This window comes from Gopherus evgoodei, chromosome 12 (assembly GCF_007399415.2).
Source record: "Gopherus evgoodei ecotype Sinaloan lineage chromosome 12, rGopEvg1_v1.p, whole genome shotgun sequence".
In the NCBI taxonomy this organism is placed as follows: domain Eukaryota; kingdom Metazoa; phylum Chordata; order Testudines; family Testudinidae; genus Gopherus; species Gopherus evgoodei.
The window spans coordinates 8,238,018-8,381,198 of NC_044333.1; the positions used below are offsets into that span (position 1 = coordinate 8,238,018).

At 46.4% G+C, this 143,181-nt stretch overlaps 3 protein-coding genes across 15 annotated transcripts; all 3 read right to left on the reverse strand.

Annotated features, from left to right (window-relative positions):
- Positions 1 to 9,908: 9,908 nt before the first annotated feature.
- Positions 9,909 to 94,394, reverse strand: NLRC5 (NLR family CARD domain containing 5). 11 transcript variants are annotated; one of them, XM_030581319.1, is made up of 49 exons: positions 90,802 to 91,063; positions 86,735 to 86,911; positions 85,848 to 86,142; positions 83,179 to 83,244; positions 78,635 to 78,703; positions 73,579 to 75,334; positions 72,573 to 72,656; positions 66,679 to 66,762; positions 66,501 to 66,584; positions 64,699 to 64,788; positions 63,630 to 63,680; positions 61,532 to 61,600; positions 57,563 to 57,646; positions 55,281 to 55,364; positions 54,714 to 54,803; positions 53,629 to 53,694; positions 52,259 to 52,330; positions 50,806 to 50,889; positions 48,499 to 48,582; positions 47,728 to 47,817; positions 47,546 to 47,593; positions 47,007 to 47,078; positions 45,593 to 45,676; positions 44,517 to 44,600; positions 42,121 to 42,210; positions 41,924 to 41,986; positions 40,840 to 40,923; positions 38,548 to 38,631; positions 36,902 to 36,991; positions 35,678 to 35,743; positions 33,091 to 33,174; positions 32,457 to 32,540; positions 31,287 to 31,373; positions 29,872 to 29,997; positions 29,310 to 29,381; positions 28,494 to 28,577; positions 27,110 to 27,193; positions 24,726 to 24,809; positions 23,331 to 23,414; positions 22,706 to 22,789; positions 21,797 to 21,880; positions 20,624 to 20,707; positions 19,471 to 19,554; positions 18,196 to 18,279; positions 17,545 to 17,628; positions 15,505 to 15,588; positions 13,516 to 13,599; positions 11,995 to 12,121; positions 9,909 to 11,507 (listed from the first exon to the last, which is right to left on the reverse strand). In XM_030581319.1, exons 2-48 carry the CDS (start codon positions 86,738 to 86,740, stop codon positions 12,040 to 12,042), a joined length of 5,616 nt encoding a protein of 1,871 aa, XP_030437179.1. In that variant the 5' UTR covers positions 86,741 to 86,911; positions 90,802 to 91,063; the 3' UTR covers positions 9,909 to 11,507; positions 11,995 to 12,039. The 11 variants fall into 11 exon arrangements, with proteins under 11 accessions (XP_030437179.1, XP_030437178.1, XP_030437177.1 ...); XM_030581318.1 differs by lacking the exon at positions 90,802 to 91,063 and adding an exon at positions 94,309 to 94,394 and having other exon boundaries at positions 9,909 to 12,121; XM_030581317.1 differs by having other exon boundaries at positions 9,909 to 12,121.
- A 5,494-nt stretch (positions 94,395 to 99,888) lies between these two features.
- On the reverse strand, positions 99,889 to 118,146 carry CETP (cholesteryl ester transfer protein). 2 transcript variants are annotated; one of them, XM_030582168.1, is made up of 16 exons: positions 117,937 to 118,146; positions 116,004 to 116,118; positions 114,062 to 114,196; positions 112,469 to 112,539; positions 109,507 to 109,594; positions 109,307 to 109,376; positions 108,693 to 108,753; positions 106,317 to 106,408; positions 104,466 to 104,645; positions 103,166 to 103,216; positions 102,426 to 102,593; positions 101,619 to 101,686; positions 101,449 to 101,491; positions 101,275 to 101,344; positions 100,200 to 100,285; positions 99,889 to 100,093 (listed from the first exon to the last, which is right to left on the reverse strand). In XM_030582168.1, exons 1-16 carry the CDS (start codon positions 118,061 to 118,063, stop codon positions 100,019 to 100,021), a joined length of 1,500 nt encoding a protein of 499 aa, XP_030438028.1. In that variant the 5' UTR covers positions 118,064 to 118,146; the 3' UTR covers positions 99,889 to 100,018. The 2 variants fall into 2 exon arrangements, 1 of the variants encoding a protein (XP_030438028.1); XR_004002851.1 differs by lacking the exon at positions 101,275 to 101,344 and having other exon boundaries at positions 100,002 to 100,093.
- Positions 118,147 to 127,287: 9,141 nt separating this feature from the next.
- On the reverse strand, positions 127,288 to 140,152 carry HERPUD1 (homocysteine inducible ER protein with ubiquitin like domain 1). 2 transcript variants are annotated; one of them, XM_030581676.1, is made up of 8 exons: positions 139,996 to 140,152; positions 136,181 to 136,258; positions 135,997 to 136,068; positions 134,069 to 134,202; positions 133,089 to 133,208; positions 132,196 to 132,534; positions 130,347 to 130,452; positions 127,288 to 129,148 (listed from the first exon to the last, which is right to left on the reverse strand). In XM_030581676.1, the coding sequence occupies exons 1-8, from the start codon at positions 140,122 to 140,124 to the stop codon at positions 128,981 to 128,983; spliced, it is 1,146 nt and encodes a 381-aa protein (XP_030437536.1). In that variant the 5' UTR covers positions 140,125 to 140,152; the 3' UTR covers positions 127,288 to 128,980. The 2 variants fall into 2 exon arrangements, with proteins under 2 accessions (XP_030437536.1, XP_030437534.1); XM_030581674.1 differs by having other exon boundaries at positions 135,997 to 136,071.
- Positions 140,153 to 143,181: the final 3,029 nt, after the last annotated feature.

A 143,181-nucleotide genomic window follows, 5' to 3' on the forward strand; every position in this document is an offset into this window, starting at 1 on the left:
AGGCCCCACTCACAGAAGCTGGCAAGAAGAGGGCTGCTAGAAGCAGGTGCATCCACACATAAGTGCTAATAAGAGGAACTTGTGCCAAGATGGCACCAGGACATCCCGGTACGAGGACACTCCACAGAGATAACAGGGAACAGGCAGGTGCATCTTAAAGACAGGGTCAAAAGGACAGCATGATGGGTAGATCTGTTTGAAACAACATGATCAAAGGGGAGAGAGCACCCTAATGAGTCAAGGGGCTGTACCTCAATATGTCAGTGGGGATGAGTAATCTGTCCTGTAACTGTGTAAAAGTAGGTCCCGGAGTGCACATCTTTATCTGGCCCAGTGGGCAGTGGAAAGTCCTGCCACTGACTGAGCCGATCCATTGCCAGGGACACAAATTCGTAGTACGTCTTGTAGAGCCTACAGGAAACTATTACTGTGCTTCGTTTGACAATAAACCTGGCTCGGGTTCCTTCATACCTTACTAGAGTCTGTGGTCTTTGGGGGTTCTCTCAGGGTTTGCTGTGTCAGCGATCTGCACAGAGCCAGGGCAGCACACAGAGGGAACACGCACGCAGCCGACTGTTACCATCATTGAACAAGAGCAGAGCACCACACCGGTAGCTACTGACAACACCAATCATTACCTGTTATCTGTCCCTCTGTCTTCTGCATTCCTGGCAGCCTGTCTAACGAAACACCGTGGGATGTCATTTGCAATAAATAAAAAAAAAAGTAATCTACAACGTCTTACTGCAGGAAATGGAGAAAGCAACTAGAGGAGAGGCTGCTACTCTCGATTTGATTCTGACAAACAGCGAGGAGCTGGCTGAGAACGGGAATGCCGAAGGCAGCTTGGGTAAAAGTGATCACGAAACGATAGAACTCATGATACTGAAGAACAGGAGGAGGGAAAACATCAGAATAAAGACATCAAGCTTCAAGAAGGCAGAGTTTAGCCAAGTCAGCGAATTGGTAGGTAAAATCCCATGGGAAGCAAGTGTTAGGGGGAAAAAAGAGTTCAAGAGAGTTGGTGGATTTTTCAAGAGCTGTTATTAAAGATACAAGAGCAAACTATTCCAATGCACAGGAAAGTATGGCAAGAGACCGCTCTGGCTTAGTCAGGAGATCTTCAAGGACCTGAAACTCAAAAAAAGAGTCATACAAAAAAAAAATCAGATTATGAAGGATGAATATAAAAAGAAACCCCAAGCATGTAGGGACAAATTTAGAAAGGCCGAGGCAAAACACGAGATTCAATTAGCTAGGGGTATAAATGGGCAATGTCCACCTTGATTAAATTGGCCTCATTAGCACTGACTAGCCACTTGGTAAGGCAACTCCCATCTTTTCATGTGCTATAATATATATGCTGCTTACTGTATTTTCCACACCATGCATCTGATGAAGTGGGTTTTAGCCCACAAAAGCTTATTCCCGAATAAATGTCTTAATCTCTAAGGTGCCACAGGGAATCTTTGTTGTTTTTCCTGATACAGACTAACACAGCTACCACTCTGAAACCTTAGACAAGTTAGATGTCTTCAAGTTGGCAGGGCCTGAAGAAATACATCCTAAATACTTCAGGAATTAGCTGAAGAGATCTCTGAGCCATTAGCGATTATCTTTGAGAACTCGTGGCGAACAGGAGAGTTTCCAGGGGACTGGAAAAGTGAAAATATAGTACCTAGCCATAAAAAGGGGAATAAGGACAACCCAGGGAATTATAGACCAGACATTTTAATTTCAGTACCCAGAAAGACAATGGAGCAAATAAACAATCAATTTGCAAGCACCTAGAAGAAATGAACGTGATAAGTAATGGTCAACATGGGTGTGTCAAGAACAAATCACGTCAAACCAATCTAATATCCTTCTTTGATAGGGTAACAAGCCTTGTGGATGGAGGAAAGCAATAGATGTGATATATCTCGACTTTAGTAAGGTTTTTGGTAATGTCTCACATGATCTTTTAATAAACAAACAAGAGAAATATAGCCTAGATGAACTTACTATATGGTGGGTGTATAGCTGTTTGGAAAAGCATACTCAAAGTAGGTATCAACGGTGCACAGTCAAGCTAGAAGGACGTATCAAGTGGAGTCCTGCAGGGATCAGTTCTGGTTCTGTTCAATATCTTCATAAATGATTTGGATTACGGCATAGATACAAGAGAAATCATCTACTCTATTCAGCACTGATAAGGCCTCACCTGGAGCATTGTGTCCAGTTCTGGGCACCACACTTTGGGAAAGATGTGGACAAATGCGAGAAAGTCCAGAGAAAAGCAACAAAAATGAGTAACATTTTAGAAAATATAACCTACGAGGAATGATTGAAAAAATAGGTTTGTTTAGTCTAGAGAAAAGAAGACTGAGGGGAGACAAGGTAAGTGTTTAAGTATGTGTAAGCAGGGTCTGAATGAACTATCCCCTGACAGCTAGTTCAGGAGGGGGAAAGACTTCAAGAGCAAACTGTATTTACATGAACACAGCTGCTCTGCGTAGGTGTCTAGCAGACAGGAGTTGTGTAGCCCCAAGTGACCAGCTTTGGCTGGTATCGGGCTACAAATCACGTTAGTATTGAATGCAGGGGCAGTGAAATTTTATCATCTTCATTATATGACTAAAGGAGAGCACAACTGTGCTGAGCTTTGAGGGGTCACCCTCAACTGAAAGGAACTTACCAAGCCAGGGGCTCGAATGCCAGACTTCTGTAAAAGTAAAAGGAGTAGGGGACAGGTGTCCCAGCCAGGTTGTGTGGCCTCTCCCCAGAAGTCTCTGGTCTGGTTTAACCTGTTCCTCCCCACTGTTAAAAGAAAAAGCTAAATAGATTTCATTAGGAGCCTTTGGTTATTTTAAATGTTCAGTCAGAGCTGAAATCAGTTGTGGTGGGACTGTGTTTCTGCCCAGCCTGCAGACAGCTGAAAATTACTAAGAGACTGATGTGCAGAGGTCACAGCGGAGAGGCAGGTGGCAGCAGAAGGTGACTGACAGTCGACTAGCGAATGAGTGGCTGGCGAGGCGGTGAGCAGAACGAGCAGCTGGGGAGGCAGTGAGGAGCAGCGGCTGGCAGGGCAGCCAGGCAAAGAAAATGCTCAGATGGTGGCGCAAGCCAGGTGCCTTCTTCCCTGGTGGGAGGTGAACTCACATGGATGCGCCTCTGAACCCTGGGTCCTCTCTGACCAAGGACAACCACTGTGAGTGGGGTGTGCTGAGGGAGCAACGGGGCACAGAAAAGGAACTTTTGGTTGTAGGACTCAAGAACATGAGGCGAAAGGCTCTGCCCCATGCACTCTGGGGTGGGCGTCCTGCTGAAAGTTTTATGATTATGAATCCTGCTTGTGGCATTTTCCCTAATTAATGTTGGGGGCTTCCGTCCATTCATTAAAAGTTTCTTTTCTACACTCAGACTCTGTGCTTGTGAGTGGGGAAGTAGTGCCTCTCAGAGGCGCCCGGGGTGGGGTGTAAATTTCCCAGGTTCCTGGGTGGGGGCTTGAGCCAGTTTTATGTTGTATCAATGGAAAGGCACCCCTAGATATTAAACCCGGCCCTGGTTGCTGCCGGCTTCACCTGGCAGAAGGGTCACATACGTAAAAGGTGGTTGTAAATTGGAGGGTGGCAAACTGTTCTCCTTAACCTTCGAGGATTGGTTAAGATGTAATGAGTTTAAATTGCAGTAAGGGCAGTTTAGGTTGCACATTAGGAAAAGGTTCCTGTCAGGGTGGTTAAGCACTGGAATAAATTGCCTAGGGAGGTTGTGGAAACTCCTTCACTGGGGATTTTTAAGAGCAGGTTGGACAAACACCTGTCAGGGATGGTCTAGATAATACTTAGTCCAGTCTCAGTGCAGGGCAAGGGACTAGATGACCTATAAAAGTCACCTCCAGTCCTACATTTCTGCAGTCTCTGGGAGGCATCTCAACAATGAGTTTCTATCCTCAGTTAATCAGTAAGTTACCAGGCTGAGTTGTACACAGAGAACAGAAGAGACTGCTCACAAGATTACGGGGAAGTCAAGGATATTTTGGATATTTCTGAACCAGCAGTTGAGTCCTACTGGGGGCATTATTTCATCCTCCCCATTATTATTAGGTGCTTTCACTCTCCAGGTACAAGTAGATACACTACAGGGAACAAACAGAAGTTGAAATCCTGGCTCTGTTGCAGTTGGTGACAAAGCTCCCATTGGCACAGGGCTGGGGATGGTAGGAGACAAAAGGGACAGCAAGGAGAGGAGGGTGGAGGAAACACTAGAAGTGAAAGGGGTGTGTTATTATTGTATGTGATACAGCTGAACTTGGAGATCTTAGCAAATGGCCAGGGCCCTGCAGTTCCAGGTGCTGTAAAATGGACAGTTCCCATCCCAAAGCATTTACAGTTTTAATGATGGGATTTAGTGACTTGCCCATGGTCACTCAGCAAGTCTGTGGCGGTGCTGAGAAGTGAGCCCAGGTTTCCTGCATCCCAGTCTAGTGTTTTAACCACAAAACCGTCCTGTCTAAACTCCTGGTGGCACACCCTGTTAAGACACCAGTGAGAGTAACGAGGTTGTGACCAGCGGAGGGCTGCAATCCCCTGAGAAGATTCTTCGCACGTGGCGAGGGATAAGGGGGACAGATGTGACAGAGGCAGAAAGCGATTGCTTCTTAAACCACCGTATCCGCAGATGCTAATCTTGTCTGAGTGAGTAGCCTAGCAGGGATGAGTAAACCCCCAGCATTAACTGAACTACTAATGTCAACATCATGGGCAGCAAAATGTAGGTTAGTTTGTGTCATGTCCTTAAAGTGATTTAAACACAATGTGGGCACATGTGAAAGGTCTGGTATTCTAGTAACATGCAATACGAAATGGGAAAATAGCTACTCTTCCTAAGAGCATGTGTAACAGGTTACCTGGAACCCCCATCATCAGAAGTTATTTAGAACAGATTGGACAAATACCCATCAGCGATCGTCTAGGTGTACTTGGCCCTGCCTCAGCATGGGGAGGGATGGATTAGATGACCTCTGTAGGTCCCTTCCGCCCTTGAGCCTTCCACCCCGTTGGCAGGCGTTGATCCCGCTGATAATGGATCAGTGCATTGGTGAACTGAAATTTTTCAAACGTACCCTGACTGTTGAGGACTCTGATTAATGACATACCCCTCGAAGCGCCAGGAGACACTGCACAGAACCAACACGGCAATCTCCAGGTATGTCTACACTGCAGTTAGATACCCGGGGCTGGCCCGTGCCAGCGGACCCAGGCTTGCGAGGCTTGGACAAAGGGTCTGAAGCTCTCCATCCTTGCAGGGTCCTAGAACCTGGGCCACAGCTCAAACGGCTCCACCCCAATTGAACAGCCCCTTAACCCGAGCCCAAGTTAGCTGGCAAAGGCCAGCCCGGGATTTAATTGCGATGTGGACACACCCTCGTATCTCAAAGCTCCTGCTGCCTCTGCTAAAGCCAGCACTGTATCTTCCATTAGCCTGATATTCTTGCAGCTGCCGAACAGAACAGTGCCATGGGCTGGGATTGTCAAAGGAGCTGGCAAGTTGGTGGGAGCCTGTCACTAAGCAGCCTCTGCCTAGAGCACCCCCCCTGTGGCAAACTGCTGTATGCCCGTCTCCATTTCCCCTACACTCATCCCTGCAGAGACATAGTCATACAGAAAGTCTCTCTGACTCACTCTCTAAAAAAACAACGGTATTTCTGCACTCAGCATCGCAACTCCTGATTTAGAAGCCTAAATCCCATTTTCAAGAGGATTTAGGCACTTAAGAGCAGTATGTGAGTCCTGAAAAAAGTGCTCAAGATGCACATCCACAGATCTCTCTCATCAGGGATAGTACCAGAACCTCCCGTGGGCTGCCTGTAGCGGCAATCCAGGACACTCTGGCACAATTCGAGCTCTGTTTGGGCACCAAAATCTCACCACCAGGATCCTAGATACCTAAATCCCTCTCGCAAGTGAGACTTAGGCTCCTAAATCAGCTAAGCATTGCACTGCTGAGAGCAGCAATACCTAAACACCTTTAAAATGCCAGGCCTCAGTGTCTAGTTCCAAGACCCAGCACTGGGCATGGTTTATTCCAGTCCCCGTACAGTAATCCACAGAACCGCAGGAGCCAACCACTCTCCTCACATCCCACAAGGTTACAGCAGAGCAGCTTTTCAATCCCATTGAAAAGTCATTGTTCCCAGGGCCATCGCCTGAGAGTCTTAGCCCCCTGTTTGTCTCTTAGCCCCTGTCCCAAGGCCCCACTCTCCAGGCCTGTGATTTCCAAGAGCTTCTGTCTCACAAGTTTTCCCCAGTAGTCTCAAGTCAGGTCTCCCAGGGCCACAAAAAGGGTCCCCACAGCATTCCACTCTCCAGTCTTCCTCATCCATGTGTCCTAGCCCCATTTAGGGAACCTCCCTGTAGGACCAACCCCTTATTCCTGGGCTCCCCCCACTGGCCTCAGGCCATCTGTCAGAGGGCTCCCTGCAGCATTCCACTCACCAGGTTTCCTCCCCTGCAAGTCCTACCTCCCTTCCTGGCATCCACCTCTTGCTTCTGGACCTGGCTTGCTCCAGCCAAGCTAGTTCTTGTCCTTTGCCCAGAGGCTTCTGCCCAAGCTCTCCTGTAACTCAACAGGGTTCCCCAACTCTGGCCAGTCCTTGGAGCTCATCACCAGCAGCTCCCACTTACTGCTTTCCTTCAGCTCTCACATACCTCATTCCCCCCCAAGCAACTCTGGCCTGCTCCTGCTGCCGCTCCTCAACTGGCCCTGCCTCCCCTCTTCTATGGCTCAGGTATCTCCTCTTAGCCCAGGTGGGAGGCAGCTTATGGGTCACAGGTGCACTGGCCTCTTCCCACTTAGAGAGCCAATCACCCCGTGACACACCCCATTCGAACATCCCAGCTGTGTTCCCTATGTCCCTCCAGCTCCTGGTGCAGTGCTGCTTCCCAGGGAGCTGAAACCTTCTATTTCCCATAGCAAATGTTTTCCCCTTTCCTGCGTATTCAGGTCACAAAGGTCAGTAGCAAAAGTCCTGACACCCATGTACTAGTCTTGTCCTGATTCTTGTCCCAGAGATCCCTGTGACTGTCCTTATGTTAATCACATGAAAGAGGTTAGCTAGTCATGGCTCTGTGTATTTCAGAACTAAGGAATTTCCCGCAGACGCCGGTCCTTGCCACAGGGCTACGTTCCACAATCTCAGCTTCTGGGTTTTTATTCTTAAATGTTCTAATCTCATGAAAAAAAAACCACCTCCCACTGTGAGCCAAGGTCTGTGCTCTCTTCTTGAGAGGCAGATTTCCCGAAACAATAGCTCTGAGATGAGTGTACTGCCCACCTCCATCTCAGCGGGGTGAAAACACTGAAAACGAACGGTGCCCATCTAAATGGTCAACCCCGTGAACTATTTCACTGCTGAACATTTGAGCAGACGCATACAGCTACTGTGCAATCCCAAACCACTTCCCATGTCTCCCCGAGTGCCACACCCCTAAACTGCCTGCACGCCAGCTTTCCCCTGAAGACTTCTATGAAGTGGCTACATATTGTCAGATGGATGACACAGTCTGGCATATCACAGGCCATTACATCTCACCCACAGTGCTGGAGGCATCCTGTGATGGCAGGGAATTGATTCAGTGAGACGTGCTCAAATGATCCTTGCAGATGAGAGACTCCCTGTGCTACAGAGCAAGGCAACCACCCCCTCACTCACCCCCAGGTCTCCTGCCAAGCAGACCTCTGGGAAAGTTCCTTCCCGACCCCAGATCTGGTGATCAGGATGATGCTGAGCATGTAAGACTTCCCAGCCAGGCATCTAAGGGCTTATCTACATGACCCTGCAATTTGAACTATGAAATCAAAGGTGCATCATTGGCACTAACACAGTCCTGTTTCAAACAGGACATTTAGCTCACACCTGCAGTGTCTACATGGGGCAGTTACAGTCCAGCACTTTAGTGAGCACTGCAATTCACCTCCTCCCGTAGTCCAGGGCCCAAACAGACAAGCCCTAAGAGAGTATTCTCTGTACCCGTCTCCAGCTAGGGCTAAGCTCTGCTGCTTCAAAGCCACGCAAACTAACAAACAAAACAAAAACCCAACCTCCCTCCCACCTCCCAAAAAAGAAGAACATATCTGACCAACTGTGCATTGGGAGGAAAAACCCTTCCTGACCCCTGCACCTAACTGGCTGAAGCCTTGAAGCATGAGATTTGATTACAGCCATTGTTTTAATGCAGAGCTGCAAGAGTTATAAGCATATTGAGGGCAATGCAAGCAATCCTGTCCTCCCATGAGGACATGAAGGGAATGAATAGAGGGAACTCATGGATTCACAGATTCCAAGGCCAAAAAGGACCCTCACAACCGTCCAACCCCTCCCCCCGCCCCAATGCATAAGTTGTAGAACATCTCCCAGAAGCTGGATTAAAGCATATCTTTTAGAAAGATACCCAATCTCATTTTAAATATGCCGAGCAATGGTGAGTCCATCGCTCCCCTGGGAAGCTGTTCTAATGTTTAATCATCCTCAGTGCTAGGAAACTCTCCATTCTTTCAAGGCTGAAATTGTTGAACGGCAGCTTCCAGCAATTGACTCTTGTTATGTAAAACTGGAAGAAAAAAACGAAACGCAAAACCTCAACACCAGAGATCATCTTCACACGTAAATTCCTATTTACATGGGGAGCAGCACAAAATAAATGGAACTTAACAAAAAATAAGCGGGAGCTGATTGGATTTTTTTTTTTCATATTTAATTCAATACAAACCTGAATTTTAAAAATTCAGATGAAGCTGCCATGGAATTTCAAGAGCTCCACAGACGGGAGAAGTCCTGAGCAGTAATTTGGTCCAGTTCACTGCAGAGTCCACATGCCTTGACTTTACACTGGTGAGGTCAGAATGTGTGTGTTCAAACTACAGTGCCTGGCCCTATTTATATTCTAGAATAGTAACAGGTTTCCCCCCATCTCTTAGGTTATACTGACACCTCATGGTTTGGAAGGGATGGGGTTTGGTTTCAGGTCTGTCTTTGCTTTTGTGTATACATGATGTTTTTTCTTTCGCTGCCAGAATGAGCTTTTGTATGAAGGACAGTGCTGCGCATGTGTTTGGTCTTGAATTCTGAAAAGGATGCCGTAACAAGTATGCAGTGTCGTTGTAGCTGTGTCGGTCCCAGGATATTAGCGAGACACGGTGGGTTTATTGGACTCTCTTGGCGAGAGAGACAAGCTTTCGAGCTGACACAGAGCTCTTCTTCAGGCTAGTTAAGTCTCACAATTAGATTTAAGAGAGGGAAGCGGGATAATCCCTAATACGAACAGATTTTTTCCCCACAAACTCTTTGTTTTAATTTTTTAAACATTGGCAGTGTTGCCAACTCTCACAATTTTAACCTGAGTCTCACACTATTTGGTGTGGTTCCCAACTCACAGAATTATGTGAATATTTGACAATCTCAGCTTTTGTGTAAAAAAAAATAGTACTTTTCTATCTTTCACTGTTGGGGAAAAAAGACTGAAACTGTGACCTGGTGCTCCCTAAAAGTTAAAAAGCAGATGGTAAATAAAAACCTCAAAATTATTTAAAAAAATACCTCGGGATTTTTGAGCCAATCTCTTGATGTTTGTGGATCTGACTCATGACTTATACGGAAATATCGTATTTGCTTAACTAGTTTGTAAGTTCTCTGGGGCAGAGACTGTTTTCAGCGTGTTTTCAGGGACTGCTCACCACACACCGTGTTTGTACAGAACTAGCCTAGCACAATGGGACCCCATTCTCGGTTTCTCCCTCGGCACTATCATCATAAACATGATGATAACATTTGCCTTCCCAATGTTTTGACCCCTATGCAGCTGTTGTGCATTAATGCCTAAGCACCAGAAAGTGAAACTGACTAGAAACAGAACATGAAAGTCAAACAGTTTCAGAATCCCAGGCACTCTTATTTATTCAATAATCACACATATGCACTCATTAAAATGCATACAAATATATACGACGGTGAATGTTTCCAACCAATGAAAGAGGAAAATGAACTGGAGTAGGATCTCACCATGTCCAAATGGAGAAGTTACAGTGTTATCAATACAATCATAAAACAGGCAAAGAAATCTGTTTTTCACAAGTGCTACAATTTGTTTTTAGAATTTTTGTTTTACTGAGTGAGTGATAAAAGCACAGAACTTCTGCAATAGCTGTGTTTGACGGTGACAAAACTATGACCACAATTCAGTGCACAACACGGCCAATGCTGGAAGAAACCCACTTGACTTTTAGGTTCCCAGCCTGAGCGTCATAGATTCTCAGGCCAGAAGGGACCATTAGAATCAGCTCATCTGAACGCCTACACTTCTGAGAGGAGACCATGAAGGCAGAGAACAAGAATGTGTCCCACACATGTTCTCAGAAACCTGCTAAGGGAAGAACTCAAACTCACAGATGCTTCTGGGTTTCAGTAGCCACAGCAAGTCCCCGGAGCCAGCCAGCTGCAGTTTGCTAGGCTGGCAGTTAGAAAAATCCTATTTTCACTTGTAAACTAAGTAAATGACAACTGTAAACATGGAAAGGAAATACAACCCAGAGCCACCAAAGCACGGGCTTAACTTTGATCACATGCTCAAGTCACACAGGCTCAAGTGCCTTACTGAATTTGGACCTAAATATGGAAGCTCACTGGTGACTTTGGGCTCCCCTGCTCCATCCCCTTTCAAAGTATAACCATTCTGTAACCAAATGAGTTGTATAAATCAAAACCAAATATGTACCTTGGGAAACTTAACACTGATCTTTCAATAAAAACAATCACACTTCATGGAATAGTGGGAACCAGCAGTACATGTGCTCTTCACTTAGCAGCACTCGTTCTTGTTGAAAAATACTACTTTTAAATACCCCAGACTGCAGCTCCCAATCCAAACCACTGCTGTAAACAAGTCGATAAATAAACCCATTCCAGAGATTAAATATTTACAGTACCAAACGTACAAGTCACCCACATTGCAATGAATGGGTATAAATACGGTGCTCAGCATGGCTCCTATCCTGCAACTGGATATGCCTGGGCAGACCCTTTGACTACATGCTCATGCAGATCAGATTGCAGGATTGGGCCCCTGTAGCAATTGCAGCATTTCATCAAAAACCACGCACACACCCCTTCACCTCAAACAGGTTAGTGCAATTTCAAATATAGGGCCCCATTTAGCATTCCAAGCCCAGTGAAACAGTTAAAGCAATATGAAAATAGGGAATCTCTTTCTCCTGCCCCGACCCTGAAATACCTCTCATGCAGAATTTATAATTTTGTTCTATGTCATTTTGCAGCCTCCAGACTCTGCTCATTATGAAACGGCTATTTTCTCATTGAAACTTGATTTTTACGCGATCCAGATGTGAAGATTGATCTCTGTTTGTTGACAATAAGCTGACGTTCACATAGTAGTGTGCAGAATCAAAACAAAATGCCAAGCAGTCATCGGTTTGTTGTGAACATTTTGCCCAGCCTTAGAAATGATACTGATCTGAGGGAAACATACACCACATTCAAACACCACATTGGAGAGTATTTGCAATAGGGTGTTAGGTCCTAGCTCCCCACACCGAGATGCAGAGTTCTTCTGACTCACCCTGGTCTGAGATGTTATGGTCCTGTGTAACAATACAGAGCTATTCTTCTGACTCACCCTGACTGCCAGATCCAGTGGATCTTACTGGCTTCAACCCAGGAGTCTAAAAGATTAAATCTCTCTTTGAGGTAGAAGGGAACTAAGGCCAGGAACAGAGAGGTCTTGCAGCGAGCAACCTCAGAATAACCAAACTCAGGAGGAAGCTTAGTTTGAGGTTTATATAATAGTCAGAGTTAAAGATAAAGAAAACCTCTGTGTTCTAAGAGCAGGGCTAGAATGCCACATGCTTACAATATTTATTTTTAGAATTCTGCTTTCTCTATTTCTCAAGGCTCCTTTCCAGTGCAATTCACCAGGATAGCAGTAGTGTTACCTGGCTTACCTAGCCTACCAAATCAGCTCTTATTCATTGAATGTTCTTCCTTTATTAAAAGAATGAGAAGTGCAATCTTGCATCTTGCTTCGTAAGACTTTCTTCAATGTTCTTGGGTACTGGATTGTTCCAAAGCCTAAAACGACATTGCATGGGTTATTAGTAGTCAAGAAATATCCCCAGATACCCTTCCTCTTTCCTCCTGGGGTGCAGTTCATAACTGTCTGCTCCTAATCCACAGGGGCAGATTGGCGAGGGAGGCCTGCACCATTGACATGCAGGCCCAGTGGTGAGAGGGGCTTGGGTGTAGCACTGCTTCAGAGGCAGAGCTGCAGGTGGCGTTGGGCAGCACAGTGGCGTGCTACCTGCCAGCTGTGGGGGGATGAGTTGTCTATCTTAGGGGAGAGATTCCGGATTCAAAAGACGAGGGTTTGTTGTGGTATCAGAAATGGGAGGAAGAGCTGACCTAATAAACCCACAGAAAAATATTCCAAAACGTAACGAGAGGGAGAAAGCTGGGATGCGGTCATTCCTAGGTGTAGCAGGGAACAGCAAGTTATGCAGGAGTGCCAAGAATGATACAGCAGCAAAAGAGACCAATGCCGTTTGGACCAGCTTGTGCAAAGACATCACCTCACAAGACAGGGAGGCGGAGTGTCTCTATCTAGCTCTGCTGTGACTGCACTTGGAATACCATGCTCCATCTTGGAGGCCCCGTTACCATGTGGATATTGTCAAATTGGAGGGAGTTCCAAGAACAGCAACAAGAATGACCACAGGGCTGGAGGGACTAGGGAAGTGGTTAAAGGGAGTTCAATACGTATAGCTTGGCTAAGCAATGACTCACACTGGGGAAAACAAAGGAGTCTCCAAGCACGGGAAGGATGTAGTCACCAAGAGGGAAGGTTGTTTGGGGGAGAACACAAGGGAGTACAACCAGGTGTAACAAAATGCAGAAAAATGGAAGGGAAAATGCAACACCAGGATATGCTTCCTGACAGTGAGATGTAGGAAGCTGTATAATAGCCTCCCCAGGGGAGTGGTGGGAGTCCCATGGAAAACCTGAGCAATAGCAAATGCACAGTAAGGAGCAATCTCACACTAGGTAAAAGGATGGGCTAAATGGGACCTAGGCGGTGGTGTTATAGCTATCTCGGTCCGAGGATATTAGAGATAAGGTGGGTGAGGTAATGTCTTTTACTGAATCGACTTCTGTTGGTGAGAGAGACAAGCTTCCGAGCCACACAGAGCTCTTCAGGTCTGGCCCAGCAGAAGTTGTTGCAATAAAAGTTATTACCTCACCCACCATGTCTCTCTAGCTGGGAACTACCAAGTCTTTCCATCACTTATTGCTATGACTGTTTCTGAGAAGGGCGAGCTACTCTGCGGGGAAGAGTCGGTCTGGGAAGCCCACAATGTTTTTAGGTCTGGGCCCAATTTAGTGTCCTAATCCACCCCAGCAGGGTGCCATCACCCTTACAGAAGTGCTACTGCCCTCAGCCCCTGGTGCCACCGGAGCCGTGTGCTCACCGTATGACTTGGATTCCACAACACTTGACGAGTTCCTCCGCTAGCTTTCTGGCACCCCGGGCTGCAATGCGGTTATTGTCCAGACTTTCAGAAAGGAAAAGAGAATGTGCAAATGATTTTCAGTAGGAAAAGACTGGCTAAGCTTCTGCTATGTACTGCAGGCCGCAATGCCCCACAACACAGGTCAGGTTCAGAAGTTCTCCTTCCTCCTTTCCCTGTTTGCAAAAGCAAAGTGCACCGCGGCTGTTCACCATGGCCTGAGATTTGCTAACATGGATCCCTGCATTTATGCAGAACCTCAGGGGATCCCACTTGAGGATCAGTGCCAAGGACTGTCAGGAATGGACCCCCTTGTTGCAAACATGGCATTCTTGCTAGTGCCTATGGGCTTGTCTTCACTGCAGCAGTTGGCTCAAGGAACATACACTCCATTTTGAAGTGTGGCCACTCTCACTGGAGTTACTGGACTTAAACTAGTCTAACTTGAGTGATAGCATCCATGTATCAAAACACTGGGAGTTACATAGAGCGACTGGATTAGCAGCACCCCGTGAGTGGATTAGCTGCCGATAGCTGGCGTGGTGGCATCCCCACTGCATCGCTAGCTTAAAGCGCCACTTGACTTGAGCTAGAGAATTTTGTGTGTGGATGGGAGTTGAGTTAGGGGGTAACACTCAAGCTCTAATTCCAGTTAACTGTGCTGTGAAGACAACCCCTGAGTCATAGCCAGGGAAATTGAGCATGTAACAGCCTGAGGCTATGGTTACACTTGCAGAAGGAGATCGCTGCCCTTGCAGACCGCAGCAGGGAAAGTGCTGCCGTGTGTTCACACTCTCCCTGCAAGCGCAGTGGCATGGCCACATTAGCAGCTCTTCCGACCCCACAGAGAGCAGTGCATTGTGGTAGCCATCCCAGTGTGCAAGTGGCTGCAGCGTGCTTTCCAAATGTGGGGGCGTGGAATGTGACAGGGAGCGTGTTGTGTGTCGGTGGGAGGAGAGACAGTGTGTTTGGGGGGCAGAGTGTGTCAGCAGGCTGCCTTGTAAGTTCAGACAGCAGCAGGGGGAAACCCCGACATCAGCCCCCACCTCCTACCTCCCTCTCTCACACACACACGCACAAACGTCTGCCTCTGCAACAGGAACATTCCACAATAATGGGTTGCTTTGTGTCCTGGCAGATAAGCACGCTGGCTGTCAGAAACGGAGCTTTGGAAGGGGATCTCTGCATGCCTGCAGCCGAGTTCAAAACAATGACCAGAGTGGCCACTTGACTTCAGGGGATTATGGGACGTTTCTGGAGGCCAATCACAGCGCAGTAATGCAACGTGTCATCCACACTGACACCTGGCTGTTTCAGCCAGCGCGCAGAAAGCTCTATGCTTCTCATGGAAGTGGATTAACAAGAAGTGCTCCAGCCGCAGAGTCCAGGCACTTTAAGTGTCTTGCTAGCATGGACACCTCAGGAGTTAGGGTGCCTGGGGCTGATTTAATGCACTCTAACTTGCAAGCGTAGCCAAGGCCTTAGAAACCAACTAATCTACCTTCCTTGGCCCCAGAAGAATGATGTGGGAAAATGAAACAAACATTTAATAATGAAAAGTAAGTTTAACTACATCCATTTTATGGTGAAAAACCTCGAGAAAACTCCTTGTTGAGCCAAATCCCCTCTCTCTCTCTCCTTTCATCGTAACTTTGAATTTCACTTGGTAGTCAACAGATATTTCTTTAGTGAATATAATTACATGTTTACTTGCAGTGCATTATTGAGCTATTAGATGTCTCTCTGCACTGTGTAGCGTTCCAGGCATAGTTTGGTCCCTGGTAAACAAAGCAGACTAAGCAAGAACTCAAGCTGTGTGGAAGCCTGTTTTCTCATGTCTACAGTTTATAGCTATTTCCTTTAACAAATGTCTCCTATTTAATAAGGGCTGTGATTTCAGATATGGAAATTTCTCTGGGGCAATACTTGATATTGCCACATCACACTCACTCTAGCATCCTCAGCCTTGCCATTCTCGGGAGAACCGTGGCCAGCTCCAGGGCACCTTCATCACCAAGGCTGTTCCATGACAATCTAAATAAAACCAGAAACATCAACTGGTTGGTCACCTGAGGCAAATGAAAGCATAAGCCCCCGAGATGCAGCAGCAGCGCTTTGGTGCAGTCTCCATCACATACTAGCGCAATGATTTCAGCGAGCCAAAGTCATACAGTGAACCACAAGATTTTAGCAAGGGAAAGAGTTTATTTTGCTCTGACCCTAGGGGGAAACTTTCCCCTGTCGCAGCCTAGGGAAGCTTTATTTCCCCCCTGCTTTCTACTCTTTCCCTTGAGGAACTACCTCACGGCCACAATATTCGTCTATGCAAGACAGGACTCCACAGAACTGAGTGGGGGCTGCTCGTCCTGTGGGCCAGCTGGCCTGGGGAGCTCAGAACATTACGAGGTAGCTCCTTGCTCTGTTCCTGGGGTTAAACGGTCACAGCAGGCTGTAGCTAATGGGACCCACAACAGTGCCCATTAAATTCTCCTACCTGCCCTTTATTCTGAGCTCTGTATACCAGGGTTTCATTTGACCTTTCAGAGGATGAGTTTTTTTGCTTTCTGGTTTGTTACCGAGGGAGTTTTTGTCCTGACTGGAAGGGGAGAGGCTGAGGCTATGGCGACACTGGCGCTTTCAGCACTGCAACTATCTCGCTCAGGGGGGTGAAAAAACAATCCCCTCGTGGAGGTGGAGTACCTGCAGTGCTGGCGCCGCGACCACGCTCGCACTTCAAAGCGCTGCTGCAGGAGCGCTTTGAAGTTTTGAGTGTAGCCACGGCCTCAGACTCCAGCTGTCAGCACCTGCTGAGCAGGCGGACGTTCCAAATGGCACAGCGGTGAGACTCTATGAAATGGGGGCAGCGGGTATGCAGTAACCGCAACTGTTTGTTGACATCACAACTTTTTAGAATTGCTGCAGATTTCCGCACTGCCAGCCCTTGGATGCTGCCATCCGCGGCACAGACTAGCCCTGCTGCACCCGGCTCCATGCACCTTGTCGCAATGCAGAGATACTCTTTCTAGCCAGGCGGTTCACCTTCGTGGCAGGGTGCAGAAGCGCATGGAGACGGCTGCAGAGAGGCTGGTTCCTGCCTCCGGCAGCAGCATCCAAGGGCTGGGAGTGCTGAAGTGAGCCAACAGCAGCTTGGTGTGGCAGGAAGCTGCAGCACTTGTGGGGGGGGGGCAGGGTATGGGGCAGAGGTGCCCAGTCCCTGTGCTGCTGCCTGCTCTGGGTTGCAATGGCAATTCCCTCCTGGGGTGGGAGGAAGCAGGGCTGGCAGCAGGGCAGAGTTGTGGCTTTGGTGTGATTACATCATTTATTATAAAATAGGGACATTTTGCAGGATCGGGCCTTATAGTGTAACAATTTCCTTGGCCATTTAGGGAATTCACACGTGTCATTCTGTTGCACCCTATGGCCACTTGGAGCTTCCTGGTGGCAGACGGATTAGAACTCAGGACTGCCTGCTTCAAAACCAGAAATGGATAACACTGCAGCTAAAGGAGACTCTTCCTTACCCACTAGCAGTATAGGAGCTATGACACGTAACCGAGCAGTTCTGATTCCATCCAGTGGAAGGCAGTGACATCCATACACACTAATCAGTTCAATACATATCACCTGAGTGATTGTGAATGTAGAAAGTCAGCTGCAAGGCCCTGCTAGATGCTTAGGAAATTGTTGTAATGTACACTGTGCTCCTGTTCTGATCTGGTAGCTTTTCATACCCACTTTACAACGGGGCAGGGCAGCAGAGAATCAAGCCAGTAACTTGCTTCGCTCGTTCTCACACGAGATACCATGATGCCGGCAGTAAGGGGCGTATGTTAAAGAGGAAGGTTCCACTGACTCACAATTTCAATAAGACACGGCGAGAGGTGGGCAGGAATGAGCGTGCACAGTAACCAGAAGACAGGCAGGTGCTAACTACTGTGAAATGGATATTTGGGCCTCGAGGCGAGATATATACCCACGCTCTGCACTCACATGATCTCTTCAATGACAGGACAACGACTGAAGCCGAGGGCAAGATGTCTGGAAACGCCATCGCTGATTCCACAGAGTTTCAGTCTAAAGGGAAGCAGGATTTGGAAATACAAATGGAATTGCTGGTCCACATGGCCGGCAGGCAGTTTATTGTAGGAAATGTCAGGGACTCCATTTGCGTGTCTGGAAGCCCCTTGGGAACGTCTATGCCACGTTTTACAACCCGCGGCAGCGTGCCTTGGAGCTCGGCTCTACAGACTCTGGATCTTGCTGCTGCACTGAAAACAGCTGTGTAGACACTGCGGTGAGGGCTGCAAAACCTACCCCACCCCTAGGCTTCAGAAACCGAGCTCCATCCTGAGTGTCTGCGCAGCTGTTAGAGGCCCCACTCTTTGGGTCTGAGCAAGGCAGGGGAAGTGCCTCTATTCCGCCATGGTGCCCTCTCATCAATCCATGGGGCTGCCTGAGGCCAATTCTCCCCTTGTGTAAATTAGCGTAGCCACAGACCACAGCCCCTGGGCCAGCTGGGTCAATGGGCATAGGTGCACTGAAGTCAACACCCGTGGGGAATCAAGCCCTGTTGGCTGGGTCACTGCTGCAATCTTGTCCTGAGAATCACAGATCTGCTGTGCCTCACGCAATTCGACTTACTCAATCTTCCTGAGCCGGGTGAATCGTGGAAGCCCCTCTGACAGGGTGCGGATGGCGCCGTCCCCAAAGCTGTTCTCTGACAAACTGCAAGGACAGTCAGAATGCACTGAGTGGCTGTAAGAAGCTGTGATCAGAGAACAGACATTGGCTGCTAACGCTGGCAAAAACCAACCCTTTTCCTTAGCCCTCAGCAGTGCTGAGGTAAGGGCTTGAGAAAAGGAAGGATGGTCAGTGGCTAGCTTGGGACTTGGGAACTCCAGGTTCAATTTCCGGCTCTGACACAGACTTCCTGTGTGACCTTGAGCAAGTCACTTAACCTCCCTGTGCCTCAGTTCCCCATCTGTACAATGGGGACAATAGCACTGCCCTGCCTCACAGAGTGTTGTAAGGGTAAATGCATTAAAGACTGAGAGATGGGCCATGTCAGCACCAAGATAGAGAGATGTTGCTTTGTAAAACACACCTTGGATCACTCTGCCCACTTGTTTGCAGTGGGAGAGAGTAAGTCATAGGACGGTCTCTAGTTGGTGTCCCTGGGGCTGAACCAAAGGTTCTCTCAACTCTTTGGAAGTGTAAAGACATCGCTGACAGCTGGAAGTGTATCCTGGGGCAGAAGGCAAGTGCATTCTCATACTTACCAGCAGGTGGTACCCTGCTGTCATTTAACCTAAAGAGGTTGCTGACGAAATAAGCAAGTGCATGGCATCAGGGCAGTATAATTTCATGTCCCTGTCAGTTTTATTTCGGAAAATTATTTAATTCAAATGTAAAGCGTTGCTACCTAGCGGTTACAGAAGGGCTCCTTTATATTGAAAGAGAGGAATTCCAAAGCTGTCTGATTATTTTATGTGCTACTTCCTGTCACACACAGCATCCCACATTTGTGCCTAGAGTGGCTGGCGGATGGTGATGCTAAGGGAGCAATATCCTGATACCAGTGTCACAAAGAGGGAATATGCAGGGAAGGTCTCCCTGAACATGCTCTGTAAGTCAGTGCATGAAGCAGGATTGACCTACAGGCTCTGTGCGTTTGCACAGAGGCTTTAAACTCTATGGGTGGAATCCAGACCTCAGTGAACGCAAGTGGAGTTTTGCCACTGATTTCAGTGGGGCCAGGATCTCACCCTACAAAGTTGTAAATTCCACAAGTAACTAGGTACTATTGTTTGTACACTTAGTTTTACATAGAAGCCAATATATAATCCAGACTGACAGGCAGAGGTGCACCAAGTCCTACTTCTTACAACTTCCCTATTCATTCCCAACAGCACCTACCTTATCTCTTCTAGCTGCTGGCATTCCACCAGGCCTTTGGCCAGCGGTGTTCCTCCAAGTGAACCAATGTTATTGGACTGCAGACTGGTGAGAGAAGAAATTCAGATGCAAACTTTTCAGAAGAAAACTAACAAATCCTTATATATGCGACTTCCTGTCAAAGGAACAGCTGCTATTCTAGAACTGATACCTAGGATTCGAACGGAATCCCTGTCTTTGACATTTGCACCCTTCTTTATGAGACCTTCAGAACGGCGACAAACCAGTGATCGGAATGTGGCTAGCAATTTATACTCCAACTAGCCACCCCAAAGTACCTTTGTTCACCTCAGTGCATCTGGAAGGGGAAAGCTTGACCCCACTAAAGTCAAAACAAAACTCCAGATTGACTTAAATGGGGCTAGAATTTCACACGTAACCTCCCCTTGCTTTTCAAATGCAACGCTTATTCACAAAGCAGCTGTAGTTAAACAGAGAGATTTAGCTCTGCATAAATAAATGATGGACAAAGATTGACCAGTCACCATAAGAAGCAATGCCCCCAGGAAATTAAAAGCTGCTTGGCACAGGGTATTTGACCTGTACCCATGGCATGGGGAAGTTTGTTCTAAGATAGTAGAGAGAAAAATTAGGGTCGTTTAACTGTTTTGCTGCTGTGGCAGAGCAGGGCAATGTTCTATTGATTAGAGGCTTGGCAAGACTTCCACATGAGGATTAAAAACTTAGCACTACTCAGTTTAGAGAAGAGACAAACAAGAAGTGAGAAAATAATGACGGGCCAGACGGATACGCCTATTTACCCTCTTCTCATATGAAAGCAAGAGGACACCCAACAGCATTAATATGTAACATATTCGGAACTGATTAAAGGAAGTCTTTTATTCATTTCCTAACAACTCTGTGGAACTGATTGCCACCAGGTATTTACCGAGGCCAAGAGCTTAATGGGAATGAGGAAAAGATTTTATGATGAGATGACACTACTGTAAAGACATATGGCAATGAACAGCAGTCAAACTGTTAGGAAGCATTGGAAGCAGGTAGTAATGAAACCTGGTCTTGGAAAGTCTCTTTTTTTTTTTAATCAGTCCCAGGATTTCCGGGGTGCCCTGCCTCTTGGAATGTGAGTAAAGAAGTAGAAGCATGCACTTACTGAAGGATCTTCAAGTGGCACATGCTAGGCAGAGAGAGGGAGAGTCTCGCTGCCGTCTTGTCTCCGACATGGTTCCTGGCTAATCTGAAAACAATATGAAACATTATTTATGATGAACTAACAGGCCTAATTCCCCACTCCAACCCATGTCTGTGTGTCTCCTGTTAACGTTAAGAGGAGATGCACATGCTGAGGGTAGAACATAAATGTCCTTACTTAACCCTTTGGAGACTGAATATATTTACAGAAAGAAATAATAGTTATGCGTCATAATCCAGTCATTAAACAGTCAATTAAAGCATGGTGTAATTACCCTGTGGTTATACTTCCTGATACCGCTGCGATTACCACTAACTCAGACAACCAGTAGGTAAATTAAATCATTCAAACACTTGTTATTTCCCCTTTATCGCCATAGAGATTAGGCCCCATTCCTTCAATCCAGACCACAGGGTAGGAACTCAGTCAGGATCTTCAGCAATATAGAACAGCCTTCTGTTACTTGACCTGAAGGAGAAACTCCATCAGCTCCCAGTAGTACTAGGCTGCTTTCCTCGATATGCACTAACCACTTGATAGGGATGCAACACAGGTGTGTTATGCCACCAGCACCCATGTGGCGTCCTATTGTCTCAAGTAACTCACATGTGTAGTGAGCTGACTGCACTGCACAACTGGGGCCTTATGCTGTAATTATATTTTTTGATGCTGGAGCCTAGTCCAATATCCTATTATCTGGAGGCTAACTGGGTGGGTTATACATTTTAACTGCAACAGAAATAATTTTCCCCACTCTGGTTAAAGATTTTTATTATTTCATAGGATATTGACACTTCTCGTCTGCAAACTAATACGGAGTTAGATGAACGGTAATAAATTCAGTGATGGTCCTCGGCTAACAAAGTCTCAAATCAGCCCCAATCTCTGTTTTTAATATAGTAATAATTATACAGCTTTCATATTTATTTCACAGATAGCACACACACCAGGCAGATGCATGGCACACTCTAGGCCCTGTGTTTCTGAAATCCCAGCTGTTATTCTGTATAAGGCATAGACTTAGGCTCTACTCCATGAACAGCGTTTGTACTTGTACAGCCCACTGATTCCCCTGGGGAGACCAGACGTGAAGCCTCAGAACTTTGTACCAGCTAGTGCGAATGTGGGACTCACAATAACTCCTCAAGATGCCTGCAGCGACCCAGCACCTCTGCGAGCATCTCCCCTCCAGCTGGGCCAATGCTGTTCGACGACAGGCTAAAACACACATGGAAACAGACAGTCTGTCAATGGTTGAAAGGAGCTAGGATATACCAGATATAAATTAAGCCATGGCACGAATGGTGCTTTCACTGCAGATTGTTTCATGGCTGAGTGGCGTGACAGGGAGCACAGGGCATTGCAATAACAAGCTACCACTGAAGCAGGCCCGGAGATGCCAATCCAAAGCTTGTCAAGAGACACACAGGTCTCTCCATCAAATAGTTTGGAAGAGAAAGGCTTTCTAATGCGCTAGGTTAGACCATCAGAGCACTGGCATGGCTGCTTTTTCTCTCAATGAGTGTCCCCTTCATGGCATAAGATTTGGGGTGACTTTTCTTACCAGCTGAAACTGGCCAGAAAGAGAAATTTCTCCGTTTCTCCCTCCACTATGTTAGGAAATAAATGTAGCGGTGATGGGACGTGCTGCTTTGAAAGTCCTAGAGGCTGAAACCCTCCATGTAGCCTCAGAACAGGCAATGCATGGGCTAGGGAAGTGTACAACTATCCTATCAGGCCAACGCACCAGGGCATTCACTCCCTGTGGCAAATTCAACCATTGGCCTCCAGGTCTCCAATAACGGGAGAGACTTGTGCTGCTTTTTGCTATGCAGACACTTGTCCACTACAAATTGTATTGAGATTACTGCCCGGCCAGGACATGGCAGCAACCTTCAGTCACAAAGCCAATTGCAGTCAATATGGGAGCCTTCCCAGTAACTTCTGTGCAGGTCAAATAAAATCAGACATGAATATTCCCCCCAACCTTGGCTCTAACTCTAAAAAATCCCATTATTCAACCCGAAATATAAAGTGACTCACTCGACTCTCTTTATATTTTGCATTTCCGGCAGGAGCATGGCTATTTTTTCCAGACCAGCACGTTCAATCTTGTTATGGCTTAAACTTTAAAGGGGAAAAAAAAAGCCACATTATGAAAGAAAATGCTGAGTTTCCCACTGAGCACAATGTCTTGTTTAACAGCCCTGATCTGTTGGAGGGAACAAAAATTGCTTCACTACTCACAGCTGAATGAACTTCAAAAGTCAAAAAGGGGTTTGTTTTCACTGCGGCTTGTGTTAGAGAAGAGACAGGGCTTGGCTGCAATGAAGAAAACTAACAAAAATGCACCGGGACCCGTTCTCAGAGACAGCTACAACACACAGCTCCTGATCCAAATTTTGACAGTGGGCATTCGAGCGTGGAGTTATATGCTGTTACATGTGCCAGCTGCTCAGCTCGGATCAGACCAAAACTTGCTCATATTTTGCACCTTAAGTTTTGGTCTGATCCCATCTCTAATGTAAGTAGCTCAGACACTTGAGCATTGGCAACCTCCGTAAACCTTGCTTCTTTCATATAACTGCACCTAAGAACACCCCCTGGCTGGAGCTCTACAATCTATCCCCATCACTGGCAGAGAGATTACAGGAAAGGAGGAACTCACTTGATTTCTTCCATATGAGGAGCATTCTTCAGAGCTTCAGCCAGGTGGGAGCAGCCTTCACTACCAATATTGTTATTGTTCAGACTGGAAAGAATATTCACAAAATACCACACATCAGACTGTTATCCAGTGACATGGCTTTATGGATAGAGGATGAATTTCACCTCTGTGCAGAGGGCCAGCACAAGGCCTATGGGCTATCTGAGTCCCACTTAAGGCTTCAAGAACAGTGATATAAATGGAATGCAAGTGGTGCACTGGTGTTGGAATTCAAAAAGAAAAAATAAATCTATGCAATGCATCGCCCTGCTTGAAAAAATATGCTACCATCAACCTCTGAAACAGCTGCACGTATCCAGAACAACCACTGAACGGTATACTTAACAGTGAAATGATCAACACTGTGGTCTCCTGTAACGTAACTAACGCTATCGCTACTGGAGATTCTGATGGCTGTGCAAGTGAAAGGCCCCTCTGTGCTCCCGCAAAGCAGGACATTATGATCTTGGCTACATGTTTGTCTATTAACTGGACTTACGCGGGAGTTTTTGTGGGCTCACTGGGTGCATATGAATTTTTAAGGGTGCATCTGTTGTGAATCTGCCCCTGAATGTTTCCTCTTCTCAGTGTATTTGCTGTGAAGAGGAGGATGGACACTTTTTAAATTTTAAATATTTTTTAAAATGCTACTTCATCATTAGTCAATAAAAGTAAGGACTACCAAAAATAGCAGAATGACGCAAATACTGCAGCTGCTGATAGCATCACTGCAGAATTGTAAAATAGTGCAGCACCTTTTTGCTAAGATAGAGATCTCTTCATGTTAGAATTTATCTGACCCCCACACTGCATTATCCCAGGATAGACTGGTGGCAGAACCTTGGTTAGGCCCAAAGCAATGTTTGACAGCACAGGAAGGATTCAGACTGCAGTACCTGAGTGACTCAGACATTAACAAACTTATCCTCAAAACAAACCTGTGAAGTAGGGAGGGGATTATTACCCCTATTGCATAGCGGTGAAACTGAGGCACGGGCCTTCTCAAGGTCACACAGGGTATGTGGCAGAGCTGGAAAAATGAACCTCCATCTCCTGAGACCCCAACCAGTGCCACGTACACAGGCCCAGCTTGCCTTGCTGCTATGATAGCAGGCTTGTCTACAAGGATGTCAGACATACTCATGATGGAAACTTTCCTTCTTGATTCTAGCACAGTGCATAGAACGTGCACAGCTTCCTCAGGGCTAAATCTGCTCTCCAGAGACTACACAGTAGCTAAAGTGGACATCTCTGTGGGAAGCTCAGGGAATGAATCACAAAATTTTCTTCTTTCGCTAGTGTCTGTATGGCCCCGCTAACACTACAGTACATGAAGACCTGTACAGACATACTTACAGGAGTCTTTTCAGCAAAGGCATTTTGTGAAGTCCTGGCACCAGCATGAGAATGGCCGTGTCATCGAGTCCCAGGGAGCCGAGGCTAAGAGGCAAATGGACACAGGAATGAGTGTGCACAAATCTAAATGGATAGTTCACAGATTGTGACCAATTTGCTAGGCAGGAGCTGTCAATGCAATGGGAGGCTGACGGAGGCTCGTGTCAGAACTCACTATGGAAGCTGTGTCGCTACGTTGATCCCACATGGTGAGGAAAGGGAAGTCCCTTAACTGTCATGTAAACGTTTTGCAGCTCTGTATCCTGCACAGTGTGGGGTTACTGAGGAGACTGCAATGGGAAATACTCTTTTCTGGTGTTTCAATGACCCTCCCCTAGTGAAGTCAATGGGAGTTTTGCCATTGACTTCAATGGGCGCAAGATGAAGCCAAAGGTGCATAAAACACACACATTCTTCATTCCCTTTCAGCCAAAACCGTCCCCAGGAGACCTGGAGGAAGGAAGAGCGGCCTCTCTGAGACCTCAAGCAATTACAATGGCTAAGAATTGCAGGGTCATTATTAACAGAGGTGGGTAGAAATGTTTCAGACGTAAGAATTCTTCATTTTTGCTTCAGAACCAAAGATATTGTGAAAGCGTTTTGAGATTCCCCCCACCCGCCCAATACTTCATTTCTCAATGGACATTTATGATGGGAAAGTTTATTGCTATTCAACAGGTTGTTTGTTTTTTACATTCCCAATTTTGACTGGACGACTTAGTCACATGGTGGGATTCCCACTCCCCTCCCCAAAATGAAAATGTTCATTTGAGGATATTACCAAGTTTTAAAGCAAATAAAAATTTGATAATGGAAAAACAACAGACATCTTTATATCAGGTGGTTACTGTTTTGAGAATTTGAACAAAATACACTGATAATGATTAAAGGCTGGCCAATCACAACCAGGTCTCTTTTGAAGATAACAAATACAGGTTATAAATAAGATTTGTTAATACCTGTATGGAAAGTTAATATATGTTACTAACAATAACATTTTAAAAAACCCAGTGAGATTTCCAATAATTGCTAAAACATCTTCTTTTAAACTGCACATCCTGCTATTTCACTGATGGTCAGAACACTGAGTTTTATGTCTGATGGTGTGACATGGATGTCAGAAAATCTATGTATTAATGTAGAAAAATGAATACAAAAAATAAAAGAAAAATCAGTGGAAAATTAGGAAACTAAAATAAGTCAGTCCTTCTAAAAACCATCAGAATTAAAATGTCTTAGAAATTCTTTTAATTTTCCTTTACTCGCTCTCATTATAAAAGGTGTTGATTTTTCAGGGTTCTCTATAAGAACCAAATAAAATAAGCAGGCTCGAGACACTAACAATTCTGCAACTTTTTGCCTGTAAGATCTTTGGGGCAAGGATGCGGTTTTCTAAGGGTGATGCCTCCACAGTGCTATGAATGATAAAATAATTTACTTTATGATCTTTAGGTTGCAACACTCATGACTAGAGCTGAGCAAAATTCTCTGCAATAGTTTATTCCTCAAAAAATGTAGTTTTGGGTCAACTGAACTATATATGAATTTGGGTCAAATTCAGCAAAAAGTTTTAGCCAGAAAAAGTCAAAACTTTTCATTTCTACTTTTTCAAAAGGAAACAGTCTGACTTTTCGTTTCAAAACAATGTTTCATTTAGAAATTAAAAAAAAAAACCCCAAAAAAGGATAAAAACACCCCACCCACCTCCCAAAAAACCTGACTAGTTAGTTTCAGGTCAAAGATGTTTTGTTTGACCAGAAACAATTTTTTTCTGGATTTTTTCACCTCAGTCACAGAACCAAAAACTCAGTTCTTCTCTTGGCATTTCTCAGCACCATTGTGTGTCTTGGTCTAGTGCTAGCTCTTGGCCTGGGTGCCTTCCTATGGCTGGCACTCCAAAATCGGAGAAGTCGGAGGTGTACTGTGGGTGGTTGTAAAGCAACGAGTAAAAGTGCTTCTGTAAATGCCATCTGCTGCCACTAGAAGGTGCTACCTTCCTGGATGTGGTGTATCTTCTAACACTGCAATGTGGTTCCTGAAATCTCTGCCTTTCTGCAGTGGGACATGGGTGTGCACACATACTGCAGGGGTACTGAGGATCCCAAAGCCCTTGGCTTGTACACAGAACCCTGCTCTCCCTGCCCTAATCACACATTACTAATCCTGGTCTGCCCATCCTTAGTTGGAAATACTAAGGAATTCTTACTTCTCCCCCAGCTGATGTCTACCAGCCATCTGTGTGGTTACACTCATCCATAACACACAGCTTGTAAGTAACTGCAGTTTAATCATAAAATATAGACTGGCCTAACAGGGTCTACATAGCACCAGGACAATAAACTTACTTAAGTTCTTCAATAGCATGGCATTGCTGCAACCCTGCAACCAGGTGTCCCATTCCGCTTGGTGTAACACTGCTGGACATCAGCCTGAAAAACCAGTAACAGCACCGAATGAGAATGACTTACATTCAGGCAGTCCAACAAGACACTTCCCTCACCACTGATGTGCAGCTGCTTCTGGGGTGGAATGCAGAAGCTTTTTATCGGCATAAAACCCAGTCAGGAAGTGTTAACACCAATTGGTACCCACATACTAAAATGCTTAGAGCCTGGTACTTCCAAATAGAACCATGGAGGGGAAATCAGATCACCAGAATGTAATTAGTAAAAGGCCAGGGTCCCTGGGCTGGTACTCATACTTTTGCAAAAAATGCCAAAGGGTCTTTAGAAACCATACGTGGACATGGGATCTTGGATTTATACTCAAACATGACAGCTCTGCACTCGTTTGTCCCCCTGGTAATCTTGAATCTTTTCAGAATTAGGGGTCTGCCTAAAAGTAAGGACCCCTCAGGGCTAAGCTTTTGGCACACAAGGAGCCAAAACACACAAGAAGAGTATGTTTTTGTGATTTCCAGCTCCATTTTACAGACCCAAGAGAACTGGAGAGTCCAAAATGTTGGGTGCTGATCTGTACCGATTCAGACTCTCTGCAGTTTCTGCCAACAGCCACAGAGAATGAGTCCCAAAAGACTGTATTGTGCAAAGATACAGTCTATGGGCCTGATTCTCATTTAGCCACGGCCACTTGACACCACTCTGGGAGTATAAAGGGCCTTAAAGTGACAATAGATTATATTTACACTCTTAAGCCTCCTTTACATGACTGGAGGAGGATAAAATGGCCACAGTGTACATGAGAATCAGGCCCTCTGTCTTTATATGTTTTTACTTAAAGAAAGGGGGCAGGAAGTGATAATTTCTCTGAAGTCTTGCACCATGGCTAAATGCTCAAGTGTCCCTTTCCAACAAGTCACAGAAGAACATTCTAGAACATACGCCATGTTAACATGCAAAAGTTGCAACGTTCAAGTCCAAATTCCATTTTCCCACCCAATGGGGCTGTGGTTTGGTCCGTTACAAAGTCACGGGCTAGTTATGGAGTTGTGATGCTGATTCAGGTCTGAACTCTTCTGCACTTCAGAAAAGATCTTCGATCCAGGCTGCTCCCAAGAACCCAAAGCTCAGAGAAATCATGAAAATACCGGTGTGGATTTAGCCAGTGACACAGACTGCATAGGAAGGAGAGAGTTTCGTGGGGGTAGTGGGCTGGGGAAAGGGCGAGTGAGGGCAGTAAGGGTATCTGTGGAATGAGCCATAGTTCATGAAGCAGAAAGGTATCCAGATGAACATTCAACAGTAACAAGCTTTTTAGATAATTACATACTCAAACTTCCTCAGCGCTGGAAGAGTCAGAAGCATGCTGGCTAGCATCGCCTCTTCAGCATTGTTGAGATCAACACAAGACCAGCTGCAAAGACGAAAAAGCACATCCTCTCAGTGACACACAAACCTCTGAACAGCCCACCGCTGCCTTGGCATGGCGGGACGCTTGCCATTGCTCTGCCTGAGTTAACCAATCAAGGGCAGCCTGGATTCTGACCCACATCCAGGTCAACAGTCCGTTAAGAAACACTTCAAGGTATACGGAATAAGCCACATTTGCTCCCTTGTTGTTACAGCAACATAATCGCATTGTGATGCCAGGCCAAATGATCCCACGCTCTGTTCTCCAAGCTTTCATAGTTCATGGACTTTTAAAGCCAGAGGCACCATCGGATCATCTAGTCTGGCCTCCGGCGTAACACAGACAGAGGGAGGCGCTTGGGTTCATCAAATAGCACAGCTATAATCTACATCTTTCTAGGTTTGACCACCCCAGGTTTTCTTGCACGAGTCAGCTCAGTCAAGATACTTCAAACCCCAACCACTAAAGAGCAACTCCTCGCCCAAAGAGCCAACCAGGAAATGGCTGGCAGTTAGAGACAGGCCTTCTGTCATGTCACCTCCTTCGCTGGGGCCATTTAGGGCTAAATTCTGCCCTGAAGGTCACCCCCTGGAGCTCCCGTTGGCTTCAGTGAGGTTGGACAGGGAGCATATGTCAGGGGAGAACTGACTATTGACTACCATTGCTTCTCTACGTGATTTTCCAATTCCCCAGTCTCAGTTTCAGATAAATTGCTACACCGCTCTGAGAGCTCACCTCAGTTCCTGAAGCTGCGTGCATTTCTGGAGAAAGTGAATATGCTTCGCTTCCAGCCTGTACTGATTCAACCTGCAGGGTGCAGACATGCACAAACATGACTAATTAACGTCAATGGCAATCAATCCAGCTCATGCGTACAAAGGCCCTTGCAGCCTGCAGCATCCCAATGCCCTTTCCATGCTATATGGCTGGGCTTGGGAGCAGACAGGAGCTGCACAAACCCAAGCTCCTCCTTAATGTGCCTTGCCCACTCCAAAGTCTGGTGTAGAGTCGGGGGCGGGACATGGCCCTTCCCCACCTATGGGTTCCCGTAGCAAGAAGTCTCTTCATTTTCCCAGGCACAAGGGCTGACTTCCTTGGCCAGAGCATGAAAGTTCCTTGCATTATCCCTTCCATGCACACCCTTGCAAAAGGAAGTGTCAAGCTGGCCTGAGTCTTAATGTATTCAAGGATTCTACTTATTCAGGGTACAGTGGGAATGCTAGTGAGTTCTTTTATTGGATGGTCAGTCAGGGGGAGCAACCCGCAATGGAAAGCACAACCAGATGCACCTCCTCACCTGCTAACCACAGACTCCATCTTCTCCATTCGATGGGGGAACCCCACGCCCACTCGAAGGAGACCTTTGTCTTTCGATATCCTAGGAGAAGATGAAGATGACAATACACCACAGGCCCAGACCTTGCTGGATGCAAGAAACAAACAGTTCCAAATGCCTTGTAGCAAAGGTTACTTTCCACAAGACGGGACAGAGCCAGGGGTGAATGTGGGCTGGTACAGCGTACCGGTAAGAAGCTGATACTGGCCCATACACAGGTGATCTTAAAGCGCTGTTGTGGCAGTGCTTTAATATCACTGCCCCTTTTGCCCCTCCCGGCCCGCCGACGGAGGGGGAGGGGGGAAAAATGGGCAGCTACCCTGGGGCCAGCGATTTAAAAGGGCCCAGGCCTCCCAGCTGCTGTTATTGTGGCGGCAGCCGGAGCCCTGGGCCCTTTTAAATCGCCGCTGGAGCCCCAGGTAGCACAGGCGAGGCTGATCCCCAGCCCTGGCCCTTCCGCCTGAGGCCCCACCCCTTCCAGGGGCCCGGAGCCAGGCCCCCTACCAGTAAGAATTTAGTATTACTTTCACCCTGGACAAAGCAGAAGAGTGCAGGCAATCAGAGTGTACTTGTTGAATGAATGGAAACCATCTATGCCTAAGGACTTGACAGCGTTTGTCCAAGGCTGGTTTCCAAACACAGGCTTTTATTTTTAGAAAAGGAATTGAAAACAGCAGTGTGACAGATGGCAATTGAAAGATTCCAGAGAAACCTTATGGAATTCAGTTAAATCTTACTGAATTGAGTTTGTGGGGTCCATTGTATAAAAACGCAATTGTTTATGTGTTCCTGTAGGCTTGTACGTAACTTTTCTAGAGATGTGACTAATGGAAATGTTAGGAACTTCAGAGACCCCTGGATGGACTTAACTTGTCCTGAGTGTCCTAGATTGTTATAAGCTAAGGCTGTTATGAATTTATGACCCTGGAAGAGACATCCAGGTGGGGTTTGAAGGACTAATCATCTGCCAGAGCCCATGCTGGAGCTGGGGTGGTCTCTGTTAAGCTTATTAGCAGGCATGCAGGTTCTTTTCTTGTTTCGATAAATTCTCTTGGACATGCTTTTATCGTACAAATACCTTAACTTGCATAAGAAGAGCTGTAGCTTAACTAAAGGCCTTTACACTGTTGTTATTTGTTTCTGAAGAGAAAGCAAGCAGGTCTGCTCAGGCGGCCTGACTCTGCTGGTGAATTCACAGTATAACCAGGGATCTGGGCAGCCTGGAAATAGCTTGGGTAGAAAGGAGAGATGTCTGTACCCAAGAGAGGTGACAGCTGGGAAGTCAGAAGCCTGGAGAGCAGGTGTCTTTCCTGGACTGATAAGGGGGGATTACAGGCCCTGGATCTGTGACAAGCAGCTGCCCAGGCTCCACTTACGTGATCTCCGTAACATTCCAGTGGGGGTGGACAGCCATCTGCAGAAGGCTAGTGATACTTTCATTCCGCACCCATTGCTCTTCAATGCTGCAACGCAAAACACAGGCAGCTTTGCTTTATTTCATAAGCATCCTTTATCTAAACTACTCCCATCTCGATGCTACATCCCCATGTGGTCTGTACAGCCCTTGGTTCTCAGCTCACCATACACAGAGGGGCTACCTCGGGGGAGGAAGCACGGTACAAACTGGAAACAAGGGGATGAGAACCTCATTTTTTTCTCTTTTTGCCCCCAATATTTCTCAGGTTTTCCCACCAGCTGTAATGAGAGGACAGGATATGGCACAAGTCCTTACTCGCCACCACAAGGTAGAAGATGGCAACAGTAACCACGCAAAAGAGTTTGGGACAGGAATAAAGAATGAATTATTCAATTGAAATGTTGCAGGGACAGTTCTTTTCCCCTTTCCCACTATGACTGGAGAGGTGTTTCACCCTGAAAGGTCCCTTGAGAGATGCGTTAGTTATTTATGCTAAGCAATCTGTTCCACCTTAAGTTGAGCTGTGACACCCTGAGTACCATTCCCAGCCCTGAAGAAGAGCTCTGTGTAAACTCCAAAGCTTGTCTCTTTCACCAACAGAAACTGGTCCAATAAAAGATATCATCTCCCCCACCTTGTCTCTCTGATATCCTGGGACCAATCCAGCTACAACAACACTGTGTTAGGGATGGTTTGGCCAGACACAGTGTAATTATCCTGTAGGAATCTTTGCCCAGACACTGGCGGTTAGCATCCGTGCTCTTACGAAAAGTACCAGGGGTTCTTTAATGATCACAAGTGATTACGGTCACAGTTTTACATGTATCTAAAAATAATGGTACATCGCCCCCTTGTGCCATGCCGGACATGAAGGATTTGTCTACAGAGGGAAATAGCCCAGAATAACTATTCCACAGTAGAACAACTACTGCGCTTTAAATTCACAGCCTCACTTATTTCACAATATCTTCCGTATGCAGACAAACGTTCAATCACTGCTGACTCAGACAGCAACTAAATCCCAGCCTCTCTGCCTTCCATATCTAGATGTTATTTTCAGCAGAACTGGATCCTAGCTTATCAGAACCAAAGTGGGTCTGACTCACAGAGCACTAGAACCATTCTATACCTTATTCTCAGCGTTCCCAGATTTTTCCTCACTGCCTGCAATAGATCTTCCACCGCCCTGGTTGTCATGTTGTTGTTTGTTGATCTAGAATCATAGATCATTGTGAAGAAAGATTTCAGACCTAAAAGTGGCAATTCTTCAACAACAAAAAACTTGAAAAACAGGCTCCAATGTGAAACTGCAAAACTGGAATTAATTTTCAAACTGGACACCATCAAATCAGGCCTGAATAAAAACTGGAAGTGGTTGGGTCATTACAAAACCTAAACCTAATTTTCCCCATACTAATTTCCCCCTACTGTTACGCACAACTTCTTGCCAACTATTTGAAATGGGCCACTCTCATTACCAATACAAAAGTGATTTTTCCTCCCTTGGTATCCTGCTATTAACTGAATTGTCTTGTTAGACTGACCTCACACTTGGTAAGGCAACTCCCATCTTTTCATGTATTTATACCTGCTCCTGTATTTTCCACTCCATGCATCTGATGAAGAGGGTTCTAGCCCACGAAAGCTTAGCCCCAAATAAATATGTTAGTCTCTAAGGTGCCACAAGGACTCCTCATTGTTTTAACAAAATATTGTTAAGCAAAGTTCAGTCTATGCCAGATTCTCAGCAGTATCTAACTCACATGTACTCCGTCAGGTTGGTGCACTTTTGCAGTAGAGAGAACAGCTTTGGTAGGTGTTCTGTTTGAAAGTTGCACTCCGTTAGTCTGAAAGAACGGGGGAGAAAATTGTATTAGTTTCTTATCAGTCATTAGTCCCTTTGATCCAGAAATCGCAGGCATCGCCGCATCTTTTGAGAAAAGAGGAGGGACAGGCAATATCTAAGTACTAAAATGCTGCAAAAAAGATTTTTGGTAAATCTTAAGTTTCTTTGGTGCTATGCTATGATGCAGCCTATTGTGAGGGTTCTTTCACTTTCCCTTCCACAAAATACTCTTCTGTAACTGCAGCACACGGATGGATAACTATGATGATGAAGAGTTAAGAGATGAACAAGGGATCCAGGTACATTTAGCAGAGACTGGTGGGATAAAGGATTACAAGATATCAGAGCTACACAGGGAGCATGTGTAGATTTTCTCTCTCTCATATGAAGGGACTATTATTGCAAGGAAACCAGGAGGAAATATCTGATGGACCAATTTTTTAAAAGGATAAATGGGATGACCTGGGTAATTACAGGCCTGACATCAATCCCAGGCAAGATAATGGAACAGCTGATATGGGACTCAATTAATAAAGAATTAAAGGAGGGAAATGTAATTAATGCAAATCAACATGGGTTTATGGAAAATAGATCCTGTCAAACTAACTTGATATCTTTTTTTGATGAAATTACAAGTTTGGCAGATAAACCTAACAGTGTTGACATAATATAGACTTCTGTAAGGTGTTTGAATTGGTACTGTATGACATTTTGATAAAAAAAACTAGAACAGTATAAAATGAACATGGCATACATTAAATGGATTAAAAACTGGCTAACTGATAGTTCTCAAAATGCAACTGTAAATGGGGAATCGTCACTGAGTGAGTGTGTTTCCAGTGGGGTCCTGCAGGTATTGGTTCTTGATCCTACACTATTTAACATTTCTATCAATGACTTAGAAGAAAACATAAAATCATCACTGATAAAGTTTGCAGATGCCACAAAAATTGGGAGAGTAGTAAACAAAGAGGACAGGTCACTGATTCGGAGAGATTTGGGTCACTTGGTAAACTGTGCACAAACAAACAATCTGCATTTTAAAATGGCTAAATGTAAATGTATACATCTAGGGAAAAAACCTAGGCAACACTTACAGGACGGGGGACTCCATTCTGGGAAGCAGTGACTGAAGAAGTTTGGGCATCCTGGTGACTAATTAGCTGAACATGAGCTCCCAGTGTGATCATGTGGCTAAAGAGCTAATGTGATCCTGGGATGCATAAACAAGGGAATCTCAAGTAGGAATAAAGTATCAGAGTGGGAGCTGTGTTAGTGTGGATCTGTAAAAGCAGCAGAGTCCTATGGCACCTTTTAGACTAACAGATGTATTGGAGCATGAGCTTTCGTGGGTGAACACCCACTTCGTCGGATGCATGCAGTGGAAATTTCCAGGGGCAGGTATATATATGCAAGCAAGAAGCAGGCTACAGATAACGTGCTCACACCTCAACTTCTAGAAGAGGGCCTCATCCTCCCTGATTGAACTAACTTCGTTATCTCTAGCCTGCTTCTTGCTTGCATATATATACCTGCCCCTGGAAATTTCCACTACATGCATCCGAAGAAGTGGGTATTCACACACGAAAGCTCATGCTCCAAAATGTTTGTTAGTCTACAAGGTGCCACAGGACTCTTTGCTGCTTTTTCAAGTAGGAGTAGAGAGTTTATTTGGCACTGGTATGACCACTGCGGGAATACGGTGTCCAGTTCTGGGGTCCACAGTTCAAGAAGGATGTTCATAAATCAGAGAGGGCTCAGAGAAGAGCCATGAGAACGATTAAAGGATTAGAAAACATGCCGTACATTGATAGACCCCAGGAGCTCAATCTATTTAGCTTAACAAAGAGAAGGTTAAGGGGTGACTTGATTACAGTTCGTAAATATCTACATGGGGAACAAATGTTTAAAAATGGGCTCTTCAGTGTAGCAGAGAAAGGTGTAGCATGATCCAATGGCTGGAAGTTGAACCTAGACAAACTCAGGCTGGAAATAAGGCATAAATTTTTAATGATTTTTAATTTTCCAAGGGTCATGGTGGATTCTCCATCATTGACAATTGTTCAAACTAGATTGCATGTTCTCAGGGTGGGAGGGATAGCTCAGTGGTTTGTGCATTGGCTTGCTAAACACAGGGTTGTAAAATCAATCCTTGAGGGGGCCATTTGGGGATTGGTCCTGCTTTGAGCAGGGGGTTGGACTAGATGATCTCTTGAGGTCCCTTTCAACCCTAATGATCTATGATTCTTCTAAAAGCTCTACTCTACGAATTATTTGGGGGAAGTTCCATGGCTTGTTTTATACAGGATGTCAAACTAGATGACCATAATGGTTCCTTCTAGCCTTGGAATCGATGAATATGCCATTTGCTACAGATATGATATTATGCAATTCCTTAGGATCTAGAAGGCAGAGAGATGTTTTTTCATTCTTCTCTCTAAAGAGGGGAAGACACTAGCTTTTTAAAGGGGACTGAAACACACACAAAATACTCATACAATTACCTCAAAATCTTCCTTGGTTCATCTTCTCTTGTGAACTTGATGAGTGATGTTGCCTTGGAGCACAAACTGCACAGACAAGACCACATGAGTTTAGGATACACTGTGCTTTGGACACATCTCCAAGGGGCCAGACTTTTAGTTTAGGTGCACAACTGCCTGTGCAAAATATGCCTGCAATTGTGTACCTGATGTGTGTTTGCATTTAGCATGTGTTTGTATGCAACTGTCCTAGAGATTCACTGGGTACAAAGCCTCTAAAATGAAAACTAAACAGCAACTAAACAATAAAGCAAGAACCTGCTTAGCAGATTTTAACATTAAGCAGAATCGGTATTGCCCGTGGACTATACTTTTGTCAGGCATGAAAGAGATTAAACAAAGAACCCAAATTCAGTAAATCAAGGATTATTTTTGGCAATGTCACACAGAATTTAGAGAATTCTAAAATGTAGGTCTTCTGAAAATTTGGAGCTGAATTTTCAGAGAGCGGAGGCAGGCTAGTGCCCACCAGAAAATGTACATGCATCCAGAGCCAATGCGGGGAGGCTGGGAGGACCATTTGGCCTGGGTCTCAAGCGCTAAGGGGCCTTAAATTTATACACTCATTAATTTTTTGGCATTTGATAAATTTCATGACTTGTTTTAATGCACATCCCTATCGGACCAAAATGTGACACACTCTCTCAGCTTAGAGCTGCAAATTTAAGCAAATAAAAGATGTGATTTGGTAAAAGACATATTTTTTTATTAACTGATATAGATTTTGTCATATTAAAGAGTTAGAAATGTTTATAAATATTAATAAAAATGTATCGGCTCTGATGGCACAAGATGAGACCACGTTCTCTCAGATCAGCGGATTATATAACCAAACCACTACTAGTGGCTGGTGCTGGATCAAGAGCGTGTTGAAAGAGGCCTCAATAGCTGGAAGTGGCCCAAGCCTCTCTGGACCTCTGAGAGGGCCTGCATGCATCTATATTTGCACACACAATGCCCAGATTTGCATATATAAAAAAAGGACTTGCACTGACAGAATAAGGTAATAGCACAGCTAACTTCCTCATTTGCATATCCAAATGTTTATTTGCATGCACAAATTTACTTTTTGTAGGAATGGGTGCCTGCACACAAGAAGTTGGCTGATAATTCGATCCTTACAGTCAATATATAAACTTTAGGATAATTAAGTGAGAGAAAAGAATTAATGACAAGAAATCATACCTGACTTGAACTTCTGTTACATTTCTGCATGTGGAGAGGGTGTTAATTAGATGCAGAACTCCATCCTGAGATATTTTGTTATGGCTGAGGCTACAATAGAACGTGATGATTCATATAGTATTAGAAATCTCAGTTACAGCTACTGTTACAATTTGATGCAATTTGGTGCGGTCAGCGCAAGACCATGGCTATATAACAACCAGCTACCCGTGGCTGCCCTGTGCAAGCCAACTTGGGTTTGCGTGGATTTGGGCTGCGGGGCTGTGGGAGCCTCCCACTTTGCAGGGTCCTAGATCCCAGCCTCTAGCCCAAGCCGGGAAGTCTATGCAGCCCAAGTCAACTGGCATGGACTGGCGGGGATTTTTCTTTGCTGTGTAGACGCAGCCGAAGAGTCTTGTGCTGACATTTGAGGAGAATGAATATTTGCAAAGAGACACTCAGAGTTTTCAAATCTGTGAGAGACTGAAGGGTCTGTATCCCCTTTAATGCTTGCGTGTACCGCCGATTATGCCTAAGATATTATGGCAAAGTCCCTCCTTCACGGCACTGGCATAACTGCACTTCAGTGACAGTCTCATGCCTTTCCCATGCATTCACGTGTCAAGCAGCATCCCCACCATCCCAAGCCATGTTAGGAGATGGAATTTCCTGCTGGGAAGTGTCGCTAAAATATCAGCTCTCGCTGAGAGACTCGCCCCACTGCAGAAATCTGCTGAATGAACCGGTGGAGACTGTAGCTCTCTATTTATCTGCGAAAAAGGCACAGCTCAAGTGCCAAGCGGAGACTCCAGCCCGCAGGGGCAGGTGCAGTCAAAGCTGTGATCTCTGGACATTCACCGAACTTCCTCCTGTTTTGTGGACTTTCTCTGCCCTGTGCAGATTGGCTGTTTGCTCCAACCCTTCCCCTTCCCTCCTCTCAGTGTCTCTTCCCGTCACTTTCACTGCACACTTGTCCCTCTTGCCCTCTTTTCTCCTGCCTTCTTCCGCTCACCCTCTCTCCCAATTCCCTTCCCTTTTCTGTCCGTTTCACATATCCCCGGCTAAGTAACCCTCCCAGACCTGTGGATCTACCCTGAGATGGCTGACTAACATTTGCTGCCATCCCATTGCTCACGCTGCTGTTCCACCTTTCCCCTTGTCTGTCTTGTCTATTTAAGCTCCTCGGGGCAAGGACTGTCTCCTGCTCTGCGTCTGCACAGTGCCTACCTAGCACAAGGGGCCCCATATTTGGCTGACCCGAGGCACTATCATAACAATATGATTAATAATCATCATAATCAATAATAAAAGCTTCACAATACAGCCCTACCGAGGGCCTGATCCGACTCCCGCTGAAGCCAGTGGAGAGACTCTCATTGATTTCACTGGGTTTTTGATCAGATTCTACACGACTCGCTCGTGACCTGGAGGGACTGCCAGGAACAGTCCCTGGGGGCAGTCTAATACCCACAGCCCACTGAATCCTTGGCCTCTCCAATGAGACAGGACAACAAGAGTGGCCACTAGTCCTACACGTGCTGCTATTTTTTAAGAGGCGAATGCCTCCCCACTAGGCCTCTCCTGTCTTCTGCTGCTTTTGGTGACGAGCTCGAGAGCAGGTACCAGTGCTCCAAGTGAGTTCCCAGGTTCCCAGGGCGCTTTCTTACTTCAGCAAGCGGGAAACGTGCACCTGGAGCAAACGATCCAAGAGGCATCTCAGCCCCTCGTTGCCGAGCTGATTCCCAGACAGACTGCAAGGGAAGAGAACAAGGTGAAAAACAACCAACCAAATTCACATGTGAAATTCAAGCCACAGCGCTCCTCCCTTGCTGAGGTTCCCAGGTACTGCACAGCCAAACATCGCGGGCCAATGCCCTGCCCAGCACCACGTGGTGGAAACTTGAACGTGGGTGTTCCACAAAATCAATTACTTAGATTATCTACTAGGAAGTTCCCGTCCTGTCACCCAGGTCTCTGGCTAATGGAGCAGAATAATCGGGTACCCTCTTGACACATTACACAGCACAGATTGTCTTCAACAAAAGCACGAAGAGTTTGTTCAGTGTATTAATCTAAAGGCTCACATGGTGGAAAGTATTTCTTACAATGTGTAAAACAAGCTGTCGATTTACAAGCAATAATATTACCCTAGTTCTACAGCCCTTTACATCAATAGTTCTCAAAGCCCTTCACAATCTTTAACAACTCTCTCCACACAGCACCCCTGTGAGGCAGGGCAGTCCTGTTAGCTCCACTGTACAGATGGGGAACCGAGGCACAGAGAAGCCCAAGCTCACACAGGAAGTCTGGGGCAGAGCAGGGAACCGAACCCAGATGTGTTATGAACTGTGGGTTTTAAACCCAGGCTCGCAGAGTGGCTCGGGGTCATCTTGCTCCAACCCTCCACCCACTGGCGACTGGGACTCCTTGAGGCCCAGCTCACATAGGAGACTCCACCCTGGGCCTGATTGGGGCAACACCGGAGATCCTGATTGGTTGCCTCCCCTGTTTAAGGCAGAAGAAGGAACAAGACTGGATGTTGTCCCTACAACTGGGCTCCATCCTGCTTTGGGCTCCTCATCCAGTGCTACCTGCTTGCGTCCCCTGATCCTGACCACCTGATTTCCTCATTCAGCCTGATTCCTGGTATCTGACTTGCGGTTCATGATCTTGGCTTCTGACCTTCTGGTTCTGAACCCTGGCTAGTGTGGAGACCTGCTGCCCTTTCCCCCAGCCCCCACTAATCACTAGGCCTGGCTGCCTACATCCCAGCCCTGAGAAGGTATCCTAAGTACCACACTGCACCTTCTTTGGTGCATTTCATGGTATATTCTCGATTGAAGGGACCAAGAACTGTAGCCACTGGCTAGTCATGCGCAGCTGAACAAATAAAGGCTGAGTTTGTTTACAGTTCTTCTGGGCAACTGGAGCACTGGAAAGCAAAGGGATTTTATACACAAACGCTGTCCTAGAAAACTACCTCATAAACCTCCCATGGAGAACCCTGAGACAACAAAACTATTCAAGTCCCTTTACCAACTGGGGTCTGATCCAATAACTCAGCCCCATTGATTTTGGTAGATGTTTAGGGTGCTGAGCACCTCACAGGATTGGGCTGTAAGGGTCTGCTCCAAAGCCCAGTGAAGTCAATGGCAGGACGCCCAGTGACGTCAGTGAGCAGTGGGTCAGGCTCTAAGACAGTGATGCACATTAGTTCAGCGCAAAGTGGAAACCCCTTGTTCCAATTGTCTCCTGAGGACTCTGTGTACCAGGGAGCTCCACAGATCCCCACAGATGGAGGGAGTATGGGTGGGACCAGGTGAGTGGTCCCTCCAGGTCTGGGTTAGGCCACAGAGGAGGCAGCACAGGGCAAGCTCACACAGCTTCTGCCTGTGCTATTTCCATTCTGAGAATACATCGAGGAGTTCTGTCTCCTGGCTGCCCCAGCACCCTTCACTACCAATGAACTCATGCACACACTCAGACATTCCCACACGCGGCAGACTCCAGCAGTCGCTCTGGAAAATAAATCTTCATGCGAAGTGTCGTTTTTGAGGACATCGCACCCCACACTTGCTACTAACTGTTTGCTAGCTTGTTACACTTACCCACCTCCTGCAATGCAAACAACAGACCTAGAACCCAAATGGCCAGCTTCTGCTGGCACCCACACACACATGCAGTTAGGTTGTGACCTGCCATGACTCTGTTACATAATGGACTCTTACCGGGGAAGGCACCTCTCCTCTAACAGATCAACTCCCCTCTCCTGAGTAGGTATCATGGGTTCCTTTCTCTTCCCTCTTTGTTTATATGCTGTTAGATACTGAATACACAGACAGAGTGAGCCTACGGAGCTCATATGTATGAAGACACCTATCTGTATCCACCCAGCTTTCCCTCACTGTCTTCGTTCACCTTCCTTTCAAGGCCACAGTGGAAAGTCAAAGCCCACTTACTCCAGTTCTGCAAGATGACCACATTGTTCAAGGATTCGGCAGAGTTCCTCAACCTCGTTCTGACCGATGCTGCAGTCAGTTAGCCTGGTTGAAGACAGAGTGAGATAGAAATAGCATTTGAAATAGATCCCGAGAAACTGCCTTGCACTGCCTTAGCCTCTGCACTGAAAGCAACAGATTCCCAGTTGCTTGCTTGTACAGCAGTCTAGGGGCAACACTTGCATTAATGAATGAAACTATGTTGCCCTGACATTGATTGTAAAGATCTTTGCAAATATTCAATAAGCCTCAACACCTCTGTAATGATTATCCCCATCTTTCAGGCAGGGAAACAGCTACTGAGAGGTAATACCCACATTTTCAAAGATGGTCACTGGTTTTTGGGTGCTCATTCTGAGACACCTTGAGCCTGACTTTCAGAGGTACTAAGAACCTCCTGCTCCAATTAATTTCAGTTACGGGCACTTTTGAACATCACGCACAAGGGTTCTTCAAGCTGAGAACCCAGAATGAGAGGCCATGTTTGAAAAATTGGCAACTAATCATAGAATATCCAGGTTGGAAGGAACCTCAGGAGGTCATCTAGTCCAACCCCCTGCTCAAAGCAGGACCAATCCCCAAACAGATTTTCACCCCTGTTCCCTAAATGGCCCCCTGAAGGATTAAACTCACAACCCTGGGTTTAACAGGCTAATGCTCAAACCACTGAGATACCCCTCCCCAATAATAACTTGTCCAACGTCATATGAGTCACTTGCAGAGCTGCAGCTAGAACCAAGGAGTCCTGACTATTAGCCTCCTGCTCCAACTGATAGATTACAAGGTGTTCCAGAAATACACCCTTCTTCTCATGAGACTGGATCCTGGACTTTTGCACGACATGCACAGATACATGGTGCTGCCCATGCAAGGAGTGAGAATAATTCTTATTCTTGATGTTAAAAATATCAGTAAGGATTACACCATGCATGGTGCAAATTTTATTCATGCTGTTATGTAGTCAAATGTGGATTCATTCGACGTTATTTCAACAAATGCTAACATTTTAGAAGCAAACTTATAAATAAATAATGTATGTCCCAACCTGCAGGAAGTTTCTTGGCTTTCTATCTTCCCCGCTAAATGCAAAAAAGCATTTTCACTTGACCTGTACCAACACAAGCAAAAATAGTCATTGCAGCCACAGCTACATTCTTTGAAAAGGACAAGGCTCTCAATTCCATTGGTTGGAATTCAATGATGGCTAATTTTTTTGGGAAATAGGAGGTCTCAGTTCCTTACCTGACTTCTACTTCTCTGATTCGCTCACACAGGTTGAGAGAGTTGGCCAGTAAGAGAGTGCAATTTGGTGAAAACTTGTTATTCCTAATACTGGAGGGAAAAAAAATTAATCAGTCTTCATCTTCAAGGAAGGTTGGTTCCATTCATGTAGGACTTGACGGTCATTTCCACAAACTCATACACAGACACGAGAGGGCCTGGTTTCCAAAAATGTAGGTATGACACTGTGCTTGCCTTTGTACAACTAGACTCTCCACTGCATCAGCTCCAGTTTTATACTGCTGTAACTTCACTGATGTAAAGCTGGAGTAACACGGTGGTGAATCAGCTCCCTAGCCCTGCTCTACACTGGGGGAGATCGATCTAAGTTACGCAACCTTAGCTACATGAACAACATAGCTGAAGTCGATGTACTTAGATCTACTCACTGTGGTGTCTTCACCGCGATGAGTCGACTACTGCCGCTCCCCCGTTGACTCTGCCTGCGCCTCTTGCTGAGCTGGAGTACAAGAGTCAATAGGAGAGGGCTCGGGGGTCAATTTATGGCGTCTAGACTAGACACGATAAATCGATCCCTGCTGGATTGATTGCTGCTCGCCAATTCAGCAGGTAGTGTAGACATACTGCTAGTTTGCATGCGTGATTTTTTTTGCATTGCACCTGCAAATCCATTTTCACGTGTGCAGATCAGATAGCTACATGTGCAAGGGATCCGTTAGATGGATAAGTGGCCATTTACATCTACACAACTGCAGCAGCTCCGTGTGCAAATGAGTTGCAGATAAGCCCACCTACACGCTTGGAAAGTAACTTCTAAGTGACTGATCTCCAGTGCTATACGGCAAGTCAGTGTCCAAGCTTGGGTCAGAATTCAGGACCTCCTAGCCCAGGGGTAGGCAACCTATGGCACAAGTGCCGAAGGCGGCACACAAGCTGATTTTCAGCGGCACTCACACTGCCCGGGTCCTGGCCATCGGTCTGGTGGGCTCTGCATTTTAATTTAATTTTAAATTAAGCTTCTTAAACATTTTTAAAACCTTATTTACTTTACATACAACAATAGTTAAGTTATATGTTGTAGAATTATAGAAAGCGACCTTCTACAAACATTAAAATGTATTGCTGGCACGTGAAACCTTAAATCAGAGTGAATAAATGAAGACTTGGAACAGCACTTCTGAAAGGCTGCCGACCCCTGTCATAGCCCTTGTTTCTTCTCTTAGGCATTTCGTGGTAGGCTAACCCTAAAAGGTTCAAAGTTTGTGTTCTTTTTGGATAAGTACCCAGGAGCCTGATGCAAAGCCAATGGAAAGACTCCCAGTGACATGAATGGGCTTTGGATCAAGCCAAAACTTATGAGACCCTGTCTACGCTACACAGTTTTGCTGTAGCATGAAAAAAAAACAAAACAAACAAACCATGCACCCCCATAACTGTCATAGCTATCCCGACAAAAATCCCAATACAAGTCTGCCGACAGAAGAGTGCTTCTGTCAGCTTAGCTAATATCATTCAGGGAGGTGGTGTAGTTATGCTAGAGGAAGAACTTCTTCTGACAGCTTTCATTGTGTTTACACTAGGGCAGCGTTTCTCAAATGCCAGGGGATTTTTCTGCAGTCACAACAGCCTCCTGGGTGGAGATGGGGTGGAGGAGCAGCGCCCCCTCCCTGCAGCATCCAGCTGTTGCTCCTGGCTGCCTTGGTGTTTGCTGCACTGCCAGCAGGGGGATCAGCAGCCTGCATCACACAGCCTCCTTGGGATTCTGGACAGCACCTCTGCAGACACATGGGACCAGTGTGTGTCCTCAGAGGCTTTGGGCTCTAGGCCCTGGGCTCCGGCTCTGGGCTGGCTTCAGCCCGGGGGGCCGGGCTCGAGGCTGGAAAAATGTTCAGAGCGGCTAGTAGCGAAGGCTGGTGACCACACTCTTCGGCCACCAGAAAAGTTGGTCTGAGAACCCCTGCACTAGGGGGTTCTGCCAGCATAGCTATATCAGCCAAGGCTTAGTGTAAACCTGTCCTGAGTCCACAATCATTGGGCTGGAAATCATGAAAAAAATAAGTGTGGAACCTCCATCACTTTTGCTTCCTGATGTAAATACATGAGAAAAGTCTTTCTTGTAGCATTCCAGGATTTGGGGAGCTGGTGGCAGCTAGAAACCAAGTGGCATCCAATCATCTCAGTATCTTAAAAAAGATTTAGTTTGTGTTTGGGTGTGGAAATAGGAGAGGAATTGGGGTGAGTGCGTTTCTGAGTATTTCTGGACTTGGTTTGCTTTTCCCTATGTTAATGTAGAAAGATGTGATGATTTATTAATGCTGGTAGGACATACTGCAGCATTACAGCTTTCAAAATGAATATTTCATAACATCCATCAAAACAACGGCCCCAAATTTTACCTCAGTAGCTTCAGACTGTGTAAACGTGGTAGGGATATTAGCAGCCTTTCAATGCTTTGATCACTCAGTGCGTTTCTAGATAATCTGCAAAGCAAGGGAGAAAACACACTGCAAGAATAGAAATGATTTGCAAGCTTCACAGTTAGTGGATATTAAAACAATATATTCCTGTTGAAAAATACACACTCGGCTCAGAAATCCTTGACTTCCAAGGTTTAAGTTTCATTTACTGGAATATGGGAGTTAAAAAAGAACAGCAAAAGAAATTGTTTAGAAATGAAAATGACTCGATAAGTTATGAGAGACCACTAGCTTCTAGATCATTCGCTTTACAAATATCTTTATGGGCTGGATGCAGAGATCACTGGGTAAGGGTCTCTGCACAGGAGGTCAGACTCTCTAGAACTGGATCAGAATAGTCCTGAACAACTGTAACAATCTCTGAATCTAGGGTAGGTAGGGGAACAGAAGGGTGTGCCAGCACTGCATGCATCCTGGGGAATTAACACACAAATTATAGAGTTCTAGGAAGCCAGATTCTGTTTTCAGATATACTGGGGTAAAACTAGAGTAACTCTCCTGAGGTCATGTCCAGGATATTGGAGGAAAGATTCTTGTATATTAATATCTGAATTAAATTCATCTATGGTGCAAAGAGCCAGTTGAAGACATAACACTGCACTGTGTGTGAGGGCAGGGGGAAGAACCACAGATGGAGCAGTCAGACAATTCTTTTCTGTCTCAGGAGGGGATTCTGTGCTGAAGGCTGCAATGGGGGTGAGTCGTAAAATTTGCATTTACGTGGAGACAGAGGCCTCAAACACTCCACGCAACTAGCACTGGGGGCTGAAGGCGATACTCCCGCCCCTAGGCTGGAAGAGCAGTTCTGGTGGGAGGAGGGCATTCCACAGTCTTGCTCAGTGACCCTGGGTTGGGAGGATGGATTTCATCACCCCAGGTGCTCCATCTGCACAAAGCCTAGTTACTGCGGGCCACCATTGGTTATATACAGGTGGATTTCACTTTCGCACAAGACAGCCTGATGTATAGACACACTTACAACACTCGGCACTTACTCAAGTTCTGTTAGTCCAGTGCATTTTCCAAGGATCTGGCAGAGCGTGTCCATGTCCTCGGGACTCACAGTGCATTCCCTAAGACTGAAGCAAACCACATACTCAGGATCCTCAGATTTACCTTCTACAGCAGGGATGACATAGGAAACTCCATATAGACCTAAAGCCTCCCGTTTCAGGCCGAGCTGCTAGCCAGGGGTTCAAAGCCAATCCCAGTCCTTCTACCTACCGCCCTGCTTGCATCACAAGTGCATTCAGGTGATGGTTTTGCTGTTCTAAACCTTCTGGGCCAGATCACCAGGTGGTGTAAACGCAGATTGCTCAACTGACTTTGGTGGAGCTTTGCTGATTCACAACAGCGAGCATCTGGCCCCACGTGATCATCCCACTTTGTGAAGAGACTGAATGGAGCTGCCTCCTTGGCAATACAAATTCCTTGGGGAATCAGCACTTGTTTTCCCAATGTCACACACCTCGGTTCCCTCGAAATAGGGCCGGGCATATTGCTCTCTTGCTGCATGGGGCTCCCCTAATGAGTGTTACGGTTACATAACGAGGGAACGGTGCTGTGAGAAGGCATCTGCTTTTCCCTATAGATGGGCCTTTCCAAGGCCTTCTCCTTAGCTGGCCAGATCCCCCGCTGCCTCACACTCAGTCATTTACACTTGTGCAAAGGGAGTGCAAAGCACGGGTAGAACACTAGCGTGAGTAGAGAATTCTGATTCTCACTTTGGCAGGTATAAATCACTCCGTGACAGCAAAGCAGTGGGGAATCTGACCCTGTATATCTCAGTCAACTGAGACATGGGAAAACGGCTCCAAGCAAGCCAAGACACTTTCTATACAGCACGCTCTGTTTTCTTAGCAGACGAGCTCATTTGAATGATGATTCTGTGTGTGTGTACAGGGGAGGGGTAGCATAATACCCTATGGGCCAGATCCTCAGTTGATGTTAATTGTCATTGACTTCAGTGGAGCCATGCCAATTTACATCAGCTGAGGATGTGCCTCTATAGACAAGTATTTCAGGCACCCAGATCTCTTTTCATTCCAGTGGTGGAGGGGCTGGGAAGGTGATTCCCCAAAAGCCAATCATTTAGAAGGATCTCCACAAGAATGCTGTTAGATTTGGAACTGCTGTGGGCCCGATACGTCCCCACCCTTTCTCTCCACCTCTGCCAATGCTCTGAGAGCTGTGACTGGCCAACCAGAGGGGTAGAAGGCAGCTGTTTCAATGGGAAGCAGAATGTGGCATCCTCTCTCTCTTTAGGATGAGAACTAGGCAGTGCATGGAGAGACCCTCTGAGGAAAAACTCTTGGAGATGAAGGACTCCCAAAACAATCGTGACTCAGGCTTGGCTTTTCTGATGTTTCTAAATGAAAAACAGAGAGCCAGAACAGAAGGTTGCCGTACCGAAAGCAATAGTCGTTCTCTAAATGTTGGGGATGAGCCGGGAACTTTCCTGCAGATCTGGTAGTGCTGTTCCTGGGGACAGAGTTTTTGTTACCATTTCAATTGCACCGAGTGCGAAACACTATGTTGTCTATGGGTAGCTGACTCTCCATGCCTCAGTGCAGTGGCCTCATACGCCAGCCTCCCCGGCCCCCCCAAATGAAGCACACATCATTCGCAAGAGCGAAGACTCATGCCACCCCTCCAACCCCAGGGGTGCCTTGCATCCATCCAGCGCCTTTGGTCAGGTGGCTGCCCAGGAGGAAGTGAACTCCCATCCCCGTCACCCACTGCTGACCCTGCCACCTCATCCTGCACACTCCCAGCTGCCCACCCCCGTCCTCACCACCCAGCTGCTCTCTGCCTCCACGATTCCCAGCCAGTATTCAGAGCCAAAGGGACCCCTGATTTTGACACCCTGCGGAAACCACGCTACTGCAACATGGGCATCTCGATACTATGGGCATGACACACAGGAAATGCTTGGACAGGCTCTTTACCTGACACTTTCCCAGAAGGTTAAATGGACCGACTGAGTGTTTCCTAGGCTGTAACCAAAAGAGAACACCATAAACACGGAGTCAGGAGAAGGGTGCTCACGTTTCATGCACTGCAAACCAAGTCACGTGTCTCAAGCGTCAGCGCTGATGGGAAAACACAGTAACAAGAGCCCCAAACATACCTAATGTCTATTGATTTAATGAGTTCCAGGGCCGATAAACACTGAGCTAAGCCAAACACAGCACTCAACGATATCTGATTGCCACTCAGCCTAGAGGAAGAGATGGAATAAAACCATTATTTTCAAAGGATTAAATCCTCATCCTCATTATCATTAATGATTTATACAGTGCCATAAGACACAACAGAAATGATCCTTGCTCTGAAGAACTTACAGTCTCTCTGCAGCCAGGCGTGTGCTTCCCAGTTTGCAAAGATGGACTCTTGCTAGCTCTGCTCAAGCTAGTGCACTAGACACCATGGTGTAGCCAGGGACAGCACAGGAGGCAGTTTGGGCTAGCCGCTTGGGTACAAGCCTACCTGGACCACAGGCTATATGCCCGCACGGCTACCACAAGCCATCACCATGCTACCCCTGCTTGCATTGCTATTCTTAGCACACTAGCTCCAGCCAAGCTAGCGTGTACGTCTAGGCGAGCTAAAAAACACGCTCATGGCTGCAGCGTGGGCATACCTTAAGGGCCTGACGCGCTGCTGCTGTGCACTGTCTGTCCTCATTTCCATCTATGCAAATGTAACTCAGTCCAAGCAAGTGGTACACAAATTAGATGTCAAACACACCCATCCCCTGGTGTATGAGTGCGAAATTCCAGTGTGGTAGCATTTCACACCTATTTTGCACAGGTTTAAACAACTATCCACAGGGTAAGTCAAAGGTGGGAATTAGGCTAAATATTTTAAATAAGCTACATAATGACGAGTGATCACTTACTTCAGGGAATTCACTGCCTTCAGCTCCGGAAGGAGTCCAACCAGCTTCCCGACTCCCTGGTCTCCCAGAGAGTTATTTGACAAACTAGGATTTAAAGGAAGATATTTATTTTTCATTAAGGAGAAAATAATATGGTCTAGATAATACTTAGTCCTGCCATGAGTGCAGGGGACTGGGCGAGATGACCTCTCGAGATCCCTTCCAGTCCTGCAGTTCTATGAGTTTATAATATACATGGTCTGCTCCCTTAATGTCAGTCCCCAAAGGGCAGAGCACTGGCATCCTCGGATGGAAATCAAAGCCACAGGTAACTCATCCAGTCTCCTCCTTGCCTTTTTTGTCAAATAAGTTGACGCATGGTGGATTACGTCAACCCTACTTTGTAGCGTGGCCCAGGCCTCAGGACTAAAACCTGGAGGGCACAAGGCCACTGAAGGGGTCTGGAGCATTGCAACTCTAACTCGAATCCAGTCGAGTTTCCTCCCACTGACAGGAGTAAGTCCACTGAAGTCAACAGTTACGCCAGTGTGAACGAGAGGAGAATCATGCTCAGAACTTCCTCATCGTGTGATGCCTGTTCAGTAGCCTCTGGAATGAGCTGGCGCTTCTCATCCCCAGAAGTCAGACAGCCACATCCATCAGGAGGATCTCAAATTGACCCTCCTATTACCAGGTTCAGCAGAGGAACCCAGGCATGAATGAATCCCAGACAATGCAACTTTTCTGTTTTGCAAAACTTGTTGAGGTTTCAAGATCAGGTTTCATTCCGATGCTGAAGGACAATGAGACCTTTCAAAATTTTGACCAAAAATTAAAGAGAATCCGAGACTCATCCCAGAACAGCTTGGCAGTTAAGGCACTTGCCTAGGGTATGGAAGGCCCATGTTTGGAACAGGCTCACGAACCTGGCTCTCCCATGTCCCAGCCAAATGTCCTCACCAGTCTAGTCTTGATCTCTCCCCCCACATCACCCGCTCCGCCACCAGAAAACAACTCCATCCTGGCCTGAATTTCCCTCCAAACGGATGCATTTCCACAAAGCATTTCAGGGTTGACAAAATGACTTTTTTGACAGAAAAAAAAGTTTTTCCATACTACTGAGAATAAACTCCCTGTGTGTCCCTTTCCTGGGTCAGGCAGGAGGCACACTGGCAGGGCAGCTAGCTGGGAAGGTTGCACTGCTGTCACTAAAGTTATACCTGTTCTGTGAGTGCATAGAAGACTTCAGTCTCCAGCCATCCATATAAATATATATTTAATTTCACAATAGGAAGGCATCAGTTCCCATCTCTTCTCCTACCAGGAAAGCCATTTAAATGTGTTGCTATGCTGAATTTGGCCTAGCAGAGGTGGTTGAAATCTCCATTACAATGCACTGCCTCTGATGCAGGCACTGTCCCTCAGACAAAACAATTAAAGGAGTCTCTGAGGTACAGGCAGCCATTTCCCCAGAAATATGCAGGCTTCATACAAATGTTCACTTGACTCAGTGAAGTCTCTTCCTCCGGGGCTCTGGCAAGAGGTCTAGGGAAAGTTGCATCAAGCACTGCCCCACATCATAGAAAATGCTCCACTTCCCAGACCAGCATGGAAGCACGCTGGGTTAAAATTGGCTTTGTACATGCTTTTGACCAAGCAACTTGATCGCTTGAATGCTTATGGGAAGTGGACACTAAAAGACAGTTTGACCACCCATTGCTGGGTTTAATGCAGGAACCACTGGGTGAAATCTCTCACCTGTGTTATACAGTAGGTCATGTTAAATCTAGGAATCTCTGAAATCCTACATGTATGCAAGTCTATGACCACAAAACCAAGAACCACCTCCTGCTGCTAACAAATGGAATGACTCCTTTTGTTTACACGGTAGAGATCTGTGCTTTTGTGCTGAAGATCCTAGGTAAGCTGTGTTGATGATCTATACGTGAGCACCACACCCTATTGTGAATGTGCAAAAGAGAGGCACATTTTGCATGCACACAAATGAATCAATGGAACAATTTGCGGTGGACGGTGGATTTTCCGTCACTCCAAGTGTTTCAGTCAAGACTGGATGTCTTTCTAGTAGATACGTTCCAGCTCAAATACACGTGAATAGGCTTGATGCAGAACTTACTAGGCAAAGTTCTCTGCCCTGTGTTATGCAGGAGGTTAGAGTAGACAACCACCCTTCTCCCTTAAAATTATGACTCTGAACAACTAACCAGGGCCTATATATAAGGCCCAACATTTAAAAATATTTATTATAAACAATATCCCAACAAACTGCAAAAATACAACTTAGCTCTGAAAAATAAGAAGACTCACTCGAACTCTGATACGCCGCTACATTTCTTCAACACAGTGCACAACTTGTCCAGATCTCCGGTGGGAAAACCACTGTCTGTCAGCCTAAGAAAGAAAGCAACCCCCCCACCCCAAATTATGAGATAGGCTTAAAAATCATGAGATTTTAAAAAAATTCTTTTCACTGCCTTCTGGTGTTTGAGCCTTTTGTTTATACTCAGGTCACATTTTCCAGTTTTTCTCTACAAACACGAGGATTAGAAACGCACTTTTTCATACATCCAGGAGCTGGGGGTTTTAAGAAACTCAAGAAACCAATGATAAAATCATGAGAGTTGGTAATGCTGCTGTAACCCAGAGGTTTAAACTGCATCTGACTGAAAGAGTGAGTTGTTCTACAAGAGACTTTCAAAATCGGATTTAAAATGAGCTCTGCTTGGGAAAACTATTAAATTAAAACAGAAAAAGCTACACTGAATTTCAACTCAGCCCTTTGAATACAACCCTGCATAGCAACCCAGCACTGACCAGTGGATACGGCAGGGGGCCCGGTGACTGACGTGCTATTCTGAAGTGTGTGACCTTGATCAAGTCACGTCACTGTTTTGTGCTCAGTTTCTCCATCTGTAAAATGGGGATAATATGTATATGAAAGTTATGGGTAAAACTGCTATATTATCATTTGCTAAGAGATGAGGCTGGCTGTTCTTTATCATTATTTATTTGCATTACAATAGCACATGGAGGTTCCCCACTGACACTGCCTCTGTGAACCCCATTGTTCTCAAAACAGTGCATACACATGGTAAGAGGACCTCACTGTCTCAAGGAGCTTTACATTTAAACAGACAAATGGTGGGATAAATGAAGGAGGTTTAGCCTCCTCTTACAGATGAGGAATCAAGGCACAGAAAAACTAAGTGATTGGCCAAGGTCACACAGGGAGTCTGTGGCAGGGAAGGGGTTTAAACCCAGCTATCATGAGTCCTATATGAGAGCTATATCCAGATGCCCATCCTTCCTCTTGACAGCCTGCAAGAGATACGAACACACACTGACCTATACAGGTTTATATAGTCTGAATTAAATCTGGACTTGGGTTTGAGTCCGGGATCTTCTTGCAATCCATGTCCCAGAACAAGAGTAACTGACCAGCTCAGCAAATCAAGTTCCCACTCTGACCTGCTGGTTGAAATACTAACCACAGGCTGATTTGGTGAATGAGACGTCATAACTAGATATCAAAGTGGGCTCCTGCAGGACTGCACAACTACTAACCACAGGGTCACCAGCGCTGTGCATCCTAGACTTTACCTCCACCCCACACAAAGATAATAACGATAAACAATGAGAAGTGACTCTTCCTTTCAACAGCCTCGTCAATGCTACTCTCCATTTGAACTTGCATCAGAAATGGTTTTCTCAGCTGCAGACATCAAAGATCTCTGAATGGCCACGAAAGGCATCAAGCTACCTTATTTTCCTTGAGACCACAGACTTCTGGCTCTCACCTCCACCGGACTGGTCTTCACTACGAGAGGTATCCCTGTAACAATACACATGATCAGATCTGAACATAAACTGTCCTCTGAAAAGACAAGGTGAAGAGAAGAACTCAAGGAGTCGTACGTAAGTAACCACTCCATAGGGAGCACTCACCTCCACAAGAAGCCAGCAAAAAGCAGGACAAATTAGTGGGAATATACATTGCTTTCCCTTGTTTGTAACGCCATCATGGATTTGCCACCATGATCTACCTCACAGAGCTTGTTTCTGATCAGCTCATTTTCCCGTACTTGTCTAGCAGTAGCCAAATCTTCCTTCCAGTGGTTAACAAAATACTTGTGAGAAGGGCTGTTTGAAATTTTTCCATCCAAACTGGTTTTGGGCAGAAATATGGGTTTTGACAGAACAAAGATTTTTGTGAAAAATGTCGGCCTTGCGTGGAGAAATTTCCATTTTTTGGTCAAAAACAGGACACCCCAAAACTGAAATATTTTGATTCTAAAATGCCATTGTGGTGCATCATGGGAGTTGCAGTTCAGGTATTTCTTGTTCCCATTTTTCTCTAGGAGCTGGGCTTCCCATTTGGACTGCATCTTCCATGAGACAACATGGGCATGCAATTCCTCACTGAGAAAGGGAAACCCTGGTGCATCATGGGAGATGTAGTCCAACCAGGGAGTGCAATTTATAGAGAACAGGAGCATAAGGCACCTGAACTACAGCTCTCATGAGGCAAATGGCAGCATTTCAGAATCAAAATATTTTGAATTTTTTTTGCCCAAACTTTCTGAAAACATAAACCTCATTTTCTGACCAGCTTGACTTGTGAGTTATGGATATGATGACCCCAGAATTTACCATAAGCTGAACTTGGTGTCATTCTTTGTGAACATATCTGTGAATCACGTTTTGTAACTATTCGACCTGCCCTCCTGTCGTGCAGCGCAGCTGTGTGGTGTTAAACAATTGCTACATTGATGATCTTTTATTTTAGCATAGTCCACTATGCTTGGGGTCCTGTGGGATGAAATGTGCTGTCGAGATGCAAGACATTATAATCAGGGTGTGGGGAAACAGAGCGAGAGTGGCTAAACTGGGTAGGATGCTAAGAGAAAGCATCAAGATTAGAGTGAGTTGAGCAGCAGAGGGGCAACATTGTCAGGGTATACAGTGCACCCTAGTGATCAACTAAATCATATGTCTGGATTCATTCCAACATGTAAATTACAAGAAAATGTAAGGAACAGATGGGGGGAAATTAACATTTCAGCTATGCTCTGACGTGTGATCAGCAGGGACTGATACACAGAACAAAGGATCTGTTTCCATGTGATGTACCTGGAATGGGTAGAGGCAAATTCTCTATCTCCTATAAACTTCAGGATTGCAGTCTGATGATGAAGGCTGTGGAAGAAAGAGATGACAAACAGTGTCACACTCAGATCACTGATTATCACTAATTTATATTTTATTTACTCTTGATAATATTGTGGGGTTTTTCAAAATGACTGTCATCACTTCAAAGGTCAATTAAACTATTACCACTAGACAACAGTTCCAAAGTCAGGAGGGAGGGATAGCTCAGTGGTTTGAGCATTGGCCTGCTAAACCCAGGGTTGTGAGTTCAATCCTTGAGGGGACCACGTAGCGATCTGGGGCAAAAATTGGTCCTGCTAGTGAAGGCAGGGGGCTGGACTCAATGACCTTTTGAGGTCCCTTCCAGTTCTAGGAGATTGGTATCTCTCCAGTTATTACCTATTTTAATATATTACCCAAGACAACCAGCTATCTCACATGGCTAAACTTGAGTCAAAGTATGCAATATCAACTGAATAGCTCAGGAACACTACCAAGGAAAAGGTCCTGTTGAAGTTATTACACTGAACAACACGGAGTCTTGTCTACAGTCTGGAATTGTAATTGTGGTTTGGGGAAGGAACCCATCCATCAGTGCTGCTGCCAGTTCAGCTGAACCAGTGAAAATTTCTCTCTAAAATCCCCTGGTGCCAACAGCATGAGAGAGGCAAAAGAGGGGTTTTATGAAATCTGATTACAGTATCTGATTCTCCGCTAAGGATTTTGGGAGTTTACTCTGAAAAACGCTGTTGATTCTGCAGGGTTATTCCTGCTAAACTGTTCTGCTTTTAGCTATGAAGGAATACACAGAACTACATACATTAGAAGCGGATGGTCATTTAGCCTATGTCCTGCCAATACAAGAATATTCCCTGCCACATATTTTCAGTGCTTGCAAGGATAAATACAGATTGTGAGGCACTCAGATACTGTGCTCACAAGGGCCATACAAGTACCCACAGATAAATTAGATAGGCTAAAGGTGGCCATACAAGTGCCTTTAGATGACGGATTAGACAGATGAGATAGATCAGTTGAGTACAATTTCCTGATCTGACTTTGCATACCTGGCTTCAAACTCCACCACATTCAAGCAGGTGTTCACGGCATCCAACAGACAGCAAACACCATCCACAGATATCTGGTTGTTACTGACACTGAGAAGAAAACACCCAGACAATTACCTATTGAAAAGTGGGTGTGCAATACCAGACCACGAAGGAAGTCATGAGAGGGACATGATGAATATTGCTCCATGCACATTCTAACATTTAATTTTTTTAAGCAGTCGGGCTGAAAACAGCTGGAGCCAGTATTCTTGGGGACAAGGCATTTGATGCTAAACTTCTATATTCTGAAAGGATGAGACTCCGCTTCCGAACACAGTGTTAAAAGTGTGTGAGCTACTTAAGATTTCAGAGGTCCCTGGGCCTTCGGCTGCTCCCCTGTACAGGGGTACATCTCACTCCAAGAAGCTTGACTGGCTCCCTCCTGACTCAATATTCCACCCATACTCCGATGTGAGGGCTAGGAAGGGTGTCAGCTTGCTTCTTGGTGGAACCCTGTCAGCATCTATGTACAGCAGCCACCATCTTCATCACAGAATAATTCAGGGGGTGTACAGCAATACTTACTCCAACCGCTTGGAAATATGTGCTTCAGGGAGACTCTCCGCCAGCTCTCTGCAGCCTTCATCACCAAGTTGGTTACCTGATAAACTGAGGGATTTTCCCGTTAAAGTGGTTCATTCTGAACAGTGTAAAAAACACAGAATCTCATCCTCCTACTCCACGCTCCTCCACTCCCCTGCCTGGCCCCAGCAGAACTATGCAGAGTGATTTTTCAGTTTACTGGCAATTCTGGAAAAAAACAACAACCCTAAAACAAAGTAGTTTCAGATGGAACCAAAACCCTTTTTTTTTCCTTCCTGTTTAATTTTCAGTAAATTGGGTCCAAGGAAACATTTCAGTTTGACCATTTTGAGTGGGTTTTTAAAATAAAATTAAAGGACATTTTGAAACAAAAAGTCATTTCAAACCAAGAACTCAAAATGTTTTGTTTTGAAAAAACTTTGAAACAAAAATTGTTGGTTTGGGTTTTTTTAACCAAAACAATTTGGCAAAAAAAAACATGAAGTCTCAAAATATTTCACTGTTGCTGAACCTGCATTTCCCCCCCTGTAGTGGGATAGTCACCAGCTCTAGCCGCATAGGGCTTAAAACAGCCCTAGGGAGGGTGTGGCTGGGAGCAAGCAGTTCCCAGGCTGAGTGGGGAAGCAGGCTTAGCTGTGGCCATGTCCCAGTCAGGCTCCAGCTGACCCTTATAAGAGGGCAGTGGGCCAGGAGCAGAGTTGGTCTCTCTCTGCCTATAGAGAGGGAAGGGCCTGGCTGCTTAGGAGCTCACAGGGTACTGAGAGTGGAGCAGGGCTGGGGGAAGTCCAGAGGAGCTGGGGAGCTCTGGCCTGGAAACCCTGCAGGCCTTGTTGAAGGCCGAGAAGGGTATTGGGGTTGCAGAGAGCAGCCCAGGGTTAGGCAGCGGCAGTTGGTCCAAACCCTCCTTGCCTGTGATGAGTGGCTTTTACACTGCAGTCTGCCCCAGTGAATGGGGGCTAGATGGTGACTGGCAGTAACCTGATACTGAGGTGAGGTAGGGATAGTGGGTGGAGGTTCCCCTGGGTGGGGAGACCCAGATACTGTGAGGGTACTGCCAGGGGGCAGCCCCCAAGAGAAGGGGCACTGGGGTCTGGGAGGGACATGGGGGGGCCAGTGAAAGGTGAGACACCAGCTGGCAGAAGGAGCTCTGGAGGCTGGTGAGCTAATCCCCTGGGAGGCCAGCAGGAGGTGCCATGGAGGTGAGCATCACACTGTTACACCCCGCAAAATAGTTTTGGACAAAAACTTTCACCCTGCTCTGCTTCCTCCAGGTGGGAGCTCTCCCCTCAGTGAGTCCACTCTGCTTTACATGACTTGTGTGTGTGCCCCAGGCCCAACAAGAACCTGCCATTCAAGCACTTGGGGAGGGAATGTGAGTCACAGAACTATGTCAATGGGTGGCTGCAGTCCTGATGGGAGGGGGAAAACACAGGGTAAGACTGACCCTCGAACCCTAATCCCAGCCAATCAATGGGAGAGCTGGCCCTCTAAATCTGTGGTGCTGGGCTGGAGAATCACCTTGCCAGAGACATTAGATTTCCCTGAATTTCCTATTGCAAGTAAGTTGTAATGAAATCTGTACAGCCAGACCCTGCCTGGCATGAGCTGTGCAGAAAAAAAAAGGGGGAGGAGTAGCTGCTAGTCTCCCCGGCCCCCCAAAGGGGAAGGGCAAAGAGTGTGGCCATGGCCCTGCCTCTCCAGACTATCTAGCAGAGGTGGATGGCCTTGGAGGGGCATACGGGCAGCACAACAGGCATATCTGCCCTCTGTGCCAAGAGTCCCAGGACATGCCTCCTCAAGGATCTAACAGACATGCTCTAGTTCAAACAGGAATTAATGCAGAGAAATCCTATGGCCTGTGTTAGACAGGTGGTCAGACCAGACTACCACAGTGGATCCTTCTGGTTTGATAATCTGACTCTGTAAATGCCTTCCAGAGCAGCGCTGTTCCCCGGGGCCTCTGGCACATGCCTTTGCCTCTGGGGCACAGCGTGGCCAACGATGCTGTTTGAAAAGAGGTGTGTCTGGTTACATTCCCGTAATGCCAGAAGCTGGGGATTAGACTCCCAACTCCCACTGAATCTCTTTGAAAATCCCAGTGTGCCTAATCTAGAACAACATGGCCCCCTCTTCCCCCACCGCGGTGAGGAACCTGCATTAAATTGGTGATTTGACATGATTTCCCCCTCTTCTGTCCCACCTGCAGCAAGATCAACATTAGAAGGGACCCTTAGAGGAAACAGGATCTTTCCTGATGTACTTACTCCACTTCCGAGAAGTGGGCGGAGCCCCTGAGAAGAGCAGCGATCTCCCGTGCATGTTGTGAATTGAGGCTGCAATCCTGTAACCTACGAAGAGGAAAATTAGAGTAAATGAGCGGCAAAGAGACAGACAGAGCAGAAGGCTGATATCAGAGTGCAGACAGTTCTAAGGGGATTTAGGGGGAATTCACATCTGGGATAAATGAAGAGAGGGCCAGTGGATGCGGCAGCAGACTGGGAGTCATCAGATCTGGATTCTGTTCCTGCCTCTGCCAGTGATGGGTCTGGGTGACCTTGGGCAAGCCACTTCACTCCTCTTGCGCCTCAGTTTCTCTAGTTGTAAAATGAGGATAATACTTTATAAGGCGCTCTGAGAGCCTTCGCTGACAAGTGCTATGAGAGTACAAAGTTTTATTGCATAGTAAAGCCTCACCATCCTCCCTACAAGGAAGGTAAGCATTATCATTCCCATCTTACAAGCAGGGAAACTGAGGCACAGAGTGATCTTAACTGTAGGTTGTGAGAAAAGGCCTTCACTTTTATCAGGTTTAAATTTGCTTCATTTCAACTTCATTCTAAATGCCTGTGTCCTTGTATTAGGAGAAAAGTGACTTTTCTTTCTGAATCCCTGAGGAGGCCTTAGAAAGAGTAGGTTTGGTTTAGTTTAGTTTAAAAACCATGTTGAGAGGGAAGAAGCATTAAAAGGGCTCAGATTAGATTCTTTGATCAAAACAAAGTGTTTTCTGGAACATAATCTTTGTTTCCAGCAGATGCAGCAGCAGTTTAGGTCTCTAGAGGGTGACTGCTTCTTGGCAAGGATTGTCCCTTCGAGGGAGGTTTATGGTGCCCAGCACATGGGGCCCTCATCCTAATTAGGGTTTTGAGGGCTGCCAGAATATAAATACTTAATTATAACAACACTGATGATAAGAGAGAGTGACTGCTAGCAACACTCAGATATTGCAGTGATGGATTGAATAGACAAAGTGCCCGATCAGTCTTCTCTACTGTTATCTTGTGTATCTTTATCACCTGATACCAGCCCAATGACCCCAGGGTTCTGGGACTCCAAAGCCCACCATCCCATGGAGGTGAGAGAAGCAGGCTGGCTGCTTCTCAGTGCTCACAGCCCTCTCCTGGCACAAGTGCAGCCCCTGCTGGGCTGGTGTCACGGCACAACAACAGTGTGATACAAACTTCCCCCTGACAACATGACAGCACAATGGAATGTTGTAAGACCACATCAGCTGAGCCCAGCTCACAGTAACTGGGGGCCACTGGTTTGGACAGCCTGGGATTTTTATATTTTAACTACTCACCCAGCTCCATTTCTAATAGGTCTTAAACAATAATAAAAGAACAAACAAACCCTCTGAATGTAGGGTGATCAGATAGCAAGTGTGAAAAATTGGGATGGGGTATGAAGTAATAGGTGCCTCTATAAGAAAAAGCCCCTATAAAATCAGGACATCTGGTCACCCCATCTCAGGGGTAGGCAACCTATGGCACATGTGCCGAAGGCGGCATGAGAGCTAATTTTCAGTGGCACCCACACCGCCCAGGTCCTGGACACTGGTCCAGGGGGCTCTGCATTTTAATTTAATTTTAAATGAAGCTTCTTAAACATTTTAAAAAACATATTTACTTTACATGCAACAATAGTTTAGTTACATAATATAGACTTATAGAGAGAGAGACTTTCTAAAAACATTAAAATGTATGACTGGCACATGAAACCTTAAACTAGAGTGACTAAATGAAGACTCAGCACATCACTTCTGAAAGGTTGCCGACCCCTGCCCTACTGAATGTAATGATTAATGTGATGGCTGCTTTGCCTTTGTGTGGAACCTGTTCTCTGAGGATCTCAATCAAGCCATGGAAACTTAGACATATTTCTAGGAACAGGAAGATGAGATTAAATGAGCTGAGTAGAGACAGAACAAGGGGCTGATATCAACCATCAGCGGGCACCTCTAGCATCCATTCCTCTCTAGATCCATTGAGAAGTCCTCTTCTGAATTAATATAAACAGGCAGAGGGGACCAGGGAATTGGCTACCAGCTTGTGAATGGGGAGATTTGGGTTTTATTCCTAGCTCTGCCACTGACAGGTATTTGACTGTGGGTAAGTCACTTGACCGCTCTGTGCCTCAGTTTCTCTACATAATGAGAATACTCTTGTACAAATCTTTGTGATCCTTCCAGTAAAAATGCTACGTGAGTTCAAACTACTATTATATAACAAAGTTACACAGTTCCCCCCGTGATGTGGGTAATCATTACCCTTCCTGTTTTACAAATGGGCAAACCGAGGCATGGAACGGTAGGCTATGTGTAAGTTGTGAGAAAAAGTATTTCCTTTCAGCAGTTCTAAATTTTCTCTTTCAGCTTCACTCAATATCCGCTTGTCCTTGAAATATCAGAGGGTGAACATAAATTCCTGATCTATGTTCTTTATGCCATCTATTATTCTGTGTACCTTTATCAGTCAACACCAGCCACAATCACCCTAGTGCTCTGTGAATCCATCTCATGTTGCCATATGCAGGTGAGGGGAAGCAGGCTGGCTGCTTCCCAATGCGCGCCTAGCCCTCTCCTGCCACAAGCGCAGGCTCTGCTGAGCTAGTGTCATGGCACGATGACATCACGATGCAAACTTCCCCATGACATCACAACACAACACTGTAAAACCATGTCTGCTGAGCCCAGCTCACAGTAACTTGGGGTTACTGATTTAGGCAGGCCGAGATTTTTGTATTTTAACCATTTATCCAGCTCTGTCTCCAACAGTCCTCAAAGAAGAATAAAACAATAAACCCTCCTGCAGGTAATGTTTAATAACAATCAGAATACCAAGCACTCTTCATACATAGATCTCAAAGTGTTTTACAAATGAGGTCAGTCTCATCATCATTAATAGGACTATTACTTTACCCTTGTGTGAAAGCTCTCAGCTGAAGGCCTCAATCAACCCAGGGACATTTAAATACATTTCTAAGAACAGAAAGATTGGATTAAATGACCAGAAAGACAAATAGAACAGGGAACTGATTTCAACTCCCAATGGGCCCTTCAATGAATTATCCCTCTCTTGATCCAGGGGGAATTCACATTAGGAATAGTGTAGACAGCCCAAGGGGCTCAGTGGATGAGGTACAGGAGTGGGAGAAAGGAGATCAGTTGTTTTTCTCCCTATAAAATGGTCATCATCCTTCTGTAAAGTTCTTGGGAATCTTTAAAGGCAAAGTGCCATGGGAGAGCAAAATGTTATTCTATAGTTCAGTTGCATCCCTGCTGCTATGATGTAACTAAGAATGATCATCCCCAAAAAGAGAAACAGGGAGGTAAATGATTTTGCCAGAGTCACTCAGGGAGTCAACTGAGAGCAGGTGATAGAACCCAGGAGCCCAGATTCACACATACGCTCACTTCACCCCGTCTAACTTGCTACTGGGTGGCGCTGTGACCCACTTGTGCCAGGGAACCAGCAAAGATGCTTGTTATAAAGTTCTGTCTCTTACCGCCACGTTCTTCAGTTTTGGCTCCCTGATCTAGTATGAGCTTGCCATCAGCTGGCCAATCAGTGTATTTTTGTAATACACTGTCCCCTAAATTTAATGCTGGTGAAACATGCTGGATTTAATAGGAATGAACATGGCAGGTCAGACCCATGGTCCACCTACTTTGATACCCTGTCTCTGATAGTGATGCGGATGTCTCCATGACAACATGTGATATCACAATTGAACGTTGTCAAACCACGTCTGCTGAGCCCAACTCACAGTAACTTGGGGCCCTCGTTTGAACAGGCTGGGATACTTTTAATTTCTAACCATTTAACCTGCCCTATTTCTAAAAGTTCTTAAATAGTAATATCCTCTGCCTGTAATGACTTGACTTTGCCCATCTGTGGAACCTATCATGTGAAGATCTCTATTCACCCATCGAAATTTAAGTATATTTCTTTTACCGTAACTTCAAATTTCTTATTTGAGCAGCATTTTCCTTTTTATGTTCCCTTCTCCTCAAATTAGATGATCTGCAAAGAAGCAAAATATTTACTGGCCTTTGAAACTCCATCACGAGACATTTGCACTGTTGAATATTTTCCAGCTACATTGTGGGATACAGTATGCACAGGGAAGGAATAAAACTTTGCTGGAAGAAGTCACTGGGGGGTACATTTAACACAGCAGCAGGGTATAATTCCCAGCTTGGGGAGGCGAACTTGCGCTAGCTTTGATCAAGCTAGCGCGCGAACAGCAGTATGGCTGCAGTGACATGGGCGGTGGGATGGACTAGCCACTCTGAGTGCACACCTAGGGTCTCAGATAGGCTTACACTTAGCCCATGCTTCCCATCGCCCACACCATCATGGCTACATTGCTATTTTTAGCATGCTAGCAGGATCAAAGCTAGTGCAGGCATGTCTACCCCAGCTGCAGTGCAGATGTAGCTTGAGTCTCTTTCCAGGATTCAGTTCTCTGGCCCAGCATTGCCGCAGGGACGGCTCAATGTATTTTGCCTCCCCAAGTGCGGCAGTCAGGCTGCTTTTGGCAGCATGCCTGCGGGAGGTCTGCTGGTAACGCGGATTCAGCAGCATGCCTGTGAGAGGTCCGCCGGTCCCACGCCTTCAGCGTCCCAGCGGATCTCCCCCAGGCATGCCGCTGAAGGCAGCCTGACTGCCGCCCTCCCGGTGATCGGCAGGCTGCCCCCCGTGGCTTGCCGCCCCAGGCATGCATTTGGTGCGCTGATGCCTGGAGCCGCCTCTTCATTGCCCTAGTGCAGCTGAATGGGAGTCAGGAGGCTAAGGACTGCTCATTGCAAATGAAAACATTCAACTACGTAGCACAGCATGTGATGAAAGGTGCTTTCCGGCTGGGGCATTTTCAGACTGATCCTCTAAGAGAAAAACAAGGACCCATATTTCGCTTGGTATTTACTTACCTAGGGCTAAATCCATACTGTCCCCACACATATGCAGAGGCAAGAAAAGAGGCAACCAAAAGAGGTGCAAGAAGTGTTGTACCCGATTTATGACCCCCCAAAAAATCAACATGGCCATGATTCAGAATTACCTTGCAACCTCTACTGTCATTTACTGCCATGGAAAATGCTCCCATTCTGGATTAATAGTTTTACATTCCCTTTTAACAGGTGTGAATGACTGCAAGGAGTGCAGGGGAATTATGTCACGTTTCTCAGTGGCAGAATTAGAGTTTGTGGGGTTCTCTGCACAGCTTCATTTCCGGGTCCCCCCAGCCAAGAAAAAGAACATTCTCTCTTATCTGCCTGTTTTTCATTCTTTTTTTCTCATCCTCCTCCTATATTATAAGTAATGGGAATTAAATGACAATAAAGTGAGGTACCTTGATTGGGGCAGGAGGTTGGGATGCAGAAGAGGGTGCGGGGTGCAGGCTCTGGGAGGGAGTTTGGATGCGGGTGTGGGCTCTGGGCTGGGGCAGGGGGCAGCGCTTACCTCAGGCAGTACAGCTCCCACAGTGCAGTTTCTGGCCATTGGGAGCTGCAGAATTGGTGCTCAGTGTGGGGGAAGCGCATGGAGACCTCCCCCAAGGGCTGCAGGGACATGCCAGCCACTTCCGGGAGCAGCACAGAGGGAAGGAGGGAGGCAGAGCAGGCAGGGAGCTGCCTTAGCCCTGCTGCTGGCACATCTCTGCGCGTCCCTTGGGGGGATGAGGACAGCAGGTCTCCATGCACTGCCCGGAGGGCAGCACACAGAGCCACCTCCCAAGCCAGGGGCATGGAGAGACATGCCAGCAGCCGGCCACTTCCGGGAGCGGTGTGGGGCCACTCACCACGGCATGCAGATAGCCTGCCTGCCTGAACCCTGCTGCGCTGCCGGCCAGGGCAGGTTGTCAAATATTTGTCCTGCATTTTAGGGGCGCCCCCCTGTCGTTGGGGGCCCTGTACCACTGCACGGTTTGTATCATGGTAAATCCACTCCTGTCATTTCTGGAGCCACCAGTCACCAGTGTCCATGGTAGAAATGACTATTGTTTGAATCAGAATTCCCTTAAATACTCACAACTCCAAGATCAATTTCTCACCTGAGGACTCTTCTGGACTGGCCAGAAAAATATATCATGATGGTGTCCTTCCTGCAAGCAAAATACAACACACTATTAGCTTAAATCCTAAAAGATTAAACTTCTTATGCAGAAATGCTCAATAGGAGCCTGGTCCTGCTCTCCTTGAAATGGACGGCAAAGCTCCCACTGAATTCAGTGGGGCTGAATCAAGCCTTAGAAATGTGCTGCTCTTAAGCTTATGAAGCAAAAGGGAATATTGCAGTGGATGTTAGTTAAAAGAATCATTGGTTTCAGCAAGGCTGGCCAGAAGCCTGAGCAAACTGCTTCTTGGGGTTCCCCTTCTCTAGCTACAACTCTCATGAAACCAGGAGCCCATTCCACTGATTGATCCCAAATGCTACAATTTACTGCAACGATTTGGCCCTTTGCTCTAGCTGTGGCATGGCGCAAAATAACAGTGTTCAGTAAAAATGCCCTTCTGCAAGATAAGTTGTAAGACGGGTCAGCAGTGAGTTCAGTATCACGTGTGTCTTGCGTGGAGAAACTTGGACAAAAGCAAACTGTGTCCAACAGGGCTTCATTAGAGCTATACTAGGGATGAATCTGGCTCCTAGAGTTTACCCACAGAATAAACTAGTTGTAAGAGCTGTAATTTAAGTCTCCACTTTACCCAATATCTGAGACATATGATAATATCAAAACCCTTGTTCAAAGACAAAGCAAGCGCACAACAACGCAAAATGTTGCTTTTCCAGTAATTTTCGCTGGTTTATAACTCATTTGCATTAACAAGGATTCTCACCGGGTAGATATTGCATGTTTTTAAAACAAGAGTTTAAATTATGTTACATAGACATTTTACATTGAAAAATCAATGTGTGAAATGAATCAATGCCTTAATAATTCCATATTGCATAATGTAACTGAATCAAACTCCATGTATCAACTTGTCAATAAGAGGAGAGAATTGAATTCAATTTGCACCAATCTTTATTACGGAGCAATTCTACTTAAAAGAGAAGGCAATTTTTAAAGTCAACAGTTAGAGAAATACAGTATATATTTCCATAGCATGTATTACCAGTACCTTATATGTAGTTCAGTAATATTTGGACAGGTAGTGGCTCCCTTCGCCAAAGTAAGAACAGACTTCACCGAAATATCATTATGGCTTAAACTGTGGATAATAGTCAGAGCATCACAATATCAGCTGTTTGTGTTTGATAGTAAGCCTCTTTTATTTAATACACAACCACTGCTTCTCAACACACACACACAAATTTAATGGATTTGTTGACTATTTAAAACTATACCTGTTTGTTTTCAGCCAACAGACACTTCTGTCTGTTCGCAATTCAATTCTATTTTATGGACTCTTTCAAATGCAGCTGCTGCCCCTGAGTTCAGAATCAGGGACACCTGATAGAGCTATCGGATAGTAAAATGGTTCTTCACCTTTTTCTGCTAAACAAAACACTTATTAATAATATAGGTGATGCAACTGCAATAGCATAGGGATTTAGGATAAAATGTTTGATACATTTTTCACACTTTGCTGCAGCAAAATAACAGATGTAAAGTACAGCACTTTAAAGGAATACAGTCAAGATAAAAATCTTATGCTTAAAAAAAATCTAACCTGTTACTAGTAAAACTCAAAGGGTTTTTAAAAAATATAATGTCCTTTATTTATGCCGTTTATTTAAATTTTGGACTTCATTCAGCCTGATCCTGCAAACACTTTTGCATGGGCATAAATTGACTCCACCTGACATCAATGGAATTGCTCATGAGTAAAGTTACGCACAGCTGTAAGAGTTTGAAGGAACAGCCCCTAAAATTAGATTGGTGTATTTGGTAAATTTCACTCTCTTCTTTTCTCATTTGCAAACCTGTTTCACTGAAGGTTCCTGTGCATTACGAGGCCAATGCTGTTGTGTTAGGGTGTCCACTTTCCAGCCTGGCAGAGGCATGTTTGATTCCAATCCTTCCTCCCCTCCTTATATTTGCATACACAAGCACATTCCAAGAAAACATTTCTATTCACATTAGGGTTAGTAAAACCTTGAGGCTGGGGATTATTTTCTTTTTTAATGAAATCTAATTGAACATAACTTCCTAGATACTAAAACCAGGAGGGACTATTAGATTATTCCTATCGAATTTCATCCTCCATTCATACTTCCATTTTGAGCCCAGTAGCTTGTGTTTGTGTTTGGCTAAAGCAAATCTAGGAAGATAACCAGTTTTGATCTAGAGACCTCAAGAGGTGAAGAATTCACTGTTTCCTTTGGTAGTTTGTTCTAATGATTAATGGAAGGGGCCTCAAGCATGGACTGCGTCTTGGCCTTTCCTGTTCCCCAGTCGCACACAACAGTTTAGTCTCCTGAGGACTAAAATGCTTTGGTTTAACTGAAGTCATTAGGCTCCATGATGTAAGGGTATTTGGGTGGAATTTGATGATCTGTGGTCCAACCTTTTCAGGGCTGTGGGTCAGACGCTAGTTTTGGAGCACCTCCACAGGCCATACCCAGGAATACGTGCTCTACAAAATGGCGTCCTCTGTGTGACATGACCTCGCACATATTGTAATGGTAAAGTCCCACTGTGCAGAGGACAGCATTTTGTAGAGCAGGTCTGCTAGGGGTGAGGGCAGATACCTTTGGGGGCTGGACAAAATCATTCCACAGACCAGATCCAGCCCAAGAGCTGCAAGTTGGACTGCCCACCTCACTGTGAAAAATTTGTGCACCTGACTGATCCCAGAGACTGCTGGCATTGCTCCCTGACCTGATGTTGCCCCTAAACTACTAGACCCTTTGATGGGATGATTTGCTTCTTCAGAGCTGACATTTTAAATGGGCTTAAGTCATTAAATCTCTTACTTACTCAATCATCTTTAACTTTTCCACTCTGGAAAGCATTTCAATCACCTTCCCCATGTCTTGGTCCCTCAGTCGATTGTCCTGCAAGCTGCAAATCAGTTTGCCTGGTTAATATTCCCCCACAAATAATTCTCAGCTGATTTTAAAAGCATCGCTCGCCCCCAATATCGCGGGTCACTTACTTTATTTCTTCAAGTTGAAGGCAGTTTGGAAAGACTTGTGCCAGGCCAGTTAGTCCCAGCGCAGTGATACTACCACCGGTTAACCTGAAAAACACAAAGCAAATCGAGAATGTTGGACCAGTAAAAATCCACCAGATTTGTGGTAGAAACAGTGTCTGGGACGTCCCTGGGTTCCACGTCCAGCATGTGACCAGGAGGAAGATGCAGAGGCGTGTGGCCCGATTCTGCTGTCACTCAGTGGAAGTTATGCCCCTAGGGACAAAGGGAAGAACTAGGCTCCAGCACCATCACTTTGCTGTGCATCCTACCTCACAGAACTGGAAGGGACCCCAAAGGGTCATTGAGTCTAGCCCCATGCCTTCACAGGACCAGGTACTGATTTTGCCCTAGATCTCTAAGTGTCACCCTCAAGGATTGAACTCATAACCCTGGGTTTAGCAGGCCAATGTTCAAACCATCCATCACAGCTTGCAGGAATTTGAGTTCCTGACATTCCATTTCCCCTCTTTTCAGTCTCTTAATATGCAGGGGAAAGCTGCAAGAAGTGGAGAGGAAAATACTCCCCAAACTGCTTCCAAACAAAAGCTCAACACAGCCAAAATGGAGCTCTTCATCTTTCCCACCCTAAGCCCTGCTCACTCCCTTCTTTCTCCATCACGGTGGACAGCACCTCAGCGTCACTCAGCCCCATAACTAAGGCTAAGATTTACTCACAGGCATTTTTGGTAAAAGTCATGGACAGGTCACCAGCAATAAGTAAAAATTCATGGCCCATGACCTATTCATGACTTCTACTAAAAATACCCTTGACTAAATCTCGATTTCTGGGGCCCTGCTGCTTTCGGAGCCCCACTTCAGTGCTGGGGGTTGACTGCCCCCGAATGCTGCCTCCCGGGGACTGCTCTCCAGATGGCCTCCGGGAGCCTCTGGGGATGCTGCTCCAGCCACCTTGGGACCATTGTTGCTCGGGCAGTTCGAAGGGTGCCCACAGAACTGCTGCTTGGGCACTCCCTGGAGCCAGCCGCGCTGGTCGCTGCTTGTGCAGTCCCCAGAGCCAGCTGCTCAGGCAGCACTGCAGTCAGCCAAACCAGCCGCTTTGGAAGTCATGGAGGTTGTGGAAAGCCACGGAATCTGTGAGAAAATCGTCGCCTTACCCATAACCTAGGCATGGTCTTTGACTTGGCCCTCTCCCTCGGTCTCAGGCCCAGCCATCTCGAAAGGCCTGTCTACACATACAGCGGCACAGCGGGTACGGGTGTACGGGTACACACGGGCAGCAGGTATAAGAGGCCAGGGGAGACTAAGCTGCCCCAAAGAGCCTGCCTGCCACCTTTGGAGCATGCTGCCGCCGAAAGGGTCAGCACCTTGGCTGTGGCCCCACTCACACTCTGCCCCGAGGCCCTGGTCCCGCTCGTCTTCTTCCTGTCCCCGCTCCGCCCACATGGGATCCTCATGCCAGGGGGTGAAGAGTCATGCACGAGCAGCTGGCTGCCTGACGGGTGGGTGGGGCTGGGGGAGGGTGTGAAGAGGTGCATGCATGGGAGCTGTTGACTGGCAGGCAGGTGAGGGGGACCTGAGTGAGGCAGCAAAGCAGCAGGCAGGGGGGCCAGGGGCAGGAGAAAAGAGAAGCGAGCGGCAGGCAGGGGGTGGGTCTCGTGGATGAGGCAAAGAGGCAAATGGCGGGGGGGGGGGCTCATGGAGGGGGACTCGGGGGGCTGGGATGGAGCATTGGCAGAGCTTCCAGGAGAGGAGGCTGAGCAGCGGCGGGTCTCAAGGCGGGGCCACCGTCTGAGCGCACACAGCCTTCCCGCATGAAGGTGTCACGCACTGCCAATGCCAGTACCACTGCGCTGCTGCAGCACGTGTGGTGAAGACATTCTATGTCGATGGGAGAAAGCTCCATCAACTTAGAAAAAACAGCCCCATGAGCAGCAGAAGCTTATGCCAGTGTCACTTAAGTCCCTCAGGGGGGTGGAATATTCACACCCCCGAGCAACGTAAGTTTTGCCGACATAAGTGGTAGTGTAGACACAGCCTAAATCTCACCACTTCTTCCTGCATAACATCTCTTAAGATCTCATCCTTCCTCTCCGTCCACTCAGCTAAAACTCTAGCACAATGGGGTCCTGATCCAGGTGCTACCCCAATGCCCCTTGCAGGCAAAGCATGGCTCTGCAGCGCCCTGCCTCAGTTTCCCTTCTCACAGGGCCCCTTAAGAACTTCACACAGTCCAAAACGTAAAAACCAAATTCCCTTGCTGGGGTTCTACTTCATTAAGTCTAAATAAACTTGAAATAAAATCTGCCTGGCATGTAGTTTCTCCTCTCAGATTCGGATGGTAGCCCAGATCTCAGCTCAGGGATGTAAGGAAAAGAATGACAGAGCTACTAAAAGGGATCCTGAAGAAAGTAACTGGGGAGATGTTGCTGAGAGCCCAGTCATAAAAAATGGGGAACTTGATGGAATCTAATAATATAATTAAAATGTGTAAAAGGGAAGTCAACTGTAATACTCATTGTAAACTCTAGTGCCAGGGTTTGCCTGCTGTGCAATCCTGTCAGGAAAGAACGAAATGGCATTCATACTGATTTCTTTTAGTTTACGTGATCAAGAGAAGGAGTAAGGCGAATGTTTACAATCAAGCAGGCTTATGCTATCTAGTTAGTGCTAAAGAGGCAGTAAGCCAGATATACTGAAACCACATAGTGTGTGTATAAGGACACTTGGCCAGAGTGGAATAATCACAAATGTAACCAGTCAGCTCAGTCATGCATACCAAGGTCCCACCGTGGTTGTTGAAACAAGGAGAACAGGCCTGGACTATTTATACAGAGTTTCTGGCCATCTGGAGAACAACAGTTCTTGAAGGGACTTTGCATTGTATAATGACTGTTAAAACAAATTTAAAGAGCACCAAAGATTACAAAGAGACTTTATGTAAATTATATGAACTTTAAATTGACCATTTCAGTAGCTAGCAGGATGTTGATGGAGAAACTGCAAACTGAACAAGCAATAACTGCAAAATTGGCCACAGGACGCACCACAAAGGGGTCCACAGAAAGGGACTTGCAGAGGTAAGCTGCTGACCGGACCAGACAGTGTTCAAGATGTGTCCCAAGATGGTTGTACAACAGTTATGGTCTAATTTGTCTTACACTAGCTGGTGTGACAAGATGTATTCCACAGTGAGTCAGGAAAATCCTAGTCTCATTTGCAAGAACTCAAAAGCTGATGCCTTGTTCCCTGATGGGATGGTAAGAGAGGATGACTCTCCTTTTGGTTGGACATTTTGAATCTTCAGAAGAAGTATGAGTCGACATACTAGAACCTCCAAAAAGAGGAACCAAGTTGGATCAGCCAGCAGAAATAGGATAAAACGACTGGTGTCCTTCAGCACATCACTTCTCAAAAGCCGAAGGCACCTGGAAGAGAGAAGACTGAGTTCCTGGGCCAGCAATCTTGGAGTCCTCTTGGTGGCACCAAATACCTATCTTAGACAGACCATCTTTAATGTCTCTTTCTATTTTCCAGCAGTTCAGGTTGCCTGTTAGCACACCGAGAAAAGACTATAGTTGTATCCATCCTTCACTCAATCTGTGTTCATGTGTCAAGTCCTGCTGTGGACAATTACCGAGCTGAAAGGTGAGGTCTGAGCAAAGACCTAGTGATAAGTAACACAGAGACTTTCTTTGGGAGATGTGATGGGGCCTCTGCCCCACACTGGTGGAGAAAGGGTTAAAGGCAGCCCTGGGGAGGCTGCGCAGCAGACAGGCAATCAGAGAGGGGCTGCAATGAGCAGCCAGTCAGGGCAGAGCAGGCCCACATATAAAGGGAGATACAGGGCAGTGGGGCAGTTCCCTCTTTGAAGCCCAGGGAGAAAGGACTGGGTACCTGAAGGACTGAAGAAACTGCCAGCACCCAGGGCAGAGCGGTGCTGAGCCGGGTCGGGGAGCAGAAGAAGCTCCAGCCTGACTGGCTGAAAGACTAATGCCCTGATACAGGGGCAGAGAAGGTACTAGGGAAACGGGGAGCGGTCCAGGGAAACAGAAGGCAGGGTTTGAAGGAGACGCAGCATTTGGCTTCCACCTAGAGGGTCCCTGGGTCAGAACCTGGAAGAGTGGGCAGGCCCAGGTCTCCCTCGCCCCCACTTGCCACTGAGGGGAGTGGCCAGTGAAGGGCTGCAGTTTGCCACTGAGGTAATTGGCTAGAACCTTGGGCTGCAGTTGGCCACAGAGGTGAGTGGTTGGACAGAGGACTGCTGTTCCCCCAGAAGGGAAGGAGAACAGAATGGTGCATGTGGGGCTGGAGGCCTGTGTCCTGAAGAGGATGTCACCGGTCCTTGAAGTGACACAGGTCTGGAGCAGAAATCACGCAGGTGAGACACCACTGGAGGAGGGCGCCCTGCGAAAAGACAGAGCTAATTCCCAGAATGACCAGCAGGAGGCATCATGGTGGTGAGTCCCGGCCTGTTACGTGAGACAACCCAAAACAGTCAATTGGTCGCTTCCTGAAACTGGGTACCTAATTAGTACGGACGGACGTATACATGCTTGTGTGTGTTCTCACAGAATTACAACATGTGTCTTTGTTTTGGAACAGGTTCCAACCAAGATTGTTGTAAAGTAGGTTTCAAACTCAGCAAGTTACTGTTGTTAACAAAGATTGCAGAACTGCACATGTCTACCATAGTTAATGGTAGACTGCCTTTGAAGTTCTAGGTGTATACAGACATAAAATGAGGCCGAAGTGACCTCTGTAGCATAGTTGCTTGCTATGATGATGGAAGGGTTTTTTTCATCACATAATAAATCTGCCCTCTCTAGAGGAGGTAGCTAGATTGATGGAAGAATTCTTCTGTCAGTCTAGCAGAGTCTACACTGGGGGTAAGGTTAGCTTGACTACATCTCTTGGGGGTGTGAATTTTTCACACTTCTGAGTGATGTTGCTAGGTCAACCTAAGTTTTAGGTGTCAACCAGGTCTAAGTATGCAAGCTTCTTGTACTGGACTTGGTCTATCAAAAATATAGGGGGGTTATTTTAGGTAGTTAGGACTGTTAGGCAGATCTTGGGGCTAAAATAACTCATTAAGAAATAGGTAACAAGGATTTGACTACTACAGGTCCATGGAGACAAATGCACCATGAAATCAATGATACATCTGAGATATATGGATAATATTTTCATCCTCTGGACAGACGGCTTAAACTCGCTTATAGATTTCCACCACAACTCCAACTACTACCCATCCATTAAACTCTCTCTGGAACACTCCCACACTAGCATCAACCTCCTGGACACCACAATCAGCTTCAACAACGGAACCCTACAGACAACCCTAGACAAATAACCCACAGATCACCACACCTACCTCTATAGACCATTCTTCCTATGCTGTACAGATATTAGGGTTGGTCAAAAATTTTCCATAGAAGCTTTTTTTTTTTTTTTTGAGAAATAACTGGATTTTCAACTTAACTCAATTTTTTGCAGAAAGTGTCTCTGTTTTCCTCAAAAAAAAAATTGATTTTTGAAAGCCTGAAAACCAAAAAGCTTTTGTTCAAAAAATGAAAGAAAAAAAGTGTTTCAATCCGCTCTAATAGATATAAAGGATCTTTACAGCAGTATAAGGTGATGCAAATCTTTTGCAGCTATCTCCTGGCATTTGGTAGCAATGCACAAAAGGTACCATATACAATCCCATTTTTCATGTATTTTTGTGTTGCACTAAACAACACAACAGATTATATTTTAGACAAGATCACCCAGAGCAAAAGATTTAAAATATATACGACATAAGATGGTGGTACAAAATCCAAAGGGGAACCCATTCCCTGTTCCTATTCAGCACTAGAGCAAAGTAAGATGGGTTGACCCTAATATTAAATGCTTACTCTAGTTTCTTCAGACTCTTGATCTTCGGTAAGCTTTTGGAAAGAGCAGCTGCAAATTCGTCACCAAATTTCCTGCTCCTAAAGCTAAAACAATAAAAGAGTGGGCTAAAACACGATAGAACAAAACAGAACTCTATTTTTTTCTAACATTATCTATGATCCAGCCACCTTATTGCATCATTTTTATTTCTAAACATATTAGTTCTTTAAATACCATTTCAACATAATCAAATGCACAAAGGGGGAAAGCCTTTATGGGCTTGGTTACTAAGACACTTCACGCAGTAGCTGTTGCTAAACGGTGGAGACAGTATGACGGAGCATTCTGCTAGCGCTATGATAAAGATAAATAATTCCTTACTTAAGGACATTTTCTACTCACGTTATATCGGTGAGCAGAGGAAAACTGACTCTTATGAACCGGAAAGGCCTAATGGTTCCTGCGTGTAAAGTATTGAAGTCAATGGAGTTAGACCAGGGATGAATTTTGTTCGAATGCTTTAAAGCTGTTATTGGAGAAATATACCATTTACACTATGGTAAATTAGTAGCACACGGTGCCCTGGAATGCATGCAATCTTCAAAGTGAACTTAGCACTCACAAAAGGTATCAAATTGACAGCACTGGAGATTGAAATGCCTATTTTGCCCCCCTCCCCCAGCCCCGGAAATGGAGGCTGTCAAGTACCAGCTTTAGCGATGAGATGGTAGTTCACTCTCTGTCTTTGATCTCTCTGCTGAACCTGTCCACAGCAATGGGGGCACCTGTCCAGTAGAAACTGGACTGAGAAAAGTCAGAAGGCAGCAAATTTCAGTCACTGTCAGTGCTTGCTGGCTGTGAACCAGCAACCCAGAGGTAAAATGCTTGGGACTTCACGGCTAGATATCTGAGCCCTCCAATGATAGGTAATTTAGATACCCATTTCCCATTCATTGTAAAGGTAAATGGGCATAGAAATCCCTTCAAAATCTCAATCCAAATGCACATCTTTCATGCATTTCTTACCTCAGATGCTCTATATTTTTACAGCTCGCTAGAACCTCCAAACAATCTAATTCCATGGGACAGCCTGCAAAATCCAAGTGAGTCAAATCTCGGCCACAGTTAATGATGAAAACCAAAGCTGAAACATCTAGAGGCGTCAATCTAAAGTTTCTAAATTCATACTTGAAATTTAACTGGCTCCCGACATGTTGGGCTAATTCAAGGTCTTGTGTTTCATAAGTACAATGGCAGAGCTCAATTATCTTGGGCCCCGTTAGATTAGTAGCTGCCAGCTTCTTCAATGACTGCAAAATGGCGGCTTGCTTGTCCCGCACCCACACCTGATTTCGTTCAGCTAACTGGGTGAGGAACGTCCTACATGCTTTCGATGAGAGGCCTGAGAGAAAGATGTGAAAATTCTCCATGAATTCGGTCCTGGCTTCATTTTTTAAAGTCCACTTTGACTTCAAAGAGAACTTTTTCTTCAGGTAATTTCCGTCGACTGCGTTATTTATCATCAAGTTCAGCGCAGCAAAGAACTCCTGAAGACTCAAGTGCACAAAGGCATGGCCGGCCTCTGGGAGGCTGTCACTCCTCTTCACCTCAAAGACGGTCAGCAACCCATGTAGGGAAGCAAACTCTTTCACATGCTCTGGGATATCATCAACGTAAAACACTATCTTCTTCTCTTCCAGGCCTTTCAGTGCAAGGTCACACAGACCCAAAATGGCCGTCCTGTGGTGTTTCAGCTGCGTGTCTTCACTCACAGTGCCCTCTGTCTGCTGTTTACTTATAAAGATGAGGAGCATTTTGATATAAAATTGGGTCATGGTCTGAGGAAGCTCCACCTTTGACAAACGCTTCCTCAGCAAATATTCCAAACAGACGCAGACAATGCAGCACAAGGCAGGGATCAAGCACATGCTCAGAAGCTTGCTGTTGTTTTTCAGGTGAGCAATGGCCTGCTCTTTGAAGGAATGTTGGTGGAAATAGTGGCTGGCGTACTCTTCAACTTTCTCGTGGTCAAATCCCCAAATTTCTGCCAGCAGATCTGCTCTGCTTAATAGAAAGTCGGGTAATTTCTTAGGCCGACTGGTGACCAGCACCGTGCACCCAGGGAGAAGTCTTCCAAAGCAGAAATTGGCAAACAGCTCAGATATGGACATAGGCCTGTGGAAGGCAGGGCTTACACAAGACGAGGCTGGCTGGTCTATGTTCCCCACAAATTCATCCAGCCCATCAAAGATGAACAACATGCGCTGGGCGTTCTTCAGCAGGTGCTGAAATACTGCATCAGGGCTATCTTCTGGCTGAAGGACCAAATCAAACAAAAGCTCCTTTAAAGTCAGCTTTCTGCTGATCAGATTCAGCTGCCTAAACTCAAAGAGAAAAGTAAACAGAAATTGAGGCAAAGCTCCTTCTGCCCACTTCTGGCAAAGCCGATGCATCAGCATGGTCTTTCCCATTCCTGGTTTGCCAAACAAAAGGATAACCCTGGTGGAACCCAAACTAACGACACTTTCAAACAGGTCTGAGACCTTCACAGCCGTGTCCACACATTCCTCTGCTTCCTGCATGCCTGCCGAGTCCTCCCTGGGTTTATCTGCTCTCTCCTTTAGTCTGGAAGCTTTACTCTGCCGGATGACTAGGTTGATGAAGGCTTGGCTGAAAGCAGGTGGCTGGGCTTGTCCCAAGACAGCTGCTCCTGCTGCTCTCTCATTTCCATACCTTTGAGACACTGATGCAATGATGAGATGCCGGTACCTTTCAGCTGAGTCTGAGAGACATAGAATGACAGAGAGAGAGAGTGTGTGAGACAGAGTGGTAATGAGAAATAGCTAGATCAACTTCATGAAAAGTGATCTTCACCATAAGAAACACAGTGAGACCGTGGAGCTGTGCCAGTTCATATAGGATCTGGCCCATTGCTTAACCACTGAAATAGACCCTGATTGTATTGGGAGGTTCACGGTCTAAAGTACTTCCCCCCGCCCCACTCCGGCCCCGATCTATTTACAGAGTCTATGTGATTCTTTACCTATGTCATTTAAAAAAAAATCTATGCTTCAAAACATGCATTTAAAACAATAACTCAATACCACAGCCCTACAACTGCAGAGCAGTATACCCAGCCCAGCGACCCTACACCAAGTAATTAGTAAACAAAGCAGCACTCTTGTACGACCTTGCAATAACAAGCCATCTGCATACACAATTATACAGTGTTATTTGCCCAAGTAGCATATCTTCCATCCTCTGCCTCATGGACCTGGTTTTGTGGATTCAAACTTCTCCCTCACACCACATAGGGAGTAAGACAAGCGCACAGCTCAAACAGACATTACGGGCTTCATGCAGAAATTACTGGCTGTGGCTGTCTGCCCTGTGTTGTGCAGGAGGTCAGACTAGATGATCATAAAGGTTCCGTCTGGCCTTAAAATCTATGGAAATTAGACAACGGTTAGAAAAGGTCTCCATTAGGACCCCAGTGGCTGGTTCAGAAATACACAAAATATCCCTGTCGTCTTCTGAGCAATCTCATCTCTGCATGGCGCTCAGCCCAGTGACAGATTGATTAACTCTGAGGAAAGGGATTCACTGCTGAGCTCCCTCCCAGAGACTGTGGACTATTTTTATTTCAAATGAGATCCTAGGGTGTTTTGTTAGGCTGCCAAAAATGCAGGAGACAGAGGGACAGATAAAGGGCAATGACTGGAACTTAACAGGTGTTCCCTCCCTCAGGAGGGCAGAGTCCCTTACAGGTGGCATCTGGATGTATTTCTCTCTTTTATTATCGATAATGTAGGTATTGATTCCTATAGCTAAGGTTGCCTGACACTTTCCATTATAAGACCCTGTTTTCAGTTGCTTTTAACTTTGACAAATGTTAATCATTCAGGCAAAATTTCCCATGCTGAGTATCTGCCTCAGGCTGAATTTTTTGAAAAAATTTCAGCTAAAATGGCTCAACCATCTCTGATTTTTTTTTTAATTCTTACATCCGCATCACTGAGAAGCTGTAGTATAGCCGTGCTTTGGAGCAGGGGGACTTGACATTTGACTTTTAGGTGGCCTTTTGCTGTGTCTGTAAAAATATGTCCAAAAAAAATCTCAGTTCCCACATGCTTAGTAGGACTTTGTTAGTGTTTGGCAGCTAAATTCTCTGGAGGTTACATCTGCACTGAGGACACTCCAACCCCTCACAGCTCCTGTCTGTGACCAGCCTGCACGTGCGCCATTCCCACAGAGCAACCGAGCATGCTCCAGCCAAGGCTGCAAAGGATGAGCTGGGACTTCCCTTGACATTGCTCCTCCTGGCAGCTGATGTAGTGCCAGGCACTGGAATTGAGAGCAGGGGAGACTCTGCCTCTCCTGTGTTCTCAGAGCTACCATTGTTCGTGCCCAGGTAGCAAGGAGGAGAAGGAAGACACAACCGGCTCAAATGCAGAGAGGTGAGGAATGGGGGTGAGGGAAGGATATGAGCTAGAGCCAGAAGGGGAGGAAAGAGGCAGGAGTAGAGAAGGGCAGAAGATGAGGTAGGAGTCAGAGCTGTGGAGGGGTCAGGATAGCTGCAGGGGTGGGACAAAACAGGTGCATGAGCAGGGGGGCAGAGGAAGGAGTTGGGGGCAGGAGCTGGGGAGTTGATAACCAGGTTGTGGGAGGGGGAGGGGCTGGAGAGGGAGCAAAAGGAGACAGGGAGAAATTGGGGCGGGGGGGCAGAAGAGTCCATAACTAGAGCTTACTTGCCTCCAGAACTTGGAATTGAATCCATGAGTCCTGAGTCTCAACTCTGCCGTGCTGTCTAGCAAATAGGCGTGAAACATACAGGTAAAATGTGTGTCCCCACTCCTATCTAGGGGCAGGGCCACATAAAAGATAACAGACTTCTGCTGCTACCAGCTACTCCATTAGTTTGAGCAGTAGAGGACTGTGCTGTGGATCTAAAAATCCCAGCCAGGCTGCTGACCCAAATAGAGAATCAATATGGTTCCACGTGATAGAATTTTGCTGGGTTTTATTTTTTTATTATTATTAAGTTTTTAAAAAACTCTAGAAATTATATTTAAAAAAAACTAAGTTAAAAGAATGTGAAGGTTGCAAAATCAAGCACCCAAAAGTTAGGCAATGCCAGAATTAGGGTTGCCTGTGCAACCTTAACTCATACCCACCTTGTGCATGTGCATTATGATACAGTCTTTCATTATAGCCATGAATTTGGATCCTGAGCTGGGATCAGAGTCCAGACCCCTCCAAGCTGAGAGCTATCCAACATTTTGCTTTGCACCCATTTCGGTTTCCAAACAACTCTCTGAATTCACGATGTGGTGGGACCAAGGCCTTGTTCCTGACCTCCTGAGACATGCCCCCTCTGAGAACACACTAGTACCTACTGGAAATGCTAGCTAGCTCCCTACAACCCTGCTCTCTCCAGCCCCTCTGTTGCTTCGTATTGTGCACCAATGTAAGTCATCTATAATTTTGCCATTCATATTTTGTGGGTGTTGGCTCAGGCCATACGGCCAATGTTGGTGTTATTCTGTCTCACCTCCAGTTTGTGGAAATTAAATTCTTCCTCAGTTTCTCTGGGTTTTGAAATAATACAAGTGCATTTTCAAATGTGCAAAACCAGCTCTGGAGGCTTATTGGAGTTTTGTAATAAACTTGCATGTTTCCGGAACTGGTTCCCCATTCCAAAAAAAAAAAAAATCTTTCATGAATAACAAATTGTGAAAGACCTTCTGGGCAAGTAATTCTTTCAAAGGGTTTTTATTCTAGATTATTTTAATCCATCATTTTCTAGAAGGGTTTTTATTGCACCTCTGAGCCAGTTTTTTGCTAACACCCATTGTCTTTGTGTCTCAGTTGCACATGAGATAATGTAGCTTCTCAACACAGGCTTCCCATAATGAGGCAGGATGACTTCTTGGTGCTTTTGATTTATTTATTTACACACACTGGCACACAAGAAAAAGAACGGGCACTTGGGTCGATACTGTATACGACACATACAAAGTCAATAACTTGGCATTTCCCCACAGATGAACAAGCTCATGCATCGTTTGAGAAATCCACATACCTAATGGTTGCTGTTTAGACTTTTTACCATTGGGATGAGAATTGCTTCCATGACGACGTCTTACAGGTCCTGAAAGTTGAAAAGCAGCAAACATATTAATGCAGCATTGTGAGCTTGAGATCACATGGTATAGCATCCCGTCCACAACAGCCAATCAAAACCCTGCAACTGCTAGGGAAAAGCATGGTTGCAGTGCAGTCATATATGGGGACGGATAACAGAATGTCAGCATCACCTGATTTATGGGAGTAACATTCATCTGTGCTTCACATATCAGGGAGAGGGTGTAAATTCTGTCACTTTGATCCCATAGTTGACTGGATGCATAAAAATGTCAGTGTAACATTAGAGGCTGTTCGTGGCTTTGAATATCTTCATTGGCAACACTTTAAATTAAAAGGGTATTTATTAAAAAAAAAGTGTTCGGAATTAGAAAATGGTTATCAGATGTTTTCAATGGATCCTTTCACCATTTGTTAAGAAGCATGGGGCTCAGACATATTGATCACCAACGCTTTAACCAGACCGTTCTCTGAGGGACTGTTGCAAAGTGCACTGAGTCTACCAATATACATTCCTAGATCCCAAGGCCAGAAGGATCCATTGTGATCATCTAGTCTGGCCCCCTGTACAGTAGGAAGTAGGAACTTCCCTGATTTTGCACTTCAACAAGTGTTTTAGGAAAACATCCAATCTTGATTTCAAAATTGCCATGATCAAGAATCCACTGTTGCGATGGTTAGTAGTCCTCATTGTTCCTTATTGATTGTCTGAATTTATCTAGCTTCAATTTCCAGTCATTGGATCTTGTTATATCATTGCCAGCTAGAGTGAAAATACCAGCCAGCATCTGGTTGGGAAGTTTGGCTCAGTCTTCATTAGGTTTCTCTCTTGCTTAGGAAAGAGGGTTTTTAAAAAAGAGCCAAACTTCCCAACCAATGACATTCATGGGTGTTTGAAATCAGGCAGAATGAGTCTCCCCCTAACCGCCAACCTGTGGATGTCGCCTAGCCTCTTGTGATATGTGTGTGCAATTCCCTAGCCCCTGACAGAACTGGATAGCGGAGTTTATGGAATCTGGCCTGTTACAATTGAACATGGTTACAGCTCTCTCTCAGTCTCCACCCGACCCAAAAGCCTTTCCTTAGATTTCCTCCAGGGTCAGACTTTGCACTTTCAGCTGCTCCTTCCAGCTGTCTGTCTCTCTCTTACAATTTTTGTCTGTTTTCAGTTTCTCTGTGTTCTGCCTTCCCTCCCTGCACACGTCTACTCAAAACAATATTCAGCAAAAGCTCCTCGGTGGGTTCACATACTCCTGATGGTTTAGGGTGGGGTTTATCCTTACAGTTATGTTAATTGAAAGCTGTGTCCCCACCTATCGAGCTCAATGAGGTTTTAACTCACTCCATAACAAGGTTTCACATAGCTCCTAACATTACCATTAAAGGATATCATTCATTGCTATTAGTTATTTATATTACAGGAGCCCCAACTGGGATCAGGCTTCCCATGGTGCAAGATGGTGCACACATATACAGTCAGAGGCAGTCCCTGCCCCCAAGAGCTTACAATCTAAACAGATCTGAACTGGGAAGATGAAATTTTAAAGGGCCAGGACTTTGCCATATTGAGGTTTTGTGGGGATACAGAGAAGAGAAAGAAGTGGATGCAGAGATATAGGGAGGGTAGTCTGATAAAAATCCTCTCAACTGTACATTATATAAGGAAGTAGTGAGAGGTGGGTTGGGTAGGATGTGGTTTTGAAAATGTAAAGAGAGTGATTCTTGCAGATTCAAGACTGAGATAATAGATCCAAAAGCTGCACACTGTACCACAGAAAACAGCCCACAGTGTCCTTAACATTTCCATAACCACAGTGTAATTTAGGCATATTCGTCCCAATTTGCAGTCATGTTTGTACACACACAAATGCGGGCCGACTTTATGCAAGTGCCAACCCCACGTGCATGCACAGTTCTGGGGATACAAGCATTGCATGGCTATCTAGCTGTGTGCATAAACCCTCAAGTGCAAAACGTGGGTGTGTGTTGCACATGCACAAATTACAGGATTTCAGGACCACTGGCAACAGTGACTCAGAGCCACATATGCCTGGCACCCTGCAGGAGCTACGTGGTCCTATGAATTTGAATCTCTGGCCATGTCTACATTAGAAACACTGCAGCGGCACAGGTGCAGGAGCTCATAGGTCGCTGTAGTAAACCCACCTCTCCGAGAGGTGGTAGCTAAGTGGACAGAAAACACCCATGTGAATTGTTCACACCCCTGAACTACATAGCTGGGTTGGTCTAATTTTCCAGTCCTTAGGGTATGTCTACACTACAGCAACTCTACCCGCATAACTAGGTAATACAGTGTAGTCTACAGTGTAGATGCAGCCTGTGTTGATGGAAGGGTTTTTCCCATTAGTGTAGGAACACAGCTTCCCCAGCGTAGCTGCATCTATACTGGGGAATAGATTGGCAAAACTGTGCTGCTCAATGGTGTGGGTTTTTTCACACACGTCCAGTGTAGCTGTGTCAACCTAACTTTTAAGTATACACCAAACCTTAGCTAGTCTCTAAAGTCACAGACCCACATACGCCTGGCCGGCGCTCTAAGCATAAGTCACCGTCTGAACCAAAGGCTCTGAACCAGAGTAGGCCTGGCTCTGGCAGAACAGCAATGCGCCAGGTGTCAGCGTACCAAGTAAGCACATTCCTGACTGGCCAGGACTGTACAAAAGCACACAGATCTCTCAAGTAATTGTGTAAACACATTCTCAAGAACACATCAACCACTTGTAAGATAAGGAGGGGATGACAGGATAACAGATGAGGATGTTCTAACTAGCAGGTACAGGAGTGGTAACTAACATCTGGAGTGTAATTGGTAACTTGTTTGTATCCATGTATAAAAGGAGAAGTCCTGGGGAGGGGAGCATCGCTGTCCAGCCTAGGGGACAGCATCCTGGTGTGCTGATTTGCCTCATACCATTGTCGTGGGCATACGTGTGTGTGTGCACACGTAACCATGGAGCCAGGGCACTAGGACTGCACTTTGTCGACAATAAACCTGGCCAAGTGCCTCAGCCACCAAACCGTGCCTGTGGTCTTTCTTTCCAAATAACACCGAGGTCTCCTGAAGGGGTAAGCGGCAGTAAGTGCTAGTGCAGCTGGCATCGGAGCACTGAGAACAGCAGCACTGAGCAGCCGTAACAAATTAGCAGCCCTAACAACTCTCCTCAGCACTTAACAACACTAATGGGAACTTCCTAGGCAAAACACAGAGCTCGGCGGACTTCTGACCAATTATTTCTCTACCATGCAAAATCACACATGAAAATCACACTTGGTCACAGACTTTTAGCCTGCCCGCCCCTGGCCAAGCGCAGAGCTCTGCACAGTGATCAGCTTGCACTGTTCTCAGACACTCATCAGCATCCGAGGTTTCAAAAATTCAGCTCTGTGTCTGCAGATTTCTTCAAGCTGCAGAGCACAGAATACAAAGGGTTCATTTCAGCATTTTTATTTCTACTTGTGTGCATCTTTGGGACGGATGCAGCAGTAAGGTTAGAGCTTTCTAGATGAAAGCAAACCCACATCCAGCAGGCTTCTTCTACTGATGCCGGCCTGTGGAACAATTGCCTCCCAACTCAGGAAGTGATAGTGCTGCAGCAATACTCACCACAGCCTTTCTCCGCCTGCTGCAATTCTCTTCATGCGGGTGGGTGGGGAGATGTGCCGGTGGTTTGATTTTAGAAACGAGACACTGTTCAAATGAGAGACTGAGTTTCTTCAGCGGTGTAACACCCATCCAATAGCAACACAAAGCTTGGCACACTGCTGGTCGTTAAACGCCTTCCACAAACCGCATAGTGGGGTCATGTGCAACCGGGGTGCGTGGAGGAGTCTGAGCCTTTCCTAGTATGTTGGATTAAAGGCCTTGGACTGACCTTTGGACCACAATCCATAGCCAGGAAACCAGGCACTAAGCATCACTAAGTCAACATAAAACCAAATGCATTTCCTCAAACTAACCCGCCGTGAGGCCAGTCATTCAAATGCAGTGAATTAGCCAGAGGGGGTCATGTTATAATGCCCTGGGGCTAGGAGCTTCTCTAGACTGGAAGAACAAATCAGCAGATCGTTGGCGAATTCAGGGCTTATTGGGCTTTTCTGAAACATGCAGAGGGAAATCAAAACCTTGGCAAATACCTGAGACGTGTAGAGAATAAGAGAACACGGTACAAGTGGGTTACCTCATGGGACGTTTCTGTCTGGGCTCAGTTTGTGGCCTACTCTATGGTGGTTCAGATTATTGCAATGTCCTGGTCTTTGGCTCCACCCCCAAGTACGGTTGCCAACCCTCCGGGGTTGTCCTGGAGTCTCCAGGAATTAAAGATTATGTCATGTGATGAAACCTCCAGGAATACATCCTGCCAAAATTGGCAACCGTACCCCCAAAGACGGCTACCTCGCAGAGGGCTGGGAAGTTCCTAGGATGTTATCCCCTTGCATTCGTGCCACAGGCACCGGGCTTACCTGTAGGTGGAGAAGAAGACTGAGTACTTGCTTCTGCAAAGGCTTCTTGTTTCTGGTTTAAATTACCTACAATTATTAATTTAAAATAAAATTAGGATACTGCCAGTGCCTCCCTCTAACTTGCTCCAAAGGAGTTAGGCTCACCTGTCTGCGGCATTACCAGCCTGACAAACCAAAGGTATGCAACATGCAAACACACACGCAATGCTGCAAAGGAAACCCCGGTGCAGTGTCTGACAATCTGCTGAATTGCAAACAGGCACAGGGCACCGTGTCCTACCTCAGATGTGCCCTGACTCTCAGTTAATCTTTTGTTCCCAGAGAGCTGTGAAGCTTCAACTTTTACACCATGCAGTTTGCTCTGGCTCATGATGGGACTCACAATATTTGCAGTGCTGGACCTGCCTCAGCCTAAATTTGACCCACCCGCTCATCCGTCAGGTAACCTGGTTACTCATGAATCACCCGGTTTCAGCACCATTCCAGTGGAGCAGCCTGGAGATGCCAGGCTGATGCTAAAGTTTCAGTTTGCCATGGATTTTTGTATTGATGATAAATTCATGCATCACAGTTGTCAAGGAAAGGGCAGAGGTTTCAACAGCCGGTGGAGAATAGTTCAGGTTTTCGTTATCCAGGAATGTGTGGGAAATGTTTTTGGCTTGTGAGATAAGCACAAATGCTAAGCTATCAGTAGCTAAATAGTTAACTGCATAGAACTTATTAGGTGCCAGAGTAAACACCCTAAAGAAATAAACAGGTGTTTTATTTCACAGCTGTTGCCTTCGGCTGCCTGCCTGCAGATTCAGACAGACATCACTACACTGGTTTGCACGGCTTCCGTTTGAACGTTTCTCTTCATAACCAGAACATTTTTCTTTTGAAATGAAAAAGACTTTGGAGCAAAGTTCTGTGGCACGGATTGGAGCTGGGGAAACTTCTGCAGAATCACAGACCCAGTTCAGGGTAAATGGTGATCACTGTATCACTAGTGATGAATGAACCTCCAAAGGTCTGGAGCTTTGGTCTGGATAAAGCTCAGCATTTATCAGAGAATCTTTGGTCTAAAAAGCATTAGACTCCCAAGAACAGACTCATTTCCAGCATTTGCTATTCTGCTCAAGCTGAAAGTACAATGACATCAGTACAGTATTTTGGTATTTCCATTTCCAGGGCCCAGCTGAAAGCAGGGAGATGCATGTAGAAGATCTCTCCGTTGTACTTGCCTGGTACCAAAAACCATGAACAATGACCATTTTAAATGCTTACTTAATATTGGTATTACAGTAGCGCTCAGAGGCACCCATCAAGATAATTGTATTAGGCACTGTGAAATTAGGGTGACCAGAGAGCAAGTGTGAAAAATCAGGACAGGGGATGGCAGGTAACAGGTGCCTATATAAGACAGACCCCTGAATATCGGGACTGTCCCTACAAAATCAGGACCTCTGGCCACCCTATGTGAAATAAACACATGAAACCACAACTCCTGATCTAGAGATTTTACAATCTAGGAAACTTTAAAAAAATAACACTGAATTCTGAGGCTAAAACTTGCTTTAGCTTGAACTCTGGAAGAAAGTACTAGTCAATTCTTATTTTTAGCTTGTAGCCAGATTTAACTTTGTTCCCCTTTCCTTTTCTGGGTGGATTGCTCCTGGAGCACTTGGCTATTCATGGAGGCAAACAGGGTTAATGTGCAATAACAAGACCACTTGCATCATCTGTCTGCTTAGATGAGCTGTCAGTTATTTGCATAACCTCCTGCTAGGCAGGAAACTGAGGGCTGAGGATATCCAACAGCTAAATAGAGAAGATCCACTCGGTGAAATCCTAGATCTACTGAAGTCAATGGGGCTCAAGATTTCACCAAATGTGTCAGGAACTATTTAATAAGAGTTTGGTGTCTATAACACTCTGTATGGTGTAATTCATTGTCAATGACGACAGCTTACGTGGAGCATCTCCCATATTCTGCTGTATGGACCAGATTGGGAAGAAATTTCTTTTGATGTTTTCAAAGGCAGAAAATCACCTCACAACTTTTGGAAGGCTATAAAGTCATAAAGACTGTGGGATAAATTGCTCCAGCAGGTGGCATATTCAATTATAATGATTTAAACAACTATATTAATATAATTATGCATGTAAAATAAAATGACAGATGTATATACTGTATCATTATCACTCTTTGTCCTCTCATCAAAGCTCTCAGGATCCTTATGGGGCAGAATACATTGTCATACCACAGTCCCAGCTTGGACTAGTCAATGCCCTGAGTTCTTCCAAAGAGATTTTGCCTCTAAGGACATTTCTAATTTGGGAACTGGACGTTCTGATCATCCAGAGACAGACCCTGATCCTGGAAGGTATTGCACACCCTCGACTCCCAGTTAGGTCAACAGGCATTGAGAGCGCTCCGTATCTTGCAGGATCAGGGCCAGAATGAGCAAAGTGGACACAGTCCAAACTGATCCATTTACTGTATTTCCATCCTAAAACATCCACTCCCATAATGCAAAATTCACTCCTGCCATTGCTCTGTCGAAGCTTAGACCTAAGAGTGGTGATGCTAGGGATCAAGGTTCTGGCTTCTTGTTTGGGAAAAAGCCAGTGGAGACTGTTTCAGTGTGAATTGCGGCTGATCAACCCCCTGGCTCTTTCTCCTTTACCTTCTCCTGAGGCACTCATGAGCTGTATCTCCAGGTCCATGGGGAGGCTGCATTCCATGCAGACACACTGGATAAACTGCTTCCAAATGATCGGTCCTGCATTCTCAAGTGTGTCAAGGAGCCACAAGACCTTTTCTTTGCAGTCAGTGATCCCATCCATGTGACTCAGGTCCATGTGAGGGAGGAAACATTTGGCTTTCATAAGCAGCCACTCAGGGGCATGACTCAGGGACTCCACCAGCTGTGGCTGAGCATTTGCTATGGCCCTCTGGAGATCCATATCCTCCATCTGGGGCTGGAGGGAAGAAACCGGATAAGTTAGTAATGGAGTTGGGAACAATGGAAACCTGCCTTTGCCCTAACACTTACAAATCACTCCTGCCTGGTGTTTAGTTAGGCTGCTTATACAAAACCCCATATCTATTGTTCCTTTGTCCATCCATCTCCCCACCACTTGTCTGTTGTATTATCGTCAGAATCCTAGACTAGGAGCTCTTTGGGGCAGGGACTGTTTTTGGAGTGTGGGTTTGTACAATGCCTAGCACAAGGCAAGCCAATCCTCGTTTTCAGGGGCTCGGGGGCTACTGTGCTAGAAATAAATAACGGAAGCAGAGCTGTGTACAACTTCATCATCAATAACTTCATTGATGTGGCAAGTTGGGCCATAGTTCACACATTGTCATAACAACAGAGTGGCTGGGAGGCTTTGGGCTCCAAGAGTGGCGTTATATTTTACTATTTAGGGGACTGATGCAGCCACTTTTAGTCATGCGCCATGGACTGCTGTGGGAACTGTGAAATGTTCTTGGCCCATTTGGTGACAAAAAACCATGTCCATGTTCTACTCTCACAATCTCTTCTCCCTTACACAACTGAAGATCTCCTACCTGCATCTTGAGACGGTGACTTTCTTTCTAGACTTTTACATTTTCAAATGTAACTGTGGATTCTCCTCCATTTCCTGTGGAATTACCGACCCCTGTAGACGTCACACTTTCAATAGACATCGGTTCTCAGATGCGTGTTTTGTGCATGTATGTGGATGCTTTGTCCTCTGCAGCCTCCTATGGGAAAAGAAGTGTACTGTTAACAGAGCAGGATATAAATACGCATGACTAAATGCAAAATGCCATATGCAATTACAAGTGTTTCAGATTTAGCAGTTCTGTCTAGAAGAGCAGCAGGGGGCTGGTAATGGGCTACAGAGCCTTTCATCTCCAGGCAAACAGTTCAAATCCTGCCCCTGTGAGGGCTGGCCAAAGTGTTTTGCCATGTGATGACTGGGCTGTGAGAAATGAGTTGGTAGACTCGGTCAAGCTCCTTGCACATCGAGTTTCATGTCAATGTGTGTGAGGCAGTTTTATCTCAAGATTAGAAGAGGCAGAACTGGATTCTGTTTTCAGCTCTGCCACTGTGTGAACTTCCACAAGACACCTTGCCTTTTTGTACCTCAGTTTCCACATGGAGGTAACAGCAGCCTCGGTGCTCTGAGACCTAGTTCATGCCTGGACGTGCTTTCAGAACCTTGGAGGAGCAGTGCTGCAGAACTGCAAAGCTCTAGTAAAACCACCAGCCCACCACAACTGACTCTAAAAAGCACTTGTACGGGTTATTTTGGCAGGAAGGCTAAGAAAGGAAGAGGCCATGGAGACTGAATTACCTTCTATTCCCTATTGGGGGTGAGAGCGTCCCTCCAGGCCCAGGGCTAAAACACATTGATGGTGGCTCAGAGTGGGGAAACTTGTACTGTTAATCTGATACCCTTCACTAAGATTATTTAATCTATTTTAGGGTTTACTATTGGCCCCCATCTCTGTAGTATCTGAGACTTCCCCAGGTGTGCTACCTATACTTTGGATTGGTCTTCTAGGCTATTCACCTAACATATTTCACCACTGGTCATTTCACTTGCCAATTAAGGAGATGAGACCGGATAAATGAGCTGCAGCAACAGCCTGAGAGTGCATTCTGTGCAAGTAAAAATGGTTCTGTGCAATTCTGGGAGCATAAGGATGATGAGAGAAGAAGTGAGTGAGTTTGCAGATCATGGGATAGACGAAGTGCCCGATCCAAAGCTCATTGAAATCAGTGGAAAGACGCCCATCAGCTTCAGGGGGCTTTGGGATCAGCCTTACAACATTGCCTCTATTTCACAGAGGATGTGCATTTTTTGGCACAATCAGATTCTGCTCTCAACAGGTGGAAATGCAGGGCAAAGCATCAGTATTAACTCATTGATACAGAGTTTCGAGGTGTACAAGTGTCAGGAGTGTTAAACTCTAGATGAGAGTTGCTGATGTAGTTTAGAGTTAAACGAAAGTGAAAATACACAGACCTTAACTCCCTCGCACACAAAACAAAACAAGCCAAACTAACCCTGAAATCAAGGGAGTTACAGCATGGATGCATTTGACTGCGCATGTGTGTGTGCGTGTTCGTGTGTAGAAATGAATCAAAACAGCAAAGTAGCATCTGTCAATTTTAGATTGCCATGAGCTACCAATAGGGTGAGACACAGTCAGGTGACAGGATTCATTTCTCTGAGTTGTTTTTTTCTTTTTTGATCTCAGATAGTCTTCACCTTCTAGCCAGTATCAGGCATTTGTACCCATGTCCCACAGCCTCTTCCCCCACTATCAGAAGTGCTTTTGTAACAGAAAAACAACTGCAGTAACAATAATCTGACAGAGCGAGCGCTGTTCTGCAGAAACCACCTTCCAAGCCGGCCATTTTACTGACTGGCTGCACCCTCGTTCCTGAGTTTGCATTAGACCCCAGCCAAGTAGCCTAAGACCTAGCAACATGTCCCCTTTTGCCCTCCAGTGCCCATGTGAGCCACGGACGAAGGCCAGGGTTTGGCATGGAGCTGGGGGAACAACCCAAACCAGAAACTCAAAAGTGAAAGAAGGCTGATGGCTGGGCAGCCTGAGAGAGACCCTTCCTGCCCCTCCGGGGCCACCTGGGTAGCTGAGCATTGCTTACGAGTGCAGGCCAATTTCTCTCGCAGGGAAAGGACCACTCCCCCTTCCCCTCTCTCTATAATTAAAGGCGTACTCCACAACACCAAAATATAGGGAGACGGGAAGCAGCCCCATCCTCAGGAATCCAGAAAAAAAATAGCCTGACAACAGATTCCCTCTGCTAAAGCCAGAGAGGCACAAACCTTCCCCAGTGCACACTGTCCCCCAGAGGGGATGTGCCACCTGCCCCACCCCACCCCGATTTGCTGCTTGGCTTGTACAGAGTATGCTCACATGGACTGAGCATGCTCAGTAATGCTGCTGAAGCCGGCTGCCCTCACGCTGCCCGCCCCCCCCCACCATCGGCAAGCATGGGTCGCCTTTGTTGCCACCCTCTCCACAATGTCTCTTAGAACAAAATCAACCACCATCACCCTTCCTAGTACTGTGATGGGAACAGGATTGATTGGTAACATTCATTTATTTGCAAAGACTTTGAATCTCAAGATAAATTGACTGATCGCTGAAGGTCTTTTCACCAGGCCAAGTGGGGTTTGCCATCACAATTCATCTCGATGCACCAGTTAATTGGTTAATTTGTCCTCCCAACTGTACCGAACTCTTTCTTTCATTCCTCCCAAACTCTAGCAACTTTCTGAACTGCTCTGGATCTTTTAGTTGGCAAACTCTTAATAACAGTCCTTCTCTTCTATGCACATTTATGCCAGCATTCACAAAGCTGCTGTAGTTAAGAGCCTGTCAGCATTCCCATTCTAAATCCAGTTTTCAGGATGTATAACTTGGAAATGAACTTTTGTTCTGTGTTGGAATAAGAACAGCCACACTGGGTCAGACCAAAAGTCCATCTAGCCCTGTATCCTGTCTTCCAACAGTGGCCAGTGCCAGGTGCCCCAGAGGGGATGAACAGGACAGGTAATCATCAAATGTGTCATGAAAACATGCTGGCCAAAGAGCAAATAAAAATAAGCCTACTAAGACTCTCCAATAGTCTTTAGCAATAGAGCGTCTCAAAAATTTTCCAATGGAATTTTTTTCCATCAGCCAATGTCTTTTTGTCTAAATAGAACCTTTCCACGGGCAAGTGTCAATTTCAACAACAACAAAATTTCAAAACGAAGAATCAAAAATGTTTTGACCTTATCGGAATGGAACGTTTTGATGTTTCATTTCAAAATTACTTTCCATTATGGAAGTTATTTTATGTTATAAACACACACTTTTAAAAGATATCAGAACAAAATATTTGAATGCTATCAACAAGGACAATGTTCTGATTGACCCAAATGATTTTTTAAATTTCATTTTTGAGGAAACATTCATATTTTTATTTACGCTCCAATTTGGAATGAATTCCCATGGAACGGAAATTTTAAGTTTTGGCCAGCTCTACTTATCAATCTTTGGGACACAATTATTTGAATTTTCTACCGCTGAGCAATTAAATTAATTTTACAGTATAAGTGACTGATCTTTCCTCACCTTTGCTATATAGGGACTACTCACATAAGTAAGGAATACTCATGCAAATAAGAGCTTGCAGGATTGGACCATAATACCACGGAACATGGCAGAAGTACTAATCGAAGGCCATCAGTCCAGAATGTCAACTCTTGTAAACAGGAGAAAAATTGTACACGAATAAGGGAACAACGTGTGAATACAGCTTAAAGTACACAAGATATTTTAATCCTCAAAATAAATGCACAACGCAACCCAGCCCAACGGGTAGTGTGGTTCAAAGATCTATATCCTGACTCCAAACTAAGGCAGAGAGACCTTTACAGCCAAACGGAAACATTTTGGGTTCTATCACAGCCTTTGTAATGCTTGAGCAGCAAACCGATCAAAACATCTGTGGAAAAAAGCCAGCATGCATGCTGCTCGCCACCCCCAGCATGAAACATAAAACCAAAACGTGAAGCTGACCACCATGAGCCTAAACACTGCACAGACACTGGAGAACATGTACTTACCAAGGGCGAGAAAGAAACACAAACCACCACAGAAATGGACAGAGACGAGGACTCTGAAATAAGAGAGTCCCAAAATTGTGTCCTTCTCTTTAGCTCTGATCTCTGCACGTCTCAGTAACTACTTGAAACTACCTCATACGTACACCCCCACACTCCCCTTACCGGGTCTGGTAAGGCACAGAGCCTAACTAAAACTGAAAGTAAAACCGACAAGGAATTCCCCCTTGCAACGGCCCTTTCCTGCGTTAAAAACAATAGGAATTCATTCCAAACATACAGATGGGAGACTAGGTAAAAACAACATCCCTCCCTAAAGAATTCCCCGCAAGGAAATGAGCCAGCCAGCCAGCCTCCACTGGCGCTAACCCCAGCTCAGCCACAGTGAAGGTTATGCTGGTGGGAGCCTCAACGTCACATGGCTCTAAAAACACTGATGGGAATTTCCCCCTAAAATTCCCAAACACGGACACAGCCTCAAGGAATGTAAAGGGAAGGTTCAAAAAGCTCAGGGTTCTCGCTTTGGATACGACACAAGATTAGGCGAGATCCTTCGAGACTCGGGCAATCTGTGAAACATTCCAGCAATCCAAAGAGGCTTGCATGAGTCAATAGGAGGGTCCTGAGGTTATTCTGTAATAGCTAGCCACAGAATGACGGCAGACAAACAGCTTGGTAAGGGTTTAAAAGGAGATCAGATATTACTATTTCTTCACCGGAGCACAGATATGGCAGGCCAGACTCTCTGATGCTGATTAAATCCAATGAAGCTGATACTGAATGAAGATCCAGCCCAATATGTATTAATAATACCTAGGACTTTTCCCCAGTAGATCTCAAAGGCCAGTATCATTATCTGTATTTTACAAATGGGGAAACTTAGACACAGAGCAGGGAAGTGACTTGCCTAAGGTCACCCAGCAGGCCAGTGGCAGTGAGAGGAACAGAACCAGGTCTCCTGGTCCCCATACTGGTGTTTTATCTACTTGGCCACACTAGCACGTGGTGGAAACTAAATAATATAATCAGATAATAATTAGGCTCAGCAGCTACAACTACAAGCTCATTAGCTGGGCTAAAAGGACAAGAGCTGCTGAGCCTCATGTTTCAGGAAGAAATGCTTCCCCCTCGTTCCTGAGTCTTGTCTACGGGAATCTGGGAAGCAAATCTCTCAGCACTGTGCTAGCAGCAGAGCAACTTCTCCAGGGCTAGCAAAAACTGGGAGCACTAGTGTAGACACAGCACTGGCTGTGTTGTCCGGACTTCCTCAGAGCAGGATGAGATGGCATGGCGGGGAAAACAGTGAGAGGATTCCCTAAGATGGTCAATGCAGACTCTGCCCTAGGGTAGTGTGAACACAACTGGCACCCACTTGTTTATACCAGATGGAATTGCAAGCAAAGCAGTCACTGTGAGAGCCCCTCTACTTTAGAAGAAATTCTCCCACCCCCTCCCACCACCTGAAATCGCCCTTGTTTTCTGACCTTTCAAGCACACCCCACCTATTTGGGCAGACCTGACAGACACAGGGTTTGAATGTTGGTGGTAGTTGAGTTTTGGGGTCTTTTTTTTGACATTTTTTGAGTGGCTGATTCTGTGCAGAAAAAAAGGCTATGGCTCTGTTATTGGTGTTACCTCAGTTTGCTGCACAGAGTCAGGGACAGTTGTCTTTATGCGTCTATATTGACAATAAAATAAATAAATACAAATCCGAAGGGGAAAATGTCTACCTTTAGGACTATCTAGAGGAGTGAAGTTCTGGAACAGCCTTCCAAGGGGAGTAGTGGGGGCAAAAAACATATCTGGCTTTAAGATTAAGCTTGATAGGTTTATGGAAGGGATGGTATGATGGGAGAGCCTAATGTTGGCAACTGATCTTTGATTATCGCCAGATAAGTATGCCCAGTGGTTGGTGATGGGATGTTAGATGGGATGGGATCTGAGTCACTGCAGAGAATTCTTTTCTGAGTGCTGGCTGGTGAGTCTTGCCCACATGCTCAGGGTTTAGCTGATCGTCATATTTGGGGTCGGGAAGGAATTTTCCTCCGGGGCAGATTGGCAGAGGCCCTGGAGGTTTTTCGCCTTCCCCTGCAGCGTGGGGCATGGGTCACTTGCTGGTGGATTCTCTGCAGCTTGAGGTCTTCAAACCACAATTTGAAGACTTCAATAACTCAGGCATAGGTTAGGGGGTTGTTATAGAAGTGGATGAGTAGGGTTCTGTGGCCTGCTTTGTGCAGGGGGTCGGACTAGATGATCACATTGGTCCCTTCTGACCCTAGAATCTATGAATCTATGAATCTATGAGCTGGTTCTATAATCATTGGACAGGAACTCTAAAACCCCAATCTCTCTGAATTATCGATACGTTGGCAAATGCTCCTTTTCTAGAGCAAAGGGAGCCATAAGAGATGAAAAAAGTCAGATTTGCAAGCTAATCAGGTTCCATTTTATTAAGTACGTGCACACCTGGTTTTTAGGCAAGAAAGGGCTATTTTGCTCATTTAGTGTGGTCTCCCATAGAACACAGGGAACAGAATTTCACCTAATTACTCGTCCAGTAGAAGGACCTATTCTTTTCTACTATGCAAGTGAACGATACTCAGCCCAGTAACTTGTGGCTGACTCTTTTAGAAAGACATCTGGGCTTGATGTAAAAACTTATCCAGGTTGATAAGCAACAGCAATTTCAAATCAACTGTCCTCTCACTATTTCAACCATTCAATTTAACCAGTCAGGATAAATGTTTAAATTTAAAATACAATAAGATCTAGGAAGAGGGAGCTTGAAAGAGACACTGGAAAAAATAATAGGGACACTGAGGAGTATTGTGCTAGCTGCAACACTCACCAATTTAGCCACTAAAACTTTCAGGAAACAGAAAATTAACCTGGCACTATTTTAACCTAGCTGTGTCAAGGAAAGGCTCTGAATGGACTAAGCATCCAGAGACAGTGGCCCTCACCCATTGTCCTACCCTACTAACATCCAACCTCAGAAATCCCCAAAACCAGGCTGTATTCTGGAGAGAAGAGTCCCTCCCTGCAAGGAATCGCTCTTCAGCATCAATCTGCGGGCAGATTTTATGCCCCACCCGCGGGGAGCCCATCCCTCCTCCCTGTGCCAGCCCACCTCCATGTGCTGATGTGGAGAAGGGAGCAGCGGGCTGGCAAGCGGGGCACCTCTAAGGCACCCTCTGTCCCAGAGGGCTCAGGCTGTTAACTGCCTCCCCAGAGACAGAGCCAGGGCGGAGAACTGGTGGCGGGTATTGCACCCGCTGTTTAGCCTCAGCGCAGGGCAGGGGGGTGAGGTGCCCCTTTGGTTGCATTGCCTGTGCCTGCAGGACCATGGAGAAGGGGTCCCGACAGGGCGACCAGGCAGCAAACGTGAAAAATCAGGACAGGGGGTGGGGGGGTAGTAGGAGCCCATATAAGAAAAAGACCCCAACATCGGGACCAGTCCCGTCACCCCAGGTCCCAGCCCCCAGCACCGGCTGGGAGGGGGACACTCACCCCGCTCCGTGGGGCGCCCCTGCCGCGGGGCTCCCCGGTCCGTGCTCATGGCGCCGCTGCCCCCCCGAGCTCCGGTCCCGGCCGCCCCAGCCCTGCGCCGCCCGCAGCCACCGCCCCCTTCGAAAGTGAAAATAAATCCAGGGGTGCGATCGCGGGAGCCGCTTCTGAGAAACCATGTGATGCCGCTGCAGCTGTCCCGGGCTCCGGGCGGTGTCCTCCTGGGCGGGCCGGAGTCCGGGCAGCATCCTCCCGGGGGCGGGCCAGAGTCCGGGCCGGGGGGACAACCGGGGGCTGAACCTCAGCGCCTGGAGCGGAGCACGCACCGGACTGAGGCCACGTGTGGTTCAAATCACAGATCAGGTCACATGGGTTTTGTGGCGCTCCACATTGCTCGGTCTCCTGCCCGCCCCAGACCCTTAATCCGAATTCTAATACTCCCGTAGGTGTAAATGCCAAGAGCTCAAAGGGGCTGGCAAACCTTCCGGGGGAGACCTGTGCCAACTACGAGAGCCATTTGGTCTGGGACCCCTGGAAAGCAACCCCCAGCCCGGCCGGTTCTCCGAAAGCTGCCGGAAAGGGGGCGGGGGCTGGTTGCAGGTGGCGGTGGCCGGAAAAGCGTGGGGTTGGTTTCTGGTTTGCGGAGTAGGGTTGCTTGTCTTTGAAGACGCTGCTCTTCAGAGTCGGTTTCTCTCAGGGTCCAGCTCCGCTTGGAGCAGGAGCCTCACCCAGCTCCAGGACATGCAGACCTGCTGGCGCTAGGAACCAGAGATGGACCGGAGCGGGGGTAGTATGAGCACCGGGAGGGGGCTATCCCCGAGCCACAGGCACCTCGTGGCCAGGATGGGACCGGACGGGGGGGGGCGCTAGCCTCAAATAGTGTAGACAAAATTGTCAGTCCGCTCTTCTTGCAGCACCCGGCTGACACAGGAGAGGGAAGCACAAATCCTGCCTCTTCCACAGCGACTCTGACCCAGTCCTTCCATCCCACTGTGCTCCCTGGCGGATACCTCCTCCCTGCCTCCAGGGCTGGCTGGTTCCATTCTGTGGGGCTGGAAAGGCCTGTGAGATCCCCAGGTACAAGGACCAATGATCAGCAGCAGAGAAGCCAAAAGCGCAGGGAGCCATGCAACTCTGCTCTCCAAGGGCTTATCGCAGGGTGGCCAACCGGAGCCTGTTCATTGTCAGAGAGCCACAGCAATACATCAGCAGCCCCCCATCAGCTCCCCCACCCCACTCCCAGCGCTTCCCACCCACGGGCGCAGCTCTGCCGATCAGCACCTCCCCCCTCCTTCCTGCACCTCCAGATCAGCTGTTTCCTGATGTGCAGGAGGCTGGGGGAGAGTGAGGACATAGCAGGCTCAGGGGAGGAGTGAGGGCAAGGCTTGAGCAGTGAGTGCCTCTGGCACATTGGAACATTGGCACCTGTAGCTCCAGCCCCGGAGTCAGTGCCTATGCAAGGAGCCGCATATTAACTTCTGAAGAGCCGCGTGTGGCTCCGGGGCCACAGGTTGGCCACCCCTGGCTTATCAGGTGGTTCTTTGGTCTGGGGGCACTGAAACTCATCCCATGTGCAGGACAGCACAGAGTAAAACCAGGCTGGACTGACAGCAATGGGCTTCCCCCCTCAGTGTTTGTGAAACTCTCCATACCCAGGGGAGAGCACTTCTCTGCCTCTCGCGTGGCACGCCCCTGTTATTTGTTTACCCATTTAAAGTGAATCCGAAACCTTGCTTGGCTGGCCATGGGCACGGCTCCTGGGACCCCTCCGGAGTATATTGGTGGCGGGCAGTGTTCAGCCAGGCATTCAGAAGACATTGTAAGGGGGAAAGAGAGTGTGATCTGCAGGAACACTTAGAAAAACCAGCTGTCATCTGGTGCAAGCTGGGGACCCTGCTCTGCAAAGTAGGTTTCTTAGGTGTTACCTGTCAGCAATGTGTTCTTGGGGAACCAGGCCACAGTATCATCCTGTCCGACTCACGAAGGACACCCCCACCCTCACCCCAGCCTCTGCGTGAACCAAAACCGATCAGAAGAAAGACTTACAAAACGCATACAGAAAGGAGAACAGAGATTCCAAAGCAAGAACCACATTGACCTCTGGTCCAGAAAAGCAGGGAAGCACTGCATGATGAGGGAATCTCTGCTCCAGATGCTAGTGAACTTATGCCTGCTCACACCCAGCTCAGCAGGTATCAGACCAGTTCTAGTAATAAATCCTTTACCGGTATCAAAAATCCTGAAGTTGCCTAATTGCATTGTGAGCTCCCTGGAAGGAACACGGCCCATAGCCAGGAATGAGCAGTTTCTATTGTCTAGCCTGAACAAAACAACTTTGGTATCATCCCTTGAGCCATCAGTTTACCCATAAATAAATCTAGTGTTCTTCCTTGAACCATTGTTGCTTCCCTACAAAAATCCCTACCCGCGCTCAAATCAGTGTTCTGATGCCTGGATCCAAAATCTGCATCGGTTCTATTGGGACTTCATCTTCTCCTGACTGATTGTGGTGGGGGCTCTGCCTGTCTCCAGCAATCTGGACCCTGACCTACCGCCAGCACCTGGGAACCCCGACTGGTCAAAGCTTCACAGAGTAGTGAGAACCCAATTCACTCTTTTTTTTTCCTACTCTAGGTAATCCTGACTTGGGTGATCAAGTACAGGTTTTTAACTCTGACTTTGATAGTCAAACGTAAGGTAGATTTAATATTGTATCTGTTCGGTTTGTTTGGCTCCCCTATGGTTATTACCTGGCAATAAATAACTTCTATGCTTAGGCTGGTTGCTCCCTCTCTTTCTCTCTCTCTTTTGTGGTTTTGGCTTCCTCATTTGCTCTGCAGCAACACTCCTCTCACCTAAGCTAAAGATCCCTGCAGTGCCCAAAAATCCCATAAGGTTTGCTCATCCAGTGGGTTACTACCAGGACAATTGTAACGTGAAAGTGGGGATAGGGCCATGCTGGACCTGGGACATATGAGGGTGGCAGCTTGGAAGTGCTGCTTCACCCAGCCTGCTGAGTCCAGGGATCAGCTTGGGAATGCTGATTGATCCGATCCTCTCAGAGAGAGAGAGAGAGAGAGAGAGAGAGATTCTGGGGCTGGAGGAACCCAGCCCCGGGGAACCTAGGGTCCTGTAGGATAACTCCACGGGGAGGGAACTTGCAGAAGGGAGAAGTGGAGCTTCATGTGAAAACACCAGTGACACATATTGATAGAAATCACAGACCCTCATCCCCCAACCCCCCGAAGAATAATCCTAATAAATGAGTGTACCCCAAAGTAACCGGCAAATCTGCTAACAAAGGGTCCAGCTCTGCTTGAAGCAGGATCCCCAGCTCCAGGACACACACACCTGCACTCCTTTGCTGGTGCTAGTAGGCTAGCGACGGGGTGTAGGGTGGCAGTATGAGCAGCAGGTGGAACTACAGGCACCTAGTGTCTGGGGTGGAATCCTGCTGAGGGGCTCGCCACTCCCACTTCCAGCCTCTATTTTTAGGGCACATTTGGATCTGAGCTAGTGCAGGTGGGTCTCCTCCAGCTGGGAATTACACCCGGCTCCACTTAAGGCTATGTCTACATTGCACTGCAAGCAATATGAATGCAGTTTATGTAGGCACAGCCAAGTCACCTTTGATTGAGCCAGCACAGCCAAAACCAGCCATGCCCCTCCCACCTAGCCCGACTGCGGGGTGAGTCTGGCCCAAGCAGCAGGAAGTGGCAGAGCTTGGCTTGCTTGCAGACTGGGACTGGCCAGCCAAAGGGAAGGGGGAGGTAATCGGAGGTGGAAACCTGGCCACTGCTGTTTAGGCTGGTGCAATGAACGTTGCCCTGACCACGCTGGGAAGTCCCTGGCACTGCCTTGTGGTTTGTGTGTCAAAGTGAGAGATAAAGAGAAGGTGAGTCCTGGGAGCCCAGCCACAGCAGCGGGTGGGGTGGGGAATGGGCTTTATTTCATGTCCACAATGTGGGCTACAGGCTGCAAAAGAGATGAGGGACTTCGGGTCTGTGCTACGGGAGCTATTTAAAATATACAAACACGCTAGTGAGAACTAGCAGGATTTCCCCAGCACGAGCAAGGCCTCAGAGAGGGCTATTTCCTGTCCACGTGGCTGCCTGGGAAAAAGCTCACCCAATCCCCCATCACGGTGACTAATGGGAGTCCCAGCAACTGTCTGACTAAAACCAGCTGACGTCTCTGAACTCTCTGAGTTATCTCAATAGCACCTTTCCTTGGACCATCTCAGCAGCAGTTAGTGAAGCTTCAAACCCCCTCTTGTGAGTTCAAGGAATCCTCGATTCAACAAATGGAGAAACTGAGGCACAGAGCTATGAAGTGACTTGCTCATGCTCAAACAAGCCCATAGCTGAACTGGGTGCAGAACCCGGGCCAGCCAGCACCCAGTCTCTTGCACTAGCGACTAGACCACATGGCCTCTCCACATGGGTTTGCCATGTAAATATGAAAGCATAGCACCAGAAGCAGAAATAGAGCCTCACATTTCATGACCAATGGGCAGGGGGGGAATTGTCTCAAACTTCTTAGAGAAACCCTGATTTTAATATGCTTTCATGCAATGGGAGAGAGTTCTGATCTCCTATTTTTATTATTGATGATAACTCTGTGATTCTTGGAATTGCATTTAGTATCGGTTCCTCTTGTTTTGCTTTTGAGTCCCCCCCCCATATTAAAAGCTTTATAGAAGGTATAATTGGTACAAAAAGAGAGAGAGAGATTGAACAGCACCAAAATCATCACTGCACTGCAGGAGCATACAAAAGAATGCCTGGTACTGGGGGGTCCATCTATTTGTATCTTTTGCTCTTTCCTCGTGCTCTCTCTAGTCTCCTCTTTTTGCTGCTCATAAACTTGCCCCAATGGCATCACCATCCGTCTGTTACTGAGATGGATATAACTGAACACACTATACCAGCTGCAGACAGGGTAGCAAGGGACTATACCCATCATCTCATGTCCCAGGAGGTGATGCCTCTGTATAAGCATCAGTCATTGAGGCTGCCATATTACATTTCAAAGTCATATCCAACTTACTGATACTAATACCATGCCTAGACATTTTGGCATCACTGCTTCTGAGGAAGCTAAGCAAGTCTGGTGGGCTCATCTCTAAGCTTTGTGAATATCACCACACTACACCCTTTGATATGCCTGGTGGCTAGAAGCAGCCTGGGACAAGGGTGACCAGATGTCCCGATTTTATAGGGACAGTCCTGATTTTTGGGTCTTTTTCTTATATAGGCTCCTATTATCCTCCCCCTCTCCCCATCCCGATTTTTCATACTTGCTGTCTGGTCACCCTACCTGGGACTAGCACAGTAAACCGCTGCACGTCTAAGATACATCAACGGGGATAAAAATGGACCAGTTAAATCCTTCACTGGGCCTGGCACTAGGTAGTAGTGAATCAAACCCACTGACTTAGTTGTTCACTTTCATAAGCACAGAGAATCACCTAAGACTTATAAAGCAACAAGACGTAGCTTTGGCTATGGACTTCAGCATCCACGTTTAGCAGGGATTCATCAGAGAGAGGTGTCCATAAAAGCCAGAGGATTTTCTTGCTAAAATCAATATCTCTTTTAATGGCTGGAATATAGGGAAGTTGACCCCAAAAAAGGACATAATTTCATTGAGTCACATGCATTCTTTCTATTTGTGCAGTCAATTCCAACACTCCTTTACGAACGGATTCCTTCTATAATGTTTTCTTAAGAAAATCTACAAGCAAATGGTGTGGGAAATCAAAGTCCAGCTGTATAATTAGGTATCCCTACAAAAAGAGAGAGAGAGAGACACCAGTTATACTAGCTCACGCCACATTTACAACAAGAAGCTTACAGTGTTCTGTACATAGAAGTGGATGTAAGTTGACTTACCTCCTTTGTGATGATCTCAGGATTTTTAATTTCAAATAGATTGAGTCCTTTGCTGTTCATCAGAGATGTTAAAGCTGGCTCGATCCCTATAAAACCAATACAACCATCCAGTTATAGGTCTACTAACTGTGGTTTGCTATTCCCTCGACAATAAACGCATTTGGTGAGACTGTTTGACTGCGTAGTAGAAGGGCAAACTTCACAGGCTTGGTTTTGTACCTCTGAGATCCCATGAACTTCAATTGTCCCTATTTTCACACAATGGGCCCGTTTCCACAATGCCACTGCTTTTAAGCACCAACATTTGTGCACTGGGCCTTGATCCTCTTTTCACCAGGGCCACTTTTCAGTTGCACAAGAGAAGACAGTTTTTCCATCTTGGTGAATAGGAAAGTGGATCCCACATGGGGATGAACATTAGTTTGTGCCTTTGAAACACACACATGCACCACGGAGCTTTTGAAGTGCTAGAAAACATGAACAAATGAAATACACCAGAGTGTGATTTTTTTGTTCGTGAGTCTGATGGAAGTGCATCATGAATCAATCAGTGATACACTGAATCTAAGGGGATCTCAGTTTTGTGCCTGATTTGCCAATGATGTGACTTTCTTCACACCACTCTACTGGCCACTTTACAATTATTTAACCATGTTAGTGCTGCCTCAGATACTGTAGCAGGTACTGCCCCATGTACTGGGTCCATGGTCACTAGATGGAAGATTTTCCATAGAGGCCAAGGGGGTTTAGAGCATCTCCCATGATGCACTACAGCTAGGGGCTGCCATGATGCACCACTTCTCTGCACTAAGAAGAGAAAGGGTGCATCATGGTCAGTGTAATCCAACTTTAGAGGAAGCACCCAAACTACAACTCCCATGCAGCATTTCCAAAACAAAATATTTCAATTTTTGATTTTTTACCAAAAAGTCAGAATTTTCCATGGAAAACAACTCATTTCTGAACAGCAACTAAGGAACAATTAGAAACAACTTGCAGCCACTTCAAACGGCTGTTTGAAAACACAACTGATGTTGCGTGTTCTGCCAGAACTTTCTCTGGAGCATAAACTCACTTGAAATCACTTCTGGGATTCCTGCAACTGAGATGATTTTCTGCAGGAAGTGCCTTAGAGATCTGTCATCCTGAAAATCAAACACATTTACAGAATAAAACAGCAACTGCAGAGATCTATATTGACCCCTAAGTTAGCAAGGTCTTCCCTGTAGATTAAATGCTCTCTACTTACCCCAGCTCTCTTCAAAGCACATTTAAAAACTTTAGGCTCTATTCTGTAGGGAAATATTAACCAAGAAAAGATAAAGTCAGTGAGAAATATCTGAAAAAGCCTTCTTTCCTTGCAGCTAGCACAGGCAAGTTAAGAGACCAGTGCAATGCACAACAGACACCAATACCTACACAGAATCAGCGAGATGCAAAACCAGTTTCTTTTCTACATACGCGGACTGGATTGTGACAGTGACTTCCTGTGAAGAGAAAGAGACAGTAACATGCTCTGTCTGGTTTCATCACCAGATTTGTCGGAGGAAGAAAATCACCATCGTTCCCTTTTGCCGGTTAAGCATGTTAACATCCTGTTAAGTCCCTGGTTACTAGAAGCTTTGGAAACTGAAATTCTGTGACTTGATTAATGAGGTATGTGCCTAATAAGCGTTATTTATTAAGCCTGTACTATACAGGCTTAATACACAACACTGACCAAACACTTAAAGTCTCATTCCCGGATGCACAGGGCTCTGGTGTAGTTCTGATAAAGCTGATGGAATTACACATCAGAGATGTGTATGGCCCACAGAGTCAGCATTAATATAACGCACTACAGAACCCTTTTCCACAGGACTCTCTAGAAAAAACCTCATGTTACAGGTTTGCTTGTGTGGATGGAGGTCGAGGAACACCCAAGATATACTGGCCAGCGAGGACAAATCCATGTTAACTGTCTAGTGAGGACAAATCCCAAGAGACAGAGAGAACAGGGGAGCGGGGGTGTGAGAAACTAACAACTTCAGATTGCTATTTGTGTGCCCCTCCAGCAGTCATTTACTTTCCAAACAATGTCAACGGAATGACCTAACTTTAAAGCTATTCTTGGTTTTATTGGTTGAGCACTAGCAGCATTCGTGATGCAATGCCGCGCTTAGTGTGAGACATAGTCCCCCCGCCCCAAGGAGTTTGCAACCTAGATTAACTGAATAAGCAACTGACCTTCTCAAAATATAACACCACGGTGGGCTCTGCTCCTTGGGAAAAAATGCTGAGTTCCATGGCAACAGATGACTTCACAATTGTCCCTTCAGGCTGGAGGATAATTTGGGGAGGGGTGAGACTCCAGATCTTAGCCAGAGAGTCATCATAAGATGTGCCTTGAAAAATCTGTAGGACATAAGGGGGACAGGATACCGGCTAAGTGCTCAAGACTTTTCTAAGGTGCATGGTACTTGATTTCTTAATTTACGCGGATCACGCAACACACAGCATCCCTCTTATAGCCTCAGGTTCTTCTCACTGGCCCCTGCCCCACCCAGCCCCAGTAATTCAATTGGGACACTGGAGGAACTATGCAGGGATGGGGGTTGGAGAAATCCACTCCCCGCTGCAGCTCTCCAGATGCTACTCCAGCCCAAGGGGTGAAGAAGGCTTTGCATCCCTTGCCCCCAGAATCCTAGAGATGGTGGGGAGGGGGAAGGACCCAAGATGCTGAATAGTGGCAAATCACCCAGCCCCAAACTGAAAGAGCCACTGTGTTCCAGCCTGCCCCCACCCCCCAGTAGTTCCATGTGGCAGGGGAGAATCAGGGCAGATGTTGACCTCCGGTTGGGTCATTGCCTTCTAGCTCAGGAAGGGCGTTCCTTATGTGTTTCTTTAAATGGAATATAAAATGGTAAAGTGAATAAACAACATTGCCACGGTCCATAAGGTTAGCTCTGAACTGGCTCTGTGGTTACCTCTTGCACAATCCCTTGGTGAGCCTCCGTGTCTTCCATTTCAAACATCTCCTTCAAAGAACCACAACAAGGAAATTATGAGTTGGCTTGAGCACAATGTGTTCCCAATGTATCACCAGAGCTGGGGGGACCAAAGAGGGCCCGTAGCTTGAGGGCAACTCCCAAGAAATTCTAAAATGTGGCTGAATGAATATGTAACACTAGGGGCAGACCCTGGAGACCACTGAGCAATGGTCTATCTTGAACCAAAGAACCACCGGAACAGTGTGTGGCTGGAGAGCTTTGCTACCACTGACCCAGTCTCCGGTTTTGCTCTCATTAAAAGTAGGATAAATTACAATGCATTGTTCCCCATCATCAGCAAATTGTTCTGTCGGCCCCTTCTCCTACCCCCATCTCTCCGTCTGTGCTTTTTCACTCCAGCCGCTGCTGGTTTCACCCCACTGGATTTTCCCTCTCCTAAGCACAGCCCAAGCCCAGTACCAGTTCTAAGCTGCAATAAATCAAGTGCTCTTGTCTACTCAGAACTAAGCTTGGTGCAAGCTGGTATTTCAGCTCTTGTAACACCTTCTCTTCCGCAGTACTGCTGGGAAAACAAGACCCACAGTGGTTTGTTTTCTGAGGATTTCTTCTTTCAGTCTTAAGATGTGGTTAGAGCCAGGTAAGACATTGTGAGGTTGCAGATTTCCTTTTCTCCTAACGATCCCATAGCATATTTTGCTCACTTTATAAGTCAAAAGATTAATTTTCTATCTGCCAGCGTAACCCACTCAGTGTGGGCACTGTCACCCACAGCCAGCGGCTGATGCTGCTGATACAGCCTTGGTTAACAGCTGAGACTTTAGATCCCGAGTTCTCACTTTCAATCCCCACTGCTGACAACCCTCCCATAGGACCAGTGTTATACCTGCGCCACAGACTTAGCCCCAGGATCTGAAAATCCAGCTAGGCTCATGTCAAAGACTCCGCAATCCAGAAAATATGCTGAGTGTGTTGTTATCATGAAACAAAATAGAATCCACTTGGCTTTCCCATAGCTCTTTGGGGTCTGCAGGGGATTAGTAGATAGGACTCATCAACCAACACAGGGAGCTGGTATGGACATCTAAGAAGGTGCCACTTCTCTGACCATGATCACACTGAAGGCTGTATCTCACTATACATTCCCTTCTTTTGGAACCAGATTGCACAGCAAATGAATGCTCTGAGAATTTTTACCTTCGCCCCAAAATGAGGGGGGGAGGGCTTCAAAATACTATATGAGTGAGAGAAAAGGTTAAAATAACCCTGTAATACTTACCCTTAACTCTTCCCCTGTGATCGTTAACACCAGACGTTCATCCAGGAAAGCTGCCAAGGCCAGAGAGTTCAGGACCTGGTCTGAAAACCAGAAGTATAGCATCCTGGACTCGGAGAGCAGAGATGGAGCAAACATGGAGTCATTGAAGACCACTGAATAGTTCTTGTACAAAAGCAGACCCTTCAAATGAAAGAGAATGGATTGCTGGTGACCATCAATTAGGGTGACCAGATGAGAGACGTGAAATATCAGGATGCAGAGCACGGGGGACGGGTCCAGTGGAGCAACAACAACGACAACAAAAATCAACAACCCACCAAGAGCCGCCAGAGCTTAGGAAAAATTGGTGGGGGAGGAGAAGGAATGCGGCGTGCTTGGGGAAGAGGCGGGGCCGGGGCAGGAATTTGGGGAGGGATCCAATGGGGGAGGGAGGGGCGGAGCCCCCTCCACCTGTGCACCAGAAGGCAAAATATCGGGACAATTCGTGTCCCCACCAAACATCGGTCGGGATGCTGGACAAACAAGTAAATATCGGGACAGTTCCGATAAAATCAGGACATCTGGTCACCCTACCACCAATTAGCCAGCTGTCCTCACCTGGCCATGTCACACTTGGTTTGCGACACAAAGGGCTAGTTGCATTTATCAAAGCCAGACAGGATAAGCCAAGCCAGACACGGATGGAAGACGGTGCACTATGCAGCTTGGGCAAGATGCTCTGCCACCCCCAATACGTGCAGGCTGTAGTGAGGGTGGATAGCTAAACCCAAAGGGGAATGGTGGAGCAAAGAAGCCAGTTGCAGCTCCCTGATTTTAGGGATGAGTCTATGCTGGCCCTGTCCTCAGCATAGATGAGAGCAGCCCAACGATCATTCTAAATCACAGTCGCTGGTTGAAACCACAAGGGACTGTTATGCCAGGAAGGGACTACAAGAGCCCAATAATGCTTCAGCCACACCCTCTTGTGCCTAGCTAGCCATCCTATGTGGAGACTCACCCGCGCGCTGGGGGAGTCCTCGAGAGATCAGTTCAGGTGGACCATGGTGCTGGCTCGGGGAGGGGGGGGGCGTGGAGAATCTGACCCCCCTATGTGCAGAGTTTACCGAAGACCTTTCTAATTCCTGAGGGTTTGAGTTGCTTTAAATGAATCCGAGCGTCACTTTGTATGTCCCTTGTCAACAGTGTTCCCAGTAAGGACAGGTGAGAGCCAGCCCGGATCAAATAAGAGCCAGTCTGCAAATCTTTCCATCGCTTGCCTTCTAAAACACTAGTCCTGAAAAAAAGATACTCTGTCCTTCTAGAATGCCTTTAATCTGGGGTTCTTATAGCTCACTGCACCCTAGGGAGAGGGGATTTATCATCGCTGTTTCACAGGTGGGGAAACTGAGGCAAAGAATCAGTCAGGGGGGAGGGATAGCTCAGTGGTTAGAGCATTGGCCTGCCAAACCCAGCGTTGTGAGTTCAGTCCTTAAAGGGGCCACTTAGGGATCTGGGGCAAAAATCTGTCTGGGGATAGGTCCTGCTTTAAGCAGGTGGTTGGACTAAATGACCTCCTGAGGTCCCTTCCAACCCTGGTATTCCAAGTGACTTCAATTATATAATGAATCAGAACCAGCAGGAGAGCTCTGGAGTCTTCCTTCCTTAACCCTTGCTCTAACGGTTAGACATCTCTGCCTTCTAGCCATCTCCACTCCAGGAGTGGTACTAGGAAGAAATTCATAGATTCATAGATTCTAGGGTCAGAAGGGACCAATGTGATCATCTAGTCCGACCCCCTGCACAAAGCAGGCCAAAATTAGTATGAAATGCCCCCACACTTATTTGTCCCCCCGCCAAAAAAAATTACTTTACCTTATGATGCGATTCCATGTAGTTTGCCTTTATTACCGGAAACGATGCCAGTGAAATATCTACTCCTATAGGCCCATCCTGGAGGAAATTTGCTGCAGAAAGATAGAAAAAACCACTCATTTTACTGACTGTGCAATTTCACATGATCAAGGCCAGAATATACGAAGTCCATTTAGAACACTAACAGATTAACTCCTGCAGACTAGAGGACGATAATATAGCACAGCACTAGGAGTCAGTACACCTGGGTTCTATTAGTATCTCTGCCACAGATCTTCTGTGCCTCAGTTTCCCCAGTTGTAAAACAAGGCTAAATAATTCTCAATCCTTGCATTCCAAAGTGACAGGTGCAATAGAAAAACTTTAGATAGATGGATATGAATGGCTTCAGTCTCTCAGGCTTCATACTTTAGTTTAAGGTCACTCACTATCTAACTAATCTAATAAATATTATTTATCCATCCCTGTGGTGTCTGAGCATGTAGGCCAACCAGGAAGGGTGAGATTTTCAAGCACATTTACGTGACTCAGGAACACAAGTTCTATTGAGTATTTTTTCCCCCTTGGCAAATATTTTCCTACAGGACGGCACCTAAAGCTTTTAAACCTGCCTGGAGCTGTGGTCAATATTTCATCTTAAGGGAGGAGCCCCTGGCAAACTGGGATGTCATTTTCAATGGCTGCAATGAACATTTCATTTGTCAATTTCTGTTTGGTTCTCAGAATGACAAACCTCTAAGGCACTTTCAGGTGCCGGAAGCCCAGAAGTGATTTCAAGCGAGGGCAGTCTGGGGGGAACGTTCTGATGGTGATGCCCACACATGCCACATCAGTTCAGTGTACAGACAACTGTGAGCTGGTTCTTATGGCTTTGCTGATGCCGTTCCATGGCTGCTCTCATGGCACCGCCGTTAAGTGCCAGCGTTTAATGGCAATGTTGGCCCACTTGAAAGAAGATGTAGCAAGTCCATGGGGCAGGACCTGGGTCAGTATCTCAGACAGCACTAAAGTGGCCCAGTAATAGGACTGGCTAGGAGAACGGTGCAAAAAGAATCCCACTATTGACAACACTGGTACAAAACTCCATTTTCCTCACATTCAGCAAATCACCCAGTCATGACGCCCTGACTTTTTTCCTCTGTCTCCCCCCACCACAAAAATCACACTCTGGTGTGTTTCCAGACATGGTTCCCAGCATGTCAAAAGCTGGAGTGTGTTTCAGAGGCATCAGTCCTGTTTGTCTCCACGCATGACTCGTCCTCCTATTCACCAACGTGAGAAACTGTCCTTTCTCATGCAAAATGGCCCTGGTGAAAAAAGGAGCAAGGTCTGCTGGGAAAATCCTGGTTGTTAAAGAACAGTGTAATGGGCGTGGGGCCCGTTGTGTGAAAATGAGGACAACTGAAGAGAGGCTCATGCTGGGCTTACGTTCATGGGATCTCTGAGGCACCGGACAGCCTGGACAGTTTGCCCTTCTGCCTACAGTCTGAGAGGTCACTTCTGGGGAAGTGACGTAGGTGAACGGGCCCTACTGACTTCCACTGGGATTTGTGCTCTGAAGTAGTTTGCAGGCCTTTGAAAAAGTCCAGCCCCAAGTCTCACGCAGGCACTTCTAATGAAATCTTACTTACCCGATGGACTTGAGCATCTCTTTGGAATCTCTACAACACTCCCTCCTCCTGTTTTAACTCAGAGCAGATCGACTCTGAAACCACTGTAGACATGCCCAAGTTAGCTTTGATCTAGCTAACTCGGGTACTACCTGCCTGAAGCCAGGTGTACACCTAGATGTTAGGTCACCTAAGGCCAGCTACATCGCTCAGGAGTGTGAAAAATCCCCCACCCCCAGCAACGCCATTAAGCCGACCTACCCAGTACTAGGTATCATTCCTCCATCAACCTATCTACCATTTCTCAGAGAGGTGGGTTAACTACAGTGAGGGGAGAAGCTCTCATGTCACTTTAGTAAGTAGCTAAACCGAAGTGCCACCATGGCTCTGTAGCTTTCCAAGTGTAGACTAGCCCTGAGTAATTGCCCAGGGGCCCGGAATGGCTTGCACAGGCCACACTGACCCCTAGCTGGATAAAAGCTAGCTTGAGTATATCCACCCCACACAAGTGGAAGTCCCGCCCCATGACTGCAGGGTAGATGGACCCTCAATCTCCAGCCTGCGTAGTTTCTTTCCCCAACCCCCGCACTGCACAGGGAGGGATTCCAATTAGTGCACTTTTGGTGCGGCTTCCCCTACCATGGCCATGTCTCGATCCCCGTTTCACAGGAACAGGTCATTGTCTCCATTGGGTCTAGCTCAGCCTTAGTGGATTGCGTCTAAGAAAGGAGGAAAACAGGGAAGAGAAAATGGGCACAACACTTACCTGCTCTGTCCTGTATAAAATCTGCCAGCAGCTGAGCCAGAGAGTTAATTTCATTACACACCTACAAGAGGAAAGGAAAAAAATGGAATGCATTCGTGTGGGCCAAAAAAACCCTGGCGTTGCCATGTGTCCAGACCCAAGTCTTGCAGCCTCCGAGGCCTCGGTGCGATCTCGCTCATGCCAGTTTTGCACTGGTGTAACACCACTGGAGTCACGCCTGATTTACACCACTGGAAGATTAACATCAGCCTCCTGCTTTTTAAATGTGACCCTCAAGCGTCTGACATTACCCTCTCTTTGGATACTAGCACTAAGAGGTTGCTGCTAAGCAAGGCAGGATGCTCCATGTCTGTCAGCTTATTGCTAAAACCCTGCTGTCCCAGGATACCAGGGTCTAGAACTGAGACTCAGCCCTATATTCCTGGCAGCCCAGGTCCAGAGTACTCCACTTAGCCCCCAGACCAGCTTCTAAGTTTCACTGGGACTCCTCAGAGTGCATAAAGTTAAGTAGGTGGCTACATCTTTGCAGGATCAGCCCAGAGGCTTATAGGGCACTTTGTAGACATAAGACGCAGCCTCTGCTTTTCTGTCATCTAGTCATTTGAGTTTCTTACCTGGCCTTTTAGAACGAGCTTCAAGGTAAAGGAAATGAAGTCTGTGAAGAGCTGTTTCAGCCACCCTGGCCTGCGGAGAAGAAATATCGTTACAGAAATGTGAGGGGCGCCCAATGGGATCGAAAGCCCGTGGGGACCGTAGTGATGGGCCGGGCAAGCTGCCATGTGCACAATGATGCATTGCTTGAAGAGGAACTCACTGTTTGTCTCCCTGGAGATGGAGCGTCAGCTTATGGAAGATCAGGTAACAATCCGAGGTATCGGCCGCCACCCAGCCCTTTGCACACGCTGCACAGCACAAAAAACAAATGTGGATTATAAACCCCGTGCAGCTGACAAGCGAAATAAAAAGGGCGCCTGTGCTAGCTGGAGAGAGTACAGGAGAAAACAGGGGGAATCAGAGACCCCGGGTGACTAGAGGGAAATGGATCTTTTAACTGCACCATACTGAGGCGTGGAAGAACGTAGGGTCTGAGGCTACAAAGGGGCAAACATTGCATGTGTACCAAGCTCAGTAGGTTTATGGTGGACTTATTTGGGGTTAAGACAGGGAGGCGGGAACCAGGAAATGAGAGCACTGGGGGTCAAATTTTCAAAAGCATCCCGGGCCCAGATTTTCAAAGGTATTTCAGACGCATTGCTCTGCTCAGGGCCTCCCAGGGGGAGGGGGGTGGGGGGCGAGAGGCAAGAGGGGCAATTTGCCCCAGGCTCCGGGCCCCGCAGGAGCCCCCATGAGAGTTTTTCAGGGCCCCTGGAGTGGGGTCCTTCACTCGCTCCAGGGGCCCTGGAAAACTCTCATGGGCCTGGGCCCTCAGAGCTTCTTCTGCTCCGGGTCTTCAGCAGCGGGGCCCCCCCACCATGGGCCTTTGGGGCACTTTGGCGGCGGGTCCAGGAGCAGAAGGACCCCCCCGCTGCAGAATTATCGCTGAAGTGGGGCCCCTCCGCTGCCGAAAACCCCAGGCCCCCTGAATCCTCTGGGCGGCCCTGGCTCTGCTCAGGGCTGCAATCCCAAGCTGGCTTCACAACCTGAGTCTCATTTTCCAAAGGGAACAAAGGCACTTAGGAGTCTGATGTCTGGTCTGGTCTACAACTAAAAGTTGGATTGACCTAGCTACGTTGCTCAAGTGCCTGAAAAATTCATGCCCCTAGTTAAGCCGATCTAAGCCCTGGCGTAGACGCTGCTAGATCAACAGAAGAATTCTTCTGTCAGCCAAGCTATTGCCTCTCCCGCAGGTGGATTAACAACAGGAGAACCCCTCCCATCATCAGAGCAAGTGGCTACATTACAGGAACGGAGCAGAAGCGCTGTAGCTACACTGCTGTAGCGCTCGTAGAGTAGATATCCATGAAGTGGTATTAAAAGTCAGTGGGACTTAGGCACCTAAATCACTTGGATGCTTTTGAAAATGTTACCTGTGTTTCAACTCTGCCCACTAACTCAAGTCACTTCATGTCTATGTGCCTGTTTGCCCCTCTGTACCATGGGGTGAACGCCTGCCCATTGTCAGGCAGTGCTTTGAGAGCTGGAGCACCTGGCTTCCTCTGCAAGAGAACTAGCAAATCTAAACGACTCTGCCACTTTCTGCCAGGATCTCGCTCCTCTCTGACTTCAAAGCAACTCCCATGTAACATTATTTGCGACTCCCCACCACAACCAAAAAAAGGTGTTTCCTCCACCAGACATTTTCTTCATGGAACGTGATTTTTTAACATACTTCTTCCCCCAGCCTCCCAGCCCAAACCAATGCACTGTGGGGAAAAGGTTTGCAAATCATTCATTCCATGCACTCTGCAATGCTGGCTGCACTGCAGTTAGCTTGCAAACCACTGCATGCAAAAGGCTCCTGTCATTCCTCTGATGACTGAGACGACCGACAGGCAGTTTCACCAAGAACTTCTGGCTTCTAGTTCTGCACTGACTGGCTGCAATACCTTGGTCAAGTTCCCTTCCCCTCGCTCTGCCTTGCTTTTCCTGTGGATAAATGATGTGCTGCAAGGGATAATCGGCTCAGGCAGGGCTCTGCAAATATGACACACTGTTGTCACATGCATCATGCTGTTATTGCACCCAAGGGTCTTTAGAGCAGCGAAGCCAAAGAAATAACCAACTCCCTCCCACCAGCAATAGATGGTTCCGTTTGGTCTAATAGTGAGAGAATGCAGAAGCCAGCAAGGAATCTAAAGCCCAGTCTGGGATAAGCCATTGACTCATTTTTCATAAAGCCAGTCACTTTATTTTATCTATTATACTTCACTCAGAAACAGGCTATAGAACAGGACCTCGCTGAAAACGAAGGTGCCTTTGTGAAGTTTTGCTTTCCTGGATCAAATCCCCCAACTGACACAACTTTGTGCAACTCACCCCTGAGTTTGTGAGGTTTTTTGTTATCCTAAACTGCAAAATAGAGAAGAGGTCTGGTCTGCGGATAGAGCAATGGCCTTGGCCTCGAGATCCAGCCCAATTCTCAGCTGTCCACCAATGTAAATCCACGTAGCTCAATCGAAACAATTGACACCAGTGGATAACCTGTCCCTTTAATCTCTCTGTACCTCAGTTCCCCCTCTGTAAAATGGGATTCCTCTCTCCTATGTTGTGCCCGCCTTGCCTAGTTAGACTGTTAGCTTCAAGTGCAGGGACTGCCTCTCTCTGCCTGTCTGTAACCTCCCAGCCCAATGAGGCCTGGATCTCAGGTGGGGCCACTCGCTGCTACTCTAACGGTATGTCCAGACTACCTGCCGGATGGGCGGGTAGCGATCAATTTATTAGAGATCGATATATCGCGTTTCATCTAGATGCAATACATCAATCCCTGAACGCGCTCCCGTCGACTCTGAAACTCCACCAGGGTGAGCAGCAGTAGCAGAGTCGACGGGGGGAGCTGCAGCCTTCGATCCTGCGTCGTGAGGATGGGAGGCAAGTCGAAGTAAGATACGTCGACTTCAGCTATGCTATTCCCGTAGCTGAAGTTGCGTATCTTACATCGAACCCCTCAGTGTAGACCAGGACTTAGAGATAAGCAACAAAAGGGCCATGATAAGCTTCTCAAAGCAAAAACACATCGCACTGCATGGCAGGAGAGGTAACGAACGGTGCCTTGGGCTCAGCAAAGTTAATCCAGCTGCAGGTAAGGACACTGTATTCCAGGCTGTGCTGCTACTTACTCAGTTTGGCGTTGATCTGGAGATCAATTGAGGATTCGATTTCAAAATCAATGGAGTGGGTGAGTTTCACACTGTAAGAGAATGGAGAACACTCGGCAGCCATATCTGTCACAGAACTAGAAGCCCAGTGCTGGCACATAGACCGCAATGGCAATAGGTGCCTTCTAAACACCTTGAAGACATTAGATGGACTACATAGGACTAGCTCTGTTTCTGTCTTTATTAGCCATTTCCCCCTTGAATAAAGAGGGCAGGAAATTGCAACTCTTGTTTTAAAAAAAACATAACCCAGAATTCAGGTTTCAGAATGTGTGTCCTTCTCTCGTATTCACTCCCTGGGTTTCTTTGCACTGCAAATTGCTAGTTGATGTCACATCAAGACTAGAACCAGGGCCGGTGCTACCATTTAGGCGGACTAGGCGGTTGCCTCGGGTGCCAAGATTTGGGGGGCACCAAAAAGCGGCACCCCCAATTTTTTTTTTAAGTGTTTGAGCGGCCGCTGCCCTGGGAGGGAGAGGGAGTCTGAGCTGCTGCCGGCAGCCCAGGGGTTCCCCTGGGTCAGTGCGCCGCCAGCAGCCGGCAGCCAGCAGCCCAGGGGTTCCTCTGGGTCAGCACGCCGCTGGCAGCCCGGGGGTTCCACCGCACAGTCACTGCTTTGCTTCTCCCACCTCCCAGGCTTGCAGCGCCAATCAGCTGTTTGGCGCCGCAAGCCTGGGAGGAGAATTAGAGCAGGACAGTGTGCTCGGAGAGGACGTGAAGCAGAGGTGAGCTAGCGTGGGGAGGTACCGCAGGGCTCCCAGGGCCAGGGAGCTTCCACGGGGGGCGGGGAGCTGCTGCTGTGGGGGGGGGGCACCTGAGGGCGGGCAGGGGGGCAGGGAGCTGCTGCAGGGCTAGGGGGGCGCAAGGTGGAAGTTTCCCCTAGGGCGTGAAACTTCCTTGCACTGGCCCTGAATAGAACCACCACACTAATGTACTATTCAGAGCACAGACCTGCCCCCCCCCTTGTCTGTGAAGCTCTCTCACCTCCCCCACCCTCCCTCCACCTGCAGCTTCTCATTGCCAACTAGGATTAAATGGATTCAGGATGTTTTGAGAATCCTTTAGGAAAAGTCTGGGCTTGTTTACCTTAGAAAGGAGACAAATAAAGGGGATAGGATACATGGCTATACAATAATGAGTGGGACAAACAAGGCAGGTTGGGGATTATTGTTGTTCTTGTCTCATAACACAAGATCAAGATTCAAAACCAGGAGATGGTAATACTTTTGCACATGACACATAATTAGATGGTGGAACTCACTGCCACATGAAGTTGTTAGGGACTAAAACTTAGCACAATTCCAAAAGGGATTGGAGATTTATCTGGATGTCAAGAATATCCAGTTATAATGAATAATGATACATAATAATAATGTTGGGAAAGATATTAAACTTTGAAGCACAATCACTAACTATTAGAGACCAGCATGTGGGGGCAGATTTCCCCACATCTGTCCACTGCTGGGCTTCGTACTTCTGGCAGAGACATGCTACTGGATTAAATGGACCTGGGACTGATCCAGTCTGGCAGTTCCTGGGTTCCTACATACTTACAACCAAGCCCCGGTGTAGCCATAACTCAGGGTCCCTTTGAAGGATGCTGTCACATTCTGAATTGCAATGTCTATGGCATCGTCTTCCTTAAAATCGACCTCACTGTTTTCTATGGACAAGTCGTTGATCTGTATGCTAAAGAAGAAAACGAAAAGGGTGGATACATTCAGAATGCCCGGCGGGATCTGAATGTGTCTCTTTTCTCCGTTGGCGCTCTCTCGGTTATTGTTTCTTGCTAACCTTGTAATTGTACTGAACTCTGTACATTCGCTGGGACAATTTCTAGGAGAGACGCGACATAAAGTTGCTTTGTTGCATTGCATTTCTTCTTGGTCGTGTGAGTAATAAAAAATAATATATAGTCTTGTGTTCTTACAGCTGCTTTGGCTGACTTGTATGAATGATCGCTAATGACAAGTTAACATAATCAAACACAGCATCTTTCATCCCAAAGTGGTTACACACTCAGCACCCCACTATAAGCAGGAATTGCCTTATCCACCCTTGAAAGTGTAACCCGTGCCCATGGGTGGCCCTCTGGCATCCTCTGGTGGTGGCTAGGCCACATTTAGCGATAAACCTGATACACTGTTGGCTGATATAGCTGAGTCATTTAGCTCAATCAGTCAGCCCTACACAGCAACCACCCCATAGCAGTGCCTCAGAGCCCCAGGTCACCGCGTTGGGGCTGAAAACAGCATGTAGATCAGGGGTAGGCAACCTATGGCACAGGTGCCAAAGGCAGCACACAAGCTGATTTTCAGTGGCACTCACACTGCCTGGGTCCTGACCACTAGTCTGGGGGGCTCTGCATTTTAAATGAAGCTTCTTAAACATTTTTAAAACCTTATTTACTTTACATACAACAATAGTTTAGTTATATAATATAGACTTATAGAAAGAGACCTTCTAAAAACATTAAAATGTATGACTGGCACGCCAAACCTTAAATCAGAGTGAATAAATGAAGACTCGGCACAGCACTTCTGAAAGGTTGCCAACCCCTGATGTAGACGTTTGAGCTAGGGCTGGAACTTGAGAGCCCTGCCAGGTTTCAGAGCCCTGGCTCCAGCCCAAGGTTGAATGTCTGTATGGTTATTTTCTAGCCCTGCAGCATGAGCCCAAATCAGCTGATCCACACTCTGAGACTTGCTGCTGTGGGTGGGTTTGTTTGTTTCTTGCCACCTGCTTGCTGTATAGCTGTACCTGCAGAGGCCAATGCTTTAAGACACAGAGGTGGCAGGGTCAATCCACCCAGGGACACAGCGCTACACAAGTAGCTCCGCACAGAAACACTGCACCACCACGTAGCAAAGAATCCAGCACCAGTTCAAGCAGCACAGGACATTTAGGTGGGCGACAGTTAATTACTAGAGATGGGCCCTGGCCCGACGTACTTTGGGAAAGTTCAGATTCTCCCGTGAACTGCGTGACTTAGAGTCTGGGGACGTGGGCAGTGCTTTGAAACCCACCTGTTCTCCAAGCCCCCAGAGCAGACGCAGTCCGTGGTGCAGTTACTGAATTGCTATATGCAGATCTGCAGGCAGCGGACGCCACGTGGGGGTTGGCCAGCTGTTTAAACAGTGCCACATGTCAGTCAATGAGTTCAGTCACCCTCCTGAGTCATTTCAGTCACCTGAACCTTGGGACACCTTCCCCCATTCTCTTCGCTCTCTGCCAATGATGTAAGTGAAACAGCTCACAAACAGCCCTGGTAGGTTGTTAGATCTCGAGCTGTAAGTAACTTATCCAATGGCAGAGGCCAAATACTTGCACATGGAAAGGAGCAGAAGGGGGCCTCATTCTCCCATCCATGATTTCAGACGGAGCATATTTGAATCTCCCCTTCAAACCTTCTTCCCAGGCACATCCAGGGCCTTATCCATAGGCCTGCTGCATTTCATGGCACAAAAGGGAGTTTAGAAAGCGCAGTCGTACTTACTTCGTTAACCCGTAGGCCACTTTGCCAAGAAATGCCATGGACTTTTCCCCACTGATATCGGGGTAGGTGGCATGTCTGAATGCTGCTTGGATTACCTGAGCTGTTTGCTGGTTCACTGCAAGCAGAACAAAGGGAGAAGACAAACGATAAAGCACAATTCAGCTGCGTTTCAAAATCAGATCAGCGCCTCTTGTTAATAGCATTAAAAGCCATGCAGTTTTGCTTGGCCCCTGGCACCCATCCATGCAGGCATCAGCTCCCATTAGCTTCATGGTAAAATGCTGACTTGAGCGTGTTGCGCAGGGGAAGGTCAGAGGGATAGAACCTCCCTGTGTCTGACCGTGCTCCCAGGGCCTCCAGCCCAGATTTCACAATGAGACCAGGTCATGAAGAGAGTTTAATGATCCTCCCCATCCAGCACAAATCTAATCAACCGAGCTCAGAGCGATGAATCTCACTCCTGAGATCTCACTCCTGAGTTCCAGTGCTTTGCTATAAGGTCGTTGCCAACCACCAAACACAATGCAAAAGGACAGAAGAGTTTCCACAGCAGATGAGACCATTGGTCCATCATGTCTGGTTGTCCCACGACAGCATGGCCAAGATCATTTGATCCTTCCTCTGTGGCAGGTAACCAAACAGCCTAATGCACCTAGCCAGGTATGCAGCTCTGCACACGAGGCTAAACAATCGTTCCTGACTCTTGCAGTTGATCTCGGTATACCCTGGAGAATGAGGTGAAATTACTAGGGTCATGATCATGGCCTGCACAGCTACATAATGTTATTAACAGCCATAACATTGCCTATCCCCTTTCAAATTCTAGCCACAGAGTGTGTCTCAGGCAGAATTTAAGTGGCATAAAGTACTATTTCCTTCTCTTGCTTCTAAATATACCAGCCATCAAATTCATCATCTGTCTTCTTATGCTTGTATTATGGAACAGGGAACCAAGAACAGACTGATTAGTTTTCACTCTCCCCTTCATTACTAAGGCTGGAGTATTTAAAATTAAGTACTAGCACCTTTCATCTGAGGATCTCAAACCCCTTTAGAAAAACCGCTAATGCAACAAAGAAATGTTGCTCCCCCCACTGAGAAACTGAGGCACGGAGACGTTAGGTGATTTGCCTTTGGTGCATGGCAGAGCTTGGAATCAAACACAGGCCACCTGACTCTCACTCTGCTGCTTTAACCACTAGACCATACGTCCCCACATCAATTACTGTTACTAATGTGGTTTTTTAAAAAGGTCTGGATAATTTCATGGCCCCCAACAACAGCTGTAGCTATGAAAGCTAAGTTTATAATGGTCATTAAATGGTGTGAGTATAGATATAAAACAGGGTTTCTCCAACTGGGGGTCAGGACCCCTCAGGGGGTCATGAGGTTATTATGGGGGCAGGCAGTCATGAGCTGTCAGCTTCCACTCCAAGCCCTGCTTTGCCTCCAGCAATTATAATGGTGTTAAATATATAAAAAAAGTTTTTAATTCATAAGTGGAGTGGGGGGGAAATCACACTCGGAGGCTTGCTGTGTGAAAGGGGTCACCGATACAAAAGTTTGAGAACCACTGATATAAAATGACAAATAAATCTATTGCTTCAGGGCACGGACTGGTTGGCAGAGTGGTCAGGAAGGAATTTGCTCCCAAAGGACAGCATCGCACAATTGACTCTGAAGCATCAGTCATTGGCTAATGCGGGAGGCTACTGCTGCCTCATTGGACCAGCAGTCTGGTACAGCATAGCACGTCCCATTTCAATGGGATACTTAATAGTACGGTCCCACAGGCTGATTGCAAAGGCTTAACTATAAATACAGCTAGTTGGGGAAACAGGGACGGAGCAGCACTGATGTACTCGTAGCTGCCTGCGGTGCCCGCCGCCTGCCTTCCCCGGGGCGAATATAGCCCAAAAAAGCAGAGACTTACACACTAATGCCGCTGGCTTGGTCATTCTGCAGACGATCCCAGTGAGGTTCAAGGACGACTCCTCAAACGTACAAGCCACTGCCGCGCTGATAAGCGCTAGCGGGATCACGAAGAGCCCAGCCATCATTCTCTAGGCGGATGATCCCAAGGAAGGACTGGCTGACCGAGTCCTTGCTGCAGCGCCAGCTCCTTTCCCCCCAAACACAGCTCTTTCTAGACAGGACATGAGCCACTTCCCTTACTTATCCCAGTCAACACATTTCCTGATCTTCCTATGGCTTCCTTAACCCTCACAGAGCCACCGCTCTGCCTTTAGCCCAGAGGAGGCAGTAGGTTTAGACAAGCTGAATTCTTTCCCCAAGACTGCTGTAAATCCAGAATAACACCCTGCAGCCAGTGGAGTTATGCTGGTATGAGACCTGGATCAGCCCTGTGGACAAGCATTCAGGGGGATAGTTTAGAGGTTTATCCATCATCTCTTTACAGTTTGCCCTTAGAAGAGAGAGAATCCTTATTTTACAGCTATGAGTTGGCTTTGTCCTCAGGTAGCACCCTCCATCCTAAGCGCTTTTCAAGTACAATCTGGATTCAAAAGGCCTCCCCTTCACCGGTGCCCCCTGCCCCATCACCCCCTCCACATCACATGGTGCACTTATGCTGAAATGCAGTTTGGTCACACTCTTCATGGGAGGCAGCATTCTCTGGACGATTGAACAAAACCCTTGAATCGGAGTGTCATATAGGGTGGTATTTGGGGCTTTTTCTTATATAGGCTCCTATTACACCCCCCACTACACACACCCCGTCCGATTTTTCACACATGCTGTCTACTCACCCTAGTGTTATATGCTACTGAATTCGAGTTCCAGCTCTGTCGACGACTCACTGCATGGTTTGGGCACATCTCTTTGTGCCTCTGTGTTCCTATCTCTAAAACGGGAATGATAATTAGTCTCTGGCGTTGGGAGGATTAGCACAGCAGTTAGGGTGACCAGAGAGCAAGTGTGAAAAAAATCAGCATGGGGGGGAGGGGTAATAGGAGCCTATATAAGAAAAAGACCCAAAAATTGGGACTGTCACTATAAAATCAGGACATCTGGTCACCCTAATAACAGCTCAGATTAACCACAACAATAACAGAGAGAGGTGATCTACAGGTTTGAGCACAGGACTGGGAGCCAAGCACTCCTGAGCTCTATTCACTGGCTGGGACAGTGACTTGGGGCAAGTTACTGAGACCAAAAGTTTTTGGATTTAAGTGCCAAAAGCCAGGGACCTAAGTCCATATGGCACATGCCTATAACATCCAGGAATGACTTCACTTAGCATACAATAGTGCGCTATGGAGCACGCAATGCAGTGAAAGACATTTTGTCCCAGTGACACTGAAGGAATCAATGTCATTACCACGGCTAGAACCTAGTACGCCTACTGGGGAGTGAGGGGGTCAGTTTCACTTCTCTTCCCAAACGGCAGATCTCTCACGCTTCTGGTGCTAACTTTTTGAATCCTGGTCCTTTTGATCGGTCCGGATTTTCCTTGCTGGAGTTTGTAAATGGAACAGAATTTCCTTTAGGGGAATTCCTGTGTCTCGGATGTCAAAGGTGGTGCAGGCCCAAAGGGAATCTAGTCTGCTTGTTTTTCTGTAAAGATATCCTGAGTTGAAAAAGTGAATAGCCTCTGGTACGGAGGTATTCGCGGTCATTGCCCTGCAAAGGGAAATTATGGTCAGAGAAGACCACAGCCATTCAATGATAAGGAAAGTCGTGCTGGGTTCCTGGAATGCCCGGCTAGCCAGGACCTCACATTCTTACTAACGATGGGGATGCATTGTACTTGCTCTCACGATTGGCATGCTAATCAGAACCCTCTCCCTCTGCAAAGCCAAGTGATGGCCACAGACATCAGCTGCACACTGCTGTGTGAAAGAGCCGTCCCACTGGAGCTGTGCGGCAGGACTCTGGAAGTGCTGAGACACCAGGGTGAGGAGGGGAGCCCATACCACCCACCCACTCCTCCGGGGGGTGTCTGGGACACCTGGACGTTGACAAGCCTTGGAACAGAGCTGGGTCTTCTAGCTCAGGCAACAGAGGCTCATGCTGCAAGAACCAGAAGTTCCAGGTTTAATTCCCGCTGCCAACAACCCACTCAGGGGCACAACATTACGAACACCTGGTATAGAAACAGATACAGAAAGAGAGCGGCTGCATAGCCCTCGCCACTGGGGGGTGGGGGGTTCATCTGCAATGAATGCACTGAGCTAGGTTCACTCACGCTAGTCCTGGGGGGTGTAAATCACAGAACCCAGCACCAGTTTTCGAGTCTTGTGTCCCAGGGGCATTGACCCTTCCGGGGGAGAGGGGAAGCATCTTCCAAGGGAACTGCAACGTTATTCTAGACTTGTGCCCAGATGTGAACTCGGTACGTGCCAAGGGCAGGTCTTCAGACCTCAGCAACGCCAGGAATTGCAAGTCTCTCGTTTTGCTGAAGCACTTTCTGGAAGACTCAGGGAACTGGAGTGGGACCTTTCTCAGCTCTTACATGGGAGGACAAAGCGGTTGAATCTTTAGCAATGATCTTCCTCCCTAGCGTTCTGGGAGACCTGATGAGGCTTTAATAAAAACATCTCGTACAACCCCTTTCAGTAGCTCAGATTTCAGACTCTTGGTCTTTCTGGAGTCCTCGTCTCCAATCCTCCAGCTCCAAGGGCAAGCTCAGGAGCAGCTGTTTGAGAGGAAAGAAGGTCCACTGGTTAGGGCACCAACCCGGGACTTAAGAGCGTAGTTTGTGTACGTCTTGCTAGCCTGGCTCGCTGGCCTGTTCCCTGCTGCCTTTTAAACCTGCTTTAGTGTATTAGTCCTTGGCTGTTTTTAATAACAGGCAGCCTGAGCTGGCAACGGCCTTGGCCTCAGAAAGCTTCGTGTACAGTTACAGGTTCACTAGCGGGCGCTGACCTGCAGGAACTGGGAGGCCAGAGCTTTTCCGAATGCAACAACAGGAGGCTGGAACGCAGAGCTGCAGCTGGTACAACACTTCTCTCCTCTCCCCGCCCCTCCCCACGTGCTCTGGCCATTGCCAAGCCACACAATGGAAGCATCGGATCCAGTCCCTGCTCTGTTCTCAGTTACGCCCACTCAGCTGCCTTTGCTCCAGTGGGGCTGGACAAGCAAAATGAAAATCAGCATTTGGTCCCTCCAACCTTGCTAGCATTAATTTGCTCTGCCACTGGCATGAGCGGGCAAGCGGACAGTATGGGACAGGGACATAGGGGGCCTGCAGCTGTCGAGGGCTTATATCACAGTAGAATTTAGAAGCCCTAACCAAGGTCAGGGTCCTCTTGTGTTAGGTGCTGCACACACATATAGTGCAAGACAGTCCCTGCCCCCTAGCAAGGCGTCTTGTCAACTAAATAGATACAAGTGGGAGAAGTGAAATATCATCCGAGTTCACAGAAGGGAAACTGAGGCAGAGAGCGATTAAGTGACTGCCCAAGGTCGCCCAAGGATACTGCAGCAGAGTCAAGATTTGGAGCTAGATCTCGAGTCCCAGCCCAGGGCTTTAGCCACAAGATCACGCTTCCACTTCTACAGGCTGTCTGCACCAACTAAAGCGGGTTGCCCAGCAGGGAGGGTAAGGGCCTTGGAATGGGACACCGAGCCTGACGCCATCACCGATCTGCATTTTGACTTCACGCACATCAATTACCCTCTGTGCCAGTTTCCCCAACAGTAAACTAGGGATAATCACACTCCTCCGAGGGGAAAGGGGGGCTAATGCATTTAGTGTCTCTATAGTGTATTGGAGGTGAGAATTGGCTTTGTAAGGTCTCATCCAAAAGACATTTGTGTGTGAACGCGCACTTCATTGCCTGGGCCTTGGTCACCTGTCAGGCCACTGGCGTGGATGTATACACAGACTGTTTGGTTATCCTGTTGGCTCCATTGCTCTAAATTCTGTACATCGGAGCAATCCTCTCATTGCTACACTGCATCTGATTCCTGAGATGGTCGTCAGCTCTGGGGGCCGGCAGTGGTAGGGACTCCGTGATCCGCTGCTCTCTCCCCCTCCAGTTTCTCTGACCCTCCATTCCTCACCTCAGCGCTCCTTTTGTTACTGCTGCGGGGCTGGGGAGATGGGGGAGGGCTGAGCCTGCCAGCAAAGCTAGACCAGACAAGCCTCGCTTATGGAAGGTGCAAGGATGCTGGGTGATCAGAATACTCACCCACAAGCAGCGTCGGAGGCAGCTGGACACATCCCACCATTGCTGGGTCTGCTCCCTCCTCCGAGGAAAAGCAGATCAGGGAATGCTGTGGTGTTCAGTGATCGCTCTGAGCCATGGGAGCAGAGAGCGCTCCACTCCGGTCATGGTCTGCGTCCTAAACAGCCAGCATCGCTTAATGTTCATGGGAAGCTCACAACAATCATGTCCAACCGGCTCTTGCCAGAGCCCCTTAAAGGTACAGTTCCCCACGTGCCGACCCATTGTCCACGGCTCTGCATCTCGCATGGAATGTGAATGTTTTCAAAGTAGCATCTCTGATGCCCTGCACAGTATGCCTGGCTCTGACCTTTATACTAGTATGGGTGGGAGTTAGCAGTGTCCACCCCAGCTACGGGCCAGAAGAACAGGGTTATCAGCGAGGGGGGTTGGAGCTCCAAATACCCCAGTGGGGACAGGAAATCTGGCTCTTGATTCTGAAGCCCTAGTCGAGGTGTCCCTGCTAGTCTAACTCTCCAGCCATTTCTTTATGGAGATCCCTGAAACTGTCAGGATCCCCGTGACAGCCAGGGCTTTGAGCGCCATGAAAGGGGAGCCCAGCTTGCAGCCGTGGGAGGGAATTAACCATGCTCTAGACCAGGGGGTCTCAAATGTCACCACACCGCGACCCCTTTCTGACAACAAAAATTACCACATGACCCCAGGAGGGGGGACTGAGCCCACCCAAGCCCCATCACCCCGAGTGGGGGAGGACGGAGCCAAAGCTCAAGGGTTGCAGCCCCAGGCAGGGGCCTGTAACCTGAGCCCCTCAGGCTTCAGTTTCAGCCCCACTTTGGGGTCCCCACCCACAGTTTGAGAACCACTGCTCTAGACACTTCCTCCTAGCAGGTGAGGCGGCTGTTTCGTTAAGCAGCACAGCATGAGAGGCAGCTTGATTACCCAAGACTGAGCAGTGACTCCTGAATGTTAATCCCAGCTGTGACACTTCCCTCTGCGGCCTTAGTCAAGCCACTTCCCCTCTCTGCCTTCGTTTTCCCACCTGTAAAATGGGAATAATATTTCCCTATAGCACAGGGTGCCCGTTGTGAAGCTTAGAGTGTGTAAAGGGCTATACATAAGCAGACAAAACGGCCTCGCCTTCCCCCACCTGCTTATATGGAGAACAGGGCCTTGAAAAAACCTTGACTATATTAGTGGCTTTTCACAGACCTCAGGAGAAGCAGCTGGATGCTGCCTCACCTACAGCAAGAGGCCAGTAATGGCCCAGAGATCACAGTCTCCACCCCAGCTGCATGATATTGAAGATTAAAAGTGTCCCAAAGAATCCTCCTGCAAACCCTGGCCCAGCCCTGTACACAATAGTGCGATCACGGTGCACAAGAGCTGCTGTTTGCAGGGCAAACACTTTTGAATACTCTCCCAATCCCCAGTAGCAAGTCTGACCTGGAGAGCAATGACAGGAAAAGGCGACTCACAGGAGGCATTTCTAAAGCACCGCAGCCTCTTGGTTACTTTTCCTGCTAGCACCTGGCACAGAGGAGCAACCCCATTCCACAAGATGAGGGGGACCAAGGAATAAGAGGGCCTGAGCTGGAGGCACTGGGAGAGGACGGCAGCAGGACGCTGCAGAGTTGGGAAGCAGAGGAAAGAACAGCTTTTGTCCGTGCTGAGCAGGGTGGAAGCCCACAGATCAAAGTGACTTATAATCACTTACCTCCAGGCTATGCTCCCATTCAGGTTTTCACCCCCGTTCCGCTTTTGGAAGCCGTGGAAGGGAGCTGGGCTCATAGCTGCAGGGAAAATCCTGCCTATTTTGGCTTGTCAAAGATTCAGCACTGGAGCAGGGTGTGGCCTTTTGAAACTCCAAGGAGACTCCAGCTAGGCCAAGGAATTTACTGGCCAACTGTCCAGTGCAGCCAATTTATGATTTTATCCCAAGTCTCGTTGCCTTGGGGCTTTCCTTAAAGCTCAAGCTCTGGGAGGCCTGGGATTCTATTAGACTCTCCCATGAAAAGAACTCAGCATTTATTGTTTTTAAACTCTCATGATTCTCAAGCCAGTCTTATGATTTGGGGAAGTCTGACCCAGGATTTCTGAATCCTTGGGGCTAGCACTGCTCAGCATTTTAAATCCATGATTGAATTCTTCAACAGAGGCAGGAGCTTTCAAATCCAACTTTCTTCAGGTTTAACTGAAAGTAGGTGGATTAGAGAATCATCAAATTTTAGTAACACTCCTCTGGCCAAATTAACACATTCTCTGGCTTGAGTCATCTGCTCAGCAGGGGCAGCCTGCTTAAAGTGTTCATTAAGGGGGCAAAACACAACAGGAAGAAGGGGTCAATCAACTAAACATCAGATGAAAAAAGCCCACAGCCTCCTTAGACATCCAGGTTCAGACCACCTGGTTTTTCACCCTTCTGAGTGAGACACACAGAAATTGAAGTAGTTCACTATGAAAGTTTTTCAGATTAGACTTTAGAGGGCAGCCCTGTTTGACAACGTGCCTCTGTACAAACAGCAACATAAGAAACACATAGTTATCATCTCATGTGTTGTCACTACTAGGGAAAAATGAAGTTTAGTTCCTGACTAGTACTTCTGCAAACCTCAGCTGAGAGAAGGCTGTGTTCTTCTAAGCACCACTAAGAAAGGCTAAATTATGCTCAGAAACACCTTTCCAGTCCTAGTGCTGTCAATAGGTTTGCAGAGGTGAAACTGATTGGAACTTAGTAAACAATCATGCTGATGAGACACAATAAGGAATAGAATCCAGCTGCCTCTCTTTGATGAGAGGTTTCTTCAGGGCTAAAGAGATTAAAAGGCAATAGAAATTTACTTTTGTCTCTGATACAGGCACTTAGGGGGCGGGGGGATCTGATTATCCCATTTTATAAAATTGCATGTCAGAGTAGAGCTGTTCTCTGCTATCTAGAGATATAAAACCTCAGTAGGATTTTTCATGGGGACTAGATATTCCAGTGATGAGCACAGTAGCAATGCCTTAAATTCAAAGGGAAACAGAGCTCATCTTTACGTCCCTGACTGAAAATTCTAGTACCTGATCATAAACTGAGTGTGGCCTTTCGCTAAAGGATCCAGTAAAAATTAAACCATGCTGGGCCTGGATCATCCCCAATCATTTATCCTCAGCTGGAGAAAAATGTCTGAGCTCCCATAGGATGACAATTCCCACCAGCTGAGGCTCTTCCCTCTCAATCCCAGGGTAGGCACAAAAATGTTACAAGCAGCAGGAGTGGAGAGGAAATGATTCTGTGACCACCCTCAGCCATTAGCTAGGAGCAGTTACTGGGCCTGAGCAGCAGTCAGTCTGATTTTAAATTCCTCTTTCCTGTGCCATAGGGAGCAGCCCAGGCTAGCACCAGCATTTTGATTGCAGTTTTACACACTCGCTAAATTAATGAACTACCACTTTAAAATAGGTGGAAAGACAAAAGCTTGAGATAATTTTAGAACCCAGAATTTAGGATGTCCCTGCCGGCAAAGTAGTGAAAGACTGGGGAGTGCAGAGCACCATGGAAGGCAGTTCACTCACTCTGCCACCTTGTAGACAATCCCTCTATTTACAACTTTTGTACTTTCACAGGTGTAATTTTCTATGGTGTTAGCCTGCATCCAGGCAGCTAGTTGAAAAGCTACATGCCTGAGCTGCTGTTTGTTTCAATAGTTGAAGTAGAGTTGGTAAGACAGACAGATAAAGCGAGAAGTTATCATTGAACAGCTTGTTGTTGGATGCCTCAGTAAAGCCTAAATTATGTATAAAAGTTCTTTGCCCATAAATTTATGGCTCATCTTCAACTTCTCCCTTCCTCAACCAGGCAGTTTTCACATCCTTCTGCTTCTTCCTCCACAATCAATTCATTTTTCTGCTGCCAAAGCTCCCCAACCCGTCAGTGCAGTAACCTCTGCACTACCCTTCTCCCCTGCCCCACACCTGTATCCCTCTGTTCAATCCTGCCACTAGCTCCCCCCTTTCACTCCATCAAACTTCTAGGACCTTTACTACTCAGCCCCTCCAGACCTGTCTCAGTCCTACCTTGCTCCTCCACCGCCCATTTATTAGCCTCTCGGCATCTTTTACACATTGCCTGGCTCACTGCCCTACACATGGGCTGTCCTCCCAGAACTCTTCAGCCTGGCCCCCACCCTCTTTTTCCCTTCAAAACACCTGAGACTATCCCCACAGGAAAAAAAATAATCAATCCATGAGGGTTTGATGGATGGGGAAAAATTGACATGAATACATCATGTTAATCAACTTATACATTTAACTGCATCCTCCCCCCCCCCCCACCACACCCTTATCAGTGAGGGTTTGTTGGGTTGTACTTTTCAGGAGATGGACTGTCAGCTGATACACTAGAGTTCAATTTGGCATAAGCTTGGCAAATTCTGATTATAATTCCACTAGATAGGTCTTTTCACTTTAAAACTTTCAGTTGCAGGAAAGTGAGGGGGATAGGGCAGACAATTTGATCAAATCAATTTGGGATGTTTAAGGCTGATTCTTCCTCAACTTTCCATGTAATGAATACTGCACAATTGCCTGGAGCACCAGCTCCAGTAACACCAGAGACAGCTGTTTTAAGAGAAATGTCACTAGATGTTTTATGCACAGAAAGGGGAAAGTTTAAGTTAAAATTGTGTTTTATCCTTTCCATCTGAAAGGTTCAGTTATCAATGGAAATATTTTTCCAGCAGTTTGTGTGTTTAGTGAAATCAACCTTTTCCACCATGCATAGTCTTTCCAAGCAAATAATGATTAATGGGGCCTTTGCCTTACTGCAATATTATATACAGATGAAACAAGGCTGTCGAGGTTTTTTCAGGCACATTACATTGTAACAATAAGCTTGGTGACTTCTCCCTCCGCTCAGAGCTACAGATGAACATGCTTTAAAAAGGATGTGTTAGAGGGTGTATTACTTTACTTAACCTTCTTCACTGCCACCTCAGCAGATTTATAGGAGTGCAGCTTCCCACAGAGGTTGCAAGTTTCTGGAACAGGAACTCTATTATGCAGTGGTGAAGGATTTATCTCAAGCTAATTTGTTATGAGAAAGAATAAATAAAAGCTTAACTGCAGTAGATAAAACAGTGACAAACATTAACCCATGCTTAATGGGTAGGTGTAATATGTGGAAAGAACAGGATTAAGAATTTCAGATTAAGTAATTACACGGTCAACTGTACAGAACAAGTTAATGCACATTAGCATGAGAAGACATTTGCTTTAAAACTTTATAATGCAGTTTTTCCATCTACAAGTAGCATTATTGACAGATGTTAATTGCACAATATTCTCTCCACCCCCCTGCACACAAAAAAACCCAGATGTTTACTTTGCAGTAAAAACATTATCCCTGAGCTAGAACAATGCATTGCAAACCCATGCATGTGTCAAAAGGAGCCTCATATGTCAGGCCAACTTCCTGAATGCCTACAGTACTAGGAGCAGCTACAAGTTGTCTGACTATTGTAACTTCAACTTCTTTTGTTTGTTCACAGAGAAGCCATCCAAGGCACAGTGGGAAACAAAGTTATAGGCTGTTGAGGAGTAAGTCTAGTTTTGAAAATGTGCAAAGGCTCTGTTCATGTATACATGCAGTTCGTGACTGGGTGTGCAGACAGCAAGTTAGGTGCAAACCATCCATTTGCACAAGGCAGTTTTCTGATTGTAGTCAAGTCTGCACACAACTGATTGTTTTCGAAAACAAAGCCCTTGAAAATATTAGAAGTTAAAGGAAACACCAGGAAGGAAGAAATGAGTACAGTGAAAGTTGTTCTGGAGCAATTTTGTCAGAAAAGCGTCCACTAGGCTTTTGCATCCCAGCAAGCAGATCTCAAAAGGAATGTAGCCGTTTGTCATGAACTTCTGGGATTCGGAAAGTTCTGGCTAACAAAAAGGTAACAGGCCCTCCTGAGTTCAAGTTGACAGCAAGAAAGTGATTGTGGTATTGGTCTAACATTACAGAAAATTAGATCGATTGAATACAGAACCTCTAGGCTACTTAAATTGAGCATCCTGGAAGCGGTCACAAGATGCACAGTGCAACTAAATTCTAGATGAATGAAGCTTTGGGATTTACAAGCCAGAAAAAGGAACCTTTAAATGATTTTTTAAAACACCTGATTTTCACAACTTGAAATTCACCCTGTAACTCAGCTGATGCCTTTGATAACCAGATCATTTGGTGTACTTGTTTATCTTTCATTTTCTGACAAAGTAGGTAATTACTGTATCACACAGTACGTCCTCCACAGGAAATTTACAGAGAAAACATGATTTGTCTTCATTTTCTTTTAAGATTAAGCACTGCATTCCTTTAAGCAATTAAGGATAAGTCTTCCCTAGAAATGTCTGCCAATACTTAACAGCAGTTCCTTGTTTTATATACGAGATACTACACTCAGTGTAATTTAAACAGCATTTGAAACATTCCAACAGGAATCAAATAGCACTGGTAGAAGCAATCTGCTTCTCTTACATCTCCGAAACACCTGCTTACTGTCTGTGCATTTAGGGCACTGCTGTACAATGCTAGGCCCTCTAATTTAATGCCTGCTATACAGCACACTGAAGTTCTTTGGAATGAAGACATGGAAAGCACAGTACATTTTAGTCTATATGCTGTAAAGGTTTAAGGCTTCTTGCAGCTTTCAGGTTGCTTAGTTGCTATAAGATGGGGAAATCCCACTGATACTTGTCATTTTAACTTTGGAGTTGGTGTCCAGACTAGTCAGGTATACAGAAGAGTAATCTACTGGAGTTACAGACGGGCTAGTATGTCCATATCAAAAGCAGTTAGTTGGCCACAGCTGGAGGCCCTTCTGGCAGCAGTGATGCAAAGAAAGTCTTGAAGAAAAGCCAGGCTGTGTTCATAAATGAAGGACTGTCCTGCTGATTTTCTGGTAAAGCTCTTCCTTCCTCAGAAACAGCCTCAGGTTCAGCTTCTCCACCTACATTTTCCTCCTGCCAATATAAAGTATCTCGTAAGTGGGGACAGTTTTAAGAAGACTAAATTCTAAAAGCCAGATTCCTTTCTAAAACAAGTTATTTTAATTCCTTTCAATGGAACAACGTAAAGGACTCATTAACAGCCCTGATTATACTGCAGTATTTTGTTTCTTTATTACCCATTGTCCCAGAATTACAGCTCAACACAGCTAAGACACAGTAAAGCCACCCACCATTGCCACCAGGGCCAATACTGTCCTGTGCTAAATAAAACTATTTTAGGACACATTTACAAGTGGGAATGATGCATTTGATATACCAAAACAAGCTGCTGAATCTCAAATATTTTGACGTTCTAGTTGTAAATTGATCAGCACCAAAAGCACAATTCCACACCAAGTACTAAGATCAAATGAAAAGGCCAACTTGAACATGTCCCATTAATGGCATATACAGAGAGAAACACTATGTACAACCCTCTATACCAGATTAAGACTCATACACATCCAAGTTTTATCTGCAGTTATGAGAACTGTTCACTTGTAGAGAGATTATGGTGGGACTGTTAACATCTGCTGCAGTAGTTTAGTGTTAACAAGCACTGCAAATATTTGCCTCTTCTCAAAATATGAAAACTTTTGAGCTTGTTACACTGCTAACAGCCACAGTAGCCCTTGGCCAAGTGGGAATTTTCTGGAACAAAATGCATCAACTATAAAATACCAGGAGATTGCCAGGGTTAAGTATTAAAACCAAATATATTTCTAACATATGACAGGAAAGATACTTTTGCTTTCATAGAAATCGAAGTATCAGAGTACATATTACAGTGGTAACAACCAGCCAGAGCAGAAATTAACCAGATCCCTCCTGTTCTTTGCCTGTGGCACATAATAAATTTAGTGTCCTGGAGGCGGTTAATATTTTGGTCTAATTTCAGTTGGGTTTAGCATGCGAGTGGCTGAGTGGTGTTGGTGGCCTGTAAAATACAGGTGGTCAGACTAGAGGATCTGTGATCCTTCTAGCCTTGAACTCTAGGACTTGGTGAGAAAAGAAGGCTAGTTCAGATATTATTTTACCAGGAAAAGAAGTTTCCAGCAGAAGATTTTGTAGAGAACATTATTCATCTAGAGTGATACAAGTGTTTAGAAAATGGAAACTAAATCCTTTTCTGGGATTTCTCACTGTTGTATGTCAAATATTGAGCCAATACCTGTAAGTTATTGTTTTGGTCCTGGTTTATCACAGCTTGGGGAAGAGCATTGTTTGGAAGAGGGTGAACTGGCTGTCGTCTAAATGGAAACCAGCCAGCGTGGTGCCTGGAAGACAAGAACTCCAGTTAGCTAAAGGTTACTCCTGCCCTGCTACACTTCAGGCCTAGCAAAAGACTAATATGCACACAAAAGAGTAAACAGTTTGCTCAAGACACTGGGATAAACGCTGATTTGTTGAGGGGCTGGAGGAAGGCTCCCAAAAACCTTCTCCGCCACAATCCCTACCCCCCAGCAGTAGGGCAGCAAGGCACAGAATTGCATTCAAGAGGCAGCAGTGGAACCAGCTCTATACAGGCTGCTCCATCACAGCCTATGGGGTCTTGATCAGGCCCCCAGCAGGCTAGAACAGATGCTGCAGTTTTGTAGCATGAGAACTAGGATAGAGTGCTCCTTTCTAAAGCAGCATGTACCACCATACCTTGGATTTCCCTACACCTGCCCTGTCCTAATGGGATAACTGAAGTTGGGATGCCGGCATTGCTCCCTCATCCTGTGTGGCTCACAAAGAAGGCTCATAACAGGGCAACGTGTGGTCATTTGGCAAACTAATCCCTTCCCCTCTCTAGTGGCTGCATCTTGTATGCCAAAAATGTAAACTTTTAAAATGTTCTACCTTTGTGGCTCTGAAGATATACTAATGAGATGTAATCCAGTGCTGACTTCCTCAGTCTGCAGACAGCCTGAAATAACGCTATGTGTGGACTGCTTCTGTTTGAATGTGTTAACTCTTAAGCCTACTTGTGGCAATTTAAAGTGTCTACACTGATGTCACAACTGATCCAAGCATGTAAAGGAGGAGGAGGAGGAGGACAATTATTTGAAGATCAGCACAACAGATTTCACAAACGGGCAGAGATTGGGAAGTACTACAAATTACCTCCCCATTTAGAGCAAAAAATTGGTCAGAGCAAAACTGGGTCAGTTTGACTGGTTGCATTTTTTCTAGTCAAGAAAGTGGCTACGGATTTTTGCTTTGTTCTCTCTGGACTCTGAGAGGCTTCCCTCCACCGAGATTTGAAAGTCTTTTGTCTCCTGATTGGTCCTCTGGTCAGGTGTTGCAGGTCACTGTTTGTTAACCCTTTACAGGTGAAAGACATTAACCCTTAGCTATCTGTTTATGACAGATTACACTGCATTCAAATTAGTTTTGCATGTTTAAAAGTAGTAAACAACCATGGTAAAAATGCTTAGCCACATCTTTTATAAAGGTATGGGATCAACTCCCCTACCAAAGACATGGTCGCAGACGAGTGCACCAAAGCGTTAGCCATGTTCTTTGAATATTAACCTGAACCAGTAGTGTATGATGTAGTGCGTTAATGTTTTATTGTAACTTTGACTTTAAAGAATTCCCCCCCAAAATGTTGAGCTAAGATTACAGCAGTAGATTTGCTCATCCTGTGAAACACCTGCTCAACACTAAAAAGTATCATCAATTATTTTGGCTAGGAGTGTGATTTCTTACAGTGATACAGATATAAACCCTTGTGTGGCTACAGTTATACCAATATAAAGGTGACTTATCCTAGTCTAGCACCTTCCTATCCCATATGGGATAGTTACACATGTAAAAGCACTTATATCACTATGAATGCATCCCTCACTAGGGGTTTGTATTGCTTTAACTATATGACTATAGTTAAACTAATACAACTGATGCATTGATGAGCTGTAAGAGACTTGATTACAACAAAAAGACTATCAATGCAGACAAACTGCTCCAAAGAGCAGTCACCTGAATAATAAGTCAACACTGAAATGTTTACTTCATGAGACACGCATGCTTACAGGTACATCAGAACTGTGCCGCCCATAACCATGAGGAACCTGCTGAGGCTGGAGTAGAAGTAGATAATGTTGACAAAAACTAAGAACAGGGTTGCCGAATAAAGCCAGTCCAACCAATCTCGATTCATCTCCTCCTCCTCTTCCATGAGAGGACCCCCCTGGGCATTCATTTGCAAATTCTGATTGGCCCCTGCATTAAGCTGAGGAGGGGCATTATGGTTTCCAGGCAGGTTTTGTGCAGGAAATGCATCTGGAAGAGGGGCTGGAGCTGCAACTGGTGCCACTGGTATCTCTTGTGACCTCTGAGTAGGTGATCTATCAGCAGAAACAGCAGCCAAGCTGAAAAGAAGATAACAGCAGTAAGACTTTGCCAAGCTCTGCAAAGGATAATAAGGCAGGCATAAAAACTTGTTAATCTTAGATTCATGTGCAACTAGGAAGCAGCAAATTGTGACAGAAATCAGCCCTGTTTATGCCAATGACATGCCACATGATGGGATAAGTTCAACGTTGTGGGTCAGTTTCACCTTCTGTAAAATGGGATAACATCCATCTTTGTAAAGTTGGAATATGAAGAGTTTATTTTTCAGTACTCCACTGTTGAAATCTTTCAAAACCTCAGTACTTAGACCCTGTAGCAGGGTAACCATATCAAGTTTTGCAGCACTTAGCTTTATCGAGGCATAAAGTTGCAAGTAAAACTACACCGAATTACATTTTAAGAGCCACAGACAGCATTTACATTTACATCAGGCATTTGAATCCTAAAGGCTAAGTAACATGCCTTTCAACTACGTGACACCTGGGGGAAGGAAAAAAATTCCCCTCATTAAGAAATAGTTAGAACATTTCAAAGCTCCCAAGGAGAGTAGGAAACAAAAACAAAAACTTACTATTGTATGTAGTACTGTCTTGCATACATCTGCTGAAACCAGGACATCTGTAGTATGTTGTAAGTGGTATACGCAGAGTACCCAGGAGCCACACCATGGGGATGCTGAGCAGTGTCAATCCTTATCGAAAGGGTAAAACACAGGATGTTTGTTTACAAAAGACTAGGCAGGCCCACTTCCCCAAGTCTTTCCCTACTTGTACAATTATTAAAAAAGACAGCATCGCAAAAGCTGTTTGCTTGCATCTTATAATGGGTAAAGCATCATATACCACACACTTTCAGTATATCCTACCTTAAATCTAGGCTTGAAATACTGCAATCATTATTAGAACATGAACGCAGAAATCTATATTTCATCCCAAAAATATGCCGTTGTGAAACCACGGGGGGGGGGAGGAGGGGGGAAGAACAGGAAGATGGTACTTGCGATGCAGTGGTAGTAAGACTCTTATTAAATGATCTGATATTCAGCTTTTAAATTTCAGTTCAGGTCTATTCAAACAAACAAAATGGCAATGCTTAAGGTTAATGTTCCAGAAAGTAGTACTATGATCTCAGAGAAAAGCAAGCCCACTCAATCTAACCATCAGAAGCTCAATAGTGGAGACAAATAGCAATTCCTGGGAGAAAGTATCTCCTAACAAAGGAGAAATCAATTGGAGGGGCTACCTGCATAAGAATTTTGGATCAACAGAGAAGCTCCTAGGTTCATATTTCCATGAAAATGTAACAGCAATTCCACTTTTCCACATGTAACACTAGAAATAACTTCCTCCCAGTTGGAGAGGCATGCATCCATTTAACCCCTTCAGTGTCCACTTAAATAGCCAGAAGAATAGTACACATGGCTTATAGTCCACTGACATTTATAACATTAAGTATGGCAACACAGACTGTCCAAAAAACCCAAAAACAAACATAGTTGAACATGAATGGTCAACATTTTCAGAAAGTTATCAGCATGTGTGGCATATTTACCTAGTATTGGCTTCCCCTGTAGAAAGTTGGTTGCAGGAAGTCTCCCTCTGTCTCAAGCCATCATTTGAAGAAACTGTACAAGGATCTTGACCAGGTCCTGAAACAGTCTTTGGCTGTTGATTGGTTTCGTCAATCTAAATACAGTTAATATTGGAGCTGACTCAGAACAGTATCCGAAAAAAGTCTTCTGTTGCAAAGCTAAGAGGATGCACTGAATGTTCTCTTGAAGTTTCACCAAACTGCTGTGCATTTTTACAGATCTGTGACAATGGGCATTACCACATCACCAATTAATAGTCAGCCATTGTTATAACCAGTCCTTCCATACATATTTTATTTCTAACACTCCTTTAAAGGTAACCTGGAAAGGAAAATAGTTTTGTGATTCTTTCCCCTGCCCCTCAATCATCTCTTGATATGCAGAGGTCTGAGTATGCTTTTTTAAAGTTTTGGTTTGCTTATGGGTTTTTTTGGATTAGAAACAGATCCTGCACTGGATAAAAATGACAACTGGAAAACTCAGACTTGTCTACACAAAGTTGCAACAACTTAAACTGAGGTAACTTGGTGCTGGTCTAAACACAAGCTGTACTGCTTTAACTATTCCATTCCCACAGAAGAGTAAGTTATACCAGTATAAGCATTTTTATACTAGTATAAATGCATCTATCCATACTAGATCACTGGACTACTTGAACTACCCCGCTATGGTTAAAATGGTATAAGTGGTGTGTTTAGACAAGATTTTTTTTTTAAATATATAAAAGAGGAATAAAAAATGTTAAGCTTCCTTGAGTCTTTAGCTTTTTGTTGTTAGCTTTTTTTTTCCTTTAATACTTTTGCAGGTCCCCGTTAAGAGCAAAGATCATCTCTCCTCCTAAGTGTACTAGTATGAGAATTTTTTAAAATGTGTTATTTAATTTTGGAGTTTATGAAATAAGTCTTAAGTTATAGCAGCGTGTGGGTGGCTGTTCTGCAAACTGCTCTACAGAACCAGGACAATAGACCTTAATCAAAATGCAATACCCGAGCATTTCTAGTTCCAAGGATCTCTGCCATGTGCGTTATGACAAATATCCAACTGGAATTAGGACGTACTGTATGCTGTTCACTTTGGATTTAAAGAAGGGTGGAAATTTATGCCTTCAGACATGAAGCTTGTGCACTAGTTAATCACTTAACTTCAATTCAGAAATAAAATACTGTGATATATGATAGTGTACTAAATCAATACATATTAAATTGAAATTCTAATGCTTGTTTTTAGTTTCAAGTTCCTCTGCCATGTTTTTGAAGTTCTATTGCCAAAGTAAATCCCAGCAAAATTCATATGGACACTCTCTATTCAAACAGTAATCACTTCCCTCTCCCTCTAAAGAGCATAACCACTAGTATGATTGGACTTAGTAATCAGGGGGGAACAGGCACCACAATTTCAACCTTTGCATAAAGCCCAGCCATTGTCTCCATCATTGCCTGAAGAGTCTGCAATATGAGGGGTCACTAGCTATTTAATGGATCTAAATTACATTCGATTAAACATTTCGCCCCCCTCTGGCAGTAATGTTTGCATAAACTTGAGTTAACAATTAGAAACTGAGGTTTGACAAGTTAGACACAAAGTGGGCGAACCAACTTCTGTTGGTGAAAAATAAGCTTTTGAGCTCCACAGGTGCCATCAGCTGTGAAACTTTTAAACAAATCCTTGCTCTGCGATTACAGTACTCATTCCAAATATGTAAGCGTTCCTTCCCCCAGGCCTATTACAACTCTGAAGGAATGCTGCCATAACACACGAGGTTTACCACCCTGCTTTGACATCAACCTTTACAAAAACATACAGTAATTAAAAAACTAGTTCACATTCCAGAGATTTGTGCTGATCCTTTCAGTATCTAATGCAGGAAGGAAGTCTAAATTTAACATACCTTTGCATTGGTCTCTTTCATTTTTGACAGAGTCTTTGAATGGTACACCAGATGAAGAGCATGAAACTTCTCCTGCTAAAATAAAAAGTCAAGACATTTGATAATCATTTTGTTTTATCTATTAAAACTTTATTTGACCTCACTTGATACTGCAGTGCAGCTACCACAAACATAATTACCATACCTTGGGCAGCACATCTCTCAAATAAAGGTGGTCAAGCAGCAGCTTCCCAGAATAAATCAGCTTCTGGTCCTCTTCAGGCTTTCAGAGAAGACAAAATATACTGATTAGTAATCTGTTAAATGCCAGAAAAAAAGGTTAGCTTCACATAAGAAAAGCTGTGTATGTAAAAGCTGACTGATAAACACCAGAGGTCAAATGCTGCTGTCAGATACACAAATTAGAAATCCTACTCCCCCATCCCCTCCCTAGCTGAACAGAAGTTGTGTGCATCTCTATCAATTCAGTCAATTACTTGTATGCAAAATTTGTAATACCATAGAAATGTAGACAATGTATACAGAATGAGGATAAAACAGCTGCTCCGACATATGAAGTGACTAATTTTGTAGTACAGGCCAGAAACCCAACATTTGCTGTCCCCACCACAATCCTGGCAAAAAGGAACCTCTCTACACTCCTTAAAGCAGAGCTTTGGGATATTGACCAACCTGAGCAGCAGGCAGGCACTTTGTAATCTTGTGACAATTCACAAGATCTCCCACCCAGTAAATCTGAGCAGTTGTTTACACAGAAATCCTCCTGCAGTTTGAGGACACAGTCACTGGGAGTTGCCCCAGAGCAAGAGAGCCTATGTTCCCCTTCCTACAGGAAAAGGTCAGCTCTGCCAACCTACAAAGCAAGAGTCCTACCACCACTATTAAAAACCAGTCCTACATGATTGTTACATAAATAATATAGCTGACTAATTCTGATGGATGCCATTTTAAAACCCCAAAGCAGCATATGAAGACCTCTAGGCTTCCACTGACACTGGGCATTAAGCAGAAAGATAGCATTTTTCATAGCAGCACATCTTCACAACATGCAGGGAATTTGCTCAGATTGTCCATCATCTGGCACTTGAAAGCAGGATGGATAAAAACAGATTTAAATAAATCAGATTTTCTTCATTTAAATTAAATAAGCAGGTTTAGTTCTAAAGAATAAACCCTTTTAAAATTAAATTTGAAATTTAAAACCTAAGTTAAGGCCTAAATTTATAATCTATTGACATCATTTAAATAAAAAAATGTCTTAAGCAATACATGTTTGCTGCCAAGAGTTAAGAAATTCAAGATACTGAAAGCTGGAAGTCACTGTCTAAACACCTGGAACTAGAGTCTACTGAAGTGCTAAAATAGTTTGACAGCAGTAGCCTCTTCCACAGGTGCAGAGAGAATATAGTCATTTCAGTCTATTCACCTACTTCAGTTTAATCATCAGTTCATTCAAAGTTAGAAATTGGGAGTTGAAAAGGCAGGAAAACTGGTTTTCCTCTTCAAGTCTATGAATAAAAACTAGTTGAGAGAGGATGAGATCTAAGGGTATGTCTACACTACCCACTGGATCAAAGGACAGCGATCGATCCAGCAGGGATTGATTTATCGCATCTAGACTAGATGCGATAATTGACTCCCGAGCTCTCTCCCATCCACTCCTCTACTCCAGCTCAGCAAGAGGCGCAGGCAGAGTCAACAGGGGAGCAGCAGCAGTTGAGTCACCATAGTGAAGACGCCCGCAGTAAGCAGATCTAAGTACATCCACTTCAGCTACGTTATTTACGTACCTGAAGTTGCTTAACTTAGATCGATCCCCCTCACCCAGGGTAGACCAGGCCTAAGTTATAAAATCCTGAAGGACAGTGTCAACAGAAATAATCAGGTTAAATTCACTACTAGAGAGAGTACTTTCTTTGTTTAATAAAAATCTGTTTTAAAAGCAAAGCTATTTGAATTTGTGTTTCCAGCACAATTAAAATTTAATTTTAAATACCATGTGTATTTCAGTTGAATTTGAATCTGCATCTAAGCAGAGCTTGACACAAATCACAAGTTTAAAAAAAACAAAATGCATCATTCAACATTTCCTAACAAGCAAAAAAGAAACTAAAGAAAAAGTTAATGCATATAATCGCTTAAATACATATGTATGGTATCCTTAGCAAAAGAACAGAAGACTTGGTGCAAAGCCTGTATTTAGTTACAAATCAACAGGTTGGTTATCAAAGAGAATCAACCTTTTTAGAAGAGTGATTAGAGTGCAAAACCACAATTAAAATCTATTGCTTAAAATCAAGGTTTCCTGCTTGCTGACTGACAGATTAAAACTGATTTAAATCAAGCCACCCTGCTTGAAAGCCCAGTGCATGCCTACTGCCTCCCTTCCTCATGTCTTGCCCGGAACACTAACTTAACTTCTGTTTTTATTTTGCCTATACTGCCACTTCACAAGAAACTGTTACCACTGGGGAGAAAACTAAGAATCCGAATACAAACTACTTCAGCGTCCAACAAGCTAGTATGCCACATCAACATTAAATGGTAGCCGAACAGGAAGAAAAAGCAAAAAAACCCAATTTCCCCATATTCTGAAGAAGTTTCGCTTCTGTATTCTAACTGATTTCCATAACATAATTACAAACTATTTGGACTTGCACTGCAACATTTGCAACTAGCCAACCATGCAGAAGCAGGTGTTCTGGAAACTTGGGGGGGGGGAGGAGAGGGGAGGGAGCTTTTTTTGCTTCACATTATCAAACTTTAAAAAAAGACATGAAATAGATGCTGAAGTTCCCTGAACCTTTGAACACTTTAACAGACAGAAAGTGGGTGATGTAATATATTTTATTAGACCAGCTTCTGCTGGTGAAGACTTGTTTCAAGCTTACACAGAGCTCTTCTTCAGGTCCTGAAGGTTCTTCAGCTCTGTGTAAGCTGGAGAGTTTGTCTCCCTCACCAACTGAAGTTGGTTCAACACAAAGTTTTACCTCACTCAGCTTGTACTTCTAAAACCCTGGTACCTGCAAAGCTACAAGGACACTGCATGAACACTTCCACCTCCTGTTAAATAGTGCAACCTCTACAGCCAAGGCTGCTGTAATCGGTGTGTTGTATTTATTTATTTAAGAGGGAGGCAAAGTAGCTTATGCAATAGAAATGACAACAGCTCTGTTGTAACACACGCAGGCACGTCCACTCCTGGAAGCCTCCCAAGTAGGGACTCATTGTTAGGGCCCTACCAAATTCACAGCCCATTTCGGTCAGTTTCACGGTCATAGGAATTTAAAAATCATGACATTAACGATTTCAGCTATTGGAAGCTGAAATGTCAGGGTGCTGTAAGTGCAGGGTCCTGACCCAACAGGCTGTCGCAAGGCGGGGGAGGCAGTTTTGCCACCCTGACTTCAGCGCTGGGCCCTTGGCTAGCAGCCGCCGCTGAAGGGTGACAGCCCCAGGACCCCACCCTACAGCAACCGCGCGACACCCCCACACGCCCCCCGGGGGGATCAGGACTCCCCAGGCTGAGGAAACACGCGTCTCCCCAGGGGAGCCCGCAGCGGCCCCGGTAAGGGCGCTCACCGGAGAGCGGATGTCGCAGCCCCGGGCAGGGGCCAGGAACGTGGTGGGGCCCCGCTCCCCTCCCTGCTTCGCTACCCACCCCACCCCCGCAGTCCCCCCGCTCCCCTCCCTGCTTCGCTACCCCCCCCACCCCCGCAGTCCCCCCGCTCCCCTCCCTGCTTCGCTACCCCCCCCACCCCCGCAGTCCCCCCGCTCCCCTCCCTGCTTCGCTACCCCCCCACCCCGCAGTCCCCCCGCTCCCCCCCCTGCTTCGCTACCCCCCCACCCCCGCAGTCCCCCCGCTCCCCGCTACCCGCCCCGGCCGGGGGAGAGGAACGCGGGGCGGCCCCGGGCTGGGGCTCGAGGCCCCCCCGGCCCGCTGGGGCGGGGAGCGGCCCGGGTCCGGCCCGCGGGGTCGGCTCCTCACCGGCTCCTCATCGGCTCCTCCGGGTGCAGGAGGCGCAGCCGGGCCTTGAGCTGCCGCACGGTCCAGCCGGGCTCGCCGCGCAGGCGCAGGTCCGGGTGCCGCTGCGTGGGGCTCCGCACAAGCAGGTCGAAGGGCTCCATGGCGCTCGGCAGCCTTCGGGCGCGGACTGGACGGCGAGCGGCTGTCAGCGACCGACGGCCCCTTTTATCCCCTCACCGCCTCTCGCTCCGCCCCCCGGTCGCCAGTGCGCTGTGGCTGCAGCGGATTGGCTCCTCGTGGTGAGCGTGTCAATACGTGGGCCTATCAGAGCGCACATCCGGATAGATGGTGACAGAGGGTGGGGCTTAGGGAAGGGGCGGGGCTAGGAGGCAGGGTGGCTACTTAGGAGGTTCCCAGCCGGGCTGGGGTGAAAGAGGTGGAAGGGGATCCCTGCAGTGGCCATGGGGCAGAGTGACAGCAGGGCAGCCTCCCTTGTCCTTCACTGTGGCTCCAGGCAGTAGCGCAGCAAGCATGTGCCTGGGGCCACAAGCCACTGCGGGGGACCTGCAGGTCGCCATGAGGGGGGCAGGCAGGCTGCCTTTGGTGGCATGCCTGCAGGAGGTCCGCTGGTCCCGCGGCTGTGGCTTTGGCAGCAATTCGGTGGCAGGTACGCTGAAGGCGTGGGACTGGCGGACCTCCCACAGGCATGTCATCAAATCCACGTTACCAGTGGACCTCCTGCAGGCATGCCGCCAAATCCGCATTACCAGTGGACCTCCCGCAGGCATGCTGCCAAATCTGCGTTACCAGTGGACCTCCCGCAAGCAAGCCCCTGAAAGCCGCCTGACTGCCGTGCTTACAGTGCCACAATACAGAGTCGCCCCTGCTTGCCCTTGTGCGGGCTCAGGTGGTCGTGGCCCTTGTAGGGCCACCCCTTCAGGAGCAAACAGATAAAGCATCCCGTGACTGTCAAATTCTTGTGGATTGTGATTTAGCCCAAGGTGCTGTGGAAGGGAAGAAAGGAATTCCTTTCTCCCACCCTTTGTCTGTCTTGTCTAGTTAGATTCCAAGTTCTCTAGGGTGGGGACTGTCTCCTATGTGTTTGTGCAATGCTAAAAATAATGGGATCCAGAGCTCAGCCAGCCCCCCTGGGCCAGCAGTTCTCAAACTTTAGTAACCTGAGGACTCCCGTTTTGGTTTAAAAAATGTTTGAGTCCCCCCACCCCCCAAGCATAGACTCATAGGTCAGAAGGGACCAATCTGATCATCTAGTCTGACCTCCTGCACAAGGCAGGCCACAGAACCCCACCCATCACAGCCACTCAGGCCCAGGTCTTCCCCTCAAGGCCCCACCCCCCGCTTCACCCCAGCCCCTCTTCTTCCCTGCCTCTTCATGACCCTTCCCCTGAGCACACCCTGTCCCCGCTCCTCCCCTTCCCTCACAGCGCCTCCTGCACACTGCTGAACAGCTGTTCTGTTGCGTGCAGGTGGCACTGAGAGGGAGGGGGAGGAGTTGAGAGAGGGAGGGAGAGAGAAGAGTTGATCAGCGCGGCCTGTGGACCCCCGGAGTACCCTGGCAGACGGCAGTTTGAGAAACGCTGCTCTAGGCACCATTGCTTCAGTACAGAAATAACACCCCTGTGACCACATATACCTACTTGTCACCTGTCACCCCACCCTGGAACCCATACAGGACATCATTGAACAACTGCAACCCATATTTGATAGAGTCCCCATCCTGCAAGAAATCATTCCTGAACTCCCTCCCTCTACTTCTGGCCTTCAAGCAACCCCCCAACCTCCCCAAGCTTATCATCAGATGCAAGCTCCCCATGGTCAAGGACACACAGACTTAAATGCCCCAGACTCTACCAGAACAACAGAGGCAAGACCTGAAATCATAGCTCCACTGCTACAATGATCAACACCCCACACCCAAACCTTTTTTCAAGATCCATGGATCCTATGCAAGCCTGTCATAACGTGGGGTTCCTCATCCAGCTCACTAAATGCCTCAATAACAACTATATGGGTGAAACCAATCACTGTGCTCTTGAATGAACTCACACAAAAAAATGATGAAAGACAAAAAAACCCATCACTTGGGGGTGAACATTTTTCACAAAGTGATCACTCTATGTCTGACCTCTCAGTCTTCATCCTCAAAGGAAACCTGCGCAACATTTTCAAAAGACGCGCCTGGGAGCTTAAATTCATAACTCTGCTTGAGGCTAAAAATCATGAACTGAACAGAGACACTGGATTTATCGTTTATTACAACAATCTGTAACACACTAACCAACCCATATCTTTTTGTCCTGTGACTGCAGAGGTATTAATGGGCCACTCTACCTTGAATGGTCCCTTCGAATATAGACTAATTACTTTTGCTAAACTATCTGTCCACCTTGCATTTGGCTGTGATGCTTGGAGTACCTTTCTCAGTCCTGAAGAAGAGCTCTATGTGGCTCGAAAGCTTGTCTCTCTAACCAGTAGAAATTGGTCCAGTAAAAGATATTATCTCACCCACCTTCTCTCTCTCATATCCTGGGACTGACATGGATACAACTATGCTGCATACAAAAATAATGTAAGGAAAGAGAAGTCAACCATGTCTGAGTAAGTTACTTCTCTATTTGTATTGCATTAGTGCCTATACCCCCATGTGCTGGGCACTGTACAAACATTTAATAAAGAGATAGTCCCTACCTGAAACAGTTTACAGTCCTCAGAGTATGTCTACACTACAGTCTAACCCTAGAGAGAAGCAACTGGACTGAGACAGAGAAACTTAGACAGAGAGATGCTTTCTGGTCCAATGTCTCAAATACAACTGCAAGAGACAGATTTTCTCAAATTTGGGAAATTATAGAAGGTGTCTCAGCAAAAAGCAGTGAGGAAAAATTGTGCCTGGCCCTGAAAAACAGGAGAGGAATGGCACTGCACCACTTACCATCCTGACACCAGATTGGGTATGGACAGCAATAACAAATGGACCCCCAAAGAGAGCGCGACCCCACACCGGCTGGGTCATACCTGCCCCGACAGACACCTGAAGGGTCTGACATTTGTCTTACACTTTAGCAACACGTGTATCTTGTCATCCCAAAAAAGTCTCATTGAATTGAATTGTTTCATCTAACCCTCCCTGCAACCCTCCACAAACCCCGAACAACCAATAAGCTGACAATCCTCTGCTGTATCATCTCCTTTCAGTC

Bases quoted from the DNA above. Each gene is read 5' to 3' on its own strand.
- NLRC5 (XM_030581318.1), bottom strand. The intron at 64,789-66,500 runs GTAAGTAAGAGA...TATTATCCACAG, and splicing joins GAAAAGTTAAAGATGATTGA to TTTAAGCCATAATGATATTT. The intron at 15,589-17,544 runs GTGAGTGCAGAG...GGTTTTATTTAG, and splicing joins CCTGTCATTGAAGAGATCAT to ATTGTCATGGAACAGCCTTG.
- CETP (XM_030582168.1), bottom strand. From the start codon at position 118,063: ATGATGGCTGGGCTCTTCGTGATCCCGCTAGCGCTTATCAGCGCGGCA. The intron at 114,197-116,003 runs GTAAGTACGACT...TTTCTTCTTTAG, and splicing joins GTGGCCTACGGGTTAACGAA to CATACAGATCAACGACTTGT. The intron at 106,409-108,692 runs GTAAGTGTTGTG...ATCTTTCTGCAG, and splicing joins TTTTATACAGGACAGAGCAG to CAAATTTCCTCCAGGATGGG.
- HERPUD1 (XM_030581674.1), bottom strand. From the start codon at position 140,124: ATGGAGCCCTTCGACCTGCTTGTGCGGAGCCCCACGCAGCGGCACCCG. The intron at 136,072-136,180 runs GTATGGTAATTA...TTTTTATTTTAG, and splicing joins TGAGAGATGTGCTGCCCAAG to CAGGAGAAGTTTCATGCTCT. The intron at 130,453-132,195 runs GTAAGCATGCGT...CTTGTCTTCCAG, and splicing joins GGCACAGTTCTGATGTACCT to GCACCACGCTGGCTGGTTTC.